The 108,219-nt window shown below is 32.0% G+C and overlaps 11 protein-coding genes and 2 pseudogenes across 20 annotated transcripts; 6 read left to right on the forward strand and 7 right to left on the reverse strand.

Annotated features, from left to right (window-relative positions):
• Positions 1 to 5,313: 5,313 nt before the first annotated feature.
• Positions 5,314 to 7,377, reverse strand: LOC123192514 (tetraspanin-6). Its single transcript, XM_044605096.1, has 3 exons — positions 6,623 to 7,377; positions 5,712 to 6,028; positions 5,314 to 5,587 (listed from the first exon to the last, which is right to left on the reverse strand). Exons 1-3 carry the CDS (start codon positions 7,112 to 7,114, stop codon positions 5,548 to 5,550), a joined length of 849 nt encoding a protein of 282 aa, XP_044461031.1. The 5' UTR covers positions 7,115 to 7,377; the 3' UTR covers positions 5,314 to 5,547.
• Positions 7,378 to 14,330: 6,953 nt separating this feature from the next.
• Positions 14,331 to 18,715, reverse strand: LOC123192446 (serine carboxypeptidase-like 27). Its single transcript, XM_044604999.1, has 9 exons — positions 17,940 to 18,715; positions 17,680 to 17,775; positions 17,476 to 17,568; positions 17,287 to 17,372; positions 16,913 to 17,173; positions 15,614 to 15,741; positions 15,442 to 15,537; positions 14,912 to 15,017; positions 14,331 to 14,738 (listed from the first exon to the last, which is right to left on the reverse strand). The coding sequence occupies exons 1-9, from the start codon at positions 18,301 to 18,303 to the stop codon at positions 14,598 to 14,600; spliced, it is 1,371 nt and encodes a 456-aa protein (XP_044460934.1). The 5' UTR covers positions 18,304 to 18,715; the 3' UTR covers positions 14,331 to 14,597.
• Positions 18,716 to 35,744: 17,029 nt separating this feature from the next.
• Positions 35,745 to 44,850, forward strand: LOC123193044. Of its 5 annotated transcripts, XM_044605813.1 has the most exons (6): positions 35,745 to 36,123; positions 36,410 to 36,688; positions 37,092 to 37,949; positions 38,596 to 39,759; positions 41,517 to 42,416; positions 42,543 to 44,850. In XM_044605813.1, the coding sequence occupies exons 2-6, from the start codon at positions 36,478 to 36,480 to the stop codon at positions 44,492 to 44,494; spliced, it is 5,085 nt and encodes a 1,694-aa protein (XP_044461748.1). In that variant the 5' UTR covers positions 35,745 to 36,123; positions 36,410 to 36,477; the 3' UTR covers positions 44,495 to 44,850. The 5 variants fall into 5 exon arrangements, with proteins under 5 accessions (XP_044461748.1, XP_044461747.1, XP_044461745.1 ...); XM_044605812.1 differs by having other exon boundaries at positions 41,523 to 44,850; XM_044605810.1 differs by having other exon boundaries at positions 35,746 to 36,123; positions 41,517 to 44,850.
• Positions 44,851 to 45,627: 777 nt separating this feature from the next.
• On the reverse strand, positions 45,628 to 51,889 carry LOC123193045 (RNA pseudouridine synthase 5). 2 transcript variants are annotated; one of them, XM_044605815.1, is made up of 14 exons: positions 51,697 to 51,889; positions 51,546 to 51,603; positions 51,245 to 51,272; positions 51,017 to 51,063; positions 50,817 to 50,907; positions 50,315 to 50,480; positions 49,725 to 49,812; positions 48,399 to 48,480; positions 48,098 to 48,173; positions 47,786 to 47,856; positions 47,535 to 47,604; positions 46,862 to 46,940; positions 46,524 to 46,617; positions 45,628 to 46,020 (listed from the first exon to the last, which is right to left on the reverse strand). In XM_044605815.1, the coding sequence occupies exons 1-14, from the start codon at positions 51,815 to 51,817 to the stop codon at positions 45,934 to 45,936; spliced, it is 1,158 nt and encodes a 385-aa protein (XP_044461750.1). In that variant the 5' UTR covers positions 51,818 to 51,889; the 3' UTR covers positions 45,628 to 45,933. The 2 variants fall into 2 exon arrangements, with proteins under 2 accessions (XP_044461750.1, XP_044461751.1); XM_044605816.1 differs by having other exon boundaries at positions 47,786 to 47,853; positions 51,697 to 51,888.
• Positions 51,890 to 53,712: 1,823 nt separating this feature from the next.
• LOC123193304 lies at positions 53,713 to 56,457 on the reverse strand. Of its 2 annotated transcripts, none has more exons than XM_044606202.1 (5): positions 56,217 to 56,457; positions 56,075 to 56,116; positions 55,129 to 55,285; positions 54,726 to 55,019; positions 53,713 to 54,533 (listed from the first exon to the last, which is right to left on the reverse strand). In XM_044606202.1, the coding sequence occupies exons 3-5, from the start codon at positions 55,261 to 55,263 to the stop codon at positions 53,907 to 53,909; spliced, it is 1,056 nt and encodes a 351-aa protein (XP_044462137.1). In that variant the 5' UTR covers positions 55,264 to 55,285; positions 56,075 to 56,116; positions 56,217 to 56,457; the 3' UTR covers positions 53,713 to 53,906. The 2 variants fall into 2 exon arrangements, with proteins under 2 accessions (XP_044462137.1, XP_044462136.1); XM_044606201.1 differs by having other exon boundaries at positions 56,075 to 56,119.
• Positions 56,458 to 58,623: 2,166 nt separating this feature from the next.
• LOC123192980 (elongation factor 1-alpha-like) lies at positions 58,624 to 61,748 on the reverse strand. Its single transcript, XM_044605721.1, has 3 exons — positions 61,596 to 61,748; positions 59,947 to 60,427; positions 58,624 to 59,852 (listed from the first exon to the last, which is right to left on the reverse strand). Exons 2-3 carry the CDS (start codon positions 60,406 to 60,408, stop codon positions 58,971 to 58,973), a joined length of 1,344 nt encoding a protein of 447 aa, XP_044461656.1. The 5' UTR covers positions 60,409 to 60,427; positions 61,596 to 61,748; the 3' UTR covers positions 58,624 to 58,970.
• A 2,139-nt stretch (positions 61,749 to 63,887) lies between these two features.
• LOC123192733 lies at positions 63,888 to 68,477 on the forward strand (annotated as a pseudogene).
• A 3,029-nt stretch (positions 68,478 to 71,506) lies between these two features.
• Positions 71,507 to 75,437, forward strand: LOC123192681 (protein IQ-DOMAIN 3-like). 3 transcript variants are annotated; one of them, XM_044605323.1, is made up of 6 exons: positions 71,507 to 71,589; positions 72,592 to 72,681; positions 72,773 to 73,099; positions 73,531 to 73,758; positions 73,902 to 74,024; positions 74,516 to 75,437. In XM_044605323.1, exons 2-6 carry the CDS (start codon positions 72,607 to 72,609, stop codon positions 75,224 to 75,226), a joined length of 1,464 nt encoding a protein of 487 aa, XP_044461258.1. In that variant the 5' UTR covers positions 71,507 to 71,589; positions 72,592 to 72,606; the 3' UTR covers positions 75,227 to 75,437. The 3 variants fall into 3 exon arrangements, with proteins under 3 accessions (XP_044461258.1, XP_044461256.1, XP_044461257.1); XM_044605321.1 differs by having other exon boundaries at positions 71,546 to 72,406; XM_044605322.1 differs by lacking the exon at positions 71,507 to 71,589 and having other exon boundaries at positions 72,416 to 72,681.
• Positions 75,438 to 77,293: 1,856 nt separating this feature from the next.
• Positions 77,294 to 79,094, forward strand: LOC123192531 (mitochondrial import inner membrane translocase subunit TIM14-1). Of its 2 annotated transcripts, none has more exons than XR_006496896.1 (3): positions 77,294 to 77,401; positions 78,233 to 78,422; positions 78,645 to 79,094. XR_006496896.1 is itself a non-coding variant. In XM_044605115.1 (3 exons), the coding sequence occupies exons 1-3, from the start codon at positions 77,399 to 77,401 to the stop codon at positions 78,799 to 78,801; spliced, it is 339 nt and encodes a 112-aa protein (XP_044461050.1). In that variant the 5' UTR covers positions 77,298 to 77,398; the 3' UTR covers positions 78,802 to 79,094. The 2 variants fall into 2 exon arrangements, 1 of the variants encoding a protein (XP_044461050.1); XM_044605115.1 differs by having other exon boundaries at positions 77,298 to 77,401; positions 78,244 to 78,422.
• A 2,816-nt stretch (positions 79,095 to 81,910) lies between these two features.
• Positions 81,911 to 87,835, forward strand: LOC123193146 (annotated as a pseudogene).
• Positions 85,421 to 87,835, forward strand: LOC123193147 (S-adenosylmethionine mitochondrial carrier protein). Its single transcript, XM_044605943.1, is given in 5 exon segments — positions 85,421 to 85,584; positions 85,682 to 85,760; positions 86,230 to 86,463; positions 86,896 to 87,115; positions 87,118 to 87,835. Coding segments are annotated over 5 exon segments (765 nt in total). The 3' UTR covers positions 87,186 to 87,835.
• A 14-nt stretch (positions 87,836 to 87,849) lies between these two features.
• On the reverse strand, positions 87,850 to 89,866 carry LOC123193148 (ATP synthase subunit d, mitochondrial-like). Its single transcript, XM_044605944.1, has 5 exons — positions 89,618 to 89,866; positions 88,995 to 89,076; positions 88,401 to 88,465; positions 88,222 to 88,308; positions 87,850 to 88,146 (listed from the first exon to the last, which is right to left on the reverse strand). The coding sequence occupies exons 1-5, from the start codon at positions 89,786 to 89,788 to the stop codon at positions 88,045 to 88,047; spliced, it is 507 nt and encodes a 168-aa protein (XP_044461879.1). The 5' UTR covers positions 89,789 to 89,866; the 3' UTR covers positions 87,850 to 88,044.
• A 10,282-nt stretch (positions 89,867 to 100,148) lies between these two features.
• Positions 100,149 to 101,640, reverse strand: LOC123193149 (LOB domain-containing protein 1-like). The gene is made up of 2 exons (XM_044605945.1): positions 101,264 to 101,640; positions 100,149 to 100,777 (listed from the first exon to the last, which is right to left on the reverse strand). Exons 1-2 carry the CDS (start codon positions 101,552 to 101,554, stop codon positions 100,412 to 100,414), a joined length of 657 nt encoding a protein of 218 aa, XP_044461880.1. The 5' UTR covers positions 101,555 to 101,640; the 3' UTR covers positions 100,149 to 100,411.
• Positions 101,641 to 108,219: the final 6,579 nt, after the last annotated feature.

Below are 108,219 nucleotides of genomic sequence, written 5' to 3' on the forward strand. Positions count from 1 at the left end.
AACTAGCATTTCACCCCCATTCTTCAACTTCATCTCCCGACGTCTTCTCCGGCGTCATCACAGGCCTCCTCCTTCTCCTGGTGCGACGACGGTGGTGCGACGAAGAGACCTCTCTTCGTCGCTCATCCTCCAGATCTAGGAGATCGCTCGACGAAGGTCTCTCTTCTTCTCTCTTCGTCGCTCGTCGCGTCTGGACGACGTGACGACGAAGGACGACGAAGCGTTGTCCTTCGTCTGTTCTTCTAGATCTGGACGACGCTTCGTCGTCCTTTGTAGTCCGAGATGGGAGATCGGTCGAATGCGCCGTCGGTGGTGGCCGGAGAAGGAAGCAAACGCCAGGGGTGAAATCTAAACTTTTCAAACTTTGAGGATGGGTTAGTTATTAGTTTTTAAAACCTGGAGGGGGGAAACGGTAAAATTTTAAAGTTTTAAGGTTTTAAATAGTAAATGACGATTTTGCCCCTATTCATAACTGAAAAATTAGACGACAGTTTGCTCATGGGTGGGAAAAATGGATTTTCATCTGCCGTGGGTGACATTTTGAAAATGCATCATAAGTTAGGTGAGAAATAGTCCTCCTATTTAAAAAATTTAAAGTTTTAGTCATGAGTCAGCTACCATTAAAATTTGTTGTTAAAGATAAAAGTAAAATAATTATTTTACTAATAAATTCTAAAATATTAAAAATTTATATAATTTTCTTCGTTTAATTTAGAAAACTAACAATATTAATGGCAACCAGGACAATGAAGACTTCATCGTCCTAGCTGTCTCATCACAAGCAGAGGTAAGATGTTGTAGCGTCGTCGTTGGTGGCTGGAGAGAGAAAAAAAATAAATCCTAGGCTTTATAGTGAAAAATATTATTTTTAAAAATTAAAAAACTTTAAATAAAAATAAAGTTGTTAGTTTTTAAAACTTAGATGAAAAATATAATAAGTTTTATATTTTTTTAATATTATCAGTGAAATAAAGATATTATTTTTATTTCTAACAAAAAATTTTAATAACAGTTAACTTATGAACGAAACTTTAAATTTTTTAAACCTTGTAAATATGACTTCAACGATGTATCAAAACTTGGGTGAGAATAACTAGATATAGAAGAGGGACAAATTTGCACAGTATCTGCCCCAAAAAAATTGGATGCAGGTTTCAGGTTTTTAACCTATACATGTTTGGCCCTTACCCATATAATATACATTTTCTCGGACCGAGTCAACATTCAAGTACATTTGCGGATAGAGTAATTGTCAATATTTTACCCCTAATTAACATAAAATTACACTTTTTACCCCTTTCTTAAATACTTATCAGAAGAGCACTGAGTCCATACGTAGTTGCTCGATGTCACATTCACCTTACATTGTCATTTGAGTTCTTCTGCTCACTGTATTTTTAGTCTGTGTGTTTAAATATGGTTTTCAGGATTCCTTTTTTGGAAGACTGAGTAGGATTTACGTTTAGGTACGTGAATGGTTGGTTATTGGTTGGGCAATAATATCCATGAGCTTGGCATGGCTATATAATATATTTTTTTTATTCATAATTAAATTAAAATGAGAATACTGACGTGTTGAAGAAGTCCATCGAGAATAAAAAAGCATTAATTAAAACACAAATGAGTAAGACTTGTATCTGGTCAGGACACCGGCACCGTCGCCTGCCCAGGACTTGTTCTCACCGTCTAGTCTTTCTTCTGACTTCGTCCCTTAAAAAACTTCAGATGTTACTTGTTATTCAATGCATCATTTTCAATTCAATAGGACCCCAAATTATAAAATCCAAACTGGATTTTAGAATTACCAGACGATGCAACGCTCATTTTGCGTAGAAATTACCAGAATAATGATATAAATTTCGAGAGAATCATATCTCAAAAATTATATATTAAAATTAAAAAACCTAAAATTATATAAATTTTATACTAAAAACTTATATTTTCTAATTTGGGATTGTCTTTTTATATCTTATATTTAAGATTTTAGCATACCATCACACTTTACAGCTCTGACGTCCACACGAGCTCGTAACATACCATCATGCTCAGTAACCCCGACATCCACACAAGTTAGTTGAACGTTAGTTCTATGTTAATCCCAAACAAGTATTACAATATTGGTATCACTATCAGTACTGTACAATTACAACTAATTTGGGATTGTTTTTTCATATCTTATATTTAAGATTTTAGCATACCATCACACTTTACAGCTCTGATGTCCACACGAGCTCGTAACATACCATCATGCTTAGTAACCCCGACATCCACACAAGTTAGTTGAACGTTAGTTCTATGTTAATCCCAAACAAGTATTACAATATTGGTATCACTATCAGTACTGTACAATTACAACTAAGAGACATAATAATGATTCTGATACTAAATAATATGAATCTTAAGAAATTTACATCTCAAAAACTAGTTATTGAGATTAGAGAGTTCAAAATCATATAAACCTAATTCGTTTTATACCTTACACATGAGATCTTAACATTTAATGTCGTCAAATACCAAATAAAGGAAAGATTAAAATTTAGGTTCTATTTGTTTACCAGCTCATTTCACATTTCTTTATATTTTTTCACTTGAAGGTATATTTTATTGTTTTTTATTTTCATAAAATAGAGATATTAAGGGTTAGGGTGGGGAAAATTCTCATCAATAACTTAAATTTTTCTGTCGACTCTTATAAAAAACAAAATTTCATTTTCAAATCAAAATTTTTATCACAAATTTGTCTACAAAAATGAACCATTGAAATATTAGCAAAAGGTTTTTCAAAACAAGGGGTGATTTCAAGGAATTTTATCAGTTATATAAGTGATAAATCACATATTTTACATTATATTGGTTTTTAAGGAAAAAAAAATATATGCCTAACACATTTTCATTTGTCCTATTTTCCCCTATAATTTCCACGTTTTGTATTTATATGTTATGATTTTCAATTCTTTTTAATGATATTAAGTTCATGGATTTTGAATATGTAAAATATTGTTAATGATAGTTAGAGATAGGGCCCCGGCTCGTTTCGGGCTCGAGCTGAGCCGAGCTCGAGCTCGAATTGGCTCGGTAGAATTTTTTTTTAAATTTTTTATACAAAACGATGTCGTTTTGATCAATATATATTAAAAACGATGTCGTTTTGATAATGAAAAACAAGCTGAGTCGAGCCGAATCAAACTTGAGCCGAGTCGAGCTCGAGCTGCTCATATATGAACCGAGCTGAGCTCGGATCGGCTCGAATCCAACCTTAGTTAGAGATGTTAAATGGGTCATGTTTGGCCATCAAAACACGGAAAATAGTTTGACCCATTATTATCACAAGTCGCAACTTGGACTTAGACACAAAACTTATGGGTTGGGTCAACCCGCCCTGTTATTGTTTTAATAATTATTAAATAATTAAATAATTAATAATTATAATATAAAATTTTATTTTTTATTTAAATTAGTAGGTCAACCTGTTATTGTAAGGTATGGTTAGACCATAAATCTCATACTTTTTATAAATCAAACTCGTTCGTAAGACCCATTATTGTATAGGTTTTAGATTTAGTCTAACCATCGTCACTTTTTTAATAAATTCCTAGTTTTAAATTTAAGATTGAAGAATTATTTTTTCACACATTTATTAAATCAATGGCTTGTATTAACTGTAAAAAATGTCATCGCAGACATTTAGAACTCTCCTATGAAATCCTCCATAGTCTTCACGAAAAGATTCAAGCTTCTTATAGGAAGAAGAAAGAGAGTCAAAGGAATGACAAAGAAAGCCATGAAGAAGAAGATTTTCCTAGTAAATGAAAACACCAGCATGAATTTAGTGGATTGCTTTCCTTCTTTTATTATTTTTAAGAGCTTTTTATTTATTAATTCACACAAGGAAATTCACACAAGGAGATTAACATGAATCCACTCAAGAATCACATCGATTGGCTAATCAGTGTGATTCTTAACATCCCCAATAATGAATATATGTCGACAATAATAGTTAATTTTAAATTTATTTTTTAATTATTTTTATAAAATTAATATAAATTAAAAATAAATTTTTATTTAATATAATCTTGAAGGCAAAATATTATCTAACATCGTAACCTTTTAGTTATTTCAACAATTGAAAAAAAAAATACTGATCTTTGTGGGAAATTGGTTTTCCAGTAAATTCATCAAACTTTGGGTAAAAAGTAGTCATTTGGCCTTTAATTTTTTGGATTAAATTGTAAGGTAGATGGGGGTGTTCAAAGTTGATTAATTTAAATAGATGCTTATACGAGACATATAATTGGATATAAATAATGTTGTGTATATATTTTTTTGTATATAATTTGAATATATAGATGAGGTGTTATCATATAATTGATTTTTAATAAATTATGGTTTTAGGTTTTTTTTTTTTTTTCCTTGTATTGATTTTTAAGATAGGGAGAACAATTATGTCCCACTTGAATTATATCAAAATGATAAATTACTACTTTTAAAGTTGAAAAAAAAGATAAATTCTCATGTTTCTAGGACAGCCTTTTGACAACACTTTGCACCAATTCGAACAAGTTTGAACTCAAATTGGGATTTGTGTATTTGTATTGAACTTGGGTCGATTTTAAACTTGATATGGATCTATCTATATAAATTTGATAAAACATGTCATGTTGCATGAAATATTCTCAACTCAACAAGTCATCAACATGTGAGGCATAACAAGCATTAATAGACTTGTGATGCTTTTTATAATGTCGAATTATGATGATATTATTCAACAACACAAAAGATAAATAAGAATTCAATGGTAATATCGGTAAAATAATTCTTAAAAGAAAACCCGGATATAAATTTTTATTGATATTTTGACTAATTGATAAATGAATGAAAATTATAAAGATTATAATCACAGATAAATTGAGAGATAAAATTTAAGGGGTCATAATTAAATAAAATTTTAATATATGGGTCAATTAAAAATAATAAAATTTAAAAAGGATTAATATAAAATTTTAAGGATTATATTAATAATTTTTATATATTTAATCTAATTATTTTCAAACTCAAAGCGAATCTACAACTGTTTGTTATGTTTATTAAAGAATAGTATAGTTCTTAAAACTTTATTAAATATATATTAATTTTAGGATTAATATTATAAAAATAAAAATAAAAATATTATTAATAATAAATAAGTTAAATTTAAGGTTTAGAATTTAAAATTTAGGGTCGGTGATGTTGAAATCCATTCCTGCAATCACATGTGGAGTAGCTTTTATAATATAATTATCAAATATTCATGTCAAGAAGAAGGCAAGAGTAAAGTGGAAGAAGAAAGATAACGTGACACCTAGGAAATAAAGTAAAGTCCATGTTTTGTATACAAAAGCCGAACCCATCAATATTTTAAGAGTTAGGGAAAAAGCAGCAACCTCCAATTCCAATCCTCTCATATCTTGTGTAAAATCTACCATCTCATCTGTCCCATCTTTAGATCGCCAAATCACTGCATTCTTTCAGAAACTCTCATCTTCCACATTTCCCCTTCACCGCTTTTTCTTAATAAAGTGCTTCTCTTTTGTCCCTCCACCACCTCCACCTGCAATAAAGTCATATTCTTAGATCAATGTCACCACTACCAAGATTCTGAAGAGTTCTTTTTTTTTTTTTTTAAATATTATATGAAACAAATTTAAGAAAATGATGTGGATGTATCTACTCACCAATAGTAGTCCCATCTGGGTCGGACTTTGGTCATCCGGTTTTCTCCATACGGGTACTCCGTTTCTGCCCTTCTTGTATTTTGAAAAGCACAACATCCGATTGAGTAAATCCCAATGAGAAATACTAGCACCACAATGTTAAGAACTGAGAGCTTTCGCCAATCCCTTCTCACATCTTCAAGCACTCCAGCTTTACATGAGTCACACTCGTAGCACAGCATCGTCGGAGCATTGTTCCACCGGTAACAATCCGGATCTTGTGCCACCATTGTTGCCGTGTTATATGTACACGAAGTTGGCGGCTTGCAACAACCAGACTGCACAAAAATGAGCTTTTTGGAGTAGTGATGGAACCACAAATTTCTTTGAATGGGGCATGAAAAAAAATTAATAACATTATATATATAAACAAATTATATAAGTTTATTTATAAAATGAAAGAAAAAAATAAATAATGAGATCACTTAATTACAAACTGTCATATCAGTTTATACATATAAATTTATATAATTTATTTGTATATATAATTTTATTTGAAAAAAAATTACACATAAAAAAATATGTGGATTAAATATACAAAAGACTGACCATATATGTTGAAAACTTGCTTGAGACAGAGATTAGTACAACTATATAGAATAGACGAAGATAACTTAGTTAAGAATGAAATTACATTTAAAAGTGGTCAGCATATGTATTGAGATTATTTTCATGGGAAAAAAAAAAAGGGTTTTCTTGTTAAGAATAAGATTAAAAGGGGATTACCAAAAATTCATGAGTTAGTGGGGGCATGATCCCTACTGAAGTCCCCACTGAAGTACCCTTAGGGGTGGAGAATTCATATTTGTTAACTTCAAATCCACCACCAACTCTTAAGTTTATTAACAGTAGCTTCAAATGGACAAATTTACCTGTATAGGAGACATGTCTCGCTCAAGATAATCAAGAGGGGTCCAAACGGCAATTTTGGCGCAAGTTTTTGAACCCAATATGCAGCTTCTAATAGTTCTCCAATAATCAGGATCTTTGATTCTGTTTCTCAACCATGGAGAATAATCTTGAAGATGATACTCTTTGTAAACCCTACCGGGAACTTGAACTCCGCCGCCTTGGCTGGTGACCACAAATCCAAAAATGGTCAAACCCATCAAGGTGGCGATAAGAAACAGCATCACCACTAAATAAACCCAAAGCGCCCATGCAACATGGAAACATGCACCAATGAAACCTGCTAGAGAAATTACAAGAACAATGAAACCCACAACTAGAAGCGGAGTTTGAAGGAAGCCTTCACAGGTTGTGCTACTCTTCGCCATCCATAGGCCTCCACCGATGATCGGAATCGAAGCTAGGAGTGTGAAAAGATTCAAGAAACCGATAACCGTGTTGCTAAATCGATACATATTGTACTAGTAGCAGTAGTAGAAACTAGTGCATAATTGTGGAGTTGTTTAATTATGTAACTCCAGCCATTTCTATATGATCTCTATTTCTTTTTGGTGGCTTCTTTTCGTGTTGTAATGTGTCTTCTTCAGCTTTTGTGCTTTAACGGGTGACATGCCATGCTTTAATTTTCTTTATTTTAGTTTCTGAAAGCTTCAAATTTTCAAAATGTTTATCCCCCTTTTGCTCTCGCCAGTTGCTTTCCCCTGTATTAGGGTATCCAAAAGCTTTAAAAATTATATACATGAAGCATGCACAATGACTAAATTATGCGTGCATCTTAGTCATTAAGGAACTTTGTGTACACTTAGTAAATTAAATTTTATGTAAGCATGTATATAATTTGAATAAAAGCAATATTAGGTATGCACATTTTTTAGTGCATATTTGGGAATATAGATGAGATATCATTATATCATTAGATTTTTTTTAATTTTTAATTCAAAATGATTCAATTATATGATGACAAATCATTTGTATATTCAATTATGTATTAAGAAGTATGTGCATATAATTTTATTATATCAAGATACTTTTTTTTTAAACAAAAAACCCCACTCAAATCGAATCACCTCTTTGAAGACGAATCAATCATACTAAATAGATAAAACTATGAATCCAATTCTCGATCTTATAACCACTAAGCTAAATAAGTTAAAAATTTTATTTTAAAATGTTATTAAATGATACTTGAATTTATATTTATTAATCAAATTATCTTGAAGGACTACGAAGATATCTTTTAAGCATACTCAAATGGGTCCAAAATCTAAATAGAGTGCTTGAATCCCCAAAAGAAAACTTGTTAGGAGAACTGAAGCATCAAATTCAAAATGCAATGCCCAAGGCAAGAAAAGAATGGTAAATAGATAGTGAATTTGGGAATTTCGAAGGACTGAACAACTTGCTTTTTATGCATGGCCCCCCATATCGCTTACTCTTAAAGCACGATCGGAACAAGAATTTTGGTTATCTTTTAGGTCAAGAATTCAAAAGAATAACATCGATGCTTTCTTTATTCATTGTGCTTCTGTCTTGTCTTTTCAATCAAATTCTTTGTTTACATGCCTAGTTGTTCTTCACGGCTCCACCTCCACTCACTCTCCATTATTTTCTTATAATGAATTAATTAAACATTAGCCACGTCAATTAGGGCAAAATGGCTTTTCATATGACCAATAGAAAAGAAACTGAAAATTTCGTCTTTCCAATTTTTTATTAAAAAATGATTACCTAGTGCACTAAAAATATATGATTAAATAACAATGCGAATGTGAACAAATGGATAATATTAAAAATAATAAGTGTTTCACAAATTTGTGTGAAAATAAATATTTTAGAAAATAAAAATACAAAATTTATAAAAACTCTTGAGATTATTATTATTTTATGTGTTCATTCGAAAAAGTTTATCTCAAATATATTTAATTGTTGATTACCACTTTCAATTTTGTGATAATCTTGATACGAAATTAAGTTTTATTTTATAAGAGAGAAAAGAAAAAATTTTTTAAAAAAAAGCTGAAAATTTTGAGGAAGTTTTCTTTTTCCTAAATTTTTTTAGGATAATTTTGAAGATGAAATAAAATACATTCGTATATGAACACTAACTAATAGCATATTTTAAAATAGAAAAAATAAAAAAATAATACTATTTTAATTAATACATATCAAAATAATATCGTTTTAATTGTTTGATTACAAATCCAAATTGAGTCAAAGTCTGACTCAAGCTCAAATCTTTTCAAATGAGTCAATGTCAAACAACTTTAAAATAAACTTGATTTTACTCAAGTAAATATAAACTCAAACTTGATTCGATTTGAATTTAACCCTACTTTATACAAAGTCAATATATTAATTTTGAGTGAATACATATTTTTCGGTCATACCAAAATTGTAACATAATATCAGAGCACCAATAGATCTAATATTTTTTTAACATGTCATCCTCTTCTTCTATTACTACACCACCAAACCTTCCAATTTCTGAATCATCACCAATCTCGTCAACACAAACTACTATTACTCACTCTTTGTCAAACAAATTAAGAAAAATTACTCTAATAATCTATTTTTTATTATTTATATTATTTTATTTAGTTTATAAGTAATAAAATATTTTGATAATCTTCTATTATTATTAATAATGTGACAAATAATATATATGTTAATCTTATTACTACCTCTACTTTAAATATTTAATATTGTTTTATCTCAAAAAGTTGTTCCACCACATAACCGTGATTGAAATTCCAAATCCAACCTATATGAGTTGGTTTCAAAATCAACTATCAAAACCTTAGGGGGTTTGTTTTGGTTGAGGGTAAAGAAAAATTAGTCTGATAATCTGTCTTTTATTACTTATATTATTTTATTTGATTTATAAATAATAAAATATCTCGATAATCTTTTATTACCAATGATGCTATAACAAGTAATATAAATGATAATCTTATCACCATATCCACCTTAGATGTCTAATAATTATTGTTTCATCTCAAACAATTGTTCCACCACATAACCAGTGCAAGCTGGTTTCAAAAAGATCAATTGGCCTTGTCTTGGCTACTCTTCTCCCTGAAATCCCATGTCATGTCACCTACAAAGTGTTGCTCCTGCAAGTTCCACTATTCTTCTATCGAGCTTGTCCACTTTGACATTTGGGGAAATTATCAGAGTTGTCTTTACATTCAGTTGCACATGATAGTAAGGTGTCTTTTGAACTTGTCTACTTTGACACTGGGGGAGGAGCACCTGAATTATTTTGTTTAGGTCATAAATATTTTATTTTGTTTGTTGATGATTTTACCAGGTACACTTTAATCAGAGTTAATTAAAAAAAGCATGAAAGTATAGATAAAGGCAAGAAAGAGCTTGCCAGAGGAAACTTAAGATTGCTCTTGAGAGAGATGATTGCATTGCAAGGAGAAGTGTAAATGCTGTAAGGATTGGTGCCCCCAGAGTCAGAATAAGCAACAGAGAGAGCGCTGTAACATTCATCTCGCTGGAACAAAAATGTTTGATTTGGGCAATACTTCTGCAAATTTTTATATGTTGAGAATCAAATAAACTTGGTCAGGAAGGTCAAAGTTATGAACCTACATAGCTTTCTCCAGCAATGTAAAAAGGCCTCCCTTGGGTATTGAATGAATCTCTCCAACCAGTTGCCCAGAAGATATGAGACAAAGTCATATTTAAAGAAATGAATAAAACCACATGTTCCATTGTAACCAACTGTGTATATCGGAGGAAGTATCGGTATAAGAAAATCCGACGCCTGCTGGGGAATCGAGGAAGAGCAAATTGCTAATACAACAAGTAAAAGATTTCTCCTTAACATTTTGAAGAAACTTACGAAAACTATAAATTAATTTTACAAAATGTGTGAACTGGTTTGTAACTTTATAATCATTTAAGTCAATTGTTTAATTTTAAAATTTCAATAAGATTTAAATTTAAAATTTTATTCATTTGTTATTCAAGCTATTTTTTTAATCTTTAACGGTTAAACTGATTATTTTTATTCCAACGTATTTTAATGGACTTCAATCAACCCATAGAAAAGCGTCTGGCCCGCTAGTCAGAGTAATGTAGCCAGAGAATTGAGAAAAGTAGACATTGGATGTGTGGCCGGGATTCTATCCCTCTTTTGTTGTTGTTGATGATGATTCAAAGATGCAGGAGAAGAGGGAGAAAATAAAAAATAATAGAGCCAAAACATAGGCCAAAGAGAAAGAGCTAAAGAAAGTTTCATGTTTCATGCCTTTGGGCTTTGGGTTTGCCCTTGTTGAGCAAATGTTAAGAATTTGTTTAATTTGTTTATTGTCGAAATGAGAGTTGGGAATTTGGACTATCTTATGAGTTTGAGTTTTTTAATTGGATTTTTTCAAGTTAAGTATTGTTGTCTATATGGATTTTTGGGTAAATTATTTCGTTATAATCATGGGATTTCTTTGTGGTAAGTTAAATTCTCTAAAATCATTTTTTGGGTATCAATTTTTGTTTTTCTCATTGAATATATGTTCCACATCATTTTTCTTTCTTTTTTTTTATAAATATGGAAAAATGTTGTAATGATTTGTGCTCATACTAAAAATATGAGTAGTTAAAATTTATGAATAGTGAGATAAGTGATTTTTATGTGGTTCAACCAAAATAAACTCTACATGAGTCTATATCCACGATATTGTTATTTATATGTATGAAAAAGATTATAAGAGAATCGTTCCTTTTTTCTCTTTGGTTATCACATTTTTTATGGGAGAAATGTAAATTTTATTATATATAAATTGAATATAAAATCATACAATTCTAATTCTATAAGATTTACATATAAGGTATAAAGTAAATTAAATTTTTTAAAATTATAGATATACCTCCACTATACAATCTTAATTCATAACGTTGTCGAGATGTTAGGATTATTTAATTTTAGGGATTTGAATTCTAATGTTAAATTTCCTAATTTTAAAGATTTAAGTCCTAATTTAATTTATTGTTCTTATAATAATATTATTATATTACCCTAATTATAATAGAAATATATATTTTATTTTATTCCCTTTATACCTTTGTTAGAATTTCTTAGTTGATTAAGAATTGGAATATATATATATGTATGTATATACGTATGTATGTATGTATAATTCAAAGTCTTTGGTTAATTTAGAGGTTAATCCCCTCGAATTGATCAAATTGAAAGTCGATTCTCTTGAAGTGATCAAATTCCTAGTTTTTTTTTCCTTAATTTTGTTTTCAATTTTCTTTGATAAAACCCTAAGGTTTTATCACGAGATTATCCGCATAGGAGTAATCGGTCTTCCATTTCTGAAACATCATGAATAACAACTTTCAATAGAAAAAACTATTATTTTATTTCATAGTAAGACTTTGTTAATATATAATAGGTTAATTGACCCCTTCATCAAATATCCAGTAAACTTTAAAGTCCACACTAATATTATCTATCCAAATTATAACCTTTAAATGTATTAGAATTATATTTATTGATCATTTAAACTTATATGTAAACTATCATTAAACTATTCAATTATCTAGTTTTATTAAACCAAAAGCATAATTATTGTTATTCAAATATGAGGAAATTTTCTAATAGGAAATACATTTGAATAAATACGTTAATTAAAATTAACAATAAGATAATGGTTTTCATAGTGTAAGGAAGAGTAAACGCGTTTTTATCGATTTGTTATTAAATGTTAGAAGAATGGGTCCAAAATTATAGGAAACTGATATGATATGTGACCTTAAAGACACTTCTCACAAGTCGTTGATTGTTGACTATTGATGACGTTAAATTATCCGTTAAAATAGCTTTCAAGGGCTCACTTTAAACAAAATTTTTAACACTGTAACAAGTAGCTCATAGTTTTAAGAGTGTGAATAACGGTGCTAAAAAATATTTTGTTGAACAATATATGTACTTAGATTATTAGGATTATGGCTTGTTAAACAAGAGTAGGTGGTTACTATTGAATGCATTGTATACGTGAATCTCATGTTAGTCGAATTGTTTTAAAAGTTATGATGTCTTGAGGGTCACATTACTTTAGTTTAATGATCGAAACTTGTTTAGGAGCAATTTTGATTGATAAAGATTTCCTCCCATTTTTTTACCTTGATTGTGTGCTCTATGAGTAGACTCTAATTCTTTAAATCTTAGCATTTTTCACTTTGTTTCTTGTCAAGTTTCCTTTGAACTTTAAATCTCATTTTTTCAAGATCTTATACATCATTCTTCGAAAATGTCACATGTTCCTTAGGTGTTTTATGAGGATTCAACTTTCAAGCGATAATGGGGTTTATTGTTATGACAGACTAGAAGATTCGTCTTAGGAAAAGGTCATCTAAACCAAGGGCTGAGGGAGCTGTTTCCAAAGCCCGACCAAGTGCTTCTGTTCCGATGGTGGGATAATTTGAGGAATGTGTGTCCCAGCCTGAGGTCAGCAAAAATATTGTTCTTACTCTTCTTACAGTAGTAAAACTTATTTTTATTAAAGAGAGATATGGTCTCTCTATAGAGCTTCATGAACCAGGAGAATGTTTGTACAATGACCAACCGGAAGGATAGGCTACATTTTTTGGGGGTTGGAGAACCTACAATGAAGGAACTAGCCAGCGCCCTTCTAAGGAGTCAAAGAGTTTCACCTATATGAAAGACAACATGGGTGATTTGAAAACCAAGTACTTTTTTTTCCCTTATAGTAAAGGAGGGAAATTCCAAAAACCGGGTAAGACATATGTTGATTTTGCTTTTGATTGGCTATAGTGAAAATTTTTTTTAAACATTTCTTGTAGTTGAATGCGTGAGACCAAGTCTATCTATAAAACATCAAGACCAAATTCTGAAATTTAACAATTTCTTCTTGGGGTGTGACAAGCTGCCCCCCTAGTCACAAGGATAAACTGGTTGTCTGAGAGCAGGAAAGGCGGTCAACCATGACTATGGCCTTCGCCATTAGTACGACAAACAAGTCATTCATCAAATGACTCTTCTATTTGATAATGTCATTGAAGCTTAAATAACTGAATAAAAGAAAGAGAATAATGAGAAATTAAGAGAGCTTATTACAAAGACATTTTATCTAGCATCAAATTATTGATGCTAAAAATTACACCAATAAGAAGTACATTTAATTAGAAAGATCTGAGTGCAAAAATATGAATAATTAAAACTTGTGATCGATCAAAATTATCTTGACATGGCATTTAAGACCTTTTAATCTTTTGAACTTGAAATCACTCTTCGTAAGTCACTAATCGCTAAACTCTATTCAATAAAATAGTTTTGGAGAGTTAATTTTGAATAAGATTTTTGGACCCGTAACAATTTGATTTTGGTTGGTGATAATTGATGGGTTCAACTTACAAATTTTTTTTGTAAAATAAATAATGAAGATTAGAAATTAAAAAAATCCAATAAAATTGTATGTCTAGGTTTTTTTTTTTTAAATTAAACACTTTGTAAAATATCTATTAATGGAAGAAGATAAGTACCCACATAATCTAGCGTTCCTTTTTCTTTGTAGATTTTGTGGGGTTATATGTATACCACAAACAAGAAATTCAAAAGTGAAATAATAGTAAATGCAAAAGCAATTTTGTTGGCATATCAAGGAGTGGAAAGAGTCACCCCCTGCCATAAGATCCAGATAAAAAATCAAACAATCTTTTCATATTATTCAACCATCGAACATAAATCAACTTTAAGATTTCTACAATTACAAATTAAAACCCTATAAAGAATAAAAATCATTATTAAAAATGGATAGTTGAGAAATGATGCCAATTGAGGCAAGAATGGACAGGCACTCGAGAGGAATGCTTTGTTTTTATTTTTTGTCATTTCCCTCTTCCTATAAATGAACAAATCTATAATCTAACCACTTATTGTAGATAATGAATAGAACTAAACATGGTTTATCTTGGCATCGGCTTGTTCCCCAAAAATGATCGGAAAAGAATAAAAGCTTGTCGAGGACGATGAAGGGGAACCTCATGTCCTGCACCCCTCACCGTTACAAATGTCAGCCCTTTGTATACTTGGCTCCACCCGCCAACCTAAATAACGAAAACAAAATGTTGTGAGACGAATGTATTGTACAAAACCCTAAACAAAACCAACAATCACGCTACATTTTATGATAAAGAAAACAAATCAAACTTGCCACATCTCTAAAATGACCCCTTGGTCTCAGTTATAATAAAAAATGATTTTTGCATCGGAAACTTGCCTTCCCATTGTCGTACCAAGGATACCAGTTGATTAAAGTCGGTAGCTTTAATGCATCGATAGAGTATCGAGTGGCTGTAACAGGAACAACTGCATCGGTATCACCACTGAACAAAGTAGTCAATGAGATCCCAGTCAGAGCAAAACACAAAACCAACTCAAAGAAGGCCAAAGTCAAAGAGCGGTATAAATTTTTTGATAGTGAAATGTAATTATAACATTTCTAACAGTGTTTCCTTAATTAACATCAAGTAGAAGTCATAGCAGATAATTTAGTAATTGTACCACCTTATATTGATTTTGAAAGCAATGATGCCAAAAAAAAAAAGAAAGAAAGCACATAAAAAAGCTACAAAATTCTTTAACATGCTAATTATGCACAGTAAATATTGTTACTTCTCCAACCACAAAAGCTACATGAGTGCTTACTACTAAAATAACTGAACCAAATTTACCATTTAACTGAACAAACTTCCTTAACCATACGGAAAATCAAGGTCAGTTGGAACAAACAGAAGGTTGGTAAGTTACCTGAATACCCATATCTTGAGACCTGCGGCAATGAGTTCTTTATATATGGGAAGCATGGAGAGTGGAGAATCAGCCCAGTAGTTTCCTACAATATCACTGAAAAGGAAAGAAATTTGCTCAATTACAAAATATGTTAAGACATAATTTCAATAGTATTAAACTTTAAAGATACCTGCATGTTCTCCATGGATAAGAAATTCTAGTTACATTTGCATGCATTGCCTTCTGAACTTCAGGGAGATTAAAGTACAGTTGAGAATATCGCTCAGTGCAGGGATCGTAAGCTCTGGACATCCATGGCTGCATTTGAGATTGACAGAGGGATCTTGAGAAAACAGACCCATTAAAAATGTTGTAAAGGAGAAGATCAAACAAAAACATGTTCAAACCCAAAGAAGACGTCATATTAACACTTTAACAAATAATAAATAAGCAATTATAATCCACCTGTTTGACTAGGGACAACATTCAAACTGAGAAATTCATGTAATAATTAATTAGGTGATTATCAAGCAAATTCGCAATTTGTTGGTACTGTTGTATACATTCTGCAACACTTAACAAATACTCCAACTTCTTTCTGTCACGTTACAATCCATTTTTCAGTTGACTAGGAAGATATTTAATTAAATAAATAAATGAATAAAACTTGCAAAAGGTGCAGAAAATGTATAAAACAAAAACAAATTTGAGTGTATGTATAGGGCTTAGGTAGAAAAAGAGATTTCTGACGAAAGCTAATAAATCAAGCAACCGCAAGTTTTCCAAGCACCACAACTCAATATATGTGGTTAAATTCATTGTCCCTTTACTAGTCAGCCTTTCAAGATCTCCATACCCATTATAATGTGGGGACTGTTTTGCCTCCCTTTTCTTTTTCTTTTATTGAGTACACATACTTTAACTGCAGAAAGCATGATGTGCACCAGTTGATGATACAGTCCTACAATAACTTTTGCCATGCCATAATCATGCCAAGAGAAGAAAGGAGAACAAGGAATGACAGCTGACAGGATTAGGTGATAGAAGTAGACCATACTTATGCTTCTCAGCTTCCAGCATTATTGAGCAAAGAAGAGTAGAAAACGACTTGGGATTGGGGGACCCTTTACAACTTTAAGCTAAATATTCAACGCAAGTGGCCTCTATTTATTGCCAAGGCCCACCCATGAAGCCAGACACTGTATAGTCTCACTAGGGTAAAGGTTTTTTTTTTTTTTTTGGCCTTTTCTTTTTGTGTTTTACATTGAAACAAATTCCATATTAAATCTAGCTACCGCTACTAGTGAGTGTAACCAGGTTTACATGCAATCAAATCAAATCCAAAGTATCTCTGGAACTCTATTGAAACATAACATATGCATCTTTCCCTCTAATGGCATTGCTATTTCTTCAGGGAGATAATAATCTGACTTGTATGCAAGCTATCACCAAAACTCTTAGTAAAAAGGAAAAAGTGATGAGAGTTTACATAGTGACCCCTTGAGTTGTGCCTTTGTGACTCAGTCTTATTGCAAGGCTGGGTGAAAATGCTGTAAGGATCAATGTTTCCCTGCTCCCTCTCTGCATCTCTCATGGCCTTAATGCACTCCATGGATTGATGCTCAGAGGATCCAGACTCACAAGCAGCTCTTAGGATCCGATAGGTGGAGTCTGATATCAGACCATGAGTCCACCAGTACTCGAAAGTGCCAATATAATCATGGTAATCATCTGTAACGGCATTTCCAACCTAATATAAAGCAAAGTGAGTGACTCATTCGACCATGATTAACTTCCATCAAGCATCACAAATAGAGAGCAGATTGTTCTAGATTTCCACAAATAAGAATTTGATGTGCTTACTATAAATCCTTTAAAATTAATTTCTGGATTGGCAATTCCCTTCCTCTTTTCGTAGACAATTTGAGACAACTGAGGAACATAATGACCTGAAACAAAATTTTTGGTGCTTGATCTTTCGATGCTCAACCATACATGTCGTTGAAAATGTATAAGTTATAAAAAAGCAAAAAGAATATGTAAAATTCGAACCTGCATAACTTTCTCCGGCAATGTAGAAATCTCTGTGCTTGTACTGTGGGAACCGTTCAAACCAATTAACAAGAAAAGCATATGCATCCTCAGCTACAAGTTTCAACAACCAAATCCCAAAATCAACTCATTCTACCCTAAAACAACAATATACCTAATAAATACATAGTTGATAGAAGTATGATCACTGAACCTCCGAATTACCTGTTCTCTGATCGCCAGCAGTGTACAAATCCGAAGAAATATTTGTATACGAAAATCCAACACCAGCTGGAGATTCAAGGAACAGCAAGTTTGCCACTGCTCAAAAGTTTAAACAGAATCAGGTTAACCTTAAAAAACAATAATTAGCAACTAAACAAAAGAACGTCGTTTATATTCAAAAAACACACTAAGATAACAGCAACAACAACATTTTCTATGCCACTAAATCAAGACAATGTGCTCAGTAAACATTCACATACAATTGTTCCAAGCGTAAGGATTTAAGTAAAGTGTTCTCCCATCAGGCCTAATGCGAAAAGGTCCAATCTCTTCAGATGCTCCATAAGCAACAGAGGAGCAACCGGGACCTCCGTTGAGCCACAAAACAAGTGGTCTTGACTGAGCAGCACGACTAACAGGTGACTCTATCAACCAATAAAACAAAGCCCTTCCAGCTTGTTGGTTTACAGTTATATAACCTGAGTACTGATTAAAATCAACATTTCCTGGTTGACCAGGTAACCCATTGATCCTGTCTTTCTTTTGATCACCCAAATAAGAACACAGACAAGGACTTAATGAAAGAAACAAAAAGCATATAGCAAAGACTAGTGAATGCCCCATTAAGTTTAAAAGCACAAAGAAACAAAACCCAGAAACACAAATCCTAGAATGTTTCCAGTTTCCAAAGAATGATGTTATCTACAAAATCCCAAAAAACAAGAGAAAGAATGTTGAGAAGACAAACACAAACTAAACTCTCAAGACCGAAAAAAGAAAAAGAAAACAACTAAAACCCAAAAGCCCAGATCCCAAAAGGTGAAAGGATTTTGAAAGAATCGAACCAAACAGATCTTCAACAGCGATAAAATATCTGAATATATAATGTGGCATTTAGAGTGTAGAACGAATTGAGTCGACATTCAATTCACAATCCCAATGGTTGTGATTAGTTGTCATTAGCTGTGAAACGATTGAATCCATAGCAGGAATTCAAATCGTTTTTGTGTTCCTTGTTAATTATTAATGTTACAAATTTCCCATGGAATCTAATTTATATCCATTCAGGCAAGGCTTTTCAACCTTCAAAAATGAGTAAAAAGGCACAAAACGGTAAGTAGATTAAAAATTATAAATGTTTTAATTATTAAATACGGTGAGTCAATTCTGTGAAAGAGATAAATAAGTAATTAATTAATTAATTAATGAGTAAACCACATTTTCCCCCGCTTTTTCGGATGAAATAAATAATATTTATCACCAAAAAATCAAATTTTATTAATAAAACTAAAGAGATAAGAATATCATAATAATTTTATTATTTATTAATTTAAAAAAATATAACATTTAAATATTTTAAATATGATAATTTTACTTTTTTTTAAAAAGTTTAAAATTAACAAATTGATATTTGAAACTTTTTAAAATCTTATATATTTTAAAAATATTGTATAACTTCTAAAATTATAATATAATATTTATATCTAAAATTTATTATATTAAGTTCAATTCTCTGGAGTTTAAGTATAATTTTTGAAACTATTGAAGTAGATTAATATTTCAAAAATTTTTTAAAAACCCAAACTTTTTGTGAATTTCTAATAACCCCCTAAAATTTTAAAAAGGTCTCCAATATTTCAATATTATGTTTAACTCTTGATATAAGATTTTAGGACAAAGACGTCCCAATCTATAAAAAAAGAAAAAGAAATGTGAAAATAAACAAAAAAAAATGGAAATTAGAGATTTAAAATGTTATTTTTAACTTTTACTAAGTTATGATGATATGATACTTTTGAAAACTAAACTAGATGGGATAAAATATTAATTTTACTTTTTAATATTGTTGTTTTATTAATAGGTTTTAATTTTGAACAAAAAAGTTTTATTTATAATTGATTTTAGGTGAAAAATGTTTTAAGATCAAACCTTGGGTGGGAAAAGGAAATTACTCTTAATTAATTAGTTTAGTGTTATATAAAAAAAAATTTACAAATGAAAACTATTGAAAATTCAGATAATATGATTTTTTGTATAAAAAATTATATAAGTAATCTTAAGTTTATTACAATATTATGCTTTTTTAATTAAAATTTTAGGAAAAAATGTTTCTTTTTTAAATTTAAGTATTAAATAAGATAAATAATATTTAAATGACAATAACAACTTAAAAAAATAATTTAATTAATTTTTTAATTTGATAATGTAATTTTTTTTTTATAATATCATTAATATGGAGGACATTTTATAAATTACATGAAACAAACAATTTTAACTAAATATTAGGATATGCTGATTTGATTCAATCAAATATAATACTAATTTACACCAGATAAATTTTTTAGAGTATTTAAATAAAATAAAATTTTGGTATTTTTAAATAAACATAATAATTATATATTCATATTAATTTTATCAAACATGAAAATTGGTTAATTTTTTAAATAATTTATTTTTATATAATTTTTATTTTTAATAATAAATATTACCTAACCAAATGCATCGATGAGTATATTTCGGTTGCACTGCGATTTATGGAAAGTTAATATATTATTTTATTAAGGAAAATTATATTAAATGGCCACTCACAATTTTCAGCTTTGCACTTAATATCCCATCGCGCCCTGTCAGACTTCTTGATCATGAATTGAAATCTTTTCAGTAAGGCAAATTGTTTCACAATATCTTTCAATTGTACTTTATTATGAAAAATATCACCAAACTTTACATCATTCTCCTCTCGGATTGATCTGATACCACCTAATGATGTTGATGGCTGTGGAGGAAAATCAAGAAGCCAACTAAACGGATCAGTGGGGATATTGTCAAAAAATGGCTCAGAATAATTTCCACCACCTGAAATAGGATCTTCAAGCTACAAAATATCCATACCTTCGGTAACATGTGGCATATACTCGGGCACTACCTCTTTAGAAGGAATATCGAGTATATCATTTTCATCAAAATCACCTCAGTCGGGAATCTTATCTTTCTCTCCATGAGCCCATCAGTTTGCAATGTACAATGGGTCATTATTGAAATCAATCAAGTTTTTCAAATCATATTCTTTTTTCACCCACTAATTTCTTTTTCATCTTCATCTTCATCTTCTTCCTCTTGTCCTTCAATTGGGGTACATGTAACAAAAACAAGAATACATTCCTGTAAGTACTGAGACATATTAATAAGACTCTGGACATTTTCATCATTTTGGATCTGTACGGGGTAGTCGAACTCAATTTTTCTTGGCTTCATTGATAGTTGAAGGTAGTTTTTCATTTGATCATTACCGCAATACTCCTTCAAAAGCTCAATAAATCCCTCAAATATTGTTCCATAAGAAATTTTAATCAATTGTTTGGATCCTCTAACATATTTCATTGTGTTGTCGCCACCTTGAATCTATTCTCCTTGGTAACGAATCGATGCATAACTATCCATTTTAATTATCAATTCTGCAATGACAAGTTTTTGGAAAAAATTATTCATTTATAACAAAAACTTTGTAATAACTATGTAAAACAGTCTTACAATTATTAATATCCAAAAACCTCTCATATTTTTCTAATATTTTATTTAACCCCCTATAATTATTTAACAATTTATGTAATACCCTCATATGTTATCTTGTATCAAAATGCATCTATCTATTCTTAACATTTCATTTAAAACGTTTTTATAATGTTTAATATCAAAATACCTCATATATTTTTTTAATATTTTATTCAACCCCTTATAATTATATAATATTTTATTTAATACTCTTATATAATATCTTGTATCAAAATGTAACTATCTATTCTTAATTTTCGTTAAAAACATTCTTACAATGTTTAACATTAAAATACCCCCTATATTTTTCTAATATTTTTTTAACCCCCTATAATTATCTAACAATCTTGTATGTTACCTTGTATCAAAATATATTTATCTATCCTTAATATTTAATTTAAAATGTTCTTACAATGTTTAATATCAAAATACCCCCCATATTTTTTAATATTTCTTTAACCCCTCATACTTATCTAATATTTCATTTAATACCCTCGTATGTTTCCTATTATTAAAATATATTTATTCATTCTTAACATGTTATTTAAATCTTTTGTATATTATGTACTCTCAAAATACCCCCATGTTTTTCTTAACATTTCATTTAACCTCCTATAATTATCTAACATTTCATTTAACACTATTTTATGTTATCTTGTATTAAAATGCATCTATCTATTCTTAACCTATTATTTAAATCTTTCATATATTATGTAATATCTAAATACCTCATATATTTTTTTAATATTTTTTTACCCCATATAATTATCTAACATTGCATTTAACACCTTTGTATGTTGTCTTATATCAAAATACATTTATCTATTCCTAAAATTTCATTTATAATACTCTTACAATGTTTAATATCAAAATGTCCATCATATTTTTATAATATTTCATTTGACCCCCCATAATTATTTAACACTTCATTGACAAAGACAAAGATGAAGAAACTCTGTCGAAGATGGGCCAACTCTCTTATCTCATTTGCAAAAATCATCATCACTGATGAGGAGAGAAAAAAAACCTAAGGATTTGAGGACTAAAATAGATACTTTTTAAAATTTGAAAATTTTGGATAGAAGATAATCATGAAAATTTTAAACCTACGAAATAAAATTTTAATTTTTTTAATAAATAATAATTTTACTCTAAACTCTAATTAAAATTTTTAATAAAAATTTAATTATAGATAAATATTTGAATTTTTAAAATTTTATAAATATATATAATTTTTATATTAAAATTTGGGTAGACAATAGATCTTCGGCCATTAGAACACATGAAATTCATTACCAGATGTGACAGCTCAAACATGCAACCAACAAATTTTAATCATCACATAATTTTTATATTGGGAAATGTTAAATATTTCAATATCGCAGTGGCTGCCCCTTCTTGTCTTTATCCTTCCGTCACGTGAACAATCTCATTGTTTTGAGTTGAATCCAGTTCAGAAATTACTCTGATTTGGATGATGAAGACTTTTGCATAGCGAGAATTGGGCCATCTATAAGGCCCACATTGGTAAAAATCTGTCAAATTGTTATTTATAATACAACTCATAATAAATTCAAGGTACATTTGTTTTAAAAAATTATAATAGTTTTAAAAAATTCAAGAGATTATTAATTAATTTTAATTTTGTTATAATTTTATTTTTATGTATTAAAATTTTAAGATAAAAATACTATCAATTTCAATTAAAATAACAAATAAAATGTATAATATTTTTAAAAAATATTTTAATTAATTAATTTCATAACTTGACAATATAAAAATATTCTAATAAATTATCAATATGTAAAATATTTTAGAAAAACATACAAAACAAATACTTTAATTAAAAAAAACATGTTAATTTAACTAAAAAATATAATAATTAATTTATATCCAATAATATTTAAAAGATATTTAATTAAAGTATTATCTTTTTTTATATTATATACGCATGTGTGTGAGAGTGTTCGACTTTTTTTTTTTATATATTTGTGTGTGTTTATATTCATTCTTTTAAGTACCCGTGATAATTTACTATTTTTCATAATTAAATATTTATATATTTGTGTATATCATATATGATTGAATATTACTTTATCATTAATTTAAAATCATCCAGTTATATAATTATATATATTAAGTAAGTATTTATTTATATATTTAAAATAAGTATACATAGTTTTATTTATAATAAAAATGAGAACAGTGAAAGATAATATTCTAGTGAAAGAAGGGAAATTTCAATGCAAAGATCAAGCCTTGAGAAGCAGCACAGATGGGGGATTATAGTCACCAACTGACATGCGTAAAGAGGTGACTTAGATAATAAAAAAAGTATGATTTTAAGATGAAACGTTTGGGTTTAAATTTTTTAATAATATATCGAAATAATATTTTAATTCACTTAATTTAATAATTGTAAAATTAATTATTGGATTTAAAATTTTATTTATTTAATATAATTAATTTAATCTGATAATATAATCTGAATAGTATAAAATTCTTCATTTGAAAATAATAATAATTTTTTGGTTCATTTAATAATTGCTTACTAGTGAGAAAGTGTTTTGTAAATCACGTAAGATTAATTCTGAATAAACTAAATAAAATCATGTAATATTTGTTTTACAAAATTTTTGTATAAGTTATAAAATATTAAATTAAATATTTTAGAATTATAAAAATATCTGAAATAATATATAATTTGAATCTATAAAACTATCAAGATTATCTATTGAGATTACTCTTTTGATGTGATTAGTCTTCTGTTCCAGAAATTATCCTGAATAACAATTTTCAATAGAATACGTTATACTACATACGGTTTCGAAGCATAAGTCTAACCAATATATAATAGGTTAATCGATTCTCTCATCAAATATCTAATAAATCTTAAAACCCACACTAATATTATCCACTCATATTATATTATTTAAATGTATTGTATTTGTTTTTATTGATTACTCAAATTTATCTATAAACTGTCGTTGAACTATTTAATTATCTAATTTTATTAAACTAAAATTATAATTAATAATAACTCATATCAAAAAATTTCTAACAAAATAAAGAGAGCACCATATCATTGTGAAATGTTAACTTTAAGTTTCAGATATTGCTTAAGAGTAGTATTATATGTACAAACAATTGATATATGTGCATAAATAAAGATATATTACTATATAATAGAGTATTATTTTATCTTTAATTTAAAATCACATACCCATATAATTATATATTATTGTTTGTAGATATAATTTCACTACCATCACAAACTTTGGGCTACAATAATTTCGTTGCTGGGTTTGTTTTATTTATCGGGCTTCACACATGCCATTGAATATACGTAGCCCATGTTGTCCTTTAAAGTTTATTGAAACTTGACAGGCCGAAGAACTTATTCCCACCCAAGGCTCTTTTTTCAAATTATCCCCCATTAATTTTCAAAAATTCGAATATTTACTTATAAAATATTAAAATTAACAAAATTTATTTAGTATAAAGGTAAAATTATTATTTAACTAATAATATTAAAAAAATAAGATTTTATCTCATTTTCTCTCCTAAATCCTAAAAACTAATAATTTTTCTTTAGACTTAAATTTTGAAAAATTATATTCTCTCTCTCCCCCGGCTAGGTTTAGGGTTTCTTTGGCTCTTTGTCTCTTTTTTGATAACCTCTCCCTCCAACGATGGACTTGGTGCCCCCTTCCTTCTTTGATGACGAATCTCTTTGTCAAAGATGACGACGAATTATCCTCGTCAGAGACAAAAACGATTCATCTTTGTCAAAGTTTGTCTCCCAATAAGGGAGAGGGTGTTGAGTCTATTGCCGTAGAAACCCTAAACCTCGCAAGGGAAAATATAATTTTTCAAAACTTAAATTTGGAAAAAATTGTTAGTTTTTAGTATTTAAAAAGGGAAAAAAATAAAATTTTATTTTTTTAATATCATTGGTTGAATGACAATTTTACCCCTTAAAACTATTGAATTTTGTTAATTTTAACATCTTATAGGTGGATATTCAAGCTTGTAAAAGTTAACAAGTAAAAATTTGAGAAAAAAATAAACATTGGATGAAAATAAGTCCTTTGGCCAACATGAAACTATCAACTTATCAAAAAAAAAAAAAAAAAAACTTGAAACCATCCCAGATAAAGAGAAAAAATATATAATTTATATGATATAATGTTTAAAAAAAAAAAAAAAGCTCATTTTCTGTTTGCCTCCCAGCCGAATACCCAAGGAACTTTATCATTAATATTTTTCAATCTATACCGTAGCTAGATGGATCTCTTTTCAAGCATAATAAACATGCGTTTATACATGTCCTGTATAATTCAATTTGTGAACATAGTTATAAGCTTTAAACAATAATGCATTACAAGAAACAAGCAAGTCCAAAGCTTCAAATGAAATAACCGAACAATCGGATGTACAGTATTAATTTAAATATTAATGATAATATATTATTTATAGTGTCATATTATCATTAATAAATAAAAATAAACAGCCCTTTCCCAATAGGGATAATCATGCAATAAATAGATTATAAATGCAGATAAGCATAAACCTCGTGTTGTACCGATGTCAATTTTGCAATGTTGTAGACATGTTTTTGACCACCAACTTTATCAAAGGATTGCAATGTAAATTTGTGTTAATAATAGAATGGCCAAAAGACTTATTCCCACCGAAGGTATATAGAATTCCAATTCCCATCTACCAACTTTCAAAAACCCAAATATTCACCCATAATCAAATTTTCGTTAAAAATTTCAATTAACGTTAGGGGTAAAATCATCATTTAGCAAAAAATTAAAGTTTTATCATATTTTTCTCCCCCGTATTTGAAAACTTACATTTCCCCCAACCCAAGGTTTGAAAAGTGACAAAAATCCCCTTAAGGTTTGTTCATCTTCCTTCGACGTCGATCTCTCCTTACCCGGTCGTCGGCCGTCCTCCCTTCCCCTCTTATCTCTCCTTCGGTCTCTCTCTATAGCCTCTCCGACAATCTTTGACCGGAGACGAATGTGATATGGGGGGAAAATATAAGTTTTTAAATATGGGGGAGAAAAAGTGATAAAACTTTAATTTTTTGTTAAATAATGATTTTACCCCTAACGTCAATTGAAATTTTTAAAGGAAATTTGATTGTGGGTGAGTGTTCGGGGTTTTGAAAATTGATGGGTGGGAATTGAGAATTCACTATACCTTGCGTGGGAATAAGTCTTTTGGCCTAATAGAACCGACTTTTAAAGGAGCTTGTTTGATAAAGTGTAGTTTTCTTTGCCGACACAAACCTACTCAAGAATTTTTTGGGTTTACAAAATGAGGTTGAAATTGACTAGCTAAATAGCTAAATTGTCGATAGAAAGAATTAGGCAAGCAGGCGCATGGGCATTAACAGGCACTCAAGTCAATCGAATGGCAACTGGGGACCGATTGCATGATGGTGAAGCAAGTAATGAGTTCCAACACTATCATTTTGCAAGTCATTTGTACTGAACTCCTTTCACATTTGGTAAATGTTTCTTTTGCAGAGAAATTTTACATTATCAATTAATATATACAATTTAAAATATTACGAAAGATAAATTATAGTATTGGTGGTGAAGATTGATTATTAAATCTCATTAATGTTATTTACTATGATAAAAGATAAATGAAATATAAGAAAAATAAAACACCAAAAAATTTCGACTTGGTTTTACCCTAAGGTTGTAAATCTATGTCTACAGTATTCTATTAATTTGTCAAAAATACAATGAGAGTAAGAGGTGTTAACAATTCGATTTGATGTGGTTTAAAAGTTTTTTCAAACCAAACTGAGAAAAACAGTTTGAAATTTTTTTAAATCAAATCAAATTAAATTGAAAAAATACAGTTTTGATCTAGTTTGGATTACAGTTTGAACCTATTAAAATTATTCATTTCTAAATATATATTATTTAATAAAATTATAGTTTTTTATAATATAATGTAAAATAAAATGACAAAATAAATGTGAAAAAACAAGTTGTACACCTAATTATTTATTGAAATTTTTTATCTAATATAGATGTATGTATGTATTTTTAAAAAATATGGTTTATGGTTTGATTCGATTTAAAAATCATCTAAGTCGTAACCCAAACTGAAAATTATTTTTTAAAAATTTATAAACTTAAACCAAATCAAACTGTAATTTTTAAGCAATTCAGTCCAATTTTATGATTTGAACCAAATTATATATACTTTTAATAAGAGTGTCTTGAAAAAAACTTGATTTTAGATAAGGGTCCTAAAGAGGATAACTAGATTTTTACGAGAATTGTTCAAACAATTTTACGATATTTCTTATACATAATATGTTTAGTGTATTGGTAAACTCAATTTAATCTTGTTTGTCTTTTTTTCTTTGTCTCTCTTTTCCGGGATATTAATTAAAATAGACAAAATTTTTTCCGTTTATACTTTTTTAGGCAAACACACAGTTGTTTTACTTTTATAAGTAAATTTTTTTGTAACTCCAAAAATACCCTCCCAGCCCTGTAGCTGTAGGCGCTGGAAGGAAAGTGTGGTGCACGCGGTGCGTGCGGTGCGCGTGGTGCGTACGTAGTGCGTGCGGTGTGCGCGGTGCGTGCCCAGTGTGCAGTGCATACAGAGTGCGCGTACCCTCATATAATATATATAAACAACTGCATGCACGTTTTCTTATATATATATGTTAAATAATATAATATAATATTTAAAAAATATAATAAATAAATAAATAAATATTAAATATTATAATATTTAATATATATTTATTTATTTATTATTTAATATATATATATATATATATATATATATATATATATATATATAAGAGAAAGGGTGCGCGCACCCTTCCTCTTTTATATATATGAGAAAGGGTGCGCGCACTGCACACGCACTGCGCGCACCCTTTCTCTTATATATATATATATATATATATATATATATATATATAATATTTAAAAAATATAATAAATATTATAATATTTAATATAATATATAAAAATAATAATAATAATAATTTTTGAATATATATTATATTATTATATATATTTATTATATTATAATATTATATATAATATATATTTAAAATTATTATTATTATTATTTAGGTATATTATATTAAATATTATAATATTTAATATATATTTATTTATCATATTTTTTAAATATTATATTATATTATTTAATATATATATATAAGAAAGGGTGCGCGCACTGCACGCACTGCGCGCACCCCCACCCTCTGTTTATATATATATATATATATATGAGGGTATACGCACTCTACACGCACCGTGCGCATTGCGCGCACTCCACACGCACCGTGCGCACCACATCTTCCTTCCAGCGCCTCCAGCTACAGGGCTGAAAGGGTATTTTTGGAGTTATAAAAAAATTTACTTATAAAAGTAAAACTACTGTGTGTTTGCCTAAAAAGGTATAAGCGGAAAAATTTTTGCCAATTTTAATTAATATCCCCTCTTTTCCTTTGTATTGTTACACTTCATGTTTATAAGGTAGAGAAAAGAAAACCACATTAAAATAATTCAATATGAATATCTATAATTCATATATGATTCTCAAAATTGTTCATATTCTAATTGAAATAAAACAATAAATAACATGATATTGATTAGGTAAGAAATGATAACTTTTCTTTATGACAAAATAAGAAAAGAATCATGTAGACTTTGGGAGATGTACTGCATGTTAGAGTAAGTGTTCTAAAACTAATATTAATTCGTAATTGTATCATTTTTAAATTAATGAAATGGTGTCACCTTATTATTAACCATGACAAGGGGATTAACGTATCTCACTAATTGTCAAACTCTATGTGTATAAATTGTGGTCATTCTGAAAATGTATGTAGCTATAGTATTATTTTGACTTAGAGCACAAATAATATAATTAAAATTATCATAGTGTTGAATGGCCTTATTAAAGATATTAAGAAATTTCACATGTTAAGGTTGTATGTTGACAACCTGATACAACACATAAGTCTATATTGAGTAAGCATGTTCACCAGAGTAACTCATCAAGAGAATTCCATATAAATGGTAACTTCAATGTTTATGGAACATACCTTATAACACATAGTGATACATATGATCTTTTAATTTAAAGTCACCAAACCATTTTATATAAGGGTTGATATAGTTTGACATCAGTATAATATAGTCTTTGAAAAAAATATTATTAGAACAATGGTGATCGGTCGTATTGAGAGATATATAAAACTATAATGAATTAATATATGATTTGCCACTCTCGGGGTATGGGGTAGATATCTTTGTTAGGCTTATTGATAGATGTCAACAACTACTCAATTTTGTGGTCACGGTGGGATTGAATCATTATGTAATCCAATACTATTTACTCATTGCTACAAAAGTCAATTAATGTAAATCAAAAGTAATTTGAGGTAACCACTAATTTTATACTTCAACATCAATGAGATTGAGGGTGTTCAAATATATCCAGAAACCAAACTGAACTAATTTTTGAACTAAAAACTAAATTAAAAAATAAGTTATTTGAAAAATTGGTATGGATACCGGTTCAAAAATTAAAAAAAAAACATATTTTTCAATTCAATTACTGGTTTATCTATTTTCTAAAATCGGTTAACCAAATCAGTTTTAAAACAATTGCATAAAAACTAATAAAAATTAAGCATATTTAAAAAAATATAAAATAAGATAATCCCTTGAAATTCAATTTAAAATCGGTTAACCAAAGATTTAGTTTGGTTAATTAGTATTTTTTATTTGGTTTAAAATTGGTTAATCTTTAAATCGGTTTGGTTTTAGTTTATGATTTTCTCCAAATCGAAAATTTGGTTCGATTCAAAAAAATTTCAAACTAATTTGGTTAGCTAGATTTTGAAAATAAAAGGATCGTATTATACGACAATTGTATTGTTGACACTTTATCATTTGAATAATCATGATGTCTTATTAGATATTAATCTTTGTCTCTGTACGAATAACTGATGGATTATAAATTCATTATGAATCTACTTATTACTAATATGATGAAGAAGAGTCTTTAGATCACACACAAAAGAGGTAGATCATGAGGTCTAGAGACCTTGGTTATGATGAGTGAATCATGTTCAAAATTTGAGACAATAGTTTCAGTCTCCTTAAAATTATTGGATTTAAGATGAATTTTCTCATTTAAGGGGGTCAAACTAAAATGGCCCATGAATAAAAGGGTTAGAATGAGATAGTATATAGTTGATTTTATTTGATTTGGATAAAAGGTTTTTAAATTTTGGGTAAGTGTCAAATTGAATGAATTGGTGTTCAGGTAGAATGAATAGTTATTCCATCCCTATTTGACCTTATCAACATCTTATCATATATCTTAATAATTAATTATAGATTTGATATGTATTCGCATGATTGACCATGCATGACTAAGGAACAATCATTTGAATAATGTGTCGTACAACTATATCAAATGTACCATGATATGTTGAGTGATTTATGACTTAAGTTATGCTTAACATTACATAATATGTGATATATATCAAAACAATAAAATTATGTGTACCCACTTTAGGTACATAAATATGTACACATTTATATATGTCATTATATGATTGAATGATTTTGAATTAAGAATGAAACAATAACCAATCATATGATGACACATATGAGTGTGTATATATTTGTGTATCCAAAATAGGTACACATAGTATTGCTCATATCAAAATTGTGAATGCATAAGTTTTATATTGTGTGACCTATGACTCAGTTTATAGCATAAACATTAACAGCTCAAGTCAGGCTAGACCATACCTAATTTGATACGGTCTGTTGTACCACAAGCCATATTATGTAAAGATTTATTATGTTAGGACAAGGTCATGGGTATCTCATAACTCCCTTAGGTCATGCCTCTGTAGGCTTTAATAATAATAATAATAATAATAATAATAATATGGAACTGCCTTTTGATAGTTAGGAAATACACAATTTTTTTACAATTTTATTTATGCAATTATCATTTAACTTTTTTATTTAAAAAAAAAGAAAAGGTTGCATAAGAAATTTTCAAAAATAATAAAATAATTGTAGATTTATTAAATTGGAAGCTTTTTTTATATACCAAATTTATGGAAGGCTTGAACAAATTTAATATGGGATTCACCTATTTATAAAAATTTTAATTGAAAAAATCTCTAATAAATTATAAATTGCACCCAAATCCAAAATATTTACAAAAAAAAAAAAAAAATTCTTCCTTTAAATGTTTTGGAATAAATTTTTGGATATTCCATATTAAATTCCTCTTATCTTATACCAATGGTAAAATATTATTTCTAAAAACTGTCATTAATTTCTTACAATTACCCACAGGGAATCATCATAAACAACAAGCCATAATTGTCCGTGGGCCGTACTGCAGTTATAGAGAAGACTATGGCCCAAAACAGGAAAATTTAAAATAATTAGGAAGATAAGGTTAAATTGAGAATAAAAAATAATTAAAATCAGGAAGGCAATAAAACTTCTCGAAGGAATCGCAGCTGCCGACAGATACGGAAGATGCCACCTTAGATCCGCCACGTAAGCCCTAAACTGTATTTCAGTAATTTCACACTCACTGGTTGAAGCGCGTGACCTCAGTTATTGGCATTTGGCAAAGTAACTGAACTAAAGTCAGTGCCTTGTCTAGCACGTGTTACTACGGTTACGCGCCTCAAACCAAGTACGCCAAGTCATGCCCAAGAGAGATACTGTACATGTGCGTCGGCACGTGCCATAGCTTACGTGGATCACCTTGTCTTTGTCTGGTTTGACTCCGTCTCGGAGAGAGCTGAAAGTGATAACTGAACAAGAATATAGAAAGGCGGGCAAATAGTTTTCCATGAAAACCACCGTTATTTTTCAAAATTACAAAGAAGTCCAAAATATTAATTTAAAAAAAAAATCCCATTTATTTTTTCTTCATTTCCAAGTCAAGTATCTCATTCTTGACTTTTGACAAAATTCTCTCTTCATATATTTGAAAAGTTTGACACCAGTTTTGTAAAACAAAAAAAAGGTAACCCAAGTTTTGGATTCCTCTATAATCTTACATAATAATTTTTATATGTTTTTGAGAAGAGAATAAACTATTTATTTTTAAATATTTTTAATATTAGGAAATGTCACTGCTAGATAAACTATAAAATACACTCACTTGCATAAACAAACAAGATGGTATGCAATCTTCTAGATTTCCTTTGCTCATGAGACAATTAATATATGCAAATTAAGATATATTTCATTGACCTAAAAAATTAAATGTAAAATCTTTATAATAATGTTTTATACATTTGAAACTTTATGGATTGATGTCGAATTATATTTTTAATGGTTACGAGCAATAATGATTCAATAATGACAATAATTTATTGGCCTTCAATTAAAAGTTTGTTCGATACAAAAAAAAATTTAATTTATATTATTTGATTTTATCGAAAAAAAGGATATTTCAAATATATTCATATGTTATTTTTTTTAATTTGATTTTGTCTTCTTGTTATATATTCTTTAGTTATAATAATATATTCTTTTATATCTAACCACGGCCAAATAACTATTTCCCACCTAAACTTTGATAAATTAACTTTTAGCTCATGATTTTGATTCATCTATTACTTGATTAGTAAAAATTAATATTCAGATCTTAACCGCATTCCACATGGTTTTATTTATTAAACTTTTAAAGATATATGAAAGTGAATTAATAAAGAAAAATAATTAACTAAAACTAAAAAAAGTAATTATAATTAATTTATAAAATTGCTGCTTCAAATATAGTTGATTAAGGAGGGATTTGTTCGTATAAAACTATCTAACCTAAGTCACAACGTACAACTAATGTCTTTTCGGCAGCCTCGGGTATCACCTCGTCAAACAATGACAGTTGAGTTGCATTGTGTGCTTGCCCTAAGAGAACATCTTTGTCGTGATCCGTCATTGATTCTAACAAAACTTGCTTTTCATTTGGTGCCTTTAGAAAACTCTTATTGCGCTAACTTTGTTTGTATCTTCACATGCCAAAGACTAGAGCCATTCTTCCCATTGAATTTTTTGATTTCATATTTTGTTGTAACGGTAAAAACTACCCGAAATAAATTAACAGGTACGTAACCTAACAATTTCGAAAAGATAATCGGATGAACAAACTCTCAATTAACACAAATGAGAGACATTTTCGTAATAAATAAATAAATATATATATACAAATTGGTAATTGATATCTGTATTACGAATCAAGAGCAGTTGTTGTAATTTTACTAAAATGACTAATTTATAGTGAAATCAAATGGTTTATAATAACATAATTCATGGATGAGAAAAAAATCGAATGTTCAAACTTAAGGGGGGAGATCATTGTTTATCAAAATTTGGATGGGAAAATAGTCATTTGAAATTTTCCTTAGTAAAACATCTGCATTCAAAAATGTCTACTTCAAGCTATATTAACAAAACACTTGTACTTTCACAAAACTTACTAGTTTTATTTTCCTATAATTAAGATTGCGTATGTATAATTTCTTTGTTATGACATTAAAATTCCAAGGCTCAAAGCTCGTTGTTTATAAGAATGCAATTTTGTGCATATTAGACTTAACAACAAATGTAATTTGCAGAAAATCAATTATGATATTAGACTGATAGATAGAGAGAGATGATGGGTGTCGATCCTTCTTGGTTGCGGTGGTGTGTCGGTTCACAAGCTAGGGCATGTCCTACAGGTGGCCGAGCGACTTGTCTTTGTGCTTTCCTTCACTTACAACTTTCTTTAAGTTTTGATTATTCTTTTTTTTGTTGTCTTTCGTAAGACGACGTTTTGTTTTGTTTATAATACTTACTTGTATAACTAAAAAAAGGACTTGACAACAAATGGTCCCTATTGTTGCAGGCCTCACAATCTCGAATGGATAATGTTGGACTAAGTGCATGCAAACCTAAAAATAAATTTAAAAAAAACAATCCAAAATTATCAACAAAATCATTTGCATTTCTTTATTATTTACCTTGATTTTTATCTAAAATTGAGATTGTAGATGAAAAAAAAAACCCTTCATATAAACATTAATTTAATTGGTTATTTACATTTACAGTAACTACGATGATAAGTAAATTAATGTTAATAAATCTCTTACATAAATTTAGATTGCATTTCTAACATCTTTGAAGGTCAAATACATCAACAACTTTCACTCTTTAAATTTGCAAAGTCAATCTTCTTATTTATTTGTTAAATTTATTAAAATGTTTGTGTTTTTTTTTTTATTGAAATTGAATAATAGCTTGTTTGAAAAATATATAAAATTTGTATCAATTTTGTGCAAAACTTCTTGATATCGTCACCTTTGATGACCACCAACTTTATCTGGATTCATGACATCTCATTCAAGAGAGTGCATGTGCATGTTATAAATGAGAGATATGACTTGGTTGAGGTTGCTCGTCAAGTGGTTAGTATGGGAGGTGTTGGTGGACACTAGCTCGACATTGGTGAAGTCACGATTAATATAGGTGAGAGTAATCAAGAAATCGGCTGTAGACAATGAAAATGGTGTTTAGGGTTGACGAATTTGGTGGGAAAGAAGCAAATCCATGTTTTGACACAAGGGTGATGATAAGATCAAGTGGAGGAGGGGGAGATCTAGGCAATGATTATAAGATATAAGGAAAAAATTAGAAGTATACATGGTATAGATTGACGTGGTTTGATAATTTTTTCAAACTAAATTGAAAAAAGATATTTTTAAAAAATTTCAAACTATACCAAACTATTTTAAGTTTTAAATAAAACCAATCTAAATTGAAAATTTTTGATTTAATCTAATTTAAATTATGGTTTGTATTACAATTTTTACATGATTTGATTAGATTTTATAGTTAGGATAACATAGATTTGTTTATATTAGGAGTGTAAGTGATATTAACCCAATTAAATATTTTACAAAGTGATAAAAATATTTTTTTTGACTTCTGAAACTAATGTCTCACTTTGAATTGGTGAGAAAACGAATTTTTCAAACTTGAGGGATTTAACAATAATTTCATCAAGGTTCGGGTGGGGACTTGTTATTGAGCATCTCTGAATTCAATATCTGAGGTTGCGGATTTTGAACCATTTTTTTGGTTATCATTATCAATTTCTTGTTACAAAATCTAATTGTTTATTTGATAATAATTAATAAGTTAAATATTAAAATTCACTAACACGTAATAATTGTCATAATTAAACTTTCCAAGGCTAAATCCGTCCTAAAGGAAGGCGATGCGACAGGCTGTAATTAATCTCTTAATCCAAGGGCATTCTCGAAAAAACAATAATAAGAACACCATGGGGCCAGAATATTTAAAAAATAAATAAAAAAAGTTGAATAAAAAAGAGACGAATAAGTAAAAAAATAAAATATTTTAATCGCGGACGCGAGATTACATTCAAATTTGGTTTAATAGTTTCCCCTCAAACCCTTTTCTGTTTTCTTTTTCTTCTCTCTCTCTATCTCAAGGCGCTCTTTGTCCCTTATCGTCTGACGTTTTCACTTTCTTTTCTTCCAAACACCACAAGGCAGAGAAAATTCGCGATAAAATCCGCCCCTCTATGACTGCAAGACACATACGTGTGGCGTTGAAGCTCTAGAAAACTATCATCACCTAGCGTGGTGGATCCGATTCTCAAACCGTACACATCAGCTCTTTATCACGGCTTCGTTTGAAATTAGGTTATTGCTATCAGTTTTGGCCGGTTTTCACTCTCGTAGAACCGTAGGTTCTATCCGGCTCAGAGCTTACGGTTCGTGAGCAGTTTCTATTGGTTCTCTTTCGATCTTGGGAATATCAGGTTTGTTCCATCTGTTTTGACGTTTCTTTTGCGTGCCCTTTTCTGTTGCGCTGTACAAAACCTTCCAGTCTGTTCGATTCGGTATGATGCTTACAGTTGTTCTTGGCTGCTGGCCTATCAAGTTTTTGGTCGATCTGGCCATTAATCAGCTTTTGAAAATCCTAGATTATTAGATACGTTCGTTTATGATACTGTGCTTCTTGGCTGGAACATAGTCGGGTAGGGTTTTTATTGGTGTATTTGGACTTGCATAGCGTGATTTCGACCTTTTTTGTTGTTGTTGTAGTGTTTGGTTACGCAAGTAGCGGCGAATAGGTGTTTCCTGCCGATGCGTTTGGGTGGAATTATAATTTCATGCCGCCAGAACCACTGCCTTGGGATCGGAAAGACTTCTTCAAAGAGAGGAAGCACAATAACAATAATAGCCACCACGACAGGACGGCGTCTGACTCCTTGCTAGGAGGTGGTGGCGGGCCCTTGACCAGATGGAGAGATTACTCCTCGTCCTCTTCTCACTGTCGCGAACTCCCCCGGTGGGGATCTGTTGACTGTCACAGAACTCCAGGTAAAGTTAGTCATCTAACATCTTATTTTCACCAATTATGAGTGTTAATTTGCTCTTGAGTAACGGTAGATCATGCACTTTTCATTCGTATTTGATTTGATTTAGAGACATCAAAACTAGACTTTGCTTGAAACTAAGTAGTCATAATTTGTTTGACATATAGCTTCAGATCTGATTTGTTGTTTTTTAAGATGCGGTTATTTCTGATTCTCGTTAGATCTTGGTTTTCTTTTCTTTTTTTTTGGTCTTTGGGTTGTTGTTGGGAAATTTTTATTTTGGTAAGATACCTTTTGGGGGTGGATTTGTTGTTTTTAACCCCTTTTTTAACTAGTTTGGGAGAATAAATACTTTGCTTGTCTAAATTTGTTGGGGTTTTCCCTTTTTGTTTAAATATTTTATGAAGGTCATGGTAAGCAGGGAGGCTGGTACTCGTTTGCTGAAGAATCTTGTCATGGTGATGTGCCTTCTCGAACTGGTGACAAGATGCTGGAAGATGAGAGTACCCACATGTCTGTTTTGCGTGGAGATGGGAAATATGGCCGGAATGTTAGGGAGAATAAAGGTTCTCTTAATCATAAAGACTGGAAAGGGCATTCGTGGGAGACAAGCAATGGGTCATCCAACATTCCTGGAAGGCTACAAGACCTGAGTAATGATCAGAGGTCAGTCGATGATATGCTTACGTGTCCATCTCATCCTCAATCTGACTTTGTAAACACATGGGATCACCTTCAGTTAAAAGATCAACATGATAATAAAATGGGTGGTGTCAATGGGTTCCACACAGGCCAAAGATGTGACAGGGAGAATTCACTGGATTGGAGGCCACTTAAGTGGACTCGTTCTGGAAGTTTGTCTTCTCGGGGTTCAGGGTTCAGCCATTCAAGCAGCTCAAAGAGCCTGGGCGGCATAGATTCCAATGAAGGGAAGGCTGAGTTACAGCCAAAAAATGCAAATCCGGTCCAGTCTCCATCAGGGGATGCAGCAACCTATGTGATGTCTGCTACGCAATCAGAGGAGACTACTTCTAGGAAGAAGCCTCGGCTTGGATGGGGTGAGGGATTGGCAAAGTATGAGAAAAAGAAAGTTGAAGGTCCTGATGCACGTATGAACAAAGATGGGGTTGTTGTTTTGACTAGTCACATAGAACCTGCCCATTCTCTCTCTTCAAACTTGGCTGAGAAAAGCCCCAGAGTCGTGGGTTTACCAGATTGTGCATCACCTACAACTCCATCCTCTGTTGCTTGCAGTTCATCATCAGGTTTGTTGTTTCTTGCCTTGCTTTTCATTATAATTAAGTTGGCTCTATATATTAGGTTTTGACCAAACCAAAACTTGAACAAGCTGTTTGTATTAATTCTTACACTATTATGTTTGGCTTTTGACTGCGATTTTTACAGAAAACCTAATTCAATCTCTAACATTTCTTTTGTTCCAAGCTGATGACGGAGGTCATCAGTAAGGATGTTGATATGAATGTTACAAGGATTAATAAAAAATGATCCATCCCCTTAATTGAGTTGTGTTACATATTTCATATTTAGTGCCAAGTGCTTGGATATGATGGCAAAAAACATATATTTTTTCCTGCCTCATTCTTTTGCATGCAATTTGATGTGATTATACAATTTGTGTCTTTTTTGCTTTATGTTTTCTGTTCCCATTATTTTTGATGGCCATCTTTGGCCTTCCACCTGTATTTTGTGATTGGATGAGCCACCTTCTTACATTTTGACATATCTTTTGTTTTAATTAGTTTTCATTTAGTACCTGTCTTGAAGTTATTTACCCCATTGTTCCTTAGATGCAAGCAGACCCAATTACCAACTTCCCTTTACAACCTGGTTATAATTTTCTAATGCTTATGATTGCTTATCTGACCAAAGAATTTGGAATTATATGTGCAGGTGTAGAGGAGAATACGTTTAGCAAGGCAGCGAGTGTTGATAATGACAACAGTAATTTATGTGGCTCACCCAGTATTGGGTCTCAGAATCATCTTGAGGGATTTTTATTTAATCTAGAGAAGTTGGATAGCAGTTCAATAACTAATTTAGGCTGTTCACTTGTGGAATTGCTTCATCCTGATGATTCTACTTCTTCAGATTCTAGTTTTGTTCGAAATACTGGAATGAATAAGTTGCTTATATTGAAAGGTGATATTTTGAAGACACTGGAGGTGACTGAATCCGAAATCGATTCACTGGAAAATGAACTTAAGTCATTGAGGTCTGAATTGGGAAGTAATTGTCCTTGTCCTGCAACATTCAGTTCTTTGCCAGTCGAGGGCAACCTAGATAATTTAAGGGAACAGGGTGCTGCCTGTAATTTGATCACCCAACCTGCTTCTTTGCAAACTGATTCTTGTGGTGAAGGTTTGTTGGATGTGCCTGATTGTAGTCAAGGAGCTCATGCTAATGTTAAAGATGAGGATGTGGATAGTCCTGGAACTGCTACTTCTAAATTTGATGAACCATTGACTGAGGTAAAGAGAGAGTTTCTGTCTTACATGGTAAAAAAGGGTGAATCTGGAGATTTGGATGGTATTCAATCAGAAAATGTAGAACTTAAATGCACACCACCTGGCTCTGGTAAGGAAGAGGTGACTGGTAGCATTGCTGGCAGGAATGGTAATACACTTTCTGAGATTGAAGGTGGTGCACTTGTTTCTGATTATTTGAATCTATATGCTGATGGAGAAAAATTGTGTGATATTATTTTGGGTTGCAATAAAGAACTTTCTAGGGGGGCTTCTGAAGTATTTAATAAGCTATTGCCAAAAGATCACTGTAATGTTGATTTTTGGGGAGTTACCAATGTCTTGCAGTGTCAGGACAACTCCTCTGTCAAAGAAAAATTTGTGAAGAGAAAGCAGTTTTTAAGATTTAAGGAGAGAGTGTTGACTCTTAAATTTAAAGCCTTTCAACATCTTTGGAAGGAAGATATGCGCCTGCTTTCGATAAGGAAATATCGTGTGACGTCTCAAAAGAAATGTCAACTTATCTCGAGGATAACACATAGTGGATATCAGAAGCACCGGTCTTCTATTCGCTCTCGATTTTCTTCACCTGGTAAGAAAAATTTTCAACTTCTTTATTTGCATTTATTATTGCCTTCGCTGTTTAGTTTTATAAATTTAATATATCATTAAGTGTCATTTTTTGTCAGATGATAGTGACTTTGTGAAGGACATAGGCGTATTTCTTTTAAGATAAATTTAATTGATGAATTAATGTTGTAAGCTTCTTGTGTTTGGGAAGAATGTGACATAAATTTTATGTTGGTGTTGCTGCTAAATTTGGAAAGAATGTGACATAAATTTTATGCATTTCATCAGTAATTTCTCTGTCTCTGTCTCTCTTTTTCTTTTACATTTGGACGTTTGATATCCTTCTGTTTTTGACCCTAGATTATGATTGAAAGAGATGAACAAATGGTGGTTTTGCTTTATTCTTAGTTCTGTATTCAATTTATTGCTTCCATGTTAGCTAAAGACTAGTCTATTAATTGTGCACTAGGCTGTTGTTGTGATGGATATGGTTTTGGTTTTATGTTGATAGCAATACACATTTAAGGGTTTTCATTAAGCTTGTTATCTAATTTTTATTGGACATCTTTCTGATCTCCTGGTCTAAAATATTTATTGTTGAATACTTGCCACAAGCATGATAATGTATGTGAAAGAAGAGTAAATGCAAATTTGTCTTCTTTCTAACTGGCAATCAAGTGCTGATGCATCTATAGAATTCCTATTACTTGCTTTACTACTGTCTGTTTATATTGGTTGCATGACTTGGCATCTGAATGTCCAGTCGACCAGACCATGTGAGGACTTTTAGTGGATGGAATTTAGCTCAAATAATGAAAGGCTACAATATTGTTTCCATAAAATTCTGCTTAGTGAAGTATAGCAGATGGAACAAATTTTTTTTCCATTCTTTGTATGGATGATTTTGTCTCTTTTTTTTTTCTGTTTGGATGATTCATGATGCAACAAGTTTAGTGCTTTGGGTGTGAATGTTTATGAAATTAGTGCCAGAAGCATTTAGTTGTATTTCTTTAGTGTTTATATGGAATGGTCTGAAAGATTCAGTAGTCAGCCTCCGGCACTGTTGGTGGGCTATCTCTTTTGATGCTGTTTTATTTGAGTTGCTATTTTCCTCTACAGGAATGATCTTCTTGGTGTTGAATTAGTGAATTGGTTCTAATCAGTAGCATGATGTAAAATAATTTAAATAAACTGCCACTCACCATCTTGGCTAAAGGAGGATTAACAGAATTTTCTAGGATTCATGGTAGTGGAACATATGAGGAGCAAGATGGAAGTGTCCCAAAATTTAATGAGAGAGTGTCAATTCCTTTTTTTTTTCTGAGACACATTGATGTTAATTGCATATTATGTTGCACACTCTGTTTACATTTTCTAAGGTTATTGTGATTCGTTCATTGCCGGTTGCCTTTGTTGGCAACCATCTCTATAAGTGAGGCAAGCTTCTGATTATTAATGTGGTTGTGCTTTGGGTGTTCATATTAAGTTATCAGATTGTTATCGGAAATGGTCCATGTGTTACGATTTGTTCTTAAATGCTCTAGCGACTGGTTCTTGTTGTATGTTGTATAGTCTTTTTAGTGTTTGCTTTTCTCGGTGGGGTGCTCATTTTATTGTACTTTCATGGATGTTTGTTTGTAGCCAATATGTGATGGTAGACAGAATTCTGCTAATTTTTGTGTTGACTGTTTGACTTCCATCCTTTCTTTTCCTTGGTAATCATTCATTAAAATTTCTAATACTGACAAAATCTACTGTTCATTGTTTTTACCGCCTTAGCAACAGGAAATCTAAGCCTTGTACCGACCACAGAGATAATTAATTTCACTAGCAAACTGCTTTCAGATTCCCAGATCAAGGTTTATAGGGATTTTTTGAAGATGCCAGCATTAATATCGGACAAAAAGGAGAAGATGGTGTCTAGGTTTATCTCTAGTAATGGATTGGTTGAAGATCCATGTGCTGTGGAGAAGGAAAGAGCTATGATCAATCCCTGGACTGTGGAAGAGAGAGAAATTTTCATGGATAAATTAGCCACCTTTGGGAAAGATTTTAGGAAAATTGCTTCATTTCTTGATTACAAGACAACTGCTGATTGTGTTGAGTTCTACTATAAAAACCGCAAGTCTGATTGTTTTGAGAAAATAAAGAAAAGGCCTGTACCAGTGAAGCCGTGTTCTAATACGTACTTTATGAGACCAGGCAAAAAATGGGATCGGCAGATGAATGCAGCATCCCTTGACATTTTGGGTGAAGCTACTGAGATGGCAGCTGCATTCCAAGCTGACAATGTCCGACAGATTTCTGGTAGAATCTCTTTGGGAGGGTGCAGTGATTCAAAATTATCTTTTGGTGATGATGGCATGACAGAAAGGTCAAGCAGTTTTGATGTACATGGGAATGAGAGAGAAACAGCTGCTGCAGATGTTTTAGCGGGAATATGTGGTTCCTTGTCATCTGAGGCTATGAGTTCTTGTATCACAAGCTCTGTTGATCCTGGAGAGGGCCAACAGGAGTGGAAGCACCAGAAAATGGATTCTTTTAGGAGGCATTCAACTTCTGATGTTACTCAGAATGTTGATGATGACACTTGCTCTGATGAGAGTTGTGGGGAAATGGATCCTGCTGACTGGACAGATGAGGAGAAATCCATCTTTATACAGGCAGTGTCATCTTATGGTAAGGATTTTATCATGATCTCACGATGTGTTAGAACGAGGTCTAGCGATCAGTGCAAGGTTTTTTTTAGCAAGGCACGGAAGTGCCTTGGACTGGATTTAATACATACTGGACGTGGAACTGCAGGAACCTGTGTAAGTGATGAGGCCAATGGTGGAGGGAGTGACACAGAAGATGCATGCGTCTTGGAGACTAGCTCAGTTATCTCTAATGATAAGATGGACTCTAAAGTGGATGACTTGCCATCCTCTGGGGTCAACAAGACTCGGGACAAATCTGATTTGGGAACCATGAACTTGCCCACTGACCTGAATAAATCAGGGGATGAAAATGGAGAGAGGCTTCTTGATGATCAAGATTCTAAGGATGTCAGTCCTTTGGTTTCTGATGACTGTAAGAGACTGCATAATCCCGAGGTTTATTCTGAATTTGAAAGAATGAGAATGGATAATGTTGATTGCCAGTCCGAGTCACTGCAGGCCCACAAGATTCCTGTTGAATTTGTTGAGAAGGAAGGAGGAAAAGATAAATTAGCAGAACAAGCTGTTGGTCTGCCGGTACCACTCACAAGTAGAGAAGCCATGAAATTGTGTTCGTCAGGCTTAAATGTTGTTGTTGAGACTACTGAGGCTCCTGTTAAGGGATATGAAAATGGTTTGGAGGATAGAATTGAGCCTAATAAAACATGCAAAGCTGATGAACATGGTGGCAGGGGTATGGTGCAAGGTTCAAATGTATTTGGGAATATTGTTGATCTGACTGTAGATACAAATTCTTGTTCTGTTCCTCCGAAGTCAGATAGTGGGGATAAGCTTCCTGTTATGTCATTGCCACTGGAGAATTCTCTTGCTTCTGTAAGTTCTGTGCCACAAGTTTCTGCTGCCAGTCAATGTGAAAAATCAGTTGAGCAAAATAGGCTGTCCTCTACACTTGACTTTCAGGGGAATAAAGATAAAAGTGCTTGTATGTCTGTTGGCAATGAAGACTATCACCGTAATTTGTTGGGGCATTCTCTACTGAACCATGTTGAACACTCTCAGATTCTCAAGGGTTATCCGTTGCAGATATCCTCAAAGAAAGAGATGAATGGCGATATTAGTTGCAGACAACTTTCCGAGGTTCAAGGCATTTCTAAGTCAGACAGGAGTGATGGTGTGCACTACATGGCTCAGGATTGCTATATTCAGAAGTGTAGTAGTTCGATGTCTCATGCTTCAGTTCCGGAGCTTCCATTTCTCGCTTCAAACTTGGACCAAAAGAATGATCCTCCAAGATCCCATTCACGGAGTTTGTCTGACACGGACAGACCACGCAAGAATGGTGATGTTAAATTGTTTGGTAAGATACTTAGTCGTCCCTCGTCTTCACAGAAGCCAAATTCCAGTAGTCGGGAGAATGAAGAGAAGGGAGCCCATCATCATAAACAAAGCTGCAAGGTATCAAATTTGAAATTCACTGCTTCTCATCCAGCTGAGATGTTGAAGTTTGATCGAAATAACTATCTAGGTCTTGAGAATGTTCCTATGAGAAGTTATGGATTTTGGGATGGGAACAGAATACAGACTGGTTATTCATCTTTGCCTGATTCCGCCATTTTGTTGGCCAAGTATCCTACAGCCTTTGGCAATTATCCTGGCTCCTCATCCAAAATGGAGCATCAGGCTTTGCAAGTCAAGAGTAGTGAGTGCAATTTGAAGGGTGTAGCAGTTCTTCCGCAAAGGGAAATTAGTAGCAGTAATGGAGTGGTGGACTATCAGGTGTATAGGAGTAGTGATGTTACTAAAGTACAACCATTTGCCATAGATGTAAAGCAGAGGCAGGACTTGTTATTCTCCGAGATGCAGAGACGAAATGCATTCGAAGCACTCTCAACTCTCCCACAGCCAGGAAGAGGGATGGTCGGAGTGAATGTTGTAGGACGAGGAGGTATACTTGTAGGTGGACCATGCACGGGCATTTCAGATCCAGTGGCAGCCATTAAAAGGCACTATGCTAAAGCTGACCAGTATGGTGGGCAGAGCGGGAGCATTATTCGGGAAGAAGAATCCTGGAGAAGTAACGGGGACATAGGCAGGTAGTAGTTGTTCTTTGAGGGCTGGAAAGAAACCCTCCCTCCGGCAGCAGATGTCTTTCTTTGCTGGCCCCTGTATAATAGTTTTTGTATTGTTCAATGGATTTGGTAGGTCAGTTGACAGTTTCTCAGCTCTTTTTGCCCGCTTTTATTCCTTTATTTAGGTTAAAATATGTAGGTGCTTGTAATATTCAGCAGCCTTGTATTTGTTGTATTTGATGGAAATACAGAAATAATCTCTGAAAGTTGGAAGGGGTAATTCCAGGATTCTCCTTTAAACATCTACAAATTTGACCATTAACCATCTTATACTCATTATCTCTAATGGTTAAAGTTGCTCTTAAAGTTGTTGTCTCTTTATAAGATTGAATTCCCTTTTATTTATGTATTTCTATTTTCTCTATGGGCCTGACGCTCTCACCTTAGTGCTAGTCTCTGTGTATTTTTCACTTTTTGAAATAATGCCGGTGATGACGCTGCATTCCAGTTGGGGCTTCTATTACCATACCCGGGTGTTGAATTTTCAACCAGGCATGGCCTACAATTGGATGTTGATTGCTTTTGTTTGTAAAATAAAGATAAAGAAACCAATTTGCCTTCTGTCATTTATTGTTTTAGTCCGAGGCGGATACGTTTAGAATCCTAACACTTTTGACTAGTGTGGATGTCCGCTAAGGATGAGCTGTCTAAGATGCGAAAAGTAAAAATTTATCACTATCTTATCTTTCCGTTTTACCAAAACCTCCATAAAATTTAGTCAAAGCATATAATACAAAGTGGTTAGAATACCTGTCCATTATCATTACCGGGTCTTTAAAAATGTGTTTTGCTGACCCACCTAAACAATGTGGACTAATCTGTATTGCTCAAACAGGAATCAATAAAAATATGTACATAAATAATATACACAAACAATAACATATTACTATATGATTAAATGATTTTAAATTTGAGATAAAATTGTATTCAATCACATAGTGATATGACATGTTATTGTTTGTACACATAGTGTTACTCAACCAGAATATATAGTTGTTAAATTAAAATTCAAGCAGAGAACATTGTAGCACTGAGGATTACCATGAATTAGGGCTATCTTTCCGCACTGAGGATTACTATATGATTTTGGATGATTTTGAATTAGAGATAAAATCGTATCCAATCACATAATGACATATTATTGTTTGTACACATAGTGTTACTCAACCAGAATATATAGTTGTTAAATTAAAATTCAAGCAGAGAACATTGTAGCACTGAGGATTACCATGAATTAGGGCTATCTTTCCACACATGAATGTGCTTGCTTTTGAATGTGACCTGTGAAGAACCATCTTCCCATTGTTAAAGAGAGAACAATCAAATTTGACATCAACCAGCTGTAATTCAATTTGTCAATGCATTGCTTCTGGCCTATCTTTTTCCAGACAAGTGGTTGTGACAGCTCTAACTGATCTTACTAATGGATGTCAACTTTTTTGTTTCCTCCATTGTTTGGAGGATGGATGGAAGCGGTGCTGTAATTTCTAATACCTGCATTTGGGAACCAAATATAGTAAATTTTTTTTTTTTGGATAACTGGGGATCTCACTTATATTTGTTGAAGGGGTAAACTCGAAGTACAGTAATCAAATCCACAATCACTGTACAAAATAAGTGAAAGTTTCACAAACGTGATAGAAACTCGAACCTAGACCTTTAATTTAGAAGTTTTAATACTCCATTAGTTTTATCAAATTTTTGGGTTCCAAAGATAGTAAATTTGTTGCCAGAGAAAATAAATTAACCTCCAATACAGTTCTCAAGGGTTAGCTACTTTAATTTATGTAAAAAAATTGTTACTCAGATTTGCAAATCATCAACTAATATCAACAAAGGTTATAGAACACTAATACCAACATACGTAATTTTGTTCATACAATGAAATTTGCATTCATATATTTGAACACTTGTAAGTACTGACAAATTTCCACATGCGGGGTCTGATTGGTGAAATGAAGGAACAAGTATTTTTTGGATGGTAGTTAAGCATTTACCTCATTTGTGGTTGGATGTGAGAGTGTGAGTTGATGTGCATGCAAATGGTAACCACAGTCTCCCGGAACAGGTGCTAGAGGCCTTAGATACCCTCTGCATGAAGAGAAAAAAATTCGTCTTATGAAGGAACTTGACTATTAAATAAATTATGTGAATGTTTTTTCCTCAATGAATCTTATGTAAAAAATAGATGGGTCATAAGATCCAAGAACCAACTCTGTATATGCAGTGAATATACATCACTAATTGAAAATTGCTATTAGTTCATTAATAACAAGAAGATACGAAAGAAAGGACAGAAAGAAATTGTCGATGTGAGAAGAGATTTCTTTTGTACCCATCATGGGCAAAAGTTTCGTCAGCAAGTTCAGAGTCAAAGGACTTTGGTTGGCCTCCAGCAATGTAGAGAGGATCACCTGCTCAAAAGTCAAAAGTAACTTTCAGAGTCTGACTTTAGATGAAACATATAATGAACATGTCAGATAAAATTTTAAGCTCTCAAATGTGAAAACTTCGTGTATGGTTGGTGAAGGAGATACCTAGTCCTCAACTGTGATGACAAGGAAAAGTAAAATTGACAGGAAACAGCAAAAATTTAAGCAGCCCAGAAATATTTTACCCACTACAAATTCAGCTTCTTGATATATACAGTCTCCTCTATAGTTAATCTCGAGAATGGCATAAAAAATACATGTTGACTACCTTTACCATATATGTGATCTCCCTGTTATCACACACTTTAACCTTTGGCTTTGCCATCTTTACCTCTATATCTCAATACAGTTCACTGTCATCCTGTGCCTAAAACCAGTTTTAATCATGTATTCCATTTTTTCACTTGCCCTTTAATGCAATCCAGGTGCACAAATTCTATAAAGTTTTAAGTCTTCATCTAATGCTAAAATTGACATGAGAGTGTTATCGCGAATGATGACAGGACTCAAACACAAAAGTTGGAATGTCATTCAATAACTAGTACCATACAAACATCAACACTTAAAAAATTTTACCCTCTAAAGGATGCCCTACAAAAGCAAGATGTATGCGTATTTGGTGTGGCCGGCCAGACTGAATTGCAACCTGTTAAACACATTGACAGATCAGGAAACTTGTATTTAGGTACAGGAAACGCATATGACATCCTAAAATTCTTGATAAACAAGTGAAAGATGACATTCTATCCATGAAAGCCTCCGTAATATATACTAATGTTTAGTTACATGACAGTTGATGATACCACAAAAGGAAGTAGAAGGGGTACCTGGACCAATGTTTTATTTCCTTGCAAATCTCTCTCAAGGACTCTAACTTTGCTCAGAGCTGGCTTCCCTGCTTAGATGGAAAACAATAAAGGACAAAAAGAAATGTAAAATATAAAAGGATGCAGAAAACCATGCACAGCTGTGAGGGTCAGGGACACAGTAAATACTTGGGTAAATATGGTGACTAGTACAATATATCTCAAGTTCAAAAAAAAAAAAAAGACCATGTTTATATTTCTAAATCTGTGGTCCAGCAACTAAATAGAAGTTATATATATAGCCAATGAACACAATTCAATAGGTTGATAAACCTGAAACAGTAGCAACATACAGCCCTTTGGCCACACCAGGATATCGCATAATTCCAATTGGCTGCTTGATGATTATCTGCAATGCAGAAATAAGTTGCAGTTATGTAAAAATATGTTAATGTAATAATCTAATAGATACACAGAAAGTGTGGATACAGATGGTTTGCCAATTTAGTAGCCTGTACAAAGACAACTCTTAGCTAAGATACAAAATGATAGCACAACCACATAAGCACAGAAACATTATTGGCAATACAATATTGAGAAATTCCAGAAAAAAGATGTTTTGCTGTGTTGTTACCTCATCTTCCACTACTATCCCACTTACTAGTGCCCGGTATATTTTTGAAATTTTCTTTGTAAAATGCTCCAAGTTCATATCACTGTACATCAGAGGATTGTAGGTTTAATCACTGAATCACATCTTGATTTACAACAAAAATGCATCCAGAGTTGTAAGTCACAAATAATGATTCTCATGTTCAGAATCTGTCAATTAAGAATGTTGTTCTAAATGAAGTCCAGACCGGCCTTTTCACTGTTGTTTTATCTCCCCATTTTCCAACATGACTAGAAATGAAAATTTCCAATATGAAGCATCTTACTTTAGTTTCAAAAAAAAAGAAAAATGGTGATTGAGGGGTTCTTGGCCTACTGTAATATGTGGGCAGCTGTTATTACTGGTGAGCTCATCATGCTTTCAAAAAGAAAGAATATACATATATGTGACTTTATCATCCTGTATTTATTTCAAAAAGAAACAAAGGCCTTATTTCCAAGTGGTAGCCTGCATCTGTTATAGATTCCCAGATCCAGCAATTCAGAAGCATTGAACAGCATAAAAAGTTCTGCTTCTCTTTTCAGGAGATATTTCATATCCAGCAGATTAATTCATTTCATACTTCTTCTGTTCACTGATCACTATTACTTGTTGAAATTTTATGTATTGGGGAGTAATTAAATATTGTTCAAAATTACTCAATTTGTAAGCCAAAAAGATGAATTAAATTTCTTATGCATAAATCATAACCATCTCTTAGGATCTCAAGTGCAAGGTATGAGACTTGGATCCTACATTGGAAAGTATGGACAACCAGTATGGGGTTTATATGACCTTGGACTCTCCTATCTCAATGTTAGCTTTTGAGGTGTGGTTATCCTAAAGTTCATATCATTTGGTATCAGAGTCATCACCATGTCTCCCAGTTGTAATCGTGCGGCACGAGTGGTGACGCCGGTATTGCAGTGTTCGCTTGGGGCTAGAAGGGAGCTAGCGCACAATTGTCCCACGTGGATGCCGGGGCTGTGAAGCATGATGGTATGTTAAGATCCCAAGTGCAAGATATGAGACTTGGATCCCACATTGGAAAGTATGGGCAACTAGTGTGAGGTTTATATGGCCTTGGGCTCTCCCATCTCAATAGCTAACTTTTGAGGTGTGGTTCTCCTAAGGTTTGTATCACCATCAAATCTATAAACTTATAGATACATCTATGCATAGCTTTTTCACATGCTCAAAAACTGAGAATATATGGAAAGCTCCAATTTTTTTCATGGTTTTTAGCCATTAGATGGAAAATAAACTGCTAGTAGATTCAAACAAGATAAAAACCAACTTTCCTGCTACCTGTTAGCACCAATTTTAGATGTTCCATCGGCGAAATATGCTGCAAGGCAAGTCTTTGCCAGCTTTGTTTTTGCACAAAGTAATATTCCTAAACCCAATAAACAAACTGGTCATCTCACTGAAAATATAGGAAGAATAATCAGAATTTGTTTAATTGCTATACATCACAAACATAAAAATTAGAAAAGTAAAGCCGGGATGTTGGATGTTTAGGAATATCAGGTGTTGATTTTTCATTTAGGGCAGAAATAGAATGGAAACCAACATTGATTATGGCAATTCAATGTTTAGATGAAAAATCTTGTTTAGCAACACCAAATGAATATACAATATCATCATGTCAAGAGATATATCTAAAGTCAGCTATGAGAATCTCCAATCAAAAAAATAAAAGCAGCTTTTAAGTTCTCAATTTCATCATTGTTCCCTTATCTTTTTTCACTGCATATTTCTGACAGCTAGGTGATAAGTACATGCAACTTGATCAATAATATTCCTTCTGAGCTCTAAATTTTTTAATGAGAAGAGCATTAAGAGCCATCATTATAGGGAAATATTATCTTGGTCATTTGGTTAGTCATGAAGCTAACCTGAAGTGCCCCTTCCCAAACGATGTACAGGAACAGGGTGTGATTCTTGGTCTGACAGTGAAGATCTCTGCTTGCTAGCCCACCATTGTAGCTGCTTTAAAACGGTTCTCTGTTGGAACAGTCCACCTGGAAGAACTTGGAGACCCGAAGGCTTGTTTAAGGCAATCTGAATACATAATCATTCTGTCAGAACACATTAACCAGAAACTACAAGGGCAGAAATATATAAACAAACATAATCTCCTAAAACCCAAGAAGAAGACAATCTGAAATGCAGGATTAATAAAAGACAATCAAGACACATTGACCATAACAAAGCCAAAAAAAAAAAATCACACCAGTCTATTCATACAATAAAAAACTTCATTTTGGAACAAACAACCACATGAAGCAATCCAAACAAAATTTTACACCAATTTGAACCTCTCATAGTCAAAATTCATGAAAATAAATTATTAAATATTCAGTCATGTATAAGAAGAAATGTACAATAGCAACTTACAATATCATTGTCTTCATATAAAACCTCCAGCAAGTATGGTGCGTCAGGCTCTTTCCAAGGAAACCTATGATATACTAGTTCTGAACCAGCACTGAAATTTTTTATAGATAACAAACAACATAAGAACTTCTCGTCTTTTATACTATAGTATATAAGACATTAAAATAACAAAAAGTAAAATTAATCAGCAAGTACAAAACCTGAGAATCGTGTCAGGATCTTTAACAGCTTTACCATCAATAGTTATCTGGAGACCACCAAAAAATATATATACATATATGGTAAATCAATTCAACCATTAATATAATTTGATGATACGATATATTTGGAGAGCTTCTGTAGAAAGCACTTAAAACACTTTATATATATATATATATATATGTATGTATGTATGTATGTATATTAATATTATTGAAATTAAAATTTACCTGTCCATTTTGAATTCTCTGCAACCAACTGCTCAGTTATTAGTAAAACTTGTAATAAGTAAATATAAAACTGAAAAAAGCAATCCATGTAATGGCCTGCTTGGTTGCAAAGAAAACAGGACAAACACAGTTTCGACTTCAATAGCTCCAGTCAGTGCCATATAGATGTCAGTAAAAAGCTACCAGCTCATATCAATCAAATTCGTTTAAATAAATATAAAATCTGTTACATTTCCTTCAGTTTTCTCAGCAACCAAACAGAGCATGAATAATAAAAAAGATGACAATGAAGTGAACTCACCCTTGCAAGGGAGCTGAGTTCTTATGTTTGGTTGAGTAGAACTCGATCAGTGTCAATCCTGTAATTAAAACAAAAACAAAAAGACCGAGTCAATTTTCAAAACAAGCAGAATTGAAAAAAGCAAAAAAATCAGAGGAAGTATAGAAGAGACTGGAATCGGAGGCGGAAACGACGTCGCTGTAGAATAAACCGTCGTTGAGGTCGGGCCACGGCTGGCCGAATGCCTTCTGGTCAGATTGAGTCGCTGCTTCTGCTTCTGGAGCGCGAGACATTGTACAGATAGGAAGGAAGCGGAACGCAGAAAAAACTGCTGAGGTGAATTGAGTTCTAATTTGGTTGAATTTAATGGACTAGAATAACTTGCGCATGCCTGCTTTAGTAGCGGTTTTATCATGGTTCAGTTTTAATGGCCAAATAACATTGTCCACCCAAAGTTTGGTACCACCACGTATTCCCGTGAAAGATTGAAAAAAATTTATTTTATCCTAACAATAAAATAAATTTATTTTTTTCAAATATTATTTACACTTTTACTGGAATAAAAAATTACACTTTAATCTTAAATATTTTTACTTTTTCTTTTTATTCTCAATTTTTTAGCTCATCCTCCAAATTTTAAAATTAATTGTAATACTTTTAACCCAATCGATATGCTCTTAGTGGATGTTGTCAATGACAGTTAATTAGGAATTCATTAAATTTTATTATTTTTAATTAAAATTACTATAAAATATGAGTAGAAATATGTTTGATATAATCAAAGTGTAAAGCATTATTTAGTTTGCTAGTTTTTTTTTTTTGGTATTTTCTACAATTTTATAAAAAAAAATTTGACATAAGGTTCTTATTTCATCAAACCTTGGGCGGAAAATAGTAATTTGGCCTAGTTTAATACACTTTTATCTCATTGAGTACTATTAAACTAGACAGTTTCTGCCGTGGGGTTAGTTTGGTTTTTGGTTAGGAACCTATTTAAATTAAAATTATGTCAAAATTTTTTTGATCAAATTTGATTTAACTATATTTAAGTAATCCAACACAATTTGAATTAATCTAAATCATTTATTATTCTCACTCTTTTAAGTATTTTTAACATTTTAATTTTTTTTTTTAAATTATCCTAATCTATTGTCAATAAAATATATAACGTAACATTTTTCATTTTTTATAAATTGCTCAAAAATTACATACCAATACCTTTTATAACACTCCAATAATCTTAGTAATTAAATGTTATTTTCACTATAAACAATAAAATGAGATTTTTAAATAAAAATAATTAAAATAAATACAACTATATAAAATATATAAGAATTTTAACTATTATTAATATTTATTTTTAAATATTCTCTCAATCTATAGTAATAAATTGAATACTATTGTAATAATATTTAGATTAATTCAGATTGATATTATGTCTATCTAAATCTGATCTAAATTAGTTTAGAATAGTATAAAATTGACCTAAACTAAATTTTATATGAAAAAACTTAAGTTTAACTTTTTGTTGGCATAATACCGTATAAATATGGGTCAAACAAACCCAGTCCACTTAGCCCAATCCACATGAAGTTAAACGGCAGGAAAGGATGATGTAATGCTATTAGCCTCTGGGTTATGGGATTATGTGGCCACTAATAGTGGGTTTGTGTCACCGTCAATTCTAATGGTTAGATTAATATTAATAGGATCAATAAAACTATACATATTTATGAGTATATAAATAAATATATATATTATTATATAATTAAATTATTTTAAATTAAAAATAAAATAATATTTAATTATATAATAACATACATACATGCATATCAATTTGTGCACACATAATATTGTTCTAAGAAAGAATCAGCAGTGCAAACGGGCATAGATGAATAAATATTCTTAGCCAATTTGACATATGCAGTATTTGATATTCTCCTGGTGTGAATCCAACTAGCCCCAATATAAACTGTGCAATACAAATGTCACCACAATGACCAAGTCACGGATCTTTATTGTTGTGCCTGCACCATATACCATTTCAAACTACGACTAATAAAAATATTCTGAATTGGTTGAAAAGTGAGATGGTCAGCAGCCGGCTTTATTGAAATTTCCACTTCACCTCAATCCCCACACATCTCGGCTATACAAATCAAACATTTGCAATTCCGGCAAAAGAAGCTTGAAAACCACAATACATTTACTGAAAATTTCATATTTCCATGTCCCAAAAGGATGTCTCTTACATGAAAGGAATAACACTTGAACAATGCTTATACAGACGGTTACAAATCAAATCATTACCATTTTTTGCCTTAATTATCACCTCTTATTATTTCCTCAATAGCCAAAAACAGATCACTCATCTGATATAAATTAGCAGAAAACGTCCGGAGATGTAGAAGATCTGGCCACCTGAAGAGGAGCTGAATTCCATTCCATGGGAATGCCACAATGCCCATCTTTAACTGCAACTACCTGCAACTGATTTGTATTACCAACAAAATTTTCTTCAATAGTCACTCTTTTCTCTGCTACTGCCTTCAAACGGTATCGCTCTGCCCTAGAACCAATGACTTGTCCCAATATAGATGCTGCAATGGTAAATGCCATAGCAGTCTTTGGCATCAACACAGACTTTCTAAGCATTCCTATGAATGGAACAGCTGCATGGACAGCAATAAACCAAGATGGTGAAAACTTTTTAGTATGTTCCCTCCATACACCTAAGGGAACATTTGCCGCCATACCCAACATCCCAATCACAAGTACTTTTGCAGGCAAAGGTTGAGGGCGAAGGTTCTTTGCAAAAGCAGTTCGTGCTATAGCTGCTCGTGCTGTAACTACTGCTGGTGGGCACCTAAGTTGCATGCCAGGAGGAGGCTGAAAAACCTTTGCAACAAGTGGTAGGACACCACTCACTGCACGATATGACTTTGCAATTGGACAGTTCCCATTTTGTAGCCACTCATTGCTCATAGCCTCATGATCAGATTTTCCTCCCTGAAGGATCAACACAAAAACATGTCACCATATCAGTTTTGAGGTTGTAGCATTTCTATGAAAATAACAGAATTAATAATCTTTCTTGAACCAGTCAAAACCCAATACAGTTCAGCCTTCCAGAAAAAATATCACAAGAATTTTCAAATTCAAAATTAAAGAACTTAAGTCTGAAAATGGATATAGTTGTACCTGTGAAGAAGACTCTTTTTTAGATGATTTTGATTTTCTTTTCTGATTCTTCCACTTCTCTGAAAATGAATCAAAACTGAAAGGTCCTCCAGGTCCAAAGGATGAAAGACTAATAGTGGCTGCTTTAGCAGCTAAAGGATTGAACCGCGGTGGGGCTAACTCGGGTTCTGCCGCTTCACGATGCACAAATGATCTTTCAGAAAGCGGGACTACTCCATCACGCCCATGAAAAAGCCTGAAAGCCAAATCAAAATTTGGACCATCCTCAAATATTGGACCTTTGGCTGTGCGAACCTAAGCAGGAAATTATGTAAGTCTAGGGAGTTTAAAGATAATCCACAAGTTGATGAAAATAAAACAAAAATGCTCTGATATGCATAAGTAAGCAAAACTAGAAACTTACTGGCATGGGGAATGGCAAGGATGATGTGAAGGAGAAACTAGTGGGCTCATTAATGTTCCTCAAAAATGGACATCTAATAATGTCTAGTGGAGAAGTAACTGAATCCTCATTTAGGCCTCTGAAGAAACTCCCCATTGTAATTGCAAAGTAAAGTCACCTGCACATAAAAGATATGCAATAAGAAATACTGCCAAAAGAGTTAGGAAGCAAGAAAACGCAAAAAGCCAAATGTGTACGCAAAGACAACAATTGTTGAATTGATTCATATAAAAAGTTTAAATTATCGACTATGCAACTTCCAAAGACAATACAATTAATCCTCTATAAGAAATTAAAGAAAAGAATAAGCAAATGAATGTAAACACATGTATTAAATAGCATATAAACATCAAGAATTCAACCAAGCATGAATCAGTTCATCAAGTCTAAATTTGGGGCTCCTTGTCAATAATTGTCAAAGCACAGATCCACTACAACACTTTCGAAAAAAACAACAAAAACTCAGATTAATCAAATATGGTTCTCACAGGATCAGTACTAAAGAACAACAAGAACGAAAAGAAAACCATGAAATTGATTCATTTTTCATATAATCACCTTTAGAGTAAACAAAAGTCGCATCCAATCATGCACAGATTCAGAATTTAAGATTTATTTTTCAAAATTCATTTAACAAAAGGATTTAAACACATGTAAAGATCTAAATTCACGAAGCCAACTATCACAAACCGCAACGAAATTACATAAAAAGATCATTAATAATGCAGAAATTTAAAAAAAACCACAAAAGTAGAAAACCCAAACCATTAATCATCTAAAATTGAAAAATAAAATAAAATCAACACAAAAAGGGCACAAAAGACGAAGATATATATGAATTATGAACAATCAAAAACAAAAATAAACGAAATAAAAAATTAAAAAAAGAGGAGGAAAATTGCCATACCTGACAAGGAAGAGGCCGAAAAGAGGAGAACGACGAAATAGCCTGCTGATGAGAGAAAGCAGAGAAAAGAAAGAATGAAGGAAAACTGGAAAAATATCAAAAGAGTTCGGTGCAAAATAGGAGACAGAGAGGGGAATGCTACTTGGTTGTTTATTACAGAGTTTGCGAGAAAGAAAACGACGCCGTGGTAGGCACACGCCCTTTTGGAATTAGGAGACTCCTTCCTTTGATTGGTTTGGTCAGCGCTTACGATAGTAAAATAAAACGGCCACGTTAAATGCTGTATTATTATTTTAATTTTGTTAATTCATATGGGGGGAAGTTGGAGTTGGGGAGTCAACGGCTGGGCGTTTGGCTGTGTTCCATTTTCACCATGTTTTTTTTTTTTTTTTTTTCAATTTCTTCGTATATTTAATATTTTAGATAATATCTATTAATAAATAAATTACCCTGAGCTGAGATATAAAAATAAGAGTAATTAATTAAAATAATCTTAATTAATTTGAATTTTTGTGAAATTGATTAATTCTTTAGTGATTATATTTATATTATCAATAACATTAGATTTGATATTCTACTTATATATAAACAAACCTTAAAACGTTTTCAACATTTAAAAACACATTTAATAAACCCGTATAATAAGAACAAATTGTAGAGGCCATCTTTCATTTGATTTTTGATTCTTTTAGCTGGTTTTTTTTAATTTTAATTTTACAACTGAAATGGGAAAAGTTTAGTATATTGTTCATCGTTATGTTTTATTACATATAATGTTAAAATTTAACTATTTTTGTATAAATTTAATAGATTTTAAATATTAGGTTTCTCAATTTGTATTTTATGTTAAATAACTTAAATCTTTTGAAATTTGCATTTCTTTTATTAATGGTTTTATGTTGAATACGTATATAATTGATTTTTGATGAAATCAAGTTTGAAAAGAGGTAATTTAGTTGGCTTTTTCCACTATACGTGATTTACCATCATTATATTGATCACGCATGATGGTGAAAGCGAATGAAATTGGGTTATTTTTGGATATTTACAAGTATGTGTGATGCTCATATTAAGAGAGTTACTGATATCTTCCGTATCTTCTATATAAATATTTTTTTGTTTGTAAATCACACATAATGAAGGGTCCGTTGATATTTTCTAGTATATGTGTTTTATTGTACATGTGATATATATAGTGAACTTTTCAGAAGTTTTCACTTTTGATTTATTTACACGTTTCAATTTAGGGTTAATTGATAATTTTTATAAAGTTGTCTCATGTGTCACATCAACAAGATAGGTAATATGTCATGTCATATTAGATAATTTTTAAGTGATGCGTGATTGTGAACATGGAACATGCACGCCAGTACATACCATTAAAAGAAAATTTTTATAAAAAGACGCAATCGCTAAAAAATTGCGATCATTATCCCATTATCATTAGTGCGATCCTATCCAGAGTTTAAGCTCTATGGTGGCAACTTTCCGGTGACGTTCCAACGAGAAATGAAGAGGAGAAGGGAAGTGATCAAACAGCAAACTTTCAATCAAAATTTGGACACTTATCTAGTCGGGGGTGAAGATTTATTTTGTGTTTAAAACAATTTTTTTTTTTTTGGTTATGTATCATTATTTTTAGTGAATCGAATCGATTTTTTAACTAAAAACCGAACCTAAAAATAAGTTATTTAAAAAATTGGTTTGGTTACTGATTCAAAAATATAAAAAAATTGGTTTTTTGGTTCGATTACCAGTTTGTCTAATTTTCAAAACTGGTTAATTGAACTGAATCGGTTTTTAAAAAGTTGAATAAAAATAAATAAAATAATAAAAATATTTTCAAAAAAATTAAAAAAATAATAAAATATGATAATTTTTTAAAATTCGGTTTGGTTAATTGATATTTTCAATTTAGTGTAAAATCGGTTAATTTTTAAATCAGTTTGATTTCAATTTATGATTTTTTCTAAACCAAAAATTCGGTATAGTTAAAAAAATTGACAAAACCGGTTTTGAACACCCCTCATTATTTTCACATCATTTATCACACTTGTTCATGGTTCATCACACTTTTTTGTCATTTTTTACATTTCAAGTGTTATGCTAATAACTGTTCTGACTGTTCATGGGATTTAAAAGAATAAAAATGTTTTTGTTGTGTTACTAAGATTTTTTTTTTTTAATCCTACCATGCTTGGTGAGATGACATATGTTAGGAAATGAAGATGATTCATATGTTGATTGCAGCATGCAAGCCCCATCTTCTTGATAGTTTGCCTTTAGGAAAAGGACACACTAAAAATTGAAGCTCTTACAGATCTGGACCAAAAAAAAAGGACTTTCCCAGGCCCAAGCTGAACCACGGAAAACCCAACCCAATTGACACCTCCATGTCCGATTGTCAATGTGAGCACAATGATAAAAAGAGTTGAGAGTTCTTAGAAAATAATGAAGCTGCATTTAAAAGAACTCAGGCATCCCTGAATTGATTATCCCAAAATGAAATACTAACCATAAAAAATATTATAAATAAAATGGTTCATAAATTTAAGAAGGCAAACTCGACATTAATAATGAAAAGTTGATAAAAACATCTGAGGAGCTCAGGCAAAACCTAAAACTCCTGAGCTGATTATGGAATAGAAAATACCAAGTTCAATAAGACAAACTGACCGAAATTAACGACTCAAAATGACTCCAGACAATAATCTCGCCACCGCCGGTCAAGAACCCAGTTCTGAGAACAGCATCCCCGCCACCAAGTTGACGTCTTAAAAGTATAACCATCAAAATTAACACCTAAACATACAACTTCTGGACTCCTAAGAAGAACCCAGTCTTTATTGTTTTGACACTGAGAATCATCACATTCAGACACAGCAGCCCGCACGGTTCACTTCTTCTTGGCAGCAGATTTAGTCACCTTAGCTCCACTGGGATCCTTCTTCTCCACATTCTTGATGACTCCAACAGCAACAGTCTGGCGCATGTCCCTCACAGCAAAACGACCAAGAGGGGGATATGCCGAGAAAGTTTCAACCACCATGGGCTTGGTGGGAACCATCTTAATCATACCTGCATCACCGTTCTTCAAGAATTTGGGCTCCTTCTCGAGCTCCTTACCAGAACGCCTGTCAATCTTAGTTAAGATCTCAGCAAACTTGACAGCAATGTGGGAGGTGTGGCAATCAAGAACTGGGGCATATCCATTTCCAATCTGCCCAGGGTGGTTCATGATGATAACTTGGGATGTGAAGTTGGCTGCCTCCTTAGCAGGATCATCCTTTGAGTTTGATGCAACAAAACCACGTTTGAGGTCCTTAACAGCAACATTCTTGACGTTGAATCCAACATTATCACCTGGAAGAGCCTCTTGGAGAGCCTCGTGGTGCATCTCAACTGACTTGACTTCAGTGGTCAATCCAGATGGACCGAATGTGACAACCATACCAGGCTTGAGGACACCAGTTTCAACACGGCCCACAGGTACAGTTCCAATACCACCAATCTTGTAGACATCCTGAAGTGGAAGTCGAAGGGGTTTGTCTGATGGCCTCTTAGGCTCATTAATCTGGTCAAGGGCCTCAAGAAGGGTTGGACCCTTGTACCAGTCAAGGTTGGTGGATCTTTCAATCATGTTGTCACCCTCAAATCCAGAGATGGGGACAAAAGGAATCTTCTCAGGGTTGTAACCAACCTTCTTCAAGTAGGATGAAACTTCCTTCACAATTTCTTCATACCTTGCCTTTGAGTACTTGGGAGTGGTGGCATCCATCTGTTTGGGGAAAAAAAACAGTACATACCAGTGTTTAGAAAAAGCAACGATAACACATAAAATCCAGGAAAATTGTGTAAAATATCAACCATACCTTGTTACAGCAGCAAATCATTTGTTTCACACCAAGAGTGAAGGCAAGAAGAGCATGCTCACGTGTCTGCCCATCCTTAGAGATACCAGCCTCAAAGCCACCAGTGGTAGAGTCAATAATAAGAACAGCACAGTCAGCCTGGGAAGTACCAGTGATCATGTTCTTGATAAAGTCACGATGCCCAGGAGCATCAATGACAGTGCAATAGTACTTTGTAGTCTCAAATTTCCACAAAGCAATATCAATGGTAATGCCACGCTCACGCTCAGCCTTAAGTTTGTCAAGTACCCAGGCATACTTGAATGATCTCTTGTTCATCTCAGCAGCTTCCTTCTCAAACCTTTCAATCACACGCTTGTCAATACCACCAAGCTTGTAGATCAAGTGACCAGTGGTGGTGGACTTCCCTGAGTCGACATGGCCGATGACCACAATGTTGATATGAACCTTCTCCTTACCCATGCTTAAAAGTTGGCTTAAACTGCTCACAAGTCAGGGATCCACGTTAGAAAAGTTAAAACATATCATTAGATATTAGTATATGTCACAGGAAACTCAAGTTATTACAACAAAAGACCACACCATCTAATCGAAGACAAATACAAGAATTATAATACCTAAAACGCACATAATTACACAAAACTCATATTACACAAAGCCAATTGGCTTGTGTTAAAGTCCAATCTACACACTTATATACCACTCATTTTACTTCAGTTTATTAGATGTGAGAGTCTCTTTCTTTATTTTTTATTTGAGTCTAAGTGCAACCACCTAGGCTGTTATGTCTACCTTTTGACTCAGCCGATTTTTGACTGGGTGCGTTGTCACTTGTATCCAGGAACACTTAGGCTATTAAACCCATCATTTGGCTCGTGCTCTGATATCATGTCGAAAACATATATTGGATATACAAGTGTAAAGATTAAAATTCATATTACACAAAACCAATTGTCTTGTGTTAAGGTCCAATCTACACACTTATATACCCCTCATTTTACTTAAGTTTATTAAATGTGAGACTCTATTTCTTTCTTTTTTTATTTGAGTCTCCAACAGATATGAATTCAGAAACACATAAATCACAACAAATTATCAAATAGTCGGGCTTGTTAAAGTTCATAAATTAAATTTATAAATTCTAAACATAGAAGAGAAAAAATTAATAGCAAAAACTAATAAGAATAAAGTACAATTAAAACACAAGTCTATGTTTGCTCAAAATCTCAAGTAAAGGGATTATAGCAAATTAGAATCGCATCACATATTAAGATATATAAACCAAACAAGAATTATAATTTACGTCGACTAAAACGAAAAAAAGTAAGCTTCCAATTTCGTATCACAATACAAAAAAGACTTTACAGATCTCAAACTAAGAGAATTCACATCATCAGTACAATAGCCCTAACGCAAAACCAGTCCGATTGAAACAGAACGAAAAATTGGAATTCGGTTCATGATGGATCTCATATCAATATAATTCATTCGATCAATACAACAAAACATACGGTTCAAAAAACTAACCAGTATAATTTCGCAGATCCAGAAACTTAAAAGCAAGCAGATGAAATTCGCATAATAAATTAACAGATATAAACATTAATCAACCATTAAATAATGAAAAAATAAGAAGATTAAAATGATACCTTAAGAGAGAGTGCTGCTAAAACCCTAGCCGCAAGTGAGAGAGACTGGAGAAGCAACGACAAGACGTGATAGGGTTTGTGAACTTTTATATCGGTATTTAGTTTCTTATTTCCAAATCTACCCTTGAATTCTAATGACAAACGTATCCTTCTGTGTCTACGATGACGGCGGTTTTTTAAAGTTCTTTTCCCACTCGTATTGCTGCGCGTTTCAGAAACAGTCCGTCTGATGTATGAGACTACGGGAAACGCGCTGTGGAGAGGCATGGAAAATTAAAAAGTTCGGAAGGCAGTGTATAAACGACGTCGTATGGAAAAAAAAAATCTTCGATTTCCCTGATGGGGTATGGTCCGGGGGCAGTCGGTTAGTACTCCCACAAGTGTTGCTTCATGTATTTGGGCAAAGGACTATTTCCCACGGGTTTGTGAGAAGATAAATTTTCATTTGTTAATTTTTAAAATTTAAATATTTATCTATTTATTAATATTTATTTTTAAGGTTAAATGTAATATTATTATTTAGTTAAAAATATTTAAAAAATTAAAAATTTGTTACATTCTTCTATAAGTTTAAAAATTAATAATTTTTTTTCATCTATTTTTTTTTTGTCAGTTTTGCTAAATTATTTTTCACCCTCGGATTTGGGTTTTCAAATTAGGGTTTTGCACATATTATTTTCTTTTATGGTCACCCCTTAGTTTTTTGAAATTTTTAATTTCATCCTCTTTTGAGTTTGACTCTGTAGATAACATTCTGGTGACTGTTCTTTCTCTATCTTCAGTGAATACCTCTACTTCAGATAGAGTAGCCATCGTTTTTGTTCTTCCTTCCAAGCGCTCTCCCTTCTCGATGGTGCTATTAACAGATTGATGAAGACGATATCATCTATAGGAGATGTGTTGTGATTCAACAATGATGTTTGAGTTCTCTCTAGTTCTCCTCGTCAATGACAACTTCTCCCTTTGTTAGTGTTGTGCTTAAAGTTGGCAACCAATTGGATGAAATTTTCGAGGAGAAGGGATGGGCAACAAACTCGAGAGAGGAAAAATAGCATCATGTCATTGCTAAAGAATCAATCAAACACTAGAGAGAAGGCAAGATCGACAATGACTCTGTCTCAGGCAAAGGATGATGCTGGAGATGGAGGGAGAAGTCACTGGAATTTTAAAACCCTAGCTGGAAAATATGAAGTTGAAGGAGAGGGGGCCAAATGAAGCTTTCAAAAGTTTGGGGGGCAGCTAAATGGGAATAAGATAAAACCCTAGATATAGAAAAAAAATAATATTTTAAAATTAAACTGAGAAAAAATTGTCACATTTTTCAACATAGGGGGAAAATATAATAAGTTTTTAATTTTTTAAATATTTTTTTTGTTAAATGACAATTTTATATTTAACCCTATCAATAAATTTTAATATATAAGTAAATATTTAAATTTTTAAAAATTAATAAATGAGAATTATCTTTTGATTTAACCTTGAGTGGGAAATACTTTGTTGGCCTTTATATTATAATTAAAACAAAACAAACTATTTCTCAACATTTATTACACTACATTTCTTTAGAACTTCAATATTCGTTGAAATCCCAACCACAAAATTCCCTTGCAATGGCTAAAGTGGTGTGGGTTTGGATTCCTAAGAAAGGGGTTTTGGGTACAAAGACTCCAAATTCATATAAAAGATCAAATTTTTATTTTTATAATACAATAATTATGAAATCGATTATTAAATTTAAAGTTTGATTATTTTAATATAATTGATAAAACAAAAAAAAATTCAATTCAAAGAGATTTCTTATTAAAAAAAAAAAAAACTTTTTTGAAATCTCTCCCAATGAAACATGGGTTCTATTTTCAACTTTTAGCTATGAGTAATTATATAAAATTAATATAATATAAATATAATATTAAGTGATTAACATTTTTTTCACTCGAAGCCTCGATTAAATTTTTTTTTTTTTCTGTTGAACACATTAATTATATTTTTTAACTTAAAGCCTATTCCTGTTGATAGAAAGTCTACAGTAAATTTATGCAACAGGTATTTAATTATTTTAACTTAGAAATTTAAGTGCAGTTAGAGATGAATAAGGTTCAAGGTTTAATTTTAGACTTTGTTGGAAGGGTAAAATTATTTTAATTAAATTAGTTATTATTTTAATTAAGTTAGATATAAAATTAGAATTGCTCTTTACTTTATCACTTGGTGCTTTTTTGTCTTTATATTTGAATTAATTCCCGCGTGTTTTTCGTTATTTTTTAAATTTTGTTAATGAAAATTAGGCGAAATTGAAAGGAAGAGAAAGTAATATTCCTGTTGTCTCGTTTCGTTAAATGAATGGTGAACCTAAGTAAACTATAATGACTATTTTCCTTGCCTTTTTCTGGCAACGTCATTTCCGTCTTTTTTCTCGGCAACAAAACAGGAGGCTAGGGTTTGTTGATTGTCTGTTAAAGTATATTGCTTTTATGTTTATATTGAATTGACGTGAAATGGTTAATCCATTATTCTGTGTTTTTTAGGTTTTTGAGCGAAGATGATTTATGCAGCAATAGACAATTTTTACTTAACCGATGAGCAGCTGCAAAATACACCTTCGAGAAAAGATGGTATCGATGAGACAGCTGAAACTACTCTAAGAATCTATGGCTGTGATCTCATTGAAGAAAGTGGCATTGTGCTTAAATTGTATCCTGTTTTTGTGTTTTTTCTAAGTATTGATTTATTAGTTTGTTTATTTACTCTGTATCATGTGTATTATTCCCGTTGCATTCTTTTCTTTGATCATAGTTATAGACCTCAAGCCGCAATGGCCACTTCTCAGGTTCTATTTCATCGTTTCTATTGCAAGAAATCATTTGCTCGTTTTGATGTGAAGGTTAGTCTTATTTTCTGAATGGCAAAACACGGAAGGAAGATTTTTGAAATATTTGTAGGGTGTTGTGCCTGTGTGGTTTATGTGGACTACTAATCTCTTTTTATGTTTTTGGCTCACTGAAGTTAAGGTTTTTGTTTAAAAAATTTAAGGTTAAGTGTTATCCTCTTTTCTGTGTATTGTTGGAATGAAATGCAAATTCATTTTTTTTATGTGATTGGATATACTCATGTTCCACATGAAATAGCTTTATGAGCTGTGATGATATCTTTCTGATAGTGGCTGCTGGCTGCTGGTAGTATGTGGCTCACATCAAAGCTTGAGGAGAGCCCTAGCAAAGCCAGGCAAGTTATCATTGTTTTTGATGGAAGCCTCATTTCCAGAGTTTATTTTCGCAGGCCCAGAATTAAAATCCAAAAGGGCAGCCCACAAGATGACCCAGCTGGAAGTGTCATGGGATGCAAGGCTGATGAGGATATTCTGGAAAATTCAGAGGAAATACTGGAAGTGAAGGAAGTGCAGCAAGTAACTGGAAGTGGCCCTGATCATTTGGAAGGAAATGGATTAGTGGGAAAGAGGCCAACGTGGGTAGAAGATTAAGCAAGAATTTAAGCAGCCATGAGGAAAGTGGAAGAGAAAGACTGCCTATAAATACGAGTATGAAGAGAAGAGAGGAAAAAAAGAGGACTTTCCAGATTTGAATTGTTACTCAGTTGCTGTGTCTTATTTTTATTTGCTGTTCTATTGCTTTGATTAATTAGATTGTTATTGCATTGGTTATGTTAATTTATGTAATTAGATGCTGCAATTGCTACCGAAATTGAATCTGTTATTTCTCTTTACATTCAGTATTGAATTACAAATTGCTGTTGAGTTTACATTCTGAAGGCTGTGAATTTTACTTGAATATTTTTCTTGTGAGAGATCTACAATCTTGAGTAGTCTGGAGGCTTTCTTAGTCTGGAATCCTCTGTTTACAGGTCTGATTCTTCTGCTCTACAGATCTGAACTTGTTATTCTACAGGTCTGCAACAGTTTTCCATAGAATGGAAGTTAGAAGGGATGGCTTACCTATAGAGCATTTGGATGTCTTTTCGAAGGTTAGAATCGATATTCTGTGTGTATTTATTAAACAAAGTTGCTACGTTGCTGCATACAAGTTTCTTTTGGCTAAAAGCTTTTTAAACTGACTGTCTTAGTAATTATCCTCTTAAGTGTCATTACACTTCTAGAAGCACTTGTTTGGTTTGTTTTATTCCTTCACAAACTAATTTGTTAGCACACAATTAAATGTTAGGCAGAAGTTTTCAGAGTTGAAAGTGGAATTTAGCAGAACAGAAAGACATATATTGAAAGAGATGGGTTTTGCTTTGTCATGTTGAACATCCTCATAAGTTCATATCAAACTACCTTGTTGCACTTGGAACACCTACAGAATTGAGGCAAATTGCTTGGAATCTATCAAATGATAGGTATGTCTTGCATCAAACTACTTTTTAGTACATTTTTTTGGTGTACTAATTCTTTTTGCATCATAAATTTATGCAAAATTAATCCATTAATTTGATAATATTTGGATGACACTTGCTGTTTATTGATTTAGGAATCATTTGTTTGAACTCTCTGCTGCCTATTTTGATGAATCTATGCTCTTGGTGTGTTTGTGTAACATGATGAGTAGTACACTTTTTGAAAATTTTTATTGGCCAAACCATGTTCAGTTCAGCTAGCATATTAGAATTTTTAAGTTTGACAAATTGGGTAAAAAGGAGAAACTACTTTAAAATACATGAGTAGTTTCAATCTAATTGGATTTGCTGTCAAATTTATTTATAGGAAGACTGATTTAAGAAATTTCAGGAAGTCCTGGTTTTTCCTGTGAAAGATATTGTCTTACAGGTTCTAAGAAAGAGATTGTTGTGAGTGGTAGAAATGAAAGAGGTATATTTACAAATGATTAAAATGCATAGTAATAAAAAGGCATATTGGAAATAGTGTTATAGTTGTTCAATTTATAAGATTTGGCATTAAACTCTTAGATGCTGCTCATATTGAATGATAAAGATCTTGTGACTTCTGAGACAACAAGGCTAGTGCAAGAGTTGAAAAGATATGGGTTCACCTTTTGAGGTCTCATATGCCAACATTATGACAACTTGTAGAGAAAACAATCTTCATATATAAATTAAAATATTTTTCAGTACTATAAAATGAAACTTTAAGACATTTGTTTACCCAACTGGTTTAAAATTAAAGTTGAATGAGCTGTTTCTGTCAACCATTTGTTGTGAACTAAAATGTGTTATGTCTTTTTTCATTTTTAGTTTCATATGATGTTAGTATAGTATGAGGTATGGCTCTATAAAACCTTTCTTAAAGATGATTATCTAATCTGGATTCCTTATTGAAGGCTTTTTCAGTGAAGAGATGGAATTAAACGAGCTGTTTTGAGTAAAGAGTCTTTTCTAATCCACATGCTTCTGAAAGAAAAAAGGATAATTAAATAGGGGAGAAACTTCTGTGCACACCACTCAATTTTTTTCTTTGGTAGTAGCTCATGGTATTCCAATATTTGTAGCCATCATATCACATCGTATGCTAAAAGTTACATTCTCTATTTAATTTTTTCTAATGGTTGAATTCTTTGATTTACTCTCTTTTTGAAATAGCCTGCATACAACATTGTGTGTTCAATTCAAGAGTGAGGTCCTGGCTTGCGGGGTTGTATATGCTGCTGCTTGAAAGTTTCATGTACCCCTTCCAGAGAATCCACCTTGGTGGAAAGCATTTGATGCAGAGAAGTCAGGAATTGATGAAATTTGTAAGGTTCTGGCCCACTTGTACAGGCTTCCAATTCCAAAGGTAATAATTTTGTCGTACTCATATCTCTTTTGAATATTTTAGGTTTACAGTGGTTTCATTTGTAATAAAAAAGATGGGGTGCTGTTTCTTCTTCATTTTTTAATGTTCACAGGAATTTCCACAAAGTCCATCTGCTAATAGTGATGCCACTGTTAACAAGACGGCTTCAGCACCTGCTGTTCCTGAATCTAGTGGATCTAAGTGTGTGATGGTAAGAGCAGGTATTGATAAGCTGAAGGAGTTTAAGAAAAGTGATGATGAGTCCAATACCATACCCACAGGGGAAGAGGCAAGAGAAGAGCTTTTACTGACATCCAAGTTGGAGCACCGGATGGAGGTGAGCAGGGAAAGGAGCAAGGACAGAGACAGGGAAATGGGGAGAGATAGAGATAGGGAGAGGGACAGAACAAAGAGCCGAGATCGTGATAGGTGCAGAGATCTTGACCGGGAACGTGAGAAAAACAAGGCTGAAAGGGACAGAGATAAAGTTAAGGATCGAGGTCATTGTTCTAAGGATAGATCAAAGGATTCAGGTGAATTATCAGTGTCTATCACATCTAGGATCATATTTTAATCTTTGCAATATTAGATTTGTAGACGTTTCTGATTCAAACTATCTTGTCTGGCTTATGTTAATTATGGTTTTTTATTTTGAAATTAGGATATTCTGAGAAATCAAGTCACCACTCATCACGAGGTAGACATCATATATTTCCATGTTTTATAGATAATTCTTATTTTCTTTTTTCTTTGTAATTTGTAAAAATTAAAGTTCTAAAATCTGATATTTTCCATATTTTCAGATCATGACTGCTACAGTTCTGGTTATACTTCAAGAGAGAAGGATCGACATAGACATTTCTGATATGCATAAACTGTAACAACTAATAACCTTAAAGCAGTCATAAAGGTTTGCCTTTAGCCCCTCCCAGAATTTTAGGATCGGAAAAAAGAAACAGTAGCTGTACACTGGCTGCTTCATTCATGGTCATTAGTATTCAAAAACAGAAAAATATTACATGTTGTACTTAAATTTTGTTTAAGAATACAGAGCATCTTCTGATTTCCAGATATACCAACTTGATTTGGTGATTAATCTATGTACAATATTTTTTCTGACAAGCTATTGCTTGGCCACTCAATTGTTTGTTAGGGTGCAAATGGACATTCCCAGTATCATTACCAGCTTGCCTTTTTATTGTACAACTCTGGAATATAAATATAGAAATATGTTAGGTTGCTATTATTTTATATATATTATATTTTTGATAACAAGAAAATCTTATTTGAATCAATAATACTGCACAAACGAAATCTTAGATTCAATAAATGACTTTACAATCACAGGAAAGACAGAAGTTTGATTTAGAAGTTTGATTTTGATATCATGATATTCCATTGGTGGGACATGAATTCATTCTCTTATGCTTTATATCCCTCTATCCCCGTACTTTACCAGCTGGTTAAGTGAATTGATTTGGATCTATAATAAAATAATGGTAAAGTAGTAATTTTAGTAGAAGTGGTACAGCCTTATCTGTTTTATGCCAAGCTGGAAATGTTAGGTGCTTTTACTGCAGTCTTCAGTATCAGATCCTAGAAGAATAATATGTTGCTTTTGCAGTACCACTGTTTGCCTTTAATTGTTTCTGACCGAATTTTTGTGTATTTTAGATTTGGAGTAAAGAAGCAAGCTGACCTGTTGGGGGTCTTTGTCGCCATAAATTTCTCAATTCAATGATAAGAATTTAGAGATATTTATCTGTTATTTGTGACAAAATTATAAATATTATTTACGTGAATAATTTTATTAATGGTTAAAAAATAGAAATCTTTTAAAAAATACAAACAGAACTTAATCCATCTTTGTTCATGAATGTATATTATATCTCAGGTGGCTCTTGTTTAGAGTTGAATTTGAATTGAATTGAATTTAAACAAGGGTGAAGCTTGTTTGAGATGGGCTTGAGTTGTTTTTGATTTAGGCTTACCAAACGTGGAGAAACATCAATTTGTGTTCGACTCACTTTATGATTCAAAAGTTTGTGATTAACTCACACTTAGCTCAGATTTGTATGGATGGATTATATTGGGTTCAAGTTCACATGAAATGTTTAGTTCAACTCCCTTAAACGATATCATTTCTTTTAATTTTTTTAATGATATAAGTTGTGCTTGATTTGTGAGTGGAACAATTCTAACATGACTTCTATTCGGATTTAGGTTTAGGTTTGAATTTATTTTTTTCTACTATTTCTTAATTTACACTTATTTATTTTATATTTATATCAAATTTATTTAAATAAAATATATTTAAAATTTAAATAAACTCGTTTCAAATCTAAAAGTATAACTGTTAGTTCGAAAACCTTCTGGGGGATATAATTGTCATCCGTCAAACAAATCCTTAACCATAATTTTTTTTAATTTTCTGACATCAATAAGCAAAGGAAACACGTGATGTCATTAATGCCACCACCAAAAACATGCTTTTTACTAAATAAGCAGTATTTGTGTTGTTGCGTATTTTGGACCACACTCTCCACGCGCTTGCAGGGATCGTGTAGTGAAAGAACTATTGTCTTTACTAGATAAAATTCATACGCGCGCCGTTTGCGGTTATGACGAAGTAAATTTGTGGATCACCTGGCAAGTAGTTATAACTGTCTCAATGATGATGATCTGTCTCAATTGCAGTTATCCTCTTTCACTTTTAATTTTATTTAATAAAAAGAACTTTTTAAAGCTGCTGAAACAGAAATAAATTTTAATTTATTTTATTAATTATTATTTTTAAATTGCATGCCATGACTCGTGAGCATTAATAATTTGCCCCATTTGCTTGTTTCGTCTGCCCAGAATGCATATATTTTAGCGACAAAGTTATTATAATTTTTTAGTTCTCATATGTTACATTCTTCCATTAAGTAGAAGGTCAAATGGTCAATTTACATAAATGTTTCAATTTTTTTTGTCAATTTTCTTTTATTTTAAATTTTTTCTCTATATTTTGTAATTTTCCCTTTTAAAAAATTAAGAAGTTTAAACTATTATTTTTAAAAATATTAAGAGTGTTAATTAAAATTTTAAGATAATTTTGAAAATTGAACAAATAAAGGTATTTTTAAAATTTTATTATACCTTTCAATAATTTTAAAAATAATAATTACACTTTACAAAACTAATCAAACTGTAATATTTTAAAATTGTATTGGGTTTTGATATCTTTTAAAAGTCTCAGTAATAAAATTTTAAATTGGTGGTGATATATTGATAATTTAATATTCATATTAAATGTTAATGGTAATTTTATAATTTTAATAAAAGAAAAATAATCATTTCCTAATTGCAACGGGTCAAAATTTATTTTATTTTTTATATGTAAAAGGTGAGAATTTGTTGTTTCATCAAATCTTAGGTGGGAAATAGTCATTTGACTTTTTTTAAATAAAATTACGTATGTTCAATTTTAAACACTTAATTAAATATTTATATGACGTGATATTAAACTTAATTTCATGTTTATAGATTATTTAAGTACTCGATTAGCTACTTAAAACTTAGTGTGTATAGCTTTTATTGTTTTTATGTGTGCATTCTTTTTTAATATATATCTTATAAAATAATAAACAATGATATGTATACACATTTTTTTGTATATAATTTATATATTCAGATAATGTGTTATCATATGATTGAGTGTTATTTTATTTTTAATTTAAAATTATTTAATCATATAATTATATATCACTTGTGTATTTAAATTATCTATCAAAAATATATACACATAATTTTAGATTTATCTTTGTATTTAATGATATCTAAATATATTAAATATCCATTAAACCGTATCAATATTTTAATAAATAATAAACAAGGTATTCTTCTTCATCAAACAAGCATTAATTGATGTAGTTATTTAAATTTTATAAGAAATTTGCACATTATTATTAATTTTCATTTGTTAATTAATTTGGTTGAATACATTTTTTCACTAAGAAAAAATAAATATAGGCCTAATTACCGGTTAACCCCCAATGTATTCTCAATATACACTTTCATGATAAATTTAAGAGTATTTACAAAATCAGGGAGAAAGTTGCCCTTCCATCCTACTGAGAGAAACAGGTGTATTTCAAGACAAAAACTGAAAGATAGTGAAAGATTGTTTTTGTTAGAAAAGGTTGTTGCTGATACACTGTTAAATCTTCGTAATAACAAAAACCGAAGCCCCATTTGGCTCCCAGAAGAAGGGTAACCAGGCTGTTTATTGTTCCATTCCTCCATCTTTGAAGCTTTCTTTCTTTGCCAGGATTTCTTTCACAACAACACCCCCTTCACGTGTTCCTCCATCGCTAATTGTTTTTATTTTGTATAAATGAAAATAGAAACCCAAAAAAACTTAAAAAACTTTCGTTCTGTGAGATCTGTGAGGTTTTTTTCTCTTAATTTTATAACAAGTTTTTGGAATGCATTACGTTTTTGTCCATTTCTGTCTCATTTATTATTGTTTTCTGTTGAACTTGCTTCAAATTAGAAGACTTGATCTGGGTTGTTTTCTTATCAAACGGGTTTTGTTTTGTTGTTTCAACGTTTGATATATTTATACGTCTTTTTGTCTTACTATGTGAATCTCTTTATCATCATTCTCTTCCAATCGGTTTGATCTGTCTATTGTTTTAATGATGTATTTTTGTCCATTTTTGTATCATTTATGTCACTCTGTGTTGTTACTTCCTTTTCCTTTGTGTCAAATATTGTCAAAATTTGTAACTTTTTGTTTTTTTCCAAAGATCTTGCAGTGTTAAAACCCGGGAATTTGCCATTTGTTGCCTAGTTAGAATAAATGCTTCAAAGTTTGAATATTTTTTTTCTCTTGGAGTGACGTGTTTTTGACAATTTTTACTTTCTATTATCACGTTTAAATCCTTTCATACTAATTTCGTTGTTGATCTGTTTCTGTTCATTTAGTATTTTTTAAAAGGTTGACTATTTTTCACCATCTTGATGGGGATGGGGATGATTTGAGATGTCTTATAAGAACGGACGGTGCGATCAGTTGTTTTTCGTGGTATTTAACTTGTTTGTTTCAACCCTACGAAATTCAGGCTTTAGTTCTTCTAAATAATTGAAGTTTGAGTTTAATAACAGATTACATTATGCTAGATTTCATTCTTTCTGAAATTCATGGTAATTTTTCTTTCGGTTTGATTCATTTGTCCTGACATTTACTTGTTTTCTGTTTTGCTTCATAAGATGAGTTGTTAGAAAATGGGGTGGAAAGGGAGTTGGTTTTCCGCTGTGAAGAGAGCTCTTAGCTCTAACTCAAAAGAAAAGAAAGATCAGGTTGGGATTTTTTTTAATAAATTGATAATGTGAATTAATATTGCTTTTCTGAATGTGTTTATAATGGAAACTTGTTGGTTTTGCTTTTTAGAACAACTATAAATCGAAGAAAACTTGGTTCGGAAAACATAAGAAGTCAGATCTGGTTTCTGTGTCTGAAGAAACCACCACATTAGCTGTTCCTGCCTCTACTCTTCCTTCTGCTCCGGTTGGTTTAAAATTAACTGAAACAGAGAATGAGCAGAGCAAGCATGTTTACTCTGTGGCTCTTGCCACAGCTGCAGCTGCAGAGGCAGCTGTCGCAGCTGCTCAGGCTGCAGCAGAGGTTTTTCGCCTCACTGCTGTGGCTCGTTACCCTGGAAAATCAAAGGAGGAAATTGCAGCTATCAAGATTCAAACAGCATTCCGGGGATGCCTGGTATGATGATACCCATTTGCTCCAACCCTTTCGTTTATCATAAGCTTCAAGTGAAGAACTTGCACATTTAAATTATTGTTACAAGTAGCCAGACTGGCTTCACTGACTTATGCCCTTAATGAAGATTTACTCATCGGCTGGAATTTGGAGTTCTTAAGAATTTATTGAATTTAGTAGTTTATTAGACTTGTAAATTTCATCCTATTGCATTAAGAAATTTTCCTGATGAAGTGTTCATGTGCCTTGCATTATTTGCTGCATCTACAAGTGAGCTTTTGCTGGGTAATTCAGGTATTCACAGTATTATCATATTTGCGCAATTTAGGAAACCAGAGTAATGATGCATATTGTAATATTCCTGTAACTATAATGCCTCATTAATAAGCAATGAGCTGTATATGTGACTTGGTTTCTTGCCTTGAGCAATTCAGGCCAGGAGGGCCTTGCGGGCTTTGAGAGGCTTGGTGAGGCTGAAATCAATGATACAAGGACAATCTGTTAAGCGGCAAGCAACTACTACATTAAAATGCATGCAGACTCTTGCCCGTGTTCAGTCTCAGATTCGAGAAAGGAGGATTGGGATGTCAGAGGAGAACCGTGCTCTGCAACGGCAACTCCAACAAAAGTGTGAGAAAGAGCTTGAGAAGTTTAGAGCTTCTGTAAGTGCTCTCATTCTATACTCTTACCTTTGGCTTGTAAGTGTTAAAATAAGTGGTGAACACTATCCCTGCTTCTGTTTTCATAAAAGGTTTTGAAATATGTGGATTTAATATATAAATTCTATATTCACACTCTTTTACAGCAAATTGGAGAAGAATGGAATGATAGTACACAGTCTAAGGAGCAAATTGAAGCAAAACTACAACACAAGCAGGAAGCTGCAATGAGAAGAGAAAGGGCATTGGCTTATGCCTTTTCTCATCAGGTATCACACCATCCTCTTTCTTACCATCTTTGCAGTCTAATTTGTGGCCGAAATTTTTTTATTTTTGAAAGCTTAAGAAATCTAAACCTGGAATTTGACCGGTGAGGAAGCAAATATAATATAATTGTTTCTTCAACTAAAGAGGACAGACTAATTTGAGAAATGCTACTAATGTGCATTATTGTTTATATGTTCTCTCATGCTTTTAGTTGAATGGGACCTGTGATTGATGATCTTTGTTTTTAACTGTGGGAAAAAAAACTAATCTAATGAGGGAAGTTACTCTTGAGAATATAGAGTGGTTGTGTACCACTGATTATGCTCATATCGTGCAGCTTTTATGTATGGTTAATAGAAACATGTGTTCATGTGGAAGAGATATGATATCTTGGAATCTTGTGAGCATTGCTTTCAGAATTTATATTTCTTTTAATTGTCAAATTAGTTTAATTACATAATAGCGTTAATCTGGATAATATTTTGTCTAACAGCATGTGTTGAAGAACTCTTCAAAATCTGCAAATCCAACATTTTTGGATCTAAACAATCCCCACTGGGGTTGGAGTTGGTTAGAGCGGTGGATGGCAGCCCGACCATGGGAGAGCCAAAGCACTGTCAATAACTTTGACCATGATTCTATTAAGAGTTCAACAAACTGTGCAATGTCTATGGGGGAACTAAGCAGAGCATATTCACTTCATGATCTCGATAAACCTTCCCCAACTGCACATAAATTAAGCCGACTTCCCAGTCATAAATCACCTTCAACTCCTCCTTCCAAAGCACCATCTTCATCATCAGTAACTGGGAAAATAAGGCAACCAAGTCCACGAGGGAGTCAATGGGGTGGGGAAGATGACTCTAGAAGCATGTTTAGTGCACAATCTGACCGATTCAGGAGGCACAGCTTTGCAGTCTCATCAGGTGGTGATGATGAGAGTCTTGCAAGCTCTCCTGCAGTTCCAAGTTACATGGCACCAACAAAGTCGACAAAGGCTAGATCGCGCCCAAGCCCATTGGGAATAGACAAAAATGGGACACCAGAGAAGGTATCAATGAGCTCTGCAAAGAAGCGGCTCTCATTCCACACTTCCCCAGCCGGGCTAAAGAGGCATTCTGGTCCTCCTAGGATGGAATCTACCTTCATTAAAGATATTGAAGCACGCACAGAAGAGAAGGTTGTCAATGGAGTTGTCAGGTAGTGCAAGAAAGGAAAAAAATAAAAAATTTAGATAAAAATGCAGAAGAAAAAGAATGAATAAAAAGATGGGTAAAAAACTTTGTTTTATTTTCATTATCTTCTGTATCAACTGCATTAGTAAAAGATGCAAGGGAAGAAAGAATGAGTAAAAATTGATTATTGTTATGTATCCAATTGTAATATTTGCAGTGGAATATCAAGTATCTTTTTCTTCTCCTTGAGCAGCTGCTCTAGAAATATTGCTTTTAATTCGGTAGAAGTGGTTTGGTGGTGACATTAGTTAATGATTTAGGCATAAATATTGGCATGATTGTAGTCTTGTTCTCTTTTTGTTCAGTTTGAGTGTGGGTTTTCTTTAGGATTGTGAATTGAATCTGGTGTAGCTTTACGCCTTTATGATGCTTTATTCGGTTGCTCAGAACATAAGCAAAGAACAATGGAGTCAGCCTACACTTTGTAAGTAATTACCAACCAAAATGCACCACTTTTGTTCAATTGAAAATTGTCAAGACTAGCAATGCAATAAACGATTACTTTCAAACGTTGATCTTTTGCACGATGACAACTATACTCAATAAAGAACGAAAAAACAAATGGAAGAAAGAGAGACAAAGAATTGTAAATGGACAAAGAAGAAGAAGATTGCGATTGAATATTCGAAGCAAAGACGACCAAAGGAACCAAAGAGTTCAAGAGTAACCTACTTCTTGAGTTGTTGTTGCTATCAATGCTGCCAATGTTGGGTGTAAGAAGAGTTCGGACATTTCTTAAATTGGACAGACTGTGAAGAGATCCCCATGACACAATCTCGACCTAAGGCATTCCCCTTGTGTTGCTCTATTGTTTGTGCTAGGCACACCAACAAAAAAATTGTGATTTGTTGGAAAACTAAATAATCGACTAATTTATTTATTTATTTAATGATTTTTTTAATTCAAACGAAATATATTATTTTATTCATAAATGTTATTTTCAAATAAACTGATCACGTATATTGGTAAAATATAATTAAACACAGTTATAAAAAAAATGTAATTAAATAATTACAAATGTGTGGGTTTGAAGCAGCCACATTTCTATGTATGTTCACTATCCTCCATTTCCAATAAAGTGTCACAGCCATATTTGAATCGTGTGAGTTTAGTGGAACTCAAGATCAAACAGAACCCATAACTCTCAAAGAACATGAAGAATGAGAAAGAATATAAGCTCGAGAGAAAACTCTATCGTATTAGTCTCACCTAAGTACAATGCTTGAGATTGAACGAATTGCATCAACTAAGTTTTTGCTATTTATACAATTCTATAGAGAAATCTGACTATTAATATCTATATATATCCATCTTGGCAAATTACTAGGATTTGTCTTGTAAGAGTATGCATTCTATTATAATTTTACTTCAATAAAATTATACATATATATTTTTGATATATAATTTATGTACATAGATAATATTTTATCATGTGATTAGATGATTTTGAATAAAAAATTAAGTAACGTATAATTATATGATAATACATTATTTATATACTTAAATTATTTTTACTAATTTGGTAATACCAATAGATAGATACAAGATTGTTTTAATGTAAAAAAACCAAATTAGTAATCTTGACTTACGAAATACACCAATAGTATAAGAATGGGGGAAAGTAGAGGGTTAGCATAAAAAATATGTCAAATAGTAAGGTTCGGGTAAAATACACCGAAAAATCTCACTCAAAATTACCTCACCTTCGTCCATCCTATTTAGGGTTTAATTTAAGATTTTGTTGGAAGGGAAAAAAAGGAGACGAAAATTATATTTAATTAAATTATAATTAAAACTATATGTTATTTTTCATGAAGTCCCTTAAAAATTAGATATTTTATTAATATGCATGAATTAATGGTGGAAAATGAGGAAGTAACGCGGCCTTGCAGGATATCGGGTCACCTGAGCCCGAATAAATTGCCCATTTAGTGGAGCCCAATACTTGTTTTGAATTAACACAGCCCAATACTACCATGCACGTTTCCTTTAAAAGGCTGACGCGGCACATTATGGTTAGCCAATATACCGAACCGGACAGAAATTTAACCGTCTAAGCCGAGCTCTGTGATTAACGCACAGAAGAGCTTCAATGGAATGAAACTCCAAGTCTCGTCTTCGAAGCTACACATCTCACATAGATGGTACTGTAAATTAACATTTGCTCTCTTTTTTGCTGTAGTTTATTTCATATTTTTCTTTTTTGTTTCGAATTTAAGCTGATTTGATTTGAGTCTGGTGTAGGATTCGTGAGTTTTTTTAAATATTTATTTAGTTTTCTTCTTTGATGATTCATTTTGCCGCTTAATTTCATAAGTTCTTGTCTCTTTGGTGTGTGTGTTAAGTTTATATTCGTTTGGTCTTTGAAATGTTTTGTAAATTTTCTACCGTGATTGTTTTGGGTGATTGATGGGATTTTATTTTTAACTTATAATTTTAGTATGAGGCTGTGTGCTCAGTTTGAATAAACTAATTATGTTGGATTATTGGGTTTTTTTCTTTATTATTATTTTTTTTTTGATTTTAGAGACCCCGTTTGGTATTTCATACTTATTTTGTTTTCTATAAATTGAGATGAACATATATTGATACTGATCTAGAGCTTTTGCTGGCTGAGTTTCATGACAATTTGATCCTCCAAGCGATTGCCTTGTAGGCTTCATGAAATTTTGGTCGCATTGAATGGAAATAAATTCTCAGTTCTTCAGAATCTGTTTTAGTGTGGGAATTAAAGCTTATTTCGCTTTTCTTCTGTTGTTGAAACTTTTGGTCTTGCCAGATGATGAGATGATCAAAGCTTTTTTTCTGCTTTGTGTAGTTTCTTTGAGGACAAATGAACTCAGGATGAGCCTGAGTTTTAAGTTTTGCACGTGAGTTATTATTTTGATGAGATATCATTGTGGTTGGCCGATTCTCTTCTTTCTATGATGAACCTTATCTTCTTTTACAACTATCTCTAAGTAATGTATTTCTAGATGTCCATCAGGCTACACCATTTTTGGCTGGACTTGCTGTTGCTGCAGCTGCTCTTGCTAGCAAATATGGAATCCAGGCCTGGCAGTCATTCAAAGCACGGCCACCAAAACCTAAAATACGCAAGTTCTACGACGGTGGTTTCCAACCTACAATGACAAAGAGGGAAGCTGCTCTTATCCTTGGTATTAGGTAATCAGGACACATTCCTTGAAATGTTCAACATAGATTTAAATTAACAATCATATGAGCATATTTACTCTAGTTTGCGTAAATTAGAGCAAACTTTTGGCGAAGCACAAATTTCTGGCCTCCAGGGGCATGTATGACATCAGCGATTTACTTGTAAAATCTCTTTCCGTTCTTCCTCATGCACCCAAAGTTTATTGTTTGTCCGGTTATATGATTTGATAGGGAGAATGCAACTCCGGACAAAGTCAAGGAAGCACATAGGAAAGTAATGGTTGCAAACCATCCTGATGCAGGGGGTAGTCATTATCTCGCTTCTAAAATCAATGAAGCTAAAGATGTAATGCTCGGCAAGACAAAGGGCAGCGGGTCTCCATTCTGATAACATTTAATATGCACAAGTCTAGGCAAACTCTGTACAGATGGAAAAATAAGTGTGCAGAATCCTTTAAGGTATCCCATTTATATTATGCAATGCATGCCAATGTCTTGAAGTTTCTATATCAAATTGGGCAAAGAATTTGAGTTGCAAGGGTTGTTTGTACCTGGCAAACTTAACATTGGCCTATTTATAACTGGCCAATTATCCCCTTGCTACAGATAAATGTGAGACCATTTTTGTATTCAAATACAATAAATATTAGCAAATTTACAAGGTATGGTTATATGGGAGAAGTTACTGAGTTAAAAGTAGTGTAACTTATGCTAATTAAATGTAAGATTCAGCCATGGTTTTAGTTTCATAATCATCCAAAATCATGTACATGATTTTAATTAGTGGTTTGTGTATCTTTTTGTTTCAAATATACATGTGGGGATAATGAGGGAGTCGTTGAAACATTTGGTTTTCCTCAAGCCACAACCTTGAGTTTATGTGATACCTGTTTTGTTGCAAAATGATTCTACCACATAGGCTTATTGAATAATCCTAGTAATTTCTAGTGTTTTTAGGGCTGGATTCGAGCCGAGCCGAGCTCGGCTCGCAGCCAGCTCGGGCTCGGCTCGGATTTTTAAGGGCTGGCTCGAGCCGAATTCGGCTCGGCTCGAGTTCGGCTCGGTAACGGCTCGGTTCGGCTCGTTTTTTATATCAAAACGACACCGTTTTGTATATATATATGGATTAAAACGACGCCGTTTTGTATAAAAAAATTTTTAAAAAAATATACCGAGCCAACCCGAGCCAGCTCGGGCTGGCTCGGCTCGAATCCAGCCCTAAGTGTTTTATAAATTTAGGAAAGATTAAAGCATTGCATTTGATTTCTTTGCCGCTTAAATCAATACTATATATAATCCTTGAATGTTAATTAATGTTAAAATACTTGATTAATATTTTGATAAAATCATTATAAATTTCACTAATGCTTATATAAAATAATAAAATAAAACTATCAATATATATTTTGAGTAAATAATTGAATTCACAAATGTGTCTTATGTGTACCTATTTGTGTATCTATTTGTATTATTATGTGATTTAGAGTAGGGCTGGACTTGAGCCGAGCCAGCTCGAGCTCGAGCTCGGCTCGGCTTGGTTCGAGCCCGAAACGAGCCGAGCTTTGCTCGGCTCGATCGAGCTCGAATTGACTCGGTAGATTTTTTTTAAAAATTTTTTATACAAAACGATGTCGTTTTGATATGAAAAACGAGCTGAGCCGAGCCGAACTCTAGTCTAGCCGAGTTGAGCTCGAGCCGAACTCGAGCCGCCCATAAATAAACCGAGCCGAGTCCGAGCTCGGCTCGGCTCGAATCCAGCCCTAATTTAGAGACACATTATTTATGTGTTTATTTGTATATTTAAAAACAAATCAAAATATTTATTTTCATTTGTTAACCGATAAACTTAACAAAATTTCTTAAATTTATGAGTATAATTGTCATTTATTCAGTAATGTTTAAAAAAATAAAATTTTATCTTATTTTCTTTTTATTTTTAAAAACTAACAATTTTTTTTACCTAAAATTTTAAAGACTTATCTTCTCTTTTTAGGGTTTTTATTTTTTTCCTACATTTTTTGACAATCTTCACCATCGTCTTCTTCGTTGCTCTCTCCCTTTTTGGCACTCTCTCTCCCTCTCCGATGCTCCCTCTTCCTTCAGATCGATATGAACAGAGAAGGTCGTGCATTTGATTTTGGTCGATCTCCTTCTCCATTGAATGAGTCTCATTGTTGGAAAATTTTAGCGTTTTTAATATTTTTAATAAAATAATATTCTTATCCTTTTAATTAACAATAAATTTTAATAAAAATTAAATGGTGAGTCAATATTTAAATTTTTTAAATTTAAGGAATGAAAATCTAAAAATATGGCCTAGGCTGGTGGGGGTATGTCTTTTGGCCTAAAAAATACTAAAAAACGATAAGATATTAATTAAAATCGGTAATAATTTTTTTGTCTAAACATTTTTAGGTAAATGTATAATGGTTTTACTTTTGTCAGTAAATTTAATTTTAATTTTAAGAATACATTCTCAGCTATTTACGTTGAATTTGACATAATTTTTTTAAGATTTAATAAACTCTGATTTGAAGATTCAGTAAATCATATTTTAATGATTTAAAATTTATTTGAAAATTGATAAATTTTTATTCAAATACAGATAGGAATGAAAAGATTAACATAAGCAAGGAGAATAGTTAACGCGAACGGCTAGTGCGTAAGGTGCGTAAAGTATATAAAGGGTGCGTAAAGTACGTAAGAATTATGTACAATATATAAATATAAAAAAAAACCAAACAAAGGTGCGAAGAAGCGCAGACCTGCGCACCCTCAATATATATAAAATTATTATTTATATATTAAATATTATATTTTAAATATATATATATATATATATATATATATATATATATATATATATATATATATTTATGTACTTTACGTATCATCCGTTCGCACTCACAATTTTTTTCACTTATGTTAATCTTTTTGTTTCTATATATATTTAAACAAAAATTTATTAATTTTCAAATATATTTTGAATCCTTAAAACATCACTTATTAAATCTTTGAGTGAAAATTTATCAAATCTTTGAAAAAAATTATGTTAAATTCAACATAATTAACTAAAAGTAATATAAATAATTTAGAATGACGTAATTAGTTGAAAAGATATTCTTAAAAGTAAAACTAAATTTATTTATAAAAATAAAATTATTATACATTTACTTAAAAAAATTTAAACGAAAAAATTATTGCTGATTTTAATTAATATCTCATCAACTATGTTTACACTTTTCGAAAATACACAAGATTTAATTGGGTAAAAAAAAATTAATTAATAATTATACGATACATAAATTAATTTTATTAATTTCAGAACAAGACCCACATATTCATGAATTCATTGCTGTAACCGCCATTATACTCTGAAAACGCGCAAGAACTTACGTCATCAGCCATTCATTATCCAAACAAATTCTTTATTTTTTATTTTTTACTTCAAAAACTATTTATTTATTTTTCTGAATAATAAAATAGGTAAAGGCTCATTCTTATTCTATTTTTATTTCATCTTCCTCATCACCGTATCCCTTGTTCTCAAACCATAAACCCTCCAATTTTATTATTATTTCTTTTCATTTTAATTTTTCCGCAAATTTCAGGATTATGCTAAGCTTCAAAGCTTTTCATTCTCTTTAACATTCGAATTAAATAGAGAATGAAATGATTCTATTCAATTGAGCCAAAAAACGAAATGAATTGAACACAAACTATATCCTCTATGCCATGGATTCTTTGTCCGTGCTGCAAGGGTTTTCATCACTTAAGAGTCGGATTCAATTGCGCCACCCCTGCTTTTTCTTTGGCTTCAACTTCAATCGATCGCACAGTCGGTTGTAATTTTTGTTTTGTTTTTACTGGTTTCCTGTTGTTTTTTGATGATTTGTACGGACATTTCAGTACGTGCTGTGAGTCTGTACGGATTGAATTGTTTGTGAGGTTTTTGAGATACTGAGGGGGGTTATCGTTGTGGTTGGTGATAGTAGTAATGGTGAGTGCGAATGATCCACTTGACTCGTTTTTTAATTCGATTCAACATTTGAAAGATGCAATTTCACCGCTCGAATTAGGTATTAAAAAAGCGGTCAAAGGTCTTGAGACTTGCATGGCAGTTCATCAGAAGAATGGAAACTATCTTGAATTGAATGGGAATGGAAATGGAAAGAGCAGTAGAAAAATGCAGATCTTTTCTGTGAAGAAGAAGAGTAATGGTATTAATAATAATAGTAATAATAACAGAGTCGATAATAGTTATAGCTATGAGCAGTGTGTGGTCAGTGAAGAAAAGAAAAAGGCGTTGTTGTCAATTGAGGTGCCAATGAAGATATTTTTAGGAATGTTTTCACCGAAATTAGGAAGCGGGAAAGTTGGGGTGGTTTCAAATAAAGGAGTGAAGCAGAGGGATTTGGATAAGGATGATGGGTCTCGTATGAACTGTTTGCAGTTTGCGGTTATTTGGTCTTTGTTGGTTAATGGTATTGTTCAGGCTTTGCCGAGTCTGTTTAAGGCAGGCAAGAAACAGATTCAGAAAGTTGGGGATGATGATAAAGGGCATTTGAGTTCATGTGCATATGGTTTAAAATCTAAGGCTGTATGTGAGTTTAAGCAAAAGGAAGCAAAGAGTCTGTCTGTAAATGTGTATGAGAATGAGTGTGTGACACATGAGGGGAAATATGTATCACATGAGTGCTTTATTGGGTTTATGTTTGATAATTTGATTTAAAACCTACAAACATTTGATCAGCTTATGCAGGAAAGTGGTCAAAAGGGTTGTGATTATAAGTATTTGGGAAGGTAGAAAATCTGATGTTAATGGACTTTTGGGGAATATGAAATTTGCGAGAGTGGGAGGTCTACCTTCTAGTATAGTTGGGGTAACTTCTTCAGTCAATGAAGAGGGTGAAGATGGTGTTAGAACAACCAGTGGTGCAGAAACAGGGGGTAATTCATCACAGAAGCTTGCTGGTGGGATATTTAGTATCCCTCTATCAAACGTGGAGCATTTGAGATCTACATTATCTACTGTTTCATTGACAGAACTGATTGAGCTTGTACCACAATTGGGGCGATCTTATAAAGACCATCCTGACAACAAGAAGCTATTCTCTGTCCAGGATTTGTCTGAAGGTATGGTTTCTCATGCAGTTTGGTAGTCAATGTTGCTTTATGTTTTGTTTCTCATGTTTTATTTGAAACATACTAAACGTTGAAACTGTGGAGAAGTGACACTATACTATGGTAGAGACTCATTACTGAAGGATACTTGGTATTAAATAAATAGCTTAGGCTTATTTTTTTAGAATTTCATAACTTTGTTTCATAGTATAGAAACAAACAGTATTTTCTGGTTGTTTGTCCCTTGATGGAGATGAAAGTTGCTTTGTCTATACAATCATCTATGGTGATAACCTTCTCTATTAACCCTTATATGTCCATTAGGAAGGAGGTTCTTTGAGGAGCTGGATAGAGATGGTGATGGCCAAGTGACATTGGAAGATCTTGAAATTGCAATGAGAAAGAGAAAATTGCCACGTAGATATGCTTGGGAATTCATGCGCCGTACTAGAAGACATCTATTTTCAAAATCATTTGGTTGGAAACAATTTTTGTCATTGATGAAACAGAAGGAACCAACCATCCTCCGTGCATATACTTCTCTACGCTTAAGCAAGTCTGGTACACTGCAAAAGAGTGAAATATTGGCATCACTGAAAAATGCTGGACTTCCAGCAAATGAAGACAATGCTGTTGCTATGATGCGATTTCTGAATGCAGATATGGAAGAGTCTATCTCATATCGACATTTTCGGAATTTTATGCTTTTGCTGCCTTCTGAATGGCTGCAAGACGATCCTCGGTAAGACGGATTTGCCTTTTTGAAAGATCTGTAAACTAAATTCCAGCATGTTCTCAAAACATCATTTCTGTTCTGACTTATGATTTTGTTAGTGAAAGTATGAACTGTTATTAAAATCTGTTGTTCGGCTTTGGATCTGAGTTATAGTTTGTTTGATTTAGTGACATATTTTTCATTTATGGATCTTCATTGCTTGTCTGAATAGGATGGCGACAGTTCCCCCTGCTATCTATATACAGTTTGAAAAGATCCAGTTTTATTTTCTATGAGATAAGGGACAGTAACGAATCTTTTGTAGTCTTAAAAGACATGATGGTTATACAAATTACTAGGTTATTCCTATATACTTGTAACATCAGTTTGTCATACATACAGGAGTATCTGGTTTGAAGCTGCAACTGTTGTTGCTGTTCCTCCACCTGTGGAAATACCAGCTGGAAGTGTTCTAAAAGCTGCATTGGCAGGGCGCCTTTCATGTGCACTTTCCACAGCATTAATGCACCCTGTTGATTCTATGAAGGCAGTTATTTCAGCATAATTTTATGTACTCATGTACTGGCCTTTGGCTAATATTAGTGAAGTCTTTTCAATAATTTCATTTATTGATATTAAAATCTATGAAAATGTGAATTTCTGGCATACCAGTTTTAATTGTTGTCCTAGGAAGCTGATCTACTAGCCTTATATGTTAATCATGTGTCAATTATTTTTGAATCAAGTGTGCTGAAAGAATTATGCATTTCTTACTTATAAGGCCCTTAGTTATGTTTTTCTTTATTATTTAAGTGCAATAGGGATATTTACACTGATTGTCTTCGTTTTTTCTCTCTTTTGCCACATGGGTGAGTACCATAATCCTATGAGGCATTTTAGTTAGCATAGACTTCTTTTTTATGGCTGTGCTTAACCTTTCCTATGAGCTAGGCAATTCATAGAATCAGGGAAACAAATAAAAATCTTTGAATTGACTTCAGAAATGTAAAGCTTCTGGCTTAATGCATCCTCCACAAGAATGTAAATATTGAAGTTCACAGGTTTCAGTGAAAGGAGATGTGTATTCATCTATATGAATGTTACATAAAGACAGCCTGTAAGTGTTCTGGATAGTTGGCATTGTTAGTACTTTTTTCTGATTTACGTAATGCATTGTTGTGATTTTGGTTTCTTGTTTTTCCTTTGTTTTGATCAGACTCGAGTGCAAGCTTCAACTCATACCTTTCCAAAAATCATTTCCAAGCTTCCACAAATTGGAGTATGGGCATTGTATAGGGGTTCAATTCCCGCAATTCTTGGACAGTTTTCAAGGTTTTTATTGTTACTGATGTTGTCCTTTTGATCCCTTGCTTGATTTTGCTTAATGGCATTGACTGGTCTTCTGGCTGTGTTTCTCTTGACTTCACAGCTATGGCCTGCGAACTGGAATATTTGAAGCAAGCAAGCTTGTGCTCCTAAATGTTGCTCCAACACTGCCTGAACTCCAGGTAATTAATTTTCATCTGGTTGTCAAACAGTTTGGCATGATGCTGTTTGATAAAGCAAATATCTTTTAGAAGGGAGATCTCAGTGGAATGTTTTTAACGCTGGGGATTAGCAACATGCTGTCTGCTTAGAATCATTCTGTCATGATAATGACAATAATATCTATTTTGTGATTGGACATAAAACTCTAGCTGCAACTTTCCTTCTTGAAGTCTCAATTCAGAGTCTTAGATTCAATCAATACTTTTTCATTTACCTTTTATTACTTGCACAAACATGAAAAAAGATAGTGTCATTCTCTTAATATTGTGAGCATGTTCAGTTATCTTCTGTTCAAACTTAATTCATGTTAACATGCCTGTCTTGGTTGAGCTGTCTTTTGTGATCCCTGAGTTTGCCCTATAATTATGGTGTTCTTATCTTTGCTGATGTGATCTCTCATAAGTTTAGTTTTGTTGGCATGAAATGCAGGTTCAATCTATTTCATCATTCTGTAGCACATTTTTGGGGACAGCAGTGCGGATTCCATGTGAAGTACTAAAGCAGCGATTACAGGCTGGTATTTTCAATAATGTTGGGGAGGCCATTGTTGGAACTTGGCATCAAGATGGTCTTAAGGGTTTTTTTCGTGGGACCGGGGCCACTCTTTTCCGGGGGGTTCCATTCTATTTTATTGGCACATGACTATATGCTGAATTGAGGAAGGTAGAGATTTTACTTTGTATAAATGTTAATACCAATTTCTTATCACAAATGGTGGTCTTTTTTTTCACTTCTGTGAACATATTGTGCATTCCTATGAGAATTGCATACTTGTTTCCTAATTTTTGTTTAACAATTACATTCATGGTTTTAATTTTCAAGGTAGAGTGATAGTTTTGGGAATGTGGTGGTCAGACTCCTGAAACTTGAAATAAAGGGAATTTGGTTGGTTTAATTTATTTCCACACATGATAAAGTAGAATTAGGTATAAAGAAATTTGGATTTATTAACTCTAGACTTTTATATATGCCATGATCATATTGGACTCTTTGGTGTGTACCTTTTCTATGTTGAAATGTCAATTGTTTAGCATAATAAATCTTCTGGCATTTTTTTTAATGATAAAAATCTGCGTTTCTGCATGATACAAGAAGATTGCCCAGCAAATTCTCGGCCGGGATCTAGAGCCCTTTGAAACCATTGTTGTTGGAGCTTTATCTGGAGGGCTAACTGCCGTCATCACTACACCCTTTGATGTTATGAAGACTAGAATGATGACTGCTCCAGCTGGCCGAACTGTAACAATGTCAATGGTAGCATTCTCTTTACTCTGTCATGAAGGACCTCTTGGCCTATTTAAGGGAGCTGTACCTCGATTCCTTTGGGTGCCATGAACTTTGCAGGCTATGAGCCAGCTAGGAAGGCCATGGTAAAAAATGAGTAATTAGCCGGAGACCAGTTAACTCAGAAGAAGTTAGCTAGTTCGGGGTAGATACAAGGTTTTTTTTTTCAAGTAAGAACATAACTTTCAAGAGCCTCCTGGGGTTTTGTTTTGCAATAAATGCAAATAATTGTTGCCGGAAAGTTTTGTTCCTTTTCTGAAACAACTGGCAGCTTGTGCTTTAAATTTCTGTCTGTGGACAGCTCCGCATTTCTTGTTCAGCCATTGTAATTCTTGTCATAGTTTTTCATTTTACCCTTGCTCTGAACTTTTTGATCCACCAGGAACGGTAGTTCATATATCTTCTCGGTTAAATTTTGTATTTTGCATTGCCCTTTGCATTTAATGTTAATACTTTTCTGTGCATCAGCCAAGTACAATTTGTTTTCAATTTTTTGGAGATTGTAAAAAGTTTCAAGTGCTAATAGTGAACTTATTTCCTTTATTGATATATGTATTCAACAGATCCATGTAAGGTTAAGAAGAAAGAACAGCATAGATAAAGAGAATGAGTTTTTCACAAAATCAGGGTTCCACTCGATAACCCTCTGTTACTATTTTCTTTTTGTTCCAATCGCTACAATTTTTCAATTTTCTGCTGAGTTATATAGTAATTGGAAGCATTCATAAATAATGAAAATGGGTGTTAATCATAAGAAGCATTATATGCCATAAGTGAAAGGTATGCATGCATTGCTCATTGAAATATCCAAATTCTTATCAAGAATGTATTCAAAGCTCAATTCTTCAGATCCAGAGCAACCCATTTTAAAAAGTAAATTCATAATTATTATCACGAAACAAACAGCAAAACATGGATTCCGGATTGGCTGAGCTGTGATTAAGCATAAAGCAATTGTGATTAGTAGCCCCAATAGTCATTCCGGATTTCATCATCAAACTTCTTCTTCAACTCAGGATGCTTTGCAAAGTACTCTTCTGCTGTCATGGTGCTGAGCTTTTTCTGTTCAAATAATTGACAATCCATGAGAAATTGTATGCGAAATAATAATAGAAAACTGCAGTCGTTTTCATTTACCTTCAATTCTTGAACCTCGGCTATTTCTTTCTCTAACCGTTCCGACTCTTTCAGGGATTTCTCCTCTGCTTCTTTCAATTCGACAAGCTACATGCATAAAGAACAAATGACACATCAGGCAAAATAATTAGGACAGAGGATAAGAAGCTGAAAATAAAAGGTATCATTTTGATTCTCACCAATGAATCAAATTTAGGCTTGTACTGAGGGGTGACCGTATCCACATACTTAGGGATCTCAATGCCTGCCAAGGAAACAGGTAAACACCTGAACATGAACAAAGGAAATAGAAAAAAGGAGATGTGGGAAACCAAAATGGCTTCAATTCAAAGATTCGGTAGGGGAGATCCAGAAGAAAGCAGTTTTGATCACTTTGATATTTCTAGATCACAGTAAGAATCAGACTAGATTTTAAGTTGTATATAAGAACCAATATTGCACATCAATGTTCATGACTTGAGAAATGATATATAGAAAATGACCTATAAAGCATTTTTGATGTAATCAAGTACAATGATAGGAAGAAAAAATGACATATATTTATTAACCTACACAAAATAAGCATGTTACTATGTGTTAGGCCCCAGTTTTTTGTTGGGTACAACATATACTACTCTATTCTTGAATTCGAAAGACAAAGTTCAAATAAATGGAATTCAAATGCATGACTTAAAAGAACTCTATAGAACTGTGATAAATGTAAGAGAAATCAGAGATAAGGCAAAAACAAATGACAACAAAAATCCACACATCACATATAACAGAAATCTGACTTTCATAAGCCTCCTTGTACATATCCACCAAGCGATATCCAATTCCTTTTCTGTAATACTCCCAGTCAATAGGTTCAGGTTCCTGCATTAAGTAAATAGGAAATCACATCCGAAACCAAGAGTTAAAAATTAATGGATAATGAAGCCAAATAGCAACTCAAATACACAAAAAGCCTAGAGCAACTTCCATAATATAAATGAATTGGAAAACAAAATATCATACTGTTAAATCTCAAGATCCCTAACACGGTGCCCATTCAGTTGGCTTCAAGCATTAACATTTTGATAATTTAACATATGGGTGCCAAATAATTTACATTGCCAAGTATTAACTCTTGCACACCAAAAAGTATAGCCAAAATTCCTATTTCTATATGATATTTTCCTATATTTTCCCAATTTCAGCTACATTGCCCGGTATAAATAGCAAATTTAAGGGGGAAAACGAACAAATAAAACAAAGTCTAACAATTTCACTTAATTTGTCAAACAAAAAAAAAAAAAATCAAACCCTAATCGATTCAACAAGAAAAATAAGAACATCACAATTCAGAAAACCGAGCAACAAAATGGCAAAGATCTACCATAAAAACCACATAAATACAAGATCAAGTGCTGGGGACCTGGCTGAACTTGGTCTGGAGAGCGGAGTTAACTTCATCGAAAGCGCGACGAAGTGTGGCGAACTCCTTGCGAGCTTCATCAGTAACCAGCACCTTCGCCATCCCATCCCAATTAATTGTCTTCCCAGCTTTAAATGCCACATCGGCGATTTTCTTTCCTGCGCCGCTCATTCTCTCAGATTTTCTCGCTTACTTTCTCGGCTGCCAAACTGTTTTTTGAGGCCGTCAAAGCACAAGTGAGGGAGAGAGAGTAGCCGTCTAATTCTGTTATGGCTAGCTACCTGCATTTTCGGGCTGAACTGGGCCTTACGTCCAGTCAGGCCCTCTTTAATTGAGGCCTTTTTGGTTAACCCGCATATGCCCATTCAGGCCCAATAGCAATTGAATTATTGGGCTAAATGGGCCATACATGATCTCTAATCAGGCCCAATATAAGTTTATTTGAGTTGGGTTCTTAGGGTGAAATGGGCCACCCAGATTAACCAAAAAAAAAAAAAACTTAAAAAAATTAAACAAAATATACTTTCATATATATATCCATAGACATGCCATGCCAGCTCATGGTCGGATTGACATGGTTTATTTAAAAATAATAAAAATTTATAAAAATTAAAAATATAAAAAATTGGGAAAACATAAAAAATATATAATTTTGCAGATCGCCCTACAAAAGCATGTGTGTTCTTGTTAGGGTCCTACAAAGGTATGTTCTAGGAATCTTGGGTTGTTTCGTAAGTCTTCACATGTTAATGGATTAGTTCAACCCGCTAAACTCGTCAATTAACAGGTTAGACACAACTTGACCTTGGGTATAATAGACTATGCCAGACTAACTCCAGAAGTATTGTCATGTCTAAATATTCAAAACTTGGTCAAACATGAAAACAAAGGTGTCTTGTTCAAAATTTAATACTTGTTGAAGACTATCAACATATTAAAAATTATCTGTATCTCCAATTTCCACCCTTCTAGATACGCACTATGATTGGCATAATTAATAAATACTTGGTGTATTTTTTCAAACCATGAGAATATTTTGTATTAATTTCAAACAAGCAAACTCATAGACAATACATTATACATTAAAATATAATCAGAGTACACACTATTTTATTCATGCCGAAAAACAAAGGTTGGGGTGCCACTTTGACTGGCTTCAGTTGACTGCTTTGAGGATTTTCTCTGGAATGTCGCAGATTCAGCAGCCGAGTACTGTACATTGAAAATAAATAAATAAAATTATATATATATATATGTATTTAAAAATGATGTATATATAAAAATACTAAAAAAAATAGTATGAATGTCAGCAGTAGACTTTGTTGACTTTAATTAGTCAACTGTTCACATTGAAGTATATGGTACAAATCTGAAAAATCAATACATTAATTTCAAGACAATTAAGTAATGAATTTATAAATTAAACTTTTATTATTATTTAATAAAAATTCTATCTTTGTTTTTATTTTAAAAAAAGTCAAATGGGGTTTCATCATAAAAAAAAAATAAAAAGATTTATATTTTATTAGAATTATCAACTCTTGAGGATATATAAATTTAAAGTGTGAGTTGGTTTGAAACAAATTATTCGAAAATTTAAATTAGTTTCTCAAGTTGACTAGTGAATAATAAGGACCGGTAGATTAGTATCGGTTTTGATGATTGACCCAATCCAACGGCAAACAACCTACCTATTCGTTTACAGAGAGATTAAGAAGAAACGTGAAAATTAGAGGCATAATATGATGTAAAAACACATGAATGAAGCTGAGAAATGGTGTGGAACCGAGTTGTACATTTGGAAACTTCAAGGAAGCTGGTTTGGTGTCTTAAAGAAGGCAAAGACCTCGTCTTCCTCGACGAAAAGATGAAGATGTCTGTTTTGGATAAACATGTATGCATCATCCCTAGGTGTGTACACGTCTGAGTAATTTCAACATAACCTTTTTTTTTCTTGGCTCCATTTATATAATAAAAAAAACTAGATTAAAATTATGTGTGTGAAAATGAAAAGTTATAAGTGGATAGGACATTGAATTTCACCGTTATTCTTATCTTTTCATATTTGGACTATTTAACTTTTCAACTTTTAAGCCTTATTTTAAATAAATTTTATTCAATTTTTTTAACAATTCAAACATTCTCTTGTAAAAGCGTGTTTACTTTATTAATAGATTGATAGACAATATATCTTTGAATTTGAATAGATTTGTCGTTTATATAAATGATGACATACTTTATATAAGAATACCTTTTAACATTATTCATTTATCATATATTATATTTGTTTTGGTCGTGAACATAATCTTACTTTTGTGAGAATTTCTTAAGGACTATGCCCTAAACAATTCATTGAGAAGTGATCCTACTTCTTTCTCACATAGATTATATCTTTAAGATACCTCAAATAACTCTGCTCAGAATCTCAACACATAAGAATCATTAAAAGTTTTTACTTTACCTCTTTTCTACAAGCATCACTGTTTTATTTAATTATAGGAAATGTCTAAGTTAGTTTTAAAGTGATTTATCTAAGTCTTTATAATTAAGCTGTTTATTTGAATTTAATTCTGAGGATCTTCAATCAAATAGGTTGAGTTTCCATTATATCAAGTCATTATTTCATGGGCTTTAATCTTAGTCCCCTTGATGATTTTCAACAAACCATCTATTTACCCTTTTGGTTAACAGATTCACTAAATTATCTTTTCATTTCTTATAGTCAATAAGGATATAGCGCACAATTTTCTTAAAACAAATTCATCTCCTTTACTTAAATGCATAAGGATTTGAATTATGTTTATTTCTCAAGATACGATGACGAATGAATAACAAGAGAGACACCACTCTCCTCTTATGATAAACTAAATCAACTATGAACTCCACTATAAGAAAACCTAAATAACACTTAAAGGAATTAATTGGAGATTAAAGATAAATTAAGAACTTAAAATTTTTGTGTATGAAACGAAGAAAAGGAGCCCCTTTTTTATTCTACTCCAATGTGCAACACGACGTTGAATTTCATTATCATTCTTAAAATTTCCCTTTTCAACTCCTTAACCTTTCACATTTCAACTTCTTAACTTTAATCTTAATTAAATTTTATTAAATTTTTTTTTTAAAGGTAAATCTAAATCCTATTCAAAGTCGACCTTTAAGGATTATTATAATGAATAGCAAATCAATAACTAATGATACAAAATGAGTGATTCGAGCGTAGAAAGTCAAAACCTCGTAAAAGATTGTTTACCTTTTAAAAACCTCATACCACGACCTCAGTAACAGATAAATTCCCTATGTTCATGAAACCATCACAAAACTATCCTCTTGGCTTTCAATAACAAATTGACGAAAATGCATTTACTCTTCGGTATACCTTGAGACCGTTATCATATCATTATATGCAATTATTGTATACTTCCCTTCCTATAAAAAGAGGAAACAATGAGAAACTAAGGCAAGAAAAGCGTTTGTTACTCTTTTTTGTAATTTCACTTAATTATATTGATATTTACACTATAGACGAAAGTCCTTATTCAATTTTTTCGCTAAACCACATAAAAAAATATAGTTCGTCTTATCACTCTTAATTTTAATCTTTTATAGTTTTGCTATCAAATCTCATTGATTCGATGTACTTTTTCATTGATACTATTCTCTGAATTAAGACAAGAATTCCTCGTTATCCAAACTATTCATGGAATGTGAAAAGCAAATGAATAAGCATTACTTCTTTATAAATAAAAAAAATTATTTATGTAATTAATTATCATTAATATAATTAAAAGTTAAAGAAGATAAATATATATACAAAATCCTTGCTTTTTTATTCATACTGTGAATGGAGGTGCGCAGAAACATAAAGTAAAAGAGAAAATATATTGTTCTTTTTAACAAACCTTCAACCTTGTCGTGTAAGCAACTCTATTTATCACTTTAATAAGACTAGAAATTTCTATATCTAAAGCTGGAAACCTTAATTTCAAAGTGTAACTTCCAGTTCCCATGAAAACTGGTTTGTTATTTGGCCAAAAGTCTTGTTCCCACCCGAGGTTTAGTTTATTATTAAATTCTTATATACTAAGTTTTGAAAATTTAAATATCTAGTTAACAAAATCCGTTAATATTATATGTATAATTATCATTTAATTAGTAATATTAAAAAAATAAAATTTTATTTTATTTTCCCATCTCAATTTTAAAAACTAACTATTTTTTAACTCTTTAAATTTTGAAAATTTGTATTTTTCTTGTAAGGTTTCATTTCATTTTTACTTCTTTGCTAATTTTTCTCCGATCTTCAATCTATCTTTTTTCTCTATCAGTGTTCCCACCTATCTCTTGAACACATATGAATCATTATTCTTCTAAGACATCCCTTTTTAAATTCTCATTTTGTAATTTGTATTGGTGGTCTCACTCTCCGTTTCCTTAATATTATGCCAATATTGGGTTAGGTAAAACTTAGCTACATCAAATACAAATAGCCGAATTAAGCGCCCCATGAAGGTTCCTTCAGTTGACATTTGCCGTATAAGTTTACAAATTTTTAATTAATTAATGATCGTGCTAATTAATTTTTGTGTGTCTCACGTTCATCTTGTCGGCACGTAAACTTCCCGGAAGGAAGTAACATGAAAATGATATGGAGGGCGAGTCATGTTAAGCTTGAAAACTTTTATTAATTTTGGACAAAAAATGGCTTTTTATTATCATTATACATTTTTTTTCTTTTTAATTTCATTAATGTTAATGCAAAGTCAAGGTCTAAAAATTGACTGATTTAATTCCTGTAGCATGCACATGTGCATCACATTCGATCCCTTTTGCAAGGTCCATATATGGCCAAGGGATTATTTTCCACCTAAATTTTAACGTAAAGTTATATATATATATATATATTAATTATTGAGTTTTAAAAACTCAAACACATATCTAAGAATTAACATTTATTAAAATTTTTTGTTAGTGAAAAAGATAAAACTATTATTTTACTTTTTATAATAAAAAATTTATAATTAATCTCGTTTCCTCTCTCTCATATTTTAAAAAGTAATATTTTATCCCAACCTCAAACTTTGAAAAAGTGATATTTCACCCTTACAAACCTTTGGTTTTCTTCTCTCTAATAATGGCGACAGAGATAACCACTATTCTCCTCCTTTCTCTCTCTGTCACTATCGACAATGTCTCACGATAGATGAAGACTGGTCGACAATGGAAATTGAAGATGAAGAAGTCTCGACCAATTCTTAGATTCGTCACATTTTTCATCGAATTGACTTTAGACAAAGCTTCTGTAGTGCGATTTGTTTTCGTCTGAAGTCGAATTGATGGAAAATGAAGCTGGTGCTGGAGAATTAAGGCTTCGTCACACTAGTGCTTTCGTCACCGGAGAATTAAGGCTTTGTCTTTGATTTTCATCTTCGACCAGTCTTCATCTGTTGTGAGATGTCATTGACCGTGGTAGAAAGAGAAGAGAAGAGAATGGTGTCGTCTTCGTTGTTGTGTAGTTGTCATTGTCGGAGATAAGAAAACTAAGAGTTTATAAGGATGAAATGTTATTTTTTCAAAGTTTGAGGTTGGGATAAAATATTATTTTTCAAAATCTAATGAAAAAATAAGATTAATTATATATTTTTTAATATGAAAGATAAAATTATGATTTTATTCTTATCTTTAACAGAAAATTCTAACTGATAAACTTATAAGTGAGTGTTTAAATTTTTAAAATTTTATAAATATATATTTATCTTTACATTAAAATTTGAGTGAAAAATAATCCTTTGGCCTTCTTAAATTTACCTAGAAATGTTCGTTTGTTTTTTTTTTAAATTTTTCTCACTGGCGACTCGGTAGAAACTAGGACGACAAGTCGTTGCTTTTAATGGCATTTGATCTCTAGACCTAGAATAATTAAGTTTGTCAATACAGATGAGCATTCTTCTTCCACAGAGTAAACAATAAGTTAATTCCACCTATATCATTATATTTCAGATTTATTTATTTAATCAATATAAATAAAGTCTTCGATTATAGAAAAGAAATGTCACACATTCCCACCTTATATATAAAATAATAATTATTATTATTATTATTAATACTCGGTAATTAATAAAAAACGAATATATGTAAAAATTAATTAATTATATAATATATTATTATTGTAAAATTATCATTGATATATAATTTAATTGATTTTAATTTGTTTACTTGGGTAAATTACTACGAAATTTAAAGACCGAAAGCAGGAGGTCTTGACTGCTAATTTGAAAACGATTTTGATGGCATCAGAAGCATGTGTTTCGGTGATAGCTAAAGAATGACTTCCGCCATTAACTGAGTAGGAAAATGAATACAATTGGGTTTGACAATGAATATTAATAATTCTTTCATCGTCAAGGAGGAATTGAGAAAGAGTTAGTCTTGAATACAAACTATGAGACTGACTAGTGTCTATAACGGGTGCAAGTACAATGGAGAAGTTGATATCCCAAGTCACGTTGATTAATTTTACATTTCAAAAAAATCCCTATTATATTCATAGTTTTAATTATAGTTATCAGTATCTTACAATATACGACATATATTCTATGATATGATACGATATAGAAAGAAAATTGTATGAATCATAAGATATATTAAATTAATACGATAGAAAAAAATAGATTTTTAATATACGATACGATACACGATTTGATTATCCTGGTTTTGATTTTTTTCAATCTAAATAACTTCCCTAAATGGGTTGTATCAAATGAATCTTAAATTTCTAACCAAGACGTGAAAATGTGGCTGGAAGATTTTGAGTTTGTGCGCGAAGGGAGATGCATTGGAGAAAAGATTGAAGGAAAGACAAAAAAGACTTTAAAAATTTTATTTGCGGTGGAGAAACATTGATGTCGACACACCAGAGAAATCTTGAGCGTCAATCATGTTAAAACGGTTTCTCATTAATACTAGAAGGAGATCTCAAGAGTTGGCCGAATCTCATTATAAGTTTTAATTAGATGCACTGAAACAAATGAAATAATAAAAAAATCTAAAGTTTTATAAGATAGATATTGACTTGAACACCATCAACCCCCACAAATGAAGAGAAATAAACAAAGAAATAAACTAGAAAGAAGACTGACGTTTTTTATAAGGGTCACTAAAAGTAATACGCATGTGATGAAATTACTGGATGACCCTTAAAATTATGATAGTCAAATCACGTATTATATTATATATTAAAAATTTAATTTTCTATATTATAATCAAATATTATATTATATCGTATGATACAATTTTTAATTATAATTTTCTATATACATTTTTATTATATTATCATTTCTTTAAAAAATATATCGATTAGTATCGATAATATGTATCATATCATATGATACATTTACTATATCGTATTAATTTAATATATCTCATGATACATAACGTTTTTATCTATATTTATTGTATCATAAAATACATATAATATATTATAGGATACTAATAATTATGTTTGAAATACTTGCAAAAATAAGATTCTTTTAAGTTAATGGTTTAGGTTCCTGTTGAATGAATATTATAATTAGCTAGGTTTAATGTTGTACGTAAGGAGAGATGTCATCAAAAAAAAGTGTAAATATTTTTAAAAATTCTTAATGCTAATACGGTAATTGTTCATAATACGTATTTGAGGGGCTTGAAATTGAAGAAGTTGGGTCGTTTTCATGAAAGGACCGGGTCAAAATTTAGTTATTGATTCTTCATCAACTGAAAAAAATGAGTTAATTTGTTTTTATTCATTAAGCCACCTAAAGAAGCTAGCCATGGACGTTTTCCTGATATTACAATAGCGGTCTCAATACTGCAGCACACTAATTTCAAAATCACGAGTATGGTCCTAATTATTGAAAATTGCATATCACATTCCAAACATTAATTAATGAAAGATATGGCTCCAACATATTATATATCTATCAAAGTGTTAACAAGGGTTGTTCATTTTTTAACCTCAAATATTCGAAAGAACCCTAATGCATGTGTTAGGACAATCCTCTTTGTCGAAAGAATGGAATTACCCTAAACCCTGGTGACATCGCGCTATTAAAACAATATCTAATGAGATGAAAAGACATCAACCTAAAAAAATACTCAGTTATGTCTTCAACACATTTTGCTTGCGTAAAAAGAATTTAAAATCGAGATTTCCCCAAATATCAAAGAAACCCTAATGCATGTGTTAGTGCAACCCTCTTTGTTGCCCAACACCCTATGATATCGCGCTATTAAAACAATATCTAATGCGATCAAAATACATCGATTTTAAAAAATACTTTGTTATACCTTTAATACATTTTGCTCATTTAAAGGAACTTAAAATCAAGATTTCCCGTTTCCTTCGATTAAACTTTGAATTAATAAAATAAAGATTTATTATGACCTTTAATTTTCCAAAATTAAGGTTTAACTAGGATCATAATTATATACCATATATATTTTTTCTTCTACAATTCTTCTTTTCATTTCGTAATTCTTCTATAATCAACTCGTTGTTATTTTTAATACACATGAACCCACCAAACCTCTTACTGTTACGTCGGAATATTGTTTGTATGCCATGGTGTAGGCGTATCTCTCTTTTCCATTTGACTTCATGCATTCATTTATACTTAAAACAATATATAAACTAATTATACACATTTTGAATGATTGCCAATTAACTGGACTCTAATCTTATAAAGTTTGAATAGTTTCAATATTGTAGGCTACATAATTTATGGGGGACAAATCAGTCAATACTTTAAACATTAGTTATTGCAGGGACCCGTCACCCTTATTTGGAACCACAGGTTAAATTTACATTCATATGTTTAAACTATGAATGCCAGTTTTTGGACGACGTCTTCCATAGATTGTTAGAAATTGGTCACATTCATTAAGCCTGTTTTGACCTAGAAATTTCAATCTTACTTTTCTCTGCTGCTGGATTTTATTATTATTATTTTTTTTTCCATGGTGTACCCAAAGTGTACTGCACATGTTTGCTTGTCAAAACAATTATTTGCCTTTTTTGGGTGGTGGAGGATGCCGACATTGAATTATATATTAGTTTAATATAATTATTAAAAATATATATATTTAATTTTTTTTTATTTTACTGAATTATGAAAATGAAATTATAAAAAAACCTATTAAATTAATTAAAGCTTAGATATGATTTTTTTTTTTATATAGTCATACTGTGTTACGTATAAAAAAATAATTATTTTGTACATGGAAAAAGAGTTTATGGTACCACGAGAATATTATAAACATAATAAAATAAATTAATATTATGTGTATATATTTTTGATACATAAATTAGATACATAGATGATGTGTCATTATATAATTGAGTGTTATTTTATCTTTAATTCAAAATTTTTAATCATATGATGATATATCATTTGTGTATATAAATTATATATAAAAAAATTTGAACGTATAGTTTTATTGATAAATATAATAATGTTATTGTATTATTTATTTTATTGGACTATAATTTATATATGATGTAAAGTCATGAAAACACAAATTGAGATGATAAATTTAGAATATTAATTGGATTCAAGGATTTTTTAATATGGTCAAATGACTATTTTCTACCCAGGGTTTGATGAAATGTCATTTTTATCCATTAAGTTTTAAAAAAATAATTTTTCACTCATCTGTTAAATTGTTTAATAAATTTATTAATTTTTTTTTTTATAAAATTATTGAAAAGACAAAAAAAATTTCAAGCTAAACAACACTTCACTCACAATTTTTTTTTTAAAACAATGGAATACACTAATTTATATTAGTTTTAATTAAAAATAATAAAAAAATTATTGATACAAATATAGATATAAGTATTGATGACATATAATTATATGTATCAGAGTAAATTATAATTTTTGAAACTATTAGGGTGATAATTAAGTTTTTAAAAGGTTTTTTAAATTTTGAAAAACATTTGAGGGTGTTTCAAAATATTTAAAATGTTAATATATCCCTCAATAGTTTCAAAATTAATAAATATCTCAAAATACACAATAAATAAAAGATGTAATATCATATGGCAAATTATCAAAACTATATTATATTTTCAAATATAAGAGATAAATGGGATAATTTTCTAAATAAAATAGAAAAATATATATATTTACCCCTAATGAGTTTTTAAAAAATTACATTGACATCTCACAACATACATTTATTATAATATTTGAAAAAAATGACATAAATATTTTTTAATTAGTTAAAATTAATTGTTGACTTTAACATATAAGTGGGAGATTGACCTTTTTATATTTAATGGATAGTAAAATGTCATTCCATCAAACTTTGGGTTGGAAAATAGTCATTTGACCTTTTTATATTGGAATATAGATGCTACTTGATCAATTCAGAAATTAAATGCCGGAAGGAAGGAAAATTTAAAGTAAATAAAATGCATTCATCTCCACTAGTATGCGATTTGAGAAAATGAAAAATGGCAAAGTCAAGAGATTGTTTGACAAGTAACTAGAAAAACCATTTTAGAAGATAAAATTAGGTCACCCAATAGAGCTTTGATTCAATATCAATTAGCACATTCTCTGGATAAGGACAACCATGATCCTGCTTTTCTCTTTCCCTCTCTCTCTCTCTCTTCCGCTTTTCATTTCTGTTTTTGCTAATCTGTAAGTGATATTACAATATTTCTTGCTTTTATATGTAAATATTCCACACTCTTAGTTCTTGGAATAAGTTAAAATTTAACGCATTGAGGATGGTTTTCTCTTTCGATCATGTCCAAAGAGGTTCCCAGGCGGAGCCAAAACTGTTGTCATCGAGAAAGCAGCTTGTGTCGACCAATTGTTGTTGCTGTTGTTGTAGTTGTAGTTGTTGGTGCTGTTGCTGCTGCTGCTGCTGCAATATGGGTTCTTGAGATTGCGCCATTTCCATGCAAATCAGCGCGATCAAGTTGCGCTGCTGGCATTGCGTCGTCACAAGTTCCGCTTGAGCCTTGGCGAGCTGCGCTTGCAGCTCTCCGATTTGCTTCTGAAGTTGACAAATTGCCCCTGCGCAACCGTACACTGGATCGCGAATCCTCGCATTCGCCTCGTACACCATACTGCTCACTGCATCCGCCCTTTGAGACTCCGGAAGATCCTGATCAAATCACAGTTGTTTATCAGTAAAAAAACTAAAAACTGTATGAACAAATTTTATAAGATTAACAAAATACGTACTATCACATAATTTGGACCCTATTTGTCTTTAGTTTGTATGTATAATTTATTAGGCATGAGTCATGTTGGTTGTTAAAGAAAAGTGAAGATACCCAATTGAACAACTTTGCTTTACATGGAGAAAATTAAAAAAAAAAAAAAAAGAGGGTCCAATTGAGATTTAAAGAGAAGTGATTGAAACTTTAAAGTGCTGTTGTGATAAGTTAGAATGTCTCCATTTTTCTTTTCTTTTGAGGACAATTAAAGTCCGCAAGTTAGCTAGAAAAGAATAGAAAAAATTAACTGTGCAAAGTCTAATCAAAACAACTAATTGATTGTTTACTGTGGTGGGTTGTGAAGAAAAAAACAGAACAGTTCAATCTTGGTTTCACACGGTGGAAAAAAGAATTAAAAGAACCGTACATACCTGCAAGAACTTGATGATATTACTGGCTCCGAAGACTCTGTGAGCAATGGTGAACTTGTACGGTTCAGTTGGAGGAAAATACGGAGCTAAAACACACTTTTCGACGCAACGGCGGCGAAGGATTTTGCAGGCGGCGCAAGGGCTGAGAACAATGGGCGGAGGAGAGGGTGGAGATGATTGTGAAGAAGAAGGGAAGCTTGGAGAAGATTGAAGAGGATTTTGGGAAGAATTGGAAGGAGACGGAGAGGATGAGAAGGGAGAAACTAGTGCAAGTGTGTCTTTACATTCCATGGCGTTGATGGTGATTAGAAGAAGAAAATTGTTGCTGTTGTTTTTTGTGAGAAAACAAAGGCAATAAGAAGAGCAAAACAGCTGCTTTAGTTGAAATAAAACCAAAGGAAATGGGATATATATAGAATAGGAGAAGCCAGGAATGAGAAGTGCCCCTTTTTTTCTAAAAGCACATGTCACCAAGCCCGCAATATGATGTCATTCATAAAATATAAATACGCATAATATTTATTATGTTAAAAATATTTACCGTTTTGATCAAAACCCTTTATTTATTTAATATACAGAACCCCAATTTATCACTTAAATTTACAAACTGCACGTTTAATTATACTTCCTGATCGAAACCCTTTTTTCATTGCTACATAAAGCACATTAAGCCTAAAGATCTCTTCTAATTGTGTAAACAAAAACCTGAAATTCTGTAGATGACATCAGAGAGCTAAAGTGGCCACCACCACCAATCAACAAAAAAATTATTGAGAAATTTGCACCAGAAAATGCAACTTCAACTTCAAATCCTGTGTCTTTCAGATTCGTATGGCTCCTCATTGTTACATCAACATTGGTAGACATAAATTTGACTGTGGGTGGACAACATCATCTAACAAAATATTAAAGGATAGTTTGAGTGATAAATAATAAAATTTCAACCATTAGAACAACAGTTTAAATCTATTTTACCGACATTTTAAGATTAATCTCTTTGAAGATATCAAATGAACAAGCTGAGCATATTTTACAAGGAGCAGACTTTTTTCTAAATAATCTGCCAAATTGTTTTGAGCACATGCCACTAGAAATGGGTAGCTCTGGGTAATGGAAAACGTATTCAATTTTTGTTGGTTTTGGTCGTGTCATTAGTCCATTAAAACACAGAGAAACCTGTCCAAATACATATCCTAGAAATGAGTTGGCCTCCAAGCTGATGCAATCACAGTGCTTTAATGTGGTTCCTCCATTTCTTCAAAGATTTCCCACAAATTTCTTCCTTGTTTCTAAAGGAGATTAACATAATTTTGCTCCTCCTAATCATTGAATTGGCATAAACGTCACAATTATAATTTATATCCAGACAAATTTTCTGTTAAAAAATACTGTAATTTGACCCCTGATTAAGCATGAATTTCATTAGAAAATTTGCCAAATCTTTCAAAGATAAGTAGGTAAGTATTCAAGACTTTGCTCTACTCGAAGCACTGCTGAAGCACGTAATTCTGGAAGCGCGTTGTAGCCTCATGGCTGATGCAATCAACAATCCCATTGTTAGGTTTCTTGAATTTTGCTTAAACGACGCACAATTTTGCCATGTTAACCAGCAGTTTAGCATATGAAGATCATTGAATTTTTTACAACCAGTGTGCTGTTTCTGATTTTGCACTCACAAATTACTTATAAAACCAAAAACATTTTAAATACCAGAAGCCATTAATTTCAACCTCTAGGATTGTTGGTGAATCGAAGAGTCTATAGACGGACGAGTGCTTAATCAAATGAACATGATTTGGCAAAAAGTATTAATAATTTTTCTAGTTAGGTTTTCCTTCTGTCATAATGTTTGATTTTTCGATGGGAGAAGGACTATTTCCCACCCATGATTTGATGCGTTCTTAAATTGGCACCCACGGCAGATGAAAATTCAGTTTTCCCACCCGTGAGCTGTTAAAATGGATGATTTCTGTTTGCATAAGGGTAAAATGTCTATTTTACCCTTGTTAGATGAAATGACAAAAATACCCCTATTCAAAATTCATCCCAAAATTGTTGTGAGGGTTTCCTTCACCCCCCTTAGGTTTTATAAACTAACATTTCACCCCCAACCTAAAGTTTTTAAACTTTGAAAACTAATATTTTCACCCCCAAACCTAGGGTTTCCAAATTTTTCAAAAAACAGCCGCCCCCCATAACTTTCAAAACTAGCAGTTTCACCCCCATTCTTCAACTTCATCTCCCGACGTCGTCTCCGGCGTAGTCACCTGCCTCCTCCTACTGCTGGTGCGACGGCGGTGGTGGCCGAAGAAGGAAGAGATGGAGATCTCCTTCTCCTGGTGCACGGTGCGACGAAGAGACGGAGATCTCTTCGTCGCACAATGCGACGAAGAGACAGAGATCTCTTCGTCGCACGCTTCGTCGCTCCACCCAGACGACGAAGGACGACTCTTCGTCGTCCTTCGTCGCTCGTCGCGTCGTCCAGACGCTACTACGAAGGACGACGAAGCGTCGTCCTTCGTCTGTTCTTCCAGATCTGGACGACGCTTCGTCGTCCAGATCTGGGCGACGAAGGGTCGTCCTTCGTCGTCCTTTGTAGTCGGAGATCTCCCATCGATCGATTGCAGCGGCCGTCGGTGGTGGCCGGAGAAGGAAGCAAACCCTAGGGGGTGAAATTAAACTTTTCAAACTTTGAGGATTGGTTAGTTATTACTTTTTAAAACCTGGAGGGGGGAAACGGTAAAATTTAAAAGTTTTAAGGTTTTAAATAGCAAATGACGATTTTGCCCCTGTCCCTAACTGAAAAATTGGACGGCAGTTTGGTCACGGGTGGGAAAACTGGATTTTCATCTGCCGTGGGTGCCAATTTGAGAATGCATCAAAACATGGGTGGGAAATAGTCCTTCTCCCTTTTTCGATCGTAAAAGTTCATGCATAATTGCATATATATTCAAATTTTCCTCTTGTTTTCCATTTTTAACGTGAAACTTATGTAATGACAGATTATTTGACCAAAGTAATACCAAATTTAGCTAATAATAACATAATAAGTTTCAATTATTATAATAAAGAGTAATACTATGTGTATCTACTTTAAATACATAAATAGGTATATATTACATGTGTCGTCACATGATTAGATGTTATTTTACTTTTAATTTAAAATCATCTAATCATATAATAACATACTTAAAATTTGTACTTAAAATAAATACACATAATTTTATTGTATAATAAAAGTCTTAGATAAAACAAATTTAGATACGATAGATATTCGATAAAATTGTTGACAAATATATTTGTCGGTTAAAGGAATAAGGAATAACATAAATGAAAAACAATAAAACTATGTGTACCCACTTTGGGTACACAAATGTGTACATATTTATATGTGTCATCATGTGATTAGATTATTTTGAATTAAAAATAAAACAATAACCAATCATATGATGACACATATGAGTGTGCATACATTTGTGTACCCAAAGTGGGTACACATAGTATTGCTCAATGAAAAATACCATAATTTTATTATATTAACATGTAGATAATATGGTATATATGTCCGATCAAATTATAGTTTCACTCTACCAAAAGATTACAGATTTTCAGTACATTTATTAATTTGAATTTATATATTAAATCAGTAAAAATAAATTTATATAATTTATTTGTGTCAAAGGAACACGTTTCTGCATACATTGCCCTTGCCAACAAAACGTTGGTGTAAGTTTTGGCATTAGGAAGAAGGGGTTTGACGCAGGAAGTGTTGAGTATGCGCCATAGCATGATGGTTTTCCTATCTTACAATTGGCCCAAGGACTTATTCCCACTGAAAATATTTTGTTTTCTTAAGTCTTCATCCTTTATTTTTTAAAATCTCATTTCCCTACTTATAAGTGATTAAATTTGTTAGTTTTAAAAATATAATAATCATTTTAAATGTAATATTAAAAATAAACTTAAATTTTATTTTTTTTCCCTCTTTAAACCCTAAAAACTAATCATTTTCCCTCTAGTCTAAATTTTAAAAAATGACATTTTCTCCCATAAGATTTAGTTTTTAAACTTCAGTGTCATCTTTGGCGCCATCGCCAATGACCTCTCCCTCCCGACTCTTCCTCTCCTTTCAACGATCTCTCTCCTCTCACTTGGACCTCTAAGTGAAACATTTCCCTTATCTTCTTCTAAGAAGACGAGATCGTTAGAGGTCCAGGTGAGAGAAGAGAGATCATCGAAAGGAGAGGAAGAGTTAGGAGGAAGAGGCCGTCGGAGTTTGAAAACTAAACCATGAGAGAAAAATATTATTTTTTAAAACTTGGTCTAAGGGTGAAATGACTAGTTTTTAAGGTATGAGGGGGGGGGGAGGGGAGAGATAAAATTTTAAGTTAGAGTTTCATTAACTTTAATCACTTATAGGTGGGTAAATGAGATTTTCAAAGAGTAGAGATGAAAACTTGAGAAAACAAGATACTTGGGGTGGGAATAAGTCCTTTGGCCTTAGCAAGTTAATAAAGGCCGAATGACTTTTTCCGACCCAAGGTTTGATGAAATGACAGTTTCCATTTATTAAGTTTGAAAAAAAAATTAGTTTTTTATCTATCTGGTAAATTTTTTTATCAAATTTGATTAATTTTTTAAATAAAATAATAAAAAGACAAAAAAAATTTTAAAAATAACATCAACACCCCATAATATAGTTCTATTATACTATGAGAAATAACATAATATATCTTGATATTGTCAAAAGTAACAGTTGACTTTCACAAATGGGTGGAAATTGGTTATTTCAAACCTAACGGGGGGAAATTGTCATTTCATCAAACCCAGGGTGAAAATAGTGATTTGGCCCTCAATAAAAGTGAAAATGGGAAAGTGCAGAAGGCACAATAGAGACAGCATAACAATTATAACTAATTGAATTGAAGATTAACAACTGAAGATGACTTAAGTTTGAAGCGAAGAACGCAGCCAACAAAAATACAAGTAAATTAGGGTCCACGGAGGGGCAATGGTCGCTAGTCTCGTGGGGAGCAAGACAATGAGCGAGTTTATTCATAAAAGACTTTGATGTATGATTTGTTAAGTAATTCCACACTCATCTAATGCCATTCTTTCCTCAACTTGGAAATTTTGCAAGTCTTTAACATGGTTTTTAGTGGAAGTAGTTGGACTCTTCTTCCTTGTTTTTTTTTTTTTTCTTTCTATACAAACTTGAAACGACTAAAATCAACCCTAAACCCTAAATCACTTTAATTAATTTTAGGGAGAAATTTGATTAAAAATACAATAATCACAATCAAATTCAGTAAGAGGTAGGAATTCTTCTGCCAGAAGCAGAAGCAGCGGCAGACTCTTTGGGATGACAGTGAGCCATGACATTTATAGTCTTTTGCGTGTGGACCAAAACTAAAAATATTTGAATGCATGGAATTAATTAATTAATTAATATGATAGTTGAGAGATTAATAAACTATGGGCAGGGATGACAATAGGGAGAGGATCTCAATTCATATTCTCATCCCCACAAGAGATATCCATTTTTATTTCCATTACGGAGATAACAAAGATTTTCCGTCTCTTTTTTAAGAAAAAAATCTTGTACCTGAGTAAAAAAGTTCTCTCCCCAATCCCTCTAAACACAATTAAATATATTAAATAATAAAAGTAAGTAAAATTAAAACCAACTCACTATTTCAAATATCGTAAATATCATGTATTAACTATTTTAATATGTATAACAAAAATATAAATAAATTTAAAAAATATAAATAATCTAAAACTATAAAAATATATTAGTACTTTAAATAAATATAATAATATAAAGGAACGAAGATAGGGATGGGGATGGGGACAAGGCGACGGGGCGGGGCGAGGACATGACATATGTGTCTCTGTCTCCTATTGTGGGTACTCTTTTCATCCTTGTCCTCATTTTTTTTCATATTTTTATCAAAGAATCTCCTCCCCGTTAGGGTCAGAGGAGATCAAGACCCCTAAATTCATATCAAAATTATCATCTCTATTAGAGACATCAATCCCTGTTCCAATCCGTTCCTATTATGGGGATAATAAAGATTTATGTCCTCTCTTCGTAGGAAAAAATCCCCACTCTATCCTCTAACTGTAAATAAAAATTTTCTCATTATATCCTCTAAACACAATATAAATATATTAAATAACAAAATTAACTAAAATTAAAACCAACCCAATTTCAAATACCACAAATAATATATGTTGACTATTTTGATATACATAACAAAAATATGAACAAATTTAAAAAATATAAATAATTTAAAACTATTAGAATATGTTAGTATTTTAAGTAAATATATTAATATAAAAAAGTAAAAACAAAGACAGAGATGAGAACGAGGACGAAGAGAAGACACATACAAATCCGTTTTTGGTTCATTCTCGGTCATAAAAATATTTTTTATCTATATCTTTATCTTTATTTTAATTAAAAAATATCTTATTTTAAATTCAAATTAAAATTATCATATCTGTTGGGTTCTTAAATTTCATCATAAAAATTTGACAGAGTTTTAATCTTGAGACTAATCACACCGTTTGATGATGTGAAAGAAATGAAAATTAGCGGTTGTCGGCAGCAATCCAACACACGTCAATTCTTGATTAATTTCTTCCAACGAAGGTTGACAGAATTAGGCAACTCGGATGTTAAATAATTCTTAATCATAAATTAACTTTATAAGTAAACAGCTATTCAGTCGTATAATTATAGAATTATTTTCTAATACTTAATCATAAAAGGGGATTTCTAAGATTTTCTTTTTAATTTTAAATATTTCTAAATTCTGTAGAGCTTATTGAAAAAGCTTCAATTTTGCAGTTTTTTTTTTATTTGGTTTAAAATTATCTATAAAATTATCAAACAATGCATTTCAATTTTGGTGGAAACAATGTTGGAGTTGGTGTTCGGATCAACATTC

This window comes from Mangifera indica, chromosome 12 (genome assembly GCF_011075055.1).
Source record: "Mangifera indica cultivar Alphonso chromosome 12, CATAS_Mindica_2.1, whole genome shotgun sequence".
Taxonomy (NCBI): domain Eukaryota; kingdom Viridiplantae; phylum Streptophyta; class Magnoliopsida; order Sapindales; family Anacardiaceae; genus Mangifera; species Mangifera indica.

Coding starts and splice junctions, on each gene's coding strand:
- LOC123192514 (XM_044605096.1), bottom strand. CDS start 7,114: ATGTATCGATTTAGCAACACGGTTATCGGTTTCTTGAATCTTTTCACA. Junction 6,029..6,622: donor GAGACATGTCTCCTATACAG/GTAAATTTGTCC, acceptor ATTTTTGTGCAG/TCTGGTTGTTGCAAGCCGCC. Junction 5,588..5,711: donor CCCAGATGGGACTACTATTG/GTGAGTAGATAC, acceptor ACTTTATTGCAG/GTGGAGGTGGTGGAGGGACA.
- LOC123192446 (XM_044604999.1), bottom strand. CDS start 18,303: ATGGGGCATTCACTAGTCTTTGCTATATGCTTTTTGTTTCTTTCATTA. Junction 17,776..17,939: donor TCCTTACGCTTGGAACAATT/GTATGTGAATGT, acceptor ACTTTTGAGCAG/TGGCAAACTTGCTGTTCCTT. Junction 17,174..17,286: donor TTAATTTTAAAGGATTTATA/GTAAGCACATCA, acceptor GCTTTATATTAG/GTTGGAAATGCCGTTACAGA.
- LOC123193044 (XM_044605810.1), top strand. CDS start 36,478: ATGCCGCCAGAACCACTGCCTTGGGATCGGAAAGACTTCTTCAAAGAG. Junction 37,950..38,595: donor TGCTTGCAGTTCATCATCAG/GTTTGTTGTTTC, acceptor TTATATGTGCAG/GTGTAGAGGAGAATACGTTT. Junction 39,760..41,516: donor CTCTCGATTTTCTTCACCTG/GTAAGAAAAATT, acceptor TTACCGCCTTAG/CAACAGGAAATCTAAGCCTT.
- LOC123193045 (XM_044605815.1), bottom strand. CDS start 51,817: ATGTCTCGCGCTCCAGAAGCAGAAGCAGCGACTCAATCTGACCAGAAG. Junction 48,481..49,724: donor TCTAAAATTGGTGCTAACAG/GTAGCAGGAAAG, acceptor TCTGATGTACAG/TGATATGAACTTGGAGCATT. Junction 46,021..46,523: donor CACATCCAACCACAAATGAG/GTAAATGCTTAA, acceptor TCCCAAATGCAG/GTATTAGAAATTACAGCACC.
- LOC123193304 (XM_044606202.1), bottom strand. CDS start 55,263: ATGGGGAGTTTCTTCAGAGGCCTAAATGAGGATTCAGTTACTTCTCCA. Junction 55,020..55,128: donor CCTTGCCATTCCCCATGCCA/GTAAGTTTCTAG, acceptor TTTCCTGCTTAG/GTTCGCACAGCCAAAGGTCC. Junction 54,534..54,725: donor AAAAAGAGTCTTCTTCACAG/GTACAACTATAT, acceptor TTGATCCTTCAG/GGAGGAAAATCTGATCATGA.
- LOC123192980 (XM_044605721.1), bottom strand. CDS start 60,408: ATGGGTAAGGAGAAGGTTCATATCAACATTGTGGTCATCGGCCATGTC. Junction 59,853..59,946: donor TGATTTGCTGCTGTAACAAG/GTATGGTTGATA, acceptor TTCCCCAAACAG/ATGGATGCCACCACTCCCAA.
- LOC123192681 (XM_044605323.1), top strand. CDS start 72,607: ATGGGGTGGAAAGGGAGTTGGTTTTCCGCTGTGAAGAGAGCTCTTAGC. Junction 72,682..72,772: donor CAAAAGAAAAGAAAGATCAG/GTTGGGATTTTT, acceptor TTTGCTTTTTAG/AACAACTATAAATCGAAGAA. Junction 74,025..74,515: donor CTTATGCCTTTTCTCATCAG/GTATCACACCAT, acceptor TTTGTCTAACAG/CATGTGTTGAAGAACTCTTC.
- LOC123192531 (XM_044605115.1), top strand. Junction 78,423..78,644: donor GCTCTTATCCTTGGTATTAG/GTAATCAGGACA, acceptor ATGATTTGATAG/GGAGAATGCAACTCCGGACA.
- LOC123193148 (XM_044605944.1), bottom strand. CDS start 89,788: ATGAGCGGCGCAGGAAAGAAAATCGCCGATGTGGCATTTAAAGCTGGG. Junction 89,077..89,617: donor TCCAGACCAAGTTCAGCCAG/GTCCCCAGCACT, acceptor TACTTAATGCAG/GAACCTGAACCTATTGACTG. Junction 88,309..88,400: donor AGCCTAAATTTGATTCATTG/GTGAGAATCAAA, acceptor TTATGCATGTAG/CTTGTCGAATTGAAAGAAGC.
- LOC123193149 (XM_044605945.1), bottom strand. CDS start 101,554: ATGGAATGTAAAGACACACTTGCACTAGTTTCTCCCTTCTCATCCTCT. Junction 100,778..101,263: donor ATATCATCAAGTTCTTGCAG/GTATGTACGGTT, acceptor TGATTTGATCAG/GATCTTCCGGAGTCTCAAAG.